The sequence below is a fragment of the Hyaena hyaena genome, unplaced genomic scaffold (assembly GCF_003009895.1).
Source record: "Hyaena hyaena isolate Hyena2069 unplaced genomic scaffold, ASM300989v1 scaffold_18, whole genome shotgun sequence".
Taxonomy (NCBI): domain Eukaryota; kingdom Metazoa; phylum Chordata; class Mammalia; order Carnivora; family Hyaenidae; genus Hyaena; species Hyaena hyaena.
The window spans coordinates 755,688-899,866 of NW_024080649.1; the positions used below are offsets into that span (position 1 = coordinate 755,688).

At 41.6% G+C, this 144,179-nt stretch overlaps 4 protein-coding genes across 11 annotated transcripts; 1 reads left to right on the top strand and 3 right to left on the bottom strand.

Annotated features, from left to right (window-relative positions):
• Window positions 1–5,610: 5,610 nt before the first annotated feature.
• Window positions 5,611–33,368, bottom strand: DYNC1LI2 (dynein cytoplasmic 1 light intermediate chain 2). The gene is made up of 13 exons (XM_039222210.1): window positions 33,262–33,368; window positions 33,022–33,095; window positions 30,866–30,982; window positions 25,336–25,566; window positions 19,366–19,535; window positions 17,969–18,062; window positions 16,855–16,990; window positions 14,566–14,677; window positions 13,695–13,754; window positions 12,882–12,923; window positions 12,372–12,489; window positions 10,434–10,550; window positions 5,611–8,588 (listed from the first exon to the last, which is right to left on the bottom strand). Exons 1-13 carry the CDS (start codon window positions 33,366–33,368, stop codon window positions 8,488–8,490), a joined length of 1,479 nt encoding a protein of 492 aa, XP_039078141.1. The 3' UTR covers window positions 5,611–8,487.
• Window positions 33,369–38,351: 4,983 nt separating this feature from the next.
• On the bottom strand, window positions 38,352–91,904 carry TERB1 (telomere repeat binding bouquet formation protein 1). Of its 7 annotated transcripts, XM_039222829.1 has the most exons (20): window positions 91,541–91,743; window positions 91,275–91,347; window positions 87,774–87,836; window positions 79,256–79,366; window positions 78,940–79,068; window positions 74,910–75,041; window positions 74,037–74,097; window positions 73,834–73,949; window positions 73,617–73,739; window positions 64,989–65,141; window positions 63,562–63,693; window positions 62,441–62,566; window positions 61,180–61,337; window positions 50,821–51,170; window positions 49,531–49,595; window positions 49,137–49,232; window positions 44,468–44,617; window positions 44,102–44,167; window positions 39,013–39,050; window positions 38,615–38,681 (listed from the first exon to the last, which is right to left on the bottom strand). In XM_039222829.1, exons 3-19 carry the CDS (start codon window positions 87,802–87,804, stop codon window positions 39,013–39,015), a joined length of 2,037 nt encoding a protein of 678 aa, XP_039078760.1. In that variant the 5' UTR covers window positions 87,805–87,836; window positions 91,275–91,347; window positions 91,541–91,743; the 3' UTR covers window positions 38,615–38,681. The 7 variants fall into 7 exon arrangements, with proteins under 7 accessions (XP_039078739.1, XP_039078751.1, XP_039078772.1 ...); XM_039222808.1 differs by lacking the exon at window positions 39,013–39,050 and having other exon boundaries at window positions 38,352–38,681; window positions 91,541–91,741; XM_039222834.1 differs by lacking the exon at window positions 38,615–38,681 and having other exon boundaries at window positions 39,012–39,050.
• Window positions 91,905–92,759: 855 nt separating this feature from the next.
• NAE1 (NEDD8 activating enzyme E1 subunit 1) lies at window positions 92,760–118,378 on the bottom strand. The gene is made up of 20 exons (XM_039222849.1): window positions 118,281–118,378; window positions 114,922–115,025; window positions 114,773–114,833; window positions 113,182–113,212; window positions 112,366–112,437; window positions 111,935–112,014; window positions 111,241–111,350; window positions 109,224–109,333; window positions 108,066–108,128; window positions 107,607–107,670; window positions 106,863–106,954; window positions 105,117–105,176; window positions 104,895–105,028; window positions 102,792–102,867; window positions 102,442–102,481; window positions 100,609–100,695; window positions 100,017–100,109; window positions 96,329–96,443; window positions 96,191–96,240; window positions 92,760–93,000 (listed from the first exon to the last, which is right to left on the bottom strand). Exons 1-20 carry the CDS (start codon window positions 118,331–118,333, stop codon window positions 92,891–92,893), a joined length of 1,605 nt encoding a protein of 534 aa, XP_039078780.1. The 5' UTR covers window positions 118,334–118,378; the 3' UTR covers window positions 92,760–92,890.
• Window positions 118,379–125,360: 6,982 nt separating this feature from the next.
• On the top strand, window positions 125,361–133,989 carry CA7 (carbonic anhydrase 7). Of its 2 annotated transcripts, XM_039223244.1 has the most exons (7): window positions 125,361–125,445; window positions 127,992–128,189; window positions 130,956–131,074; window positions 131,774–131,869; window positions 131,973–132,035; window positions 132,569–132,724; window positions 133,211–133,989. In XM_039223244.1, the coding sequence occupies exons 1-7, from the start codon at window positions 125,406–125,408 to the stop codon at window positions 133,331–133,333; spliced, it is 795 nt and encodes a 264-aa protein (XP_039079175.1). In that variant the 5' UTR covers window positions 125,361–125,405; the 3' UTR covers window positions 133,334–133,989. The 2 variants fall into 2 exon arrangements, with proteins under 2 accessions (XP_039079175.1, XP_039079184.1); XM_039223253.1 differs by lacking the exon at window positions 131,973–132,035.
• Window positions 133,990–144,179: the final 10,190 nt, after the last annotated feature.

A 144,179-nucleotide genomic window follows, 5' to 3' on the forward strand; every position in this document is an offset into this window, starting at 1 on the left:
AGTGCCTGAGTGGCTCAGTTGGTTAAGTGTCCGACTTTGGCTCAGGTCATGATCTCGTGATTCAGTTTGTGAGTTTGAGCCCCATATTGGGCTCTCTGCTGTCAGGACAGAGCCCACTTTGGATCTTCTGTCCTCTCCTGGGCTCATGTTCTCTCTCTCAGATATAAACTTTTTTAAAAAAGTAAAATAAAAATATAATTAGCTCAAAAAAAATTTTAATCTGTTTAGTTTAACCTTGAATCTTCCAATCCCAATTGACCACCTAGAATTTGATATACCCGGAACATACCTTGGGAAACCTAGATTTAAGCTTTTCCAAATGGGAAGAGGAATGTCAAGAGCAAGGCTGTCCAGTGAGGGAGAGCCTGCACCAGTCAGGGGCAATCTTGTGCAGTTATGGCAGTGCAGGGCAAATCCTTGCTGTTTGTTCCCTCCTGTGCCGTTGTACCTCTAAGATGGGTTTCAGGGTGCACCACCTAACATTAAATGGAACCTCTGAAATAACCTTCTCCACATGTGCATACTATTTGTATACAAAATCTAAACGATCAGTGTTTAGTTTCCTATATACTCCCAAGTTTAACTCCAGGCTAGCATTTGTTAGCTGATTCTAAGTAAAAAATGAATTCACAGTGAAATGGCGCCAAATATTTTAAATATCAGGGACAGATGTAATATGCCACAGCCTGCTGACAGATGTACCAAGCACCCCCACTCTTTAAATCACTGCCTTAAAAAAGGGCAGTTTTAAATTGAGTTCTTCACCAAACAAAAATCAAGATGCTTACAAATCTAAAGTTCACATCTTGCTTGCCTTTTCTAGAACTTCAGAGTCCTTTCAAGAAGCTGGTTGGGTTGGGTGGGTTGAGGTGGGTTTAGACAGAAGACAAAGTAGGAGAAGACAGAGAAGCCTATTGATCATTCATGAATGTTAATTCAGTTCTATTCAAGAAACAAGTACAATTAAATGTTCTAGAAAAACATCATATATGAAGATATTTCGATGGTCTTTTGAGTTGCTTAATGAAAACAAGATGGAACACACAAAGTTAAACGTTAACAGTACTGGAAAAAGATTTTAACTTTACCCACATGAGAATTTCTTAAGATTGGAAACACTAGAAAGGTTAGGCTAAAATGCTGCCCAAGGTTGGGGAAGGGACTTCATGACCTCAAACTTACCACACAGAACCCGAGTCCCCTCTCCCGGCCTCTCAAACCCCTGCTACTTCAGCAGTGTCTCCCCTCCCTTCAAGCTGCAAGATCCCCTTACAATCAGAGCCCAGGGAGACTTCTGGACTGCATCTCAGCTATGGTCTGGCTCTTCGTACCAGCAGGGTGCTGGCTATCCACGGTGGGCATTTTGGCTTCTTCCTTCTCTCAACCACACTGCTAGAGGCCTGCTGTTCCTAATCACAGCACACTGCCTGTGCCTCAACTGGCAGAGAATCAGGAAGGCACTCTGCATCCTTGTGGCTTATCTGCAGGCCTTGCAGGGTAAGAAATACAGTACTAATAGCAAGCACTGTCCCTGTCTCCAGAATCCATGGTCATATGTGGCATCCCATGGGAACTGCACCAGGTGAGTGGTTACAGGTTATCCATCCCTTCTACCTGTATTTTTTATAGATGAGATGATATTTAATCTACAAAATGTAAAATGCCACAAATGGACAGAGTAGATTCTACACAGGTACAAATGGAGTTGCTGGAACAATGTAGACCTTTCAAGAGGTATCTTCAAGGCCAACAATCACACTGAAGACCGACCATATGCCAAGTGGATGTGTATCTCCTCTGCCGTTCACAATGACTGGAAAGAAATGTTATCCCCCTTTTACAGAGGAAGGAGGTCCGAGACGGGTTACAGTCATCAATTTGGGCTTTCTTGTTCTGCTTCTTAATCTGTTCCTCATCTGTATAAACTTTACTTGCCTGGGGCGCCTGGTTGGCTCAGTCAGTTAAGCATCCAACTTCAGCTCAGGTCATGATCTTGCAGTTCGTGGGTTCGAGCCCCATGTCGGGTTCTGTGCTGACAGCTCAGAGCCTGGAGTCGGCTTCAGATTCTGTGTCTCCCTCTTCCTGCTCCTCCCCCGGCTCATGTTTTCTCTCTCTCTCTCACACACACACACACACACACACACACAAAACCATTAAAAAAAAACCCTATACTCGCCTGATTCAAAAGTGAGACCTCTGTAAGGTGAGAGAAAGCACCAGGACTGGAACCCAGGGGAGCCCATGCCTGTTCCATTATGCCAGCTGCCTCCCTCTACGTGCTGCTCCCAATCCAAAGTGACAGGAGGTGACAGAGTGGACCTGTAGTGTGCGTGAGGGCCACCAAGCAGGTGTACAGGCAGGCTGACTTTGCCTACACGCTCAGGGATATCCGTACTCGTGAAAATCTACCTCTCAGGGCCTTCCAAGAGCCTTTACCACAGGTGACCCCCAAAACTCTTCATGCCTTAAGAGACAGAGGTCCTTCCAAGAGAGTGGCAGGCCCCTCAACCCACCTTTCTCAGCAAAGTTACTGTGGCTATGGTCATTTTTCCTTTTGTATTGGTATTATATACTTTCTCTTTGGGTTCGTTCTCTGCCAGTTTTCCCACCTAACAAGAATGACTCCTCCATCCGTGACAGAAAGGAAAAAAGGTTAAACACCAATAGACAAGTGCTTAGCACCACAGATGAAAACACTTCCAGTTGACAAATTCTCTCCTCTGCTTTACAGGAGTACAACACATACCAACAGAGCACAATCAGCTCAAATTCCAAAGCTAGTTGGCTTGGGTTCAAATTCTGACTCTGACCTTAGTAGCTGCTCAGCCTCTCAGTGCCTTTGCTTCCTCCTTTGGAAACTAAGATGGCGATGATGGTAGATTTGCCTCACAAAGCTGTTGGGAAGATTAAATTGATTTATACAAAAATCATCTAGCGGAGTCACTGGTATATGGTGATCTCTAATATACTTGCTATTACAATATTACTGCTAGTTTCATCAAATAAAATAATCCCCCAAATAAGTCTTTATTCACCAAACTCCTAACCTCAATTTCAAGGCAAAATATAAGGAGGGGTTAAATACTTTCTACAACTGCTGATAGGTGTTGAGAATGACCTTCAAGAAAAAAAAAGTCAGAAAGTACAGAATTGCTCCAAGATCAATGGGAGCATGTCAAAAGGACACAGCTGTACCTGAGTCTAGTATCCGGAATATATAAAGAACTCCTACAATTCAACGATAAGACAAATACCTTAATTTAAAAATGGGCAAAGGATTTGAATAGACAATTCTCCTAAGATATGTAAATGGTCAATAAACACATGAAAGCATTAGCCACTGAGACACCACTTCGTACTCACTAGGATGGCTAAACTTAAAACAAAAACAAAAGCCTCCCAGCAAACAAGTGTTAGCCAAGATGTGGAGAAATTACAATCTTTATACACTGCTAGTAGGAATGTAAAACAGTACGGCTGTTATGGAAAACAATTTGGTTGTTTTTCAGTTAAAACGCCATAGGCCCAGCACATCCACTTCTAGGTATGTGCCCAAAGAATGTATGTTTACACACAAACTTACATATGAAATAGCATTACTCATAATAACCAACAATTGAAAACAACCCAAATGTGTATCAACTGATAAGAGAATAAATAAAATGTAGTTTATCCATGCAATGAGACATTACTTAGCCATAAAAGGGGATAAAGTACTGGCACATGCTACAACATTGATGAACCTAGAAAACATCATGCTAAATAATGAAGGGGAAGGGAAATATGGACAAATAGGTAGGTTTCTTTTTAGGGTAATGGAAAATGTTATGGAATTTGATAGTGGTAGTGGGTGCACAACACAGCAAATATACTAAAAAGCTATGAGCATTTTATTTTCTTAAAATAGTTTATTATCAAGTTGCTTTGCATATAACACCCAGTGCTCATCCCAACAAGTGCCCTCCTCCATGCCCATCACCACCCTTCCCCTCTTCCTCACCCCCATCAGCCCTCAGTTTGTTCTCAGCATTCAAGAGTCTCTCATGGTTTGCCTCTCTCCCTCTCCCTGTTTTTCCCCTTCTCCTTCCCCATGGTCCTCCATTAAGTTCCTCCTAATCCACTTGTACATGCAAACATATAGCATCTGTCCTTCTCTGCCTGACTTATTTTGCCTTTGAGCATTTTAAAGTGGTGGCTCAGTCGGTTAGTTAAGTGTCCAACTTTGGCTCAGGTCATGATCTCGCAGTTTGTGGGTTCAAGTCCCTCATTGGGCTCTGTGCTGACAGCTGAGAGCCTGGAGCCTGCTTCAGATTCTGTGTCTCCCTCTTTCTGCCCCTTCCCTACTTGCGCTCTGTCTCTCTCTCAAAAATAAACATTAAAAAAATATTAAAGTGGCAAATTTTAGATCATGATTATATCTCAATAAAAGGAAAAAAAGGATGGTTGGTTGAAGGGGCTCCCTCTCATGAAATCCGGGGCAAGTTGAGCATCAAAAAGAATGAGTTATTGGATTATAACACTCTGAATCTAAAAATTCACAGTGAAAACAACTACCCAAAAAGGGCAGAGAGAAGAAAACTCCTTTTTATAGATGAATGCCAGGTAATAAATGCAGGAGGAATGAAGGGATAAGAAAATTATCATTTAAGACTCCTAATGAGGGACTCCTGGATGGCTCAGTCGGTTAAGCATCTGAGTTCGGCTCTTGTGATCTCATGGTTTGTAGATTAGAGCCCCATCCCAAATGAGGCTCTCAGCTGTCAGTGCAGAGAGCTTCAGATCCTTTCGTCTCCCTCTCTCTGTGACTCTTGAATGCTCTCCTCCAAAAATATACATCAAAAAAAAAAAAAAGACTCCTAATGAGATAATGGATTTAGGCAAAAATCATCAGCAGATGCTATGACCAATGGGTAAGAGGTGGCTGAAGACCAAGATAACTCAGTAAGATGCTCAATGGTAACACCTACAGTTTACTGGGTAGATCTGAGGGACACCATCTTAATCAAAGAGAATCAAACCTAACATCCCCAATACAGGGACAACCTAATGTCATGCACTAGAACATATACAACCTCACTTATTTTACAACCTCATCCTTGCAAAAGCCATTTAACCTGAATCAGATCATGAATAAACAATAAGAAAAATCCAGAATGTGAGATTTTATATAACCTGGACTTATTTAATACACTTAAAGTGTAATAAATAGAAACTAGGAATCTCTGATATAACAGATTTTCTTAAACATTTTTTGCTGTTCCCCATTTAAACAGGTAAAAAGGATTACGATGTAGTTGCTCTGAAATTCTTCAATGTAGCTGAAGTCTTCCAAATTAGTTAAGTGAAAATGAGCTCAATTCAGACAATCAAGAATTTATCTAAGAGGCAAGGAAATATGTTGGATAACTCACAAACACCACTGTACTTTACCCACAGCTTAGAACTCCACAAATTTCAAAATATAGATTTAACAGGTTTCTTAACAGAATGTCTGAAAATTTTTAGTGAGAGAGGTAATAAACGTTTTTTGCCATATTACATGCCATATAATTAGCAGATAATTCAATTTCTCTCCAGTGAGATAATTTATCATAAAGAAAGTCACAAAAATTGTAAGCAGTCTGGACTCGTGTTTATTGAAGCCAGTAATTAGAGACATCTTCTTTTCCAGCACTAGAAAGCAAGGTTCCACAAGACTGCATAACTGGATCTGGTTAGAGCCACACCCCTGGACTAAGGCTGGTGGGGGAATAAACTGCAGTCCTAATTTTAAGTTAAAAACACCAATAAACTTAGTATAGAGACGACAGTGAACTTTCACTTACAGCATCAACATTGTTAAGGTCATGATGTACAGAGCAGTCACTTTCAACTTTGTTAAACTCATAAAATACGACAGCATCAGTTTAAATAGTGATTTTTAAAATGCCAATCCAAAAAAAAAAAAGTGCAAACAAAATTAAATAATTCTAGCAGCATACCCGTTGCATTTTTAGGAAAGACCAATTCATGGCCCTTATTGTGGGCACATCTTCAAGGTTGGGCTTATTTCTTTGATTTTTTCCATTTTAAAGACAAACAGCAGATGTAGCCATTATAATATATATAAATAGTCAGAAAATTGTCTTTAACAGTCTACCATAAATGTGTATTCTGCAAATAAATGAATTTTACTTTAAAAAGTAAAGACTGTTTATTGTTTGGCCTTTGGTTCCACTGCTTGAAAACTCCAAAATAACAAAAAATATCTCCCTTTCTCCCACCCCCTCCCAAAAGAACCCTGCAGCTTCCCAAAGTTGGTAGACTTTGGCAACCACTGAGCACATGACATATTACGCGCACCAGTGTCTTCCACTACTAGGAGCATCCACTTGTTATGAGAAACTCAAAGTGATCAAGAAATCTTCCCTCACAAGACAGGTGTCTTAGCACTTCATCAGTTTTAGTACATCTTAAATTGACACAAAAGTGCTTATTAGTTTAAATGACAAAAAAAAAAAACTTTTTAAAAAGTAAAATTCTGCATTAACATTTGAAATCACACTGTATCCCCCAAAGGCATGTGCCTTTCCAATAATTCTGTCTTGTTTCTGAGGTCATTTTGCCCCCACCCCTACCCCAGCTGCTATAGAGAAAGGGGCTACGTGACCCCACATCAGTGTGGCCACAACTGTTGGGCATCTACTGGTCACTACAGCAAAACTATCCTTATACAGTAAGTTTACTGTCATTACGTGGACAATCTGGTGATTGGAAGCCACAATACATTAAAAAAAATAACTGAATTTAAAAAGGGGTGAAAAAGTGTATTTTTAACAATAAGACTGGCACAAAAAACATGTTTTTATGTTTGTCAGAAAGGCAACTAAATACTCAGCTTTCTCCTTAACAGTGTTCAGACCTTTACAAAAAAGCAATTCAAGACAGTCTTAGAGTCTTCTTATATACAACACAGGATATTAAGTTATGCCCAGTACTATGTTAGTGGTCAATCAAATCTGGTATGTGAAAGTAATGACGTTAGGAAAGTTATTTTCAGACACAGTACAACAAACATTCATATAAAAAAAGTAAACTCCACAGAAGTGAACTGTGGTTTTTTTCCCTTGGTTTGACAACAAATGTTTTATATATTAAACCAATGGTAGTGTTTGCATTCAAATGTTGTGTCACATATAAAATTAAAAGTGCCATTTCAAATCCACAGAAGTCATTTCTAGAATGGTGGTAGGACATGACAATGTGCATGAATTTGCCCTCAATGGAGACACAGAAACTCTTGTTTCCTTAAGAAAAAAATGCTACACTTATGAAAAACACAAGTAAGAGAAATGTATCATTTCCATTTTCACTATAAAACATTCACACTTATTTGTCCATCTGATAGCACTGATCAGACCAGAGAGCTAGGACAAGACCCTTTTGCATCAATGGAACTCTGTGAAGGTGTCCACAGACCATAAGGCAGGGATTGGTGCAAGCCAGTTCATCAGAGTGCAATTACATTACAAACCTCTCTCAAACTTTCTGTAGCACATTGCATTATGGTAAAATGAGAGGTTGGTTGCCCATGCTCTGTTAGTAGGCCAGCCTGTGGCAATACAAAAAAAATTTTTTTAATTTAAAAAACAAACAGGAGCTATTTTAGAAAACAACTCAAAGTTAAACTAATTTTGTAACTGCTGACTTTAAACACACTCCACAGTGACTGCCCCCCCGGACGCACATGCATGGAGCCCAGCTCGTCCTCTGAGGACATGGCCTGGGCCGCACGTGTGCATCTTGTCTTGGGCAGCTGCCATCTTCCCCACCTTTGTCAGCTCCACCTGACTCAGGCACCCCACGCTTACACATCTTTCTTAAGTTAAAGATGCATTCAGAACAAGTCTTATTCCCATTTCTCAGTATTTAGTTTGGAAATACTTTTAAATCTTAAAGATGATTACTCAACTTTCTACTGAACACACGGTATATACTACCACCGTTCGTCTCCTCCCTCCTCATCTCCTCCAACCTTCAGCTTCCCCACCATCACTTCTCGAATTCCTCCTTTCCGTCATTATCTTTCCTGGACTTGCTGCTACTTAATCTGCTTCCCAAGAACAAGTGAATTTGCTAACACTCAACTGGTCAGACTAACCGCCCTCCGATCAATGATTTCCCAGTCTCATTTGCTCCACCCTGAAAGAAAGCAGGCCCTCTTTCTCTCGATCGACCCTCCCTTTCACAAAAGGCCCAGCTGTACTTGCTTCTCATGAGACAGCCACATGCCTGAGAGTCCAAGGGTTATCCTTAACAAAGGGGTCTGACACATAACCTTCCTAAATGTGCATTTCATACTCAGACAAGCCAATGAAGTATTTTTATAAGTTCATCTCCCCTGCCCCAAAAAACTGATAGCATGTGCCATATCAGAAAAATCCTTGTCTTAGCAGATCAATATACATAGTTATTTGGTCATTTTACATATGCACTTTTTAAGGAGGATCAGGCTTCATTTTCTGTTGAAGAGTTTGTTACCATGGAGTCTGGTTTTCGAGTCATTCTATCCAGTTCTTCCTGAACATTTGTCAACACAGTCTTTTGTCCTTAAAAAAAAAAGAAAGAAAGAAAGAAAGAAAAAGCAGCAGTGATGGGAAACAGAAAAGAATTTTTTAAAAGGGAACATTTAAAATTATACAGACTTCTGTAATCACTTGTGGTGATAACAACCTCAGTAAGAATGAAAGCAAGCCTTTTTTTTCACTGTAATGACTATGAGGAGATGCCTTAATTCAACCCTTCCTTCCAAACATCACAGGTCCATGTTCCTCCAACTACATAACTGCCCCCTTGCTGGGCAAGCCTTTGTGCCAAATATAAGGGTCTTTCTGAAAACACTCTTACCACCCACCTCCGTCCCCATGCACTGTCATCACCTCCTTGTTAGAAGTGGCATGTGAATTTCTGGCAATATGGCAAACTACTTTCTGTGCCTCACACAGGTGTTTAGGTTTTGTTTTTAATTACAATACTCTAATGCACATGGATAGCCTGGAAACATAATGCTTCAATAAGAATATAAGACTAAGGTCAGACATTTCAATCTTGCACAAAGTCAGGGCTCATATTCTTTTGTTGTCAAACACTAGCTAGGGCCTGGAAATGACCCTTTTCTCCTATCAGAAATACCAGCCCTTAGTCTGGGCCAACAGACCAGATGAAGTCTCTAAGAACTCAAGAGTCCCAGAAGGTTTGGCTGACCTGAGGATGTAGTGATCTCCTGAGGGCCTCCTATGATCTGAAAACACCATTTAGGGAAAACACTGTATTTATTATTTTAAAAAAATTTTTAAATGTTTTATTTCTGAGAGAGAGAGAGACAGTGTGAGCAGGGGAGGGTCAGAGAGAGAGGGTGACATAGAATCTGAAGCAGGCTCCAGGCTCTGAGCTAGCTGTCAGCACAGAGCCTGACGCAGGGCTTGAACCCATGAACCATGAGATCATGACCTGAGCCGAAGTTGGGACGCTTAACCGACTGAGCCAACCAGGTGCCCTGGGAAAACACTGTATTAACATTCCTTACAGTCAATGGAAAGGTCCAGCGAGCCAGGCGTTACTATCATCCCTGTTATAGAAACAACAACTGGGTGGGGAGCCTGGGTGGCTCAGTTGGTTAAACGTTTGACTTCGATTCAGGTCATGAGCTCACGGTTCGTGAGTTCAAGTCTCACGTTGGGTTCTGTGCTGACAGCCCAGAGTCTAGACCCTGGAGCCTACTTTGGTTTCTGTGTCTCCCTCTCTCTCTGCCCCTTCCCCGCTCATGCTCTCTCAGAAATTAACGTTAAAAAAAGAAAAAAAAAAGCCTAGACCTTCCCAGCAAAATGGGTAAATCCCAAGGAACTCAGCTCTTTAGTTTCAGAGGCCTCCAAGACATAGACTTGCCCTACTGCCCCACACGGAAGGAGTGTGGGTTGCCACAGTGTGCCTGTGACAAGGTGGAGCTTCACGGAGGAGGAACTGACCCTTCAGTGAGACAGTAAGGGTTCACAGGCTCAGCTCATGGCAAGACTAGGAACAGTGAACAAATATCCTTATAAAGCATCACAGAAAATTAAATATAATAAATAAAATATCAATGCTACACCCTAGACCATGACCTTCAACGAGTAGTTCTGATACCAGGGTCACATATACAGTTTAGGATATACCTCAACTCATCCAACAGTCAGTTCCTGAGAACCCAATGTACACAAACCCCACCTTTAAATGTGCTGAAACCTGAATGCTATAAAGTGTACTGCTCAGTGTAAGGTGAAGATGTGCTTACTTGCTTGGCTGTTGGGAACAGGGAGGATATGCACATCAGGTAACAGCAGACACTCCTGTCTACTCCCCCACCTCCAGCACTGCTCAACCACAAGGATCATAGGTCTCCAAGGACCCTTTAGTACCTGACTTCTTGGCTGTGCTCTGCACACCACCAGCACCAGGACTTCCAGGAGAACCAGTCTTTTTACTCAGCAGACTATTGAAGAAGCTGGCCAACACACCTTCACTTGCTGCGTTATCTAAGGAATCATTAAGAAAAAAAGCCTCATATCACCTGGATGACTCAATCAACACTACCACAAAACTATAGTTTTCAGCTTGGAATCATCAATTTGTGGCTATCATCTTCCCAGGACATTGGGCACATTCATTACTGCCACTGCCAAGGCTACTCATCTATCGGCACGTTAAGTACAAATCTGTTTATAGATTTCCCACCTGTTTGGGGACATAATAGAACTCATGCTCCACGTCATCTCCCTATCCATGAGGCAGTGTTTTCCACAGTTCTATAAGCCCTTAACACTCCAAAGCTGATGTGAAAAGCTGAATTGAAGATACCTATTGCACACATAAGAATTAAATAAATTTTGTTTTGAGAGTTTTATTGTAGCCAGCACGTTTGGATATTACTAAGCCATTAGGATAAGGACTACTTATAATTCTAAGTAACTGGGCTTGACGAGAGAAATGAAGCGGAAGGAAAATCCCACAATTCATATATGGTAATCATTTAAAAATGAGAAACAAAACCAAGGACTCAAAATATACACTCTATTTTATTTTACTTACTTCAAAAGTAATCTCCACACCCAATGTGGGGCTTGAACTCATAACCCCAAGATCAAGAGTTGCATGCTCTTTGGGCACCTGGGTGGCTCAGTAAGTTAAGTATCCGACTTTAGCTCAGGTCATGATCTCATGTTTCATGGGTTCAAGTCCCACATCGGGCTCTGTGCTGATGCTAAGAGCCTGGAGCCTGTTTTGGATTCTGTGTCACCCTCTCTCTCTATCCCTCCCTCGCTTGTGTGCTCTCTTAAAAATAAACATTAAAAAAAAAAGAGTTGCATGCTCAACCAACTGAGTCAGCCAGGTGCCTCTCAAATTACACATTTAAAAAATTTATTACTTATTTACTTAAGATTTATTTTTATTTTATTTTATCTTATTTTTGAGAGAGAGAGAAAGAAGTGGGACTCACCCAAAGTGGGGCTTGAGCTTAACTGAAGCAGGGTCTCATACTCAGCCAAAGTGGGGGCTCATGATCACCTGAGGCAGGGCTGGAGCTCACCCAAAGTGGGGCTCACACTCCCAAATGGTGAGGTAACAACCCCACGGGAAGTCAGATGCTTAACTGACCGAGCCACCCAGGTGCCCTTAACTTTGTATCTTGAAAGTTTATTTCTTTTAAAAGAGAGAGAGTGAGTGGAGGAGGAGCAGAGAGAGAGGGGAAGAGAGGATTGGAAGCAGGTTTCGTGCTGACAGCAGAGAGCCCAATGTGGGACTCCAACTCTCAAACTGCAAGATCATGCATGACCTGAGCTGAAGTCAGAAGATCAACTGACTGAGATACCCAGACGCCCCTTTATTTATTTTTAATGTTTATTTAGTTTGAGAGAAAGAGAAAGAGTGAGAGAGAGAGAGTGTGCAAGTGTAAGGGGCAGAGAAAGAGAGAGAATCACACACTGACAGTGTGGAACTTGATCCCATAACCTGAGCCGAAATCAAGAGTTGGAAGCTCAACCAACTGAGCCACCCAGGCACCCCTCAAAATACACATTTTAAAGTGACTTATGTTATACTCCTCTTCGAAAGACCCTGCATTACCTAAATGATGTCTTACAGAACCCAGTGTAAAGGTGATTCCAACAAAGCAAGAGGCCTTAGTGTCTGCTAACCATAAGCCCCTTCCCCTTGAGCAAAGGAAAGTGGAAAGCAGACCCTTCTTGAGGAAGAGAACAGCCCAGGTGCCATGGGCCTCCACCTTCGAAACACAGCCACATACCCCTTCAGAGCTCAGGCCGAAGACTAAAAACTCTCCACAGAGATAGAATACATACTTTTGATGTTTGGGTCCGGCTTCTTTACTGATGTGCCTGGGGAGGCGCTAGGCACACTTGCTGGCCCTCCCCGGCCCTGAGTTCTTGGAGAGCCAGAGGGTCCTCTTGCAGGGGATTCCTAAGTTCAAAACCACCCCAAGTTACATACAAGCATAAAAATAACAGAAAATACATATTTCAAAAATGAAGACATGCTCTGCAGGGTATTTTTCACAGTCTAAAGAGAAAGGTGGTAGGACTGGGACTTTGCTCCCAGCTCAGTCTCTTTCTAGACCTTAGTTTCTCCTTAGAGAAGAGACATCAAGATAATAAAGCCTGTTCACTCTGTTTCCCAGAGCTATATTCCTATCCTAAGTCCCCTACTCTGCCTGGCCCTGGGCCTTCTGGGAAACCAAATTTCCTTTGAAAATACAAAATCCCACACAAATATAAGCTCTAAGAAATAATGGCATAAAGTGTGAAGACACCTACAACACTGGGCCTTGACCCCATTTATTTTAAAGTACTCACAGAGGCTCTCGTGGGCGTGGCTGGCTGCTTGGCTAGGAGTGACTGCAAAGAGGAACACACTGGCCATTAATCGAGGCATGCAGAGTGGATGGAAAGTCTGGAGAAACAGTTACTTCCCAGTACTCCATTAGAGGGCGCCATTAACAACAACCAAGTCGGGTTTTATATTCTACATGCAAAACGTTTAAATTCAGAAATGTGGTACATGGTGAAAAAAATAATCCAAGTTACCAGTTTTGTACTTAAGGAAGCAAGGAGAGCACAGAAAAAAGGACCAGCTGGCAAATAAACCATCAACACCCTCTGCTGAGCTGCCTGGACCATCAGGAAGACCTGTGACTCGCCTAAGTGACATATCTAACAACAGTTCTAGTAAAACAGAAAGGGGAGACTGTGTTTGCATTCTGAACTGTCAGCTGTGGAAGTTTCTCTCCTCACCTACATCGGCTCACCTGCCTTCATGCAGAAGACTGTGTGGGGCTATGTGAAATAATGGAAGTGAAGTCAGGGCACTTGGTAAACTGTCAACACAGGAAGTATTAAGCCAAAAAAACCTAATTTCCAGAGAGAAAGGGTACTTAACATGATACCAAGCCTATCATTGGTGAGAATCTGCAAGTAGGCAGGGGATCACCTGAGGCAGCTGGTCTAACCCCTACTCTGTACCAATGCTAGAAATGGGAGGGAACAAGGAGACCTGGTGGCAACCCCTTTAATGCTGCAAGCTCTTCATGATGCCCTCGACCTTATCCCAGGGGACTGGCATTTCATGCAAGAGAAGGCCTCTGCTCTAGCCTCACTGGTTTTTCTTACCTGTTGCTTCATTAGAAAAACCTGCTCATCCTCGGCTGCCAACTCTTTGTCATGGACCAGCTGTGAAGTGAAGTGATACAACCATTTGTGGTCACAGGCCAAAAACACCCAAACTAATGTCAAAATTCTCACTGAAAGAATCTTGGGCTCAGGTGTCAACATGGTTCTGGGAAGAGACCCTGTGGCACCTGCGAAATTATGCGTTTCTAGCCTGGCACCAACTCTATTCCAAGACCAGCTAAGCCATGTGGCCAACTGACATTTTTAAGTCTGGCAGGCCGGCAACAACCCCTCTCAATCAGGGCGTGCAGATCAGGGGAGCACAGGGGTCTCCTAACAGTAATCCTGAGGTAGCAGTGGCATTGTCAAGACTTAGTGGGTAACTTCCACCCAACTCCTTATGGGCACTCCATCACTCATGCCCCACCACCTGGAGCCATTTACATTCACACCAGACTTCACCTGAACTTTTTTAAAAAGGCTCTTGGATTACATTTTTATTCTCCCAAAAATGGGTCAATGTGTAAGACATATCTCTTTTTATTTTTTTAAAGACAAATTTCTTTTTTTTTTAATGTTTATTTATTTTTGAGAGAAACATAGAATGTGAGCAGAAGGGCAGAGAGAGGGAGACAGAATCTGAAGCAGGTTCCAGGCTCCAAGCTGTCAGCACGGAGCCCAATGTGGGGCTCAAACCCACCAAAGGTAAGATCATGACCTGAGCCTAAGTTAGACACTCAACCAACTGAGCCACACAGACGCCCCTAAAGACATATTTCTTTAAAGGTTCTTTTCCCCCATAAAAACAAACAAACAAACAAACAAAACAATGAGGAAAACACCTATAACTCAAAGTGACTGATCTGGGTACCTTTCTCACAGGAGGTTTCACAATAAAATCTTCATATGCATCTTCTGGCTTCACAGTTGTAAAATTTTCATGTAAAATAGCTATTTTCTTTTCGTTGTCCCAGCCTGCAGGTCTAAAAGCAAAGAGAGAGGCATTGATTTGCTCTTCCTGGGGCTGCCATACAGCACATGTTAGAGCACATTCCAGGTTAGCAAGGACTCCTAGGTGAGACTTCTTCCCACAAGATCTGGTCTGTAGCTGCTGGCGCTGGCTTGGAGCTTGTGGCAGACAAGCCAAAATTTACTACCAGCATAACCCATCAGACTGACATGGCAGGTCCTGTTCTGCACCGAGCTAATGGGGCCGAAGACCTAGAAGCCAGAGTGAGATCTTACTAACCACACATGCTGACCCACCAGGAAGTGTTCAGAGCTTTCACACAACTCTACCCAGAAGAGCAAGGACACAATGGGGCCTTGTTCCCACAGAGCAGAGGACACAGGGAACAGCACACACAGCTCTGGAGGAGACCATTCCTCCTGGCCTTTGGTGTAGAGGAACTGAGAACTCTTCTGAAAACTGTTTTCTAACGGATTAGTTCGTTAATTTTACTGGTGTGGGAAGATGTACCGTGGAGCAAAGCAGGACAGAAGGATCTATACTCTCTCAGGCTGCAAACCAGAAAGACTCAAGGAGTCCTTGAGGCTCCTACATGGGTGCTGCCCTGCTCAAGATCACTAAGCAGGATGGCACCCATGTTCCATTAAGTTAAGCTACAGTAGCCTACTGTTCCCACCAGACTCTCCTAAAAAAGGGCAACTGTAAAATCCTTTCTACAACATACTTTTGAACTCTAGAAACCGTAAAAAATGGCAAATGATTGTTCTCATAGGTCTCCCTTTCTCTACCTAAGTCCTGCTTCACCGCTCTACAACCAACAGGGTGCTCTTACCCAGGGTGCTCCACTCAAATGGTTTTGCTGACTTCACCAGCTCCCAGAAAGGCGAACTAACAACAGGATCAGAGATTCAAAGGGACAGGGTATGATCAAGATATGGCCACAACCCAGGCAGCCTTCAGAAGCTGTGAGATGCTCCTCCTCTCCAGACCAGCCCAGATCCTCAACCTGTCTTCCAGGGCTTCCTGTTCCTTGGGATCACAAGAAATATGGGCACTTATCTATTGTTCAGAGCTTATGTCTTTGGTGTCTGTCTGATTGCTCTGGACAACAGTCCTCTAAAATCCACCCAAGGCTCTAGCTTTGCCATCTGTGAGTAGCACAAATGAGGCTCTCCCTAAATTTTCAGCAAGCAACCTCTTCAGTCCCAAGAGCTCTTGGCTATCACATCTTCAGCCTTCTCAGAGACTGTCCCTCCTGCTTCTCCATTCCTTCTGGCCTGCCTAGCACACACACTCAGCCTTCCAGCATCGCCCCCTCTGCCCTCCCTGCCGCACTGCCTCCACTAGTCCATTACTGCCCCACCCCTGCCCTCCAGTGCTGTGTGCGGTGACCACATCCCATTCACCTCTGTGTCCTTAGCATAGAACGCAGGCACCTAATAAGTGCTCAGCAGTCAAGAGGATATCTAAGCCTACAAACACTGATCTACTAGCACAAGTCCTCTCAAAGGCCACACAGCTTCAACATTCATTCATGCATCTAAAACACTCATCACTTTCCAGTGACAGAAAAACACAAACTGGAATAGACAGGTATCTAAGTCTCTGCCCAGGATCATTAGCCCCCATAGCTCCTAAAATACAAAATGCCAAAAACAAAATACACATTCAGTAGAGCCAAAGCCCATGCTAACAGGTTCACCAACAAGGGTGCCTGCAATCATCCCTGCTGATGGGCAGAGAGATCACATGCTTCAACAGAAGACATCAGAGTTCTTCCAAGCATAATCCTCAAAGTACTATCACAGGCTCATCAGTTTTTGGTCAATACATGATCAAAGCCCAATTTCCTATACTTCAACTCCCTCCTCCAGCCAGTATCCTACCGGAGTTGACAATAAATGACAAAAATGGCTGGCTTAAGTTTTGGTACCTTGCTCTCAATGATGAGAGGCAGCACCCATGACCTCACTCCACCTACTTCCCTTCGACTGAAGCAGAATGGCAAATAATGTAGAAATAATGGGTATATCTATCCCCTGTGAGGTCCAGCCCAAGCACTTCGCCCCCAGGCAGTAGAAAGCTGGCTGTGTACAAGAGAGACAGAAGGCACCTTACTTGGAAGGATAAAAAGAAAAGAGCGAATATACTATGAAAAGAAGCATTTGAAATCACCTATAAAGAACTCACATAAAAACTGCATCTTTTTCCACAACTAAGGCAGGTGTGATAAAGTGGAAGCCATACGTTTTATGAACAATGTACTTATACAACAAGTCGAGGTTTTTCTCCTCCTTCACTGATGTGTAAATCAAGGCTGCTCCATCTAATCAATCTGCTTAAGGAAAACCAATTCACTGCAGGAGGAGACAAAAGCAAATATATCCAAGCATAATCCTCAAAGTACTACTCACAGGCTCATCAGTTTTTGGTCAACACATGATCAATAGAAAATGTTAAAACTTAAAACTAAAATGGTAATGACAGATGAACCATGTCAAAAGCATAAAGGATGTCAATGGTGGCAGGCCACACAGTTTTTTAACATGCAGACTGCTGTCTTCTGACCGGTCAGGTTGGTTCCTAAGCAGTCAAGTTAATGGCTCTGAGATTAGCCCAGGAAAACACCCTCAGCATACCCAGGGTGCAGATTCTTTCCTAGACACAGATGTTCACATGTGATCCAGTTTATCATCAAACACATCCTCTGTAAGAGTTGAGTACCTACATGTACCAGCACCCTCCACTGAGCTGGACAAGATAAAAGACCCAGAGAAAGTGGTAGGAACCTATCCCTCATCACCATCCCAGAGTGTGGGGATGTAGCACCACTTGCTACTGTGTTTTTACAGAAATATGACTCAAAAGACTGCTGATGCACTCTCTGTCTCAAGGACACCACAAAACATAAACATATGGGAAACTGGCATCTATAACAATATTGTGTTGGGTAATTAACCTTTTCTGCAAAAAAGCAAAGTTTAAAAAGATTTCCAAGATATGACAAAAGTAGTTTGGTAATAAGACTATCCATATCATCTTTCTTCTTAATATGAAAGCCTATCAAATGTACAGCATTAAAAATAAAAATGAATGAAACACAGACACAAATTAGTAAGTCTCAAATTCCAATACAGTAAAATACAAAACTAATAAAAAGATGTATACAATTTTTCCCCGACAGAAGACCATTCTAGATTCAGAAGTTCTTTATCTTTTTGAAGATACCAATCTAGAGGGAGGCCTGAATTAGCACAGAAGGGAGCCTGTGCTCCTGTGCCCTGACACACCACTCCAAGGATACACTGGAGACAGAACCTCCGTAGGTGTGACTGGATGAAGTCAAAGTGCTCGTCCCTGTAATCATGCTCCTTCTCCAGGACACTCACCGCATCACACTGCAGGGAAGACAGAAAGAGAAAGGAGTCACTTCTTTGCTTCTCTGCCTGCTAAGGATGGGAACAGTGTCTTCTTTAGAAATAAACTATCACAGTTCCAAAAATGAAAGCCACAGTCAAGGGTCTAAACATTAGACAAAAGTGGAAGTGAGTGAAAAGCAACTGGAGATTTCTCTTTCATCCAGGGCTACAGTTTCCAGAGCTGCAAAATGGGGACATAACAGTCTGATCACCTTACAGTTCTAAGAATCAAACACAGTCACAGCAAGAAGCAGGCCACGGGACATGGCTATGCACTGCACCCTCCAAAGGACTCCCATCTCACAGAATATAATGTGAATGGCACACTCTGTAGTTGGGAATAAAGTACTTTAAAAACCCAAAATGTTTTTTTTTTAATTTATTTTTATTTTTATTTAATTTTATTAAAAATTTTTTTTAATGTTATTTGTGAGAGAGAGAGACAAACTGCAAGTGGGGGAGGGGCAGGGAGAGACGGGGACACAGAATCTAAAGCAGGCTCTAGGCTGTGAGCTGTCAGAACAAAGCCTGATGCAGGGCTCAAACTCACGGATGATGAGATATGACCTGAGCTGAAGTTGGACGCTCAAACGACTGAGCCACCCAGGCGCCCCTAAGTTTATTTATTTTTAAATAACCTCTATACCCACATGGGGTTCAAACTCATTATCCTGAGGACAAGAGTTGCATGCTTTTCTGAATGAGCAAGACAGGCGCCCCATAAACTCAAATTGGGTTTAAAGCTACTTTTTTTTCTTTTCTAAGAGAAACAACTATTTCTCTATGACTCAACTTACTTTTCATTCCCACATCATCATTCTACAGAGCAGAAGAAACTGAGTTCCTTTCCTTCTTTTTTCAGTGTTATATTCTTTTCTGAAAATCATCTCAAATCCAACAGACTTTAAATGACCAAAACCCCAAAAGAATTCTGCTCTTCTATATGATTTTTTAACCATCAGTTTAGGCTAGACCAACTGGTTTACAGAGCCTTAAAAAAACTGCTTTTAGTTCAGAGTGTGAATCACTCAATACAGTTGACAGTGCTTCGTGGAGAGAATAACTCAGTTTGTATGAACAAACATTCCAGCACGTTGTTCGTGTCCAGCAGCAACATTAAATGACAACGTTTTCCAGCCTGACATATTCAATGTACCTTATCAATCCCAAGTTAGTCCAACTCTCCCATGGGAAGACACCCAACAAAAGCCTCTCAGTTTCTTTCAGATGGTGACTGTTCACTGGCCAAACCCAAGCAGATTTACAATTCCCTGGCACATACCTTTGTGCATACCACCAATACTGGGATTCCCAAGTTATGAGTCAGCATATTGTCACCAAGAGGAAGGGAAACATTTTCTTCGTCAGGACCTGAGGTAAGAGGCCCTCTTCTCTGTGGGGAACCTTGACAACCTTCTTCAGGCTCAATATAGTCTTGAAAATCTTTCACAACTACAGGTGAAAAAGGAGAAGTAAATCACACACACAAATAAAAATACACATGCCAGTTTTGGCAAACTGAAAAAGGCAAAAAATAGAGTTGTGACAAACTTCCCAACTCTGCCTTACTGTAATATTATGGATTTGGAGGTGGTGATACAAAATGCCAATTCTGACATCCAGTCTCAGCATTGTAATTTCAGAGCAGCAATGACATTCCCCTAAACATGTTTACTTATATCCAACCCTTAAACTGGTATTAATTTTTTTTTATTCTTCTATTTTCTTAAAGATTTAATTTTTTAAGAAAAGATTTTATTTTTAAGTAATCTCTATGTCCAACATGGGGGCTCAAACTCACAACCCTGAGGTCAAGAACTGTATGCTCTTCCAACTGAGCCAGTCAGATGCCCCTTAAATAGGTTTTAAAAACTTCGAAGGCGGGGCGCCTGGGTGGCTTAGTTGGTTAAGCGTCTGACTTTCGCTTGGGTCATGATCTCGCGGTTTGTGGCTCTGTGCTGACTGCCAGCTCGGAGCCTGGAGCCTGTTTCAGAGTCTGTGATTCCCTCTCTCTCTGACCCTCCCCTGCTCATGCTGTCTCTATCTCTCTCCTAGAAATAAATAAAACATTTAAAAAAAACAAAAACAAAACAAAAAAAAACTTCTAAGGCTTTGGGGCTCCTGGGTGGCTCAGTTGGTTAAGCACCAACTTCGGCTCAGGTCATGACCTTACAGTTCGTGAGTTCAAGACCCACGTTGGGCTCTGTGCTGACAGCTCGGAATCTGGAGCCTGCTTCAGATTCTGTGTGTCTCCCTCTGCCTCTCCCTCTACCCCTACCCCGCTCACACTGTCTCTCTCAGAAATAAACATTAAAAAAATTTTTTTTAATTTCTAAGGTTTTAGTAATTTCTACTATTTAATAGTTTCTATGAAAAAAAGCCACATTTCTTGTATATCTAACATTTTCAAAAAATCAGAAGAGTAAAACCACCTGAATTCCACAAGAACATGCTGTTTCCATACAGCTATGTCTGCACTAAGGAGCGAGGCTGGCTTGGCCAGCACCATCCATATCTCCTCATCATACTCACTCTTGTGTACCCAGTCTCATCTTTAGGAGATCCTGAGTCACTGTGCAGTGTCAATGGACCTGTTCCTAACACAAGAAGGGGTCAGCAGTAAAATGTCCACTTCTTAGCACACATAGTCACTACTGTATCAAGAGTACAATCCCACAGGAAGGCCTTCAAGCTGAGAATGGTTCATGGCCCTAGTTAAGTCAAGTGAACACAAAGCCCACGGACCCAGACCTTTTCATGGGGACTTCAAGGCTCACATGTCAGGCCAAAGAATAGGTCAGGAATTAAAGCTACTATGAGCTAGAAGAGCAAACAGGCAGCTCTACCTTCTACACCAAACAGGACAAAAGGACCAAAATGCCTTTCAGTCTCATCCATAACAGGCTAAGAAAATGCAAATAATTAGATTAAAGAGAACCTAGGGAAAGGTCCACATACTCTTCTTCATTGACAGAACAGGTTTCAAACATTTTAAAACAATGAGTTTTAACTTAACAGAGATTTTAGGTTATCCGTATATAAACTCCTGGAATTATCTAAGAGTACACTGTCTTTCCTAAATTATTAGACAAACTGAAAACCATCTCAACTAACACCTAAAGTGCAAATATAATCAACATTTCATTTTACAGCTTCTTTTTAGTTAAGCTCATTCATAAAATCCCATCATCAATATAACACTACAGAGATCTCTACTGCATTTTAGGAAAAAACAGAGACAGAGAAGGGTTTTCTCATTAACTTAGCATGGTTATTGACAGATCCTGAAGAAATCAAAGGTTCTCACATGAATCTCCTTAAAAGTATTTTAACAAATCTTCCATTCATTGAAAAATATAACAGTTTAAGTTTGGGTCATAGATCACACGAGGCACTCAACCAGGGTGAGCATGGCAGAGCCTGGAGCAGGTTAGAGAGGAACTAAGGGGCTGTGGGATGAGGCAGCCCCAGAGATTGGCTCCATATAACTCCATTACCCAGTGTGCTGCACAAACTGTTGTAGTCTACATATGCCCTAATATGAAAATAGGTGGGAAGCCCTGGGTTGGATTAGTCACTCTCTAAAACAATGACTTAACTGTGGCTATCCAGTAGCCGTAGGAAATATGCATGTGTTTTTAGTAACTCAGCATTACAGAAAATAATTAGAAGGCAAAGTATTCATAACATAGAGGTTGGTGAAAGGAAGGATAATAAGAACATAATGAGCACTATGTAATTCAGATAATAAAATGTGCATTTCTGTTAGGGTGCACACTTCCCATTGTATTAATAATTTCTCTCCATTGGTGAGATGGCCAGTATTTCACAGAGGAGCCAACAGCCCACTGGGGGGCTCCCCATTTAGCATCACATAACAGTGGGTAGTGAAAGGAGACTAGAGTGCTCTACCCTAGCTGCTGCCACCTCTCTCTCATCTTCTTCCTACCTCATTGATTACCCACTGGTTCCACAATCCTGAATCTCTGAGATCCACAAATCTCTATTTGATAAAGTAAGTGAAGCCCCAGATATAAAGCAGGAAAGACGAGACTAACCTATACAAGTACCACCTTCTAGAGGCTCTGGGGTTGTTCTGCCTTCCCCTCACTGCCAAACAGCTGCCACAGATTTAGGACCACTGGGGGACCAAATCCTGAAAAAGTGGGCCACCATGGAGCAGCTTTCCAAACTCAGCAGACTGGAGACTAGTATTAGATTGGAAACTAGGTTGAGTGACAGCTCTCCACTCATTCAATACCTAGAGTCCAATTAATGTGCAAATAGGGAGTCTGATGAGCAAGATGGTGGCCAAGCGCTTTATTAAAATGTAACCTAAAACCAGCACTAACAAAGGCACTCCTTCAACATGCAACACAAAGGAGTGACTACCATTCCAAACATTTCAGACTAAGGGTGGTGAAAACAAGAGAGGCCTTCAGAAGGTTAACCAGAGTCACAAGGCATGGACATGGTTCCTGCAATTGCTAGTTGCCCTCCTATGTCCTTTTTCTTCCTCCTTATAACCAAACCAAATCCTGATACCTAGAACACATGGCCATATAGACTGACTACCTTTCCCAGCCTCAATACAAAGACAATGTTCCCTTCAGCCCTTCTTTCCTCCATCCTGCTGCCTAGAACATGGATGTGAAGGCAGCGACAGCTCTAGTTGTCAAGAGGAAGGCCACCACACCCTACAGATGACAAAGCAATAAGCAGAAAGGAGCCAGGATCCTTTTTTTTTTTTAATGTTTTATTTATTTCTGAGAGAGAGAGAGAGAGAGACAGCGTGAGCAGGGAAGGGTCAGAGAGAGAAGGAGATACAGAATCTGAAATAGGCTCCAGGCTCTGAGCTGGCTGTCAGCACAGAGCCCAATGTGGGGCTCGAACCCATGAACCGTGAGATCATGACCTGAGCCAAAGTCGGCCCCTTAGCCGACTGAGCCACCCAGGCACCCCTAGGAGCCAGGATCCTTAACCTGACTTCCCAGAGCTGCTTTCCAGGCTTGAACTGCCTACCTCCCGATTTCATTTACAGGAGAGAGAAATAAACTTCAGTCTTGTTTAAACCACTGTTATTTTGGTTTTGTGTCACAAGCAGCTGAATCTAATCCTAAGTGACATAGGCATCAGTGACTAAGCAAAAAATGAATTCAACAGTTTAGGGGAATGAAAGATCCCCAGAAGCAGGCATCTCATCTGCTGTGTACATCTCCAATGCATAGAACAGGCCAGGTATAAGGCAGATACTTTTCCTATCTGGGAAAGAACAATAACCGCGGCTCAACCTTGCTTTTTTGTTTGTTTTAAAAATCTTTACAAGGTTAAAAAAAAAAAATCTTTGTAAGGTTATAACACTAAGAAAACAGATTCAGAGACTGAAATCCCAGGGCATTAACCCATTAATCTGGGTAAGATGATAAATGTGCAGTGAAAGACAAACAGTTCTTCAGCCTCAGAACTATTCTAAGAAGTTGTCTTTAGGGTCTCTATTCCACGAGAAAAAGAGGCATTATCTAGAAAGGTCAGTGTTTGAAGGCAGACAAGCCGAGCTGCATAACAACCACTGTAGCACACATGCACACGACACACCAAAGAATTAGATGTTAAATTCCTTGTTTTAGCTAATGAGGGACAGGAGCAAGAGGAAATTGTGACAAGAAGACACATAGCAAGAAACCTGATTTGAAAAGCACATCAAAATTTCTGAACCCTTTTGCCAGTAAATGTGAAGATCCCAAGTATCATGCCCTAGAAGCCCTCGTTAATTCACTAAAGAGAATGATGTCACCCTGTGGAAAAAAGCCAGGCTGAGCCAAGCCTGTCCTGGCCAACACTGCTGCTGCTCAACACTGCCATGACTCCAGCCCCTGCCCCTCCCATTTCCCTGGCAAGGGGACAGAAGCTGATGTAAGTGCAGAAGCAAGGGAAAGGAAAAATAAGCTTCTGAATCACATTAAGGAAAAACAAAACAAAACAAACACACTTCCTTTAATTTGAAAGTTCTTTGTTGTCAAAAGGATTTGGGTGTCCTTAGTCTTAAAAAAGCCTTTCATTTTAATGACCCTATTTCTAATTAAATCATACTTGCTTGATGGCAAAATGAGCTACGATAAAAGCTGAAAGATTTGTCTCCTTTATATATTTTTAAAAATTTTTTAAAAAGTTTTTATATATTTACTTTAAATTTTGTAATGTTTTTTATTTTTTTCTGAGAGAGAGAGACAGCATGAGCAGGGGAGGATCAGAGAGAGAGGGAGACACAGAATCTGAAACAGGCTCCAGGCTCTGAGCTAGCTGTCAGCAGAGTCTGACACCGGGCTCAAACCCACGAACCATGAGATCATGACCTGAGACGAAGTCGGACACTTAACTGACTGAGCCAGCAGGCGCCCTGTTTTCATTTATTTTTGAGAGCAAGAGCAAGCATGAGCAAGGGAGAAGCAGTGAGAGAGTGACACAGAATCTGAAGCAGGCTCCAGGCCTCAATGCAGGGCTCAAACCCACAAACCATGAGATCACGACCCGAGCTGAGGTTGGACACTTAACCAAATGAGCCACCCAGGAACCCCAAGATTTGTCTCCTTCAAAGGACTTCCTTTAAACCTGTCAACAAGAGAGTCCTTAAGACCTAAATGGAATCCCAGAGCAATGGACTTACAGTTAACTCTCCACACCCACTGATGCTAACTCAGCAGCCTGAGTAACAGAGAAGCAAAAAGACCCATAGACTGATCAAACTTTGAGGGATGAGGGAAGAATCTTTAATTTTTTTTAATGCTTATATTTATTTTTGAGAGAGAGAGACTGAGTGTGAGCATGGGAGAGGCAGAGAGAAAGGGAGACACAGAATCCAAAGCAGGCTCCAGGCTCTGAGCTGTCAGCACAAAACCTGATGCAGGGCTCAAACCCACAAACAAGATCATGACCTGAGTCAAAGTCGGATGCTTAACTGACTGAGACACTCAGGAGCTCCGGAGAATCTTTATTTTTAAAAAGAACCAATGGAGATAAAAAGGAATACGGTTTCATTTACCTTCTGCAACTGTGATGCTTGAGAGCAAGACCTTTTTAAGTTCGTTTTGACTATTGAATTCACAAAAGCAACTCTGAAATAAATAGTGCAAACAAAACCAAATATTCTGTAAAGGAAGCTTTGTAACCTCTTGACACTGTGAAAAGGAAGGTGGTTTGAGCCATCCCAAGAGACTAGTCAATTTTCCAATTGAGAAAATCCTATTTTACTTACACTTCCGTTCCAGCTCCCTCATTTCTTCTGGTGGAATTTTCATTTTATCAATGTGCTCACGTAAAACACTAGCCCATTTCTGTAGAGATTCCATCACAGTCCAAGGCCTAGACATGTCTGCAACAAAAATGACCAGGGTCTCCGGCAAGGACTCAGCAGAAACTGCAAACTTCAGCAGACCTTTATGATACAGGTCTCCATCCAGAATCCATACATTGCAGCGTGTGTGATCTAAGAAAAGAAGTAAAGCTAAGTTACTACCTTACAATGACCATTAGCACAGCTAGAAAAAAAAGCCACATCAAGAACTGAAAGGTGACAACCACAGAATTTCACACAAAACACAACAAGAAATCCTAATTAGAAAAGAGCTCAAGCACTCAGTGGGCAGTAACCCTTGGTCAAGGTACCTGGTAAACTGTTTAACCTCTAAGATTTAAAAAAAAATTTCTTGGGGTGCCTGGGTGGCTCAGTCGGCTAAGCGTCCGACTTCGGCTTGGGTCATGATCTCGCGGTTCGTGAGTTCAAGCCCCTCATCAGGCTCTGTGCTGACAGCTAGCTCAGAGCCTGGAGCCTGTTTCGGATTCTGTGTCTCCCTCTCTCTCTGACCCTCCCCTGCTCACACTATCTCTCTCTCTCTCTCAGAAATAAATAGAACATTTTAAAAAATTTTCTCTTACATTTTTTTTTTAAATATTTTTATTTATTTCTAGGAGAGAGAGAGAGAGACAGCGTGAGCAGGGGAGAGTCAGAGAGAGAGGGAGTCACAGACTGAAACAGGCTCCAGGCTCTGAGCTGGCAGTCAGCACAGAGCCCGACGCGGGGCTCGAACCCACGAACCGCGAGATCATGACCTAAGCGAAAGTCGGACGCTCAACCGACTAAGCCACCCAGGCACCCCTCTCTTACATTTTTTATTTATTTTTGAGAGACAGAGTGAGACAGAGTGTGAACTAGGGAGGCGGAGAGAGAGGAGACACAGAATCCAAACAGGCTCCCAGCTCTGAGCAAGCATTCAGCACAGAGCCTGACACGGGGCTCGAACCCACAAACCATGAGATCATGACCTGAGCTGAAGTTGGACGCTCAACTGACTGAGCCACTCAGGCATCCCTAACCTTTAAAATTTTTAAATCATCACGACATACCATGTCCACATGTAAACAGATTCCAGCAATGTCTGTGGAATAAAGAGTAAGGACATTTTAGCTCTTAATAAGTATCAAGATACATATAAAAGCTAAAATGTTCACTGGTCAACTGCACTATTGTCTACATAACCCATTCTCCTCAGATATCAGCAATCTATGAGACAACCAAGCTGTGCCGAGCAGCCTGCGGTTAAATAAGGTCTTTTTGTCAGGGATACTAAGCAGTGTGTTCAAATACTACAAAGGGTGCCAAAGAGACAGGACCTTTGTGTTTAAATGCCAAGATAAAATCATTACTTATATACACAGAGGTATGAGTTACTAGATGCCTGATATTAAGGAATGGTTATTTTTGGTATAAATATATGGTTATGTTTTTAAAAATCCTACTCTTTTAAGGGTCCTGAGTGGCTCAGTTGGTTGAACGTCTGACTTGATTACAGGTGAGGTCATGATCCCAGGGTCGTAGGATAGAGCCCTGTGCTGGGCTCTGTGCTAAGTGTGGAGACTGCTGATGATTCTCTCTCTCTCCCTCTGCCCCTCTTCCCAGCTCATACTCTCTCTTCCTCTCTCTCTCTAAAAAAAATTAAAGATTAAATTTAAAAAAATCCTTATGGGGTGCCTGGCGCCTAGGTGGCTCAGTCTGTTAAATGTCTGACTCTTGATTTTGGATCACGTTATGATCTCATGGTTTGTCAGTTCAAGCAGTGCATTGGGCTCCACGAAAACAAGGAAGAGCCTGCTTGGGATTCTCTCTCTCCCCTCCCCTCTCTCTGCCCCTCCCCCCGCTTGTGTGCACACTTCCCCTTTCAAAATAAACTTTAAAAAAAAATTTTATCTTTTAGATATATGGATGGAAATATTTCTTTCCTTATGTCTGAAACTTGCTTCAACATAATCCAGTGTGAAGTGAAAGGAGAAGCAGGTCAGAGTATAGTTAAAATAAAATTGGTAAAGACCTAGTAACTGTTTAAGGCAGATAACACATATATTGGGGTTCATAGTTCTAGTCTATGTTATACCTTCTTTTGTTTTCCATAATAGTAAGTTAAACATACACACAAATGTGCAACTGCTGACATTTCATGAAGCATGTGGTTCCACAATCCTAACTGGATGATCCAACCACTGAGGGTAATTCTCCAAAATGAGAATTTAAGTTTTTAGGTATCATTTTTGAGAAATACTTTTGTTACAAAAGTGTCAAGGGAAAACTACAATCAAAAGTATCATTTCACTAACTTCTTCCCAATAAATTCCAAAATACACTTAAAAACCTATCTTCAGCTAACTACCCCTTTTTGGGTAATCAATTCATTAAAACATATGCTACAAAAAATTAAATATTCACAACTTTATTTCAACAGTATAATAAGATATCTACTATCTAGTTATACTTTCAAAATTCTAATACATTTTAGACACTGGTTTTGATTTCGGTTCTGTAAATGCCTTCAAAGATACTGCTCTGTACTAGAAGCCCGCTGATTTTAACGCCTTCCCCTCACCAGGCATCGTTCCTTTCTTCAGCCTCTCTTCCCACTGCCCACTACACAGTATCACCCATGTGCACAGAGATCACACATACCACATGTGACATTAAATGGATGTCCACAGCCCTGGAGGCAGTGGTCCTCTGATGTGTCATGCCCCACCATAAACCAGGGATAAGAGACCATTTTCTCTATCTGTGTGATTGTCTACAAAATGTATATTCATAACCCAGTCACATCACACAATAAAAAAACAAAACAAAACAACTACTGAAAGATGTATAATTAACTACTGGTAAGGACAACTCTTCCATCAAAAAACGACCTGCAAAAACAAAAACAGACCTGCAAGTAGGTGGCCTAAAAATGTAGAGAACAGGAAATTTTCAAGGCAACTTTAAAGAATGTGAAATGAATGTCAGCATGTCCTTCGACTCAGAGGCAAGTGAATATGGGTAATATGATGCTCTGGCATGATATATGCTTATACCATCTTGATAAAAGCAGCTATAGAGATTCAGAGAGTATCTACACCATGTCTTATACTTTCAAAAGGGTACTAGAGCTACCACTGTGTCTCAAGTAGCCGGCGATACCTAACATGCATGAACTCTCATTCTGTCAACTTACAAAACAGGTATGGTTACCCAGTTCTACAAATGAGGAAATCAAGGTCCAGAGTGCTGAGGTTAGTCACAACTAACAATTAGGGAATGGGACTCTTGAAATGGTTCTGGTGGCTCCAAAACCCAGGGCTTTCCACAATAATCATGCTGCCCAACAAAAACTGGACCCAAAAGGCTCCGACAATATGAGGCCCAGCGGCCCCTTTGTCCCACCCCTACCCACACTGATGACAATGCACCCAGCTGGGCACTTGAATGCCTCTGTTTTCCTCACACAGGAGAGCCCTCAGCACCAAGCCTATCTCCTACCTTTCTTTCACATCTTTCAGTCAATGTTTGGCACAGCAAAGGAAGCCAGGAGAGGAAGAACAGGCATAAAGTCTCTGGGGTTCTAAAATGACCATTACCTTAACATTAATACAATACAGGTCTCCAAGCTTTAACAAGAGATCCTGAACCATGATCTCTATGAAATGACTCTTGGAGAGCATAGAATTAATAAGAATTATACTGCTGGAAAGGACCTGGGTCCAACTTCTTCAAGTTAGCAAAAAAGAAATGGGGAACCAGAGGTGGTAGGATTTAGTCCCTTATATAATCACCCTTACATGTGATCCTTACTGTTTAAGTGGATAAAGGCAAATATAAAGAAAGTAATCTAAAACAGATTCTTCACTCTTCTGCTACACAAATAACCTTCCTACAAATGAAAAGATCTAGACACCAATGATAATTTATTTTAAGGCTGTTCATTAAGCTTACAAGCTTATAAAGAAGCATTACTGAGTAGTGGTAACCAAAAGCCATTACTCCAGTCCAACTCATAATTATAAGAATTTTTAAGAAATACCTAATTCTTATAAATGCTTATCATATACTGTTAATATTCCTAAATACCCTGTGTAGCAACTATTACTATCCACATTCTAGAGACAAGGAATTAAAAGAGAACATCCTCACCTCTGGAAATGAGCACTTCTTTTCTTTTCTTTTTTTTTTTAAATGTCTATTTTATTTTGAGAGACAGAGAGAGAGCAGGGGAGGGGCAGAAAGAGAGGGAGACACAGAATCTGAAGCAGGCTCCAGGCTATGAGCTGTCAGCACAGAGCCCGATGCGGGGCTTGAACCCACGGACTGTCAGATCATGACCTGAGCCGAGTTGGACACTTGACTAACTGAGCCACTCAGGTGCCCCTGGAAATGAGCATTTCTAACATTTTCACAAAGAGACCTAGAAAATTCTCCTGTGAATATCTGTTAAACTGCTACTGTCTGAATCATACCAATATCAGATTCTCCACTAGACCTGGCACAGTAACAATGCATCCAAATCAATCTGACAAACATTTCTCTCATAGAAAAGTCCAAAGGTTTTAAAAACATCTTTCTTACTACCTTTACGTGCATCTGAAACTCTACCTTCAATAGCTCCTTTTAACTGGAGACTACCCAGAGCAACAGCTAACAGCCTCATTCCTCATTTTTACTAACATACTATAAAAAGGAAAAAGGGAAGGGGCATCTGGCTGGCTCAGTCAGAAAAGTACGCAACTCTTTCTTTTTTTTCCTTTACAGTTTATTCATTTTTTTGAGAGCGCGCACGTGTGTGAGGGAGGAAGGGGCGGGCAGAGAAAGAGGGAGACACAGAATCTGAAGCAGCCTTCAGTCTGAGGTGTCAGTACAGAGCCTGATGTGGGGCCCAAGCCCGTGAACCGTGAGATCATGACCTGAGCCAAAGTCGAACGCTTAATCAAATGAGCCATCTAGGTGCTCTGTAAAAGCCTGCAACTCTTAATCTCAGGGTCTTAAGTCCAAGCCCCACATTGGGTGTAGAGATTACTTACATAAATAAATAAGTAACCTTTAAAAAAGTGGGTAAAGAGGCACCTGGGTGGCACAGTTGGTTAAGCGTCCGACTTCGGCTCAGGTCACAATCTCACAGTTGCTGGGTTCAAGCCCTGCGTCAGGCTCTGTGCTGACAGCTAGCTCGGAGCCTGGAGCCTGCTTCCGATTCTGTGTGTCCCTCTCTCTCTGACCGTCCTCTGCTCACGCTCTCTCTCTCTCAGAGAGAGAGAGAGATTTATCGGATATAGATAAAACATTTAAAACAATTTTTTAAGTGGGTAAAATCCTACAAAGACATACACTTCATCCATTCCCCTGTGATTAATTCTCATAGAACTAAACAGAAAATGGGAACCACAACCACAGAGTCTGAGACATGCATTTACCCCTTACCACAGAGCAACACTTCACTCACCATCTCGGTCCTCATCATGTACGCTGAGGTAGAGATACTCTAGGCCTCTTCCTTTTTTGCCATGCTCAGCTCCTTGAAGTTTAGTCATGAGGGTTGTTTTACCAGAACCATCTTCACCTACAAAGGATGTACATAAGAAGGCAAAGTGTGCCATTTATTCTAAGCAAGGATGGGGAATCTTGACACTCACACAAGTGACGACAAAGAATTTCACACAAAGCCTGCTGCTGAGGTCTCACCTGCACTCATAATAAACAAAACAGGCTTTGCTGTAAGAATGACTGGGAGGATGGTGGTGATAAAGGTGGCAAATTCCAAGATCTAAAATGATATTCTACTGCAGTCATCCTTATTTCACAAGGTAAGAAATAAGGCAGGTCCACAGGTCTTGACTACAATTTATAAGACATATATTTGGAAAAGTGAAAGTAAAAGGTGGGGTTAGTTTCACACAAAATAAACTTTTACCACAAGAAAAGCAAGAAATCTTCAAAATATAATTAAACTTAAAGCCCAGAACTTTGAACTAAAAAAGTCTGATCCTGCCTCACAATCATGAAGAATAGAAGCTATTATTCACTTTTGATTTTAGTACCTCTCTTTCATAAGCATCCTGAAAGCTAGGAAACTGATGAAAATAATTACAGACCTAAGCAAAACTCTTAAGCACAATCTCAGTAATTATCAAGTGCCTCCTCATACCCCTTCAACCAACAACCACCCCCACCCTCGAAAGAGAAACCTTAAACATTAAGAAGAACTACCATCCAGAAACATTACTAGGCACCCCTGGGACTTAATAATATGGAATTACAGGACATGAGAATTAAGCGGCATTCCACAGATCAAAGGCCTCCTGTCTGTCCCCAATGCTACTACTGTATTCAGACACTCCACATTCCATCTGGAGCCTGGTGAACGTCAGCCTGACTTCAATGCCTGCTCATTCTGAGCCACCTTTACTCTGCTGCCAGAATTCCCTTTCTAAATCACAGATCTGGTGACTTTGATTCCCGACTTCCTAAAGATCTCTGAAGGTCCTCTATTACTTTCTGCAATGGTCATCACCCAAAGAAGACCATAAGCTCCCCTCAAAAATGCTGGGAAAACCACCCTAAAACCACCCTCTTAGTGATTCCCATGAGGATTAGGGGATGGACGTGAAAACAAAGGCCCTTGAGAATCAGGAACCTCCAGGAAAAAGCATCAACTCTTCAGCCTTCTACAATCTGACCCAACTTATCTCATTAGTCACCTTCCAGAGGAGCTTCTGGCAGCTTCCAAACCCCCACACCCTCCTGTCACCTCTGTTACTACAAACACTAACCTTCTGTGCCCCCAGAATGTTAACGCTTATCCTTCAAAACACCTGACTCCAAAAGTACCCTCTTGCAAAATAGCATCAAGCAATGTGATGTCCCCACAATAATCTTCCCATGCCAACATGGTGCAGTGTAATTACCAACTTATCTGTCTCCATTGCACAATGTCTGAGGGATGTCTATGCTGTCCCACTGCCCAGCCGATAGGAACTGCTCAACAAATGGATTCTCCGGATGAATGAACCAGACCAAACTCCCTTACTTACAGAAGGAAACTGAGGCTAGACACACTAAGGAATTTGACAGAGGAAACCGGCAGTGTGGGCTGGAATAATGCAGTAAAGTCCCTAGTGAGGATCCCAGGACCTGCTGTCCTTTGCAGAGTCTGACTGTGCCCTACTCATGAAGATGGAGAAATGGTTCCGGTGGCATTCCCCATAGCCCTGACCCCCAAGTCACCTCATTTCCCCCACCTCCTCCACCTAACCTTCTTATATGCAGATCTCCCTCTCCACACCTGCAATTTGGTAAACTTCGAGGCTGTGACTACACGGAACCAGTGATATTTAAAGCAAGGCTGATATTGCGGCCAAATGACTAAGAAACGTGGGGACAACTCCACGCCAGCATCACCGGACTCTCCAAAAGAGAGATCCCAACCTCAGGCACGGTGGACTTGGCCACTCTCCGGCTGTCCAGCCAGGATCTCCAGGCCCTCCTGGGCGAGGCAGGCTGCGGGCAGGCGGCAGGAGAGAGGAAGGCTGGCACCTGTGAGAGGGGCGCCCGTCTCGCCCACCCCAGCTCCCCGGGCAACGCCCCACCTCCGGCGCTCACCGAAGACCAGGATGTTCTTGCCGGACGGCAGCTTGGATCTAGCGCGGGTGGACACCTCGCTCAGAATCGAGGACCTGTGAGGACAACGGCAAAACGGTCAGCCCAGGGTCTCGCCGGGACCTGACTGGCCCGCGACGGCCCGGCAGTCTATCCGACGGTGCAGCCCAGTCCGGCCAGCTCCCCACTCGGCCGCACCCTGCCCGGCCCCGCCAGTCCACCCCGGCCGCCTCGCGGTCTTACCACAGGCTCTGGCCCTCTTCCTCCTCGCTAGTCAGGTCGCCGGCAGCCGCCACGGCGGGCCCGTTGGGGCCCAGCAGCAGCTTCTTCTCCACCCCCACCGGCGCCATCTTGCCAACTGCAGCCACAAAGAGGTCCCTCCCCCGGGCCCGCCGAGGACCCGCGAGGACCCTGACCGGGCCGCCTGCCGCCCGCCGCCCCGCACCTCACGCCGCCCACCCCGCAGGGTCCGCGCCGCCTGCCGCGCTTCGCTGAGCCCACCAAGTCCGCCAGCTCCCACAGGGTCGTGAGGCCGCCCCGGAGGCGGAAGGTGGGCGGCGGTCAGGCGACCGCCGGGGCAGCCATGCGCAGAGAGGCGACGACGGCGAGAGCTGGAGCCGCCCGGACGGAGGGCGCGCGGGCGGCCTCTGCTGGCCGAGGAGAGTAGCGGCACCAGCCTTGGGTCCTCGCCAAGCTATCCGCTTAGCGGTGCGCCGTCGAGGGCCCAGGCAGTCAAACGGGCTGACGAGAAAAGCTCAGGCCTTGGATTCAGACCAACACACGGTAGCGCCATTTATCTGGCGGTGATATGTGCCAGTCTCACATTCTCTCATTGAATCGTATCTAACCCTTTTACAGACTAGGAACCTGAAGCTCAGAAAACAACCTGGCCAAGGATCCCGATGCTAGAAGACAGCATCCCAGTACTTCAATCTTACTCACTGAACTTAAGCTATCATGAACTTTACCTAATTCTAACCAAGCCTCGCATTGAAAGACCAATCTTAAACTAAACCCCCAAATCCTCATAAATATCCCGTTTTTCACCTCACTTCCTATTAAGAGTGCAAAGTAGTGTTTACTGCAGCAAACAATACACTTGAGTTTATGAAGTTTTTAATTTTTAAAAAAAATTTTTAAATGTTTTATTTCTGAGAGACAGACAGCATGAGCAGGGGAGGGTCAGAAAGAGAAGGAGACACAGAATCCCAAGACAGGCTCCAGGCTCTCAGCTAGCTGTCAGCACAGAGTCCGTCCCAGGGCTCGAACCCACTAACCGTGAGATCATGACCTGATGTTTAACCAACTGGGCCACCCAGGCGCCCCAAGTTTCAATTTTTAAAGTTTATTTGAGAGCATGCCTGGGAGCGCTCTGACGGGGAGGGGCGGAGAGAGACACAGAGACAGAGAATCCCAACCAGGGTCCAAGCTTTCAGTGCAGAGCCAGACACCAGACTCCATTTCCCAATATGTGAGATCATGACCTGAGCAGAAATCAAGAATCAGATGCTTAACCAACTGATCCACCCAGTCAAAACCCTCAATAGGTTTTTCAAAATGATATTTCCAAGGAGTCAGCATTTCACAGAAGAAATAGGCAGCTTTGATTTCCTTTCTTGGGGGTGGGGGCAGAGACAAGAAAAATGAAGAGATGTGAAAGAATAAAGGTCAAGGGAGAAAAGGAGAAGGAAAAGGGTAATGGAAGGAAAAAAATACATTTCACTCATGGAGCTTAACTTTAGGTGTGGTCTCTGAGGGCTCTTGCTATCCTCTGTGGAAAACAGTTCACTTTTACAAGGCATTTCTAAATATCACAAGGAAGTGGGATATGGCAGAAAAGCAACCACCTACATGAATTTCAAAGGAGTAGAATTCTGATCCTGGCTCTGCCAAACTGTTGGCAGCATGAGTTACAGGATTCAACAAATGGTCATAGCATCTGCCAACCTGAATGTAAGGTTCAAACAAGACAATGAGAGTGAAAATCCATTAAGAGTTACACCCTTGGAAGTCTGGAAAAGTGTTAAGTCATAAAAAGGCAGGCAGTGTTTGGTTTTCCATAGGACAGAAGATGGAGTTTAAAACTATAAGGCCAGTGAATTTCATCAGCCCTAGCTGAAATTGACACTAGTTAGAAAAGGAAAAGATAAGATTCACAGTCTCTCTCTCTCTCTGCAGGAATGCCAGGCAGGAGGATGCTACAGACATAGCAAATGCATATTTCAACAGGGCATTTGACAATTCACATCAGACAAGAAAGTGAAATGTAGGCTAGATGGGAGCATTGCAGCAGGTTGAAGACCAGGCGGAGGGAGCTGATAAATAAGGATAACCACAGGCTGCTAGGAGCCTGCCCAGCCTCTCACCCTGGCCCAACCACCGCAAGTTACCATCAGTGACTTGGATGAGAATGCAGTGGCACACTCAAAGCTGTGGATGATTAGATACAGGAAGACATGCCTAATATACTAGATGACAAACTGGGTAGACATACTCTGGCAGTCAAGCCACATTTATTTCTGGACACATTTTTTTAAATGTTTATTTTTGAGAGAGAGAGCATGAACAGGGGAGGGGCAGAGAGAGAGGGAGACACAGAATCTGAAGCAGGCTCCAGGCTCTGAGCTGTCAGCACAGAACCCAAAACGGGGCTTGAACTCCCTAGGTGAGATCATGATCTGAGCCGACGTCAGATGCTCAACTGACTGAGCCACCCAGGCACCCCCCTGGACACATTTAATCAAGACAAGTGTCCAGTGGTCGGTGACTAAGCTCATAAGGAGACACAACACTATTCTGTTGAAGTATGAAGTAACTCGGCTTATCAGCATGAAGGATAGAGAATGTAGAAGGAAAAGGAGAGAGTGATAGATACCTATCTTTTCCTTTCTCAAGGATTAGCATGTAGAAAGAAATTCAACTTTTGTGGTTCTTACAATAGGTGCTTGAAGGAGGCACATTTCATTTTAATGTAAGTTAGAACTGACCATCAATTATCACCCTGTGAAATTCCATGTTTCTGAGGATTTATGCAAAATTACAGCCAGCCACCAATGTCGAGATTGTTGTACAGTATTTCATGCTTCTGGCAGGGAACTATAACTGAGGTCAATTCCAAGTCCAAAGGTCTGTCATTATTAAAATCATTGTTTATTCCCTGTTGATTTGGTCATATCTAAATTCCTAAAGCCATACAATTCTCTTACATATCATCATTCTTTGGCTTTCCTTTTGATGTGTCTTCATCTATTTTATTGCCAAATATTTCCATGTGAGAAGGAAAAAAAGCAGCTCATGTTAACAAAAAGTAAAGGGTTAGGATAAAATTTCAAGGTTTCAGAAACCAATAGAGTATTGGTTAATTTTTTTTTAATTTTTTTTTTATTTATTTCTAGGAGAGAGAGAGAGAGAGAGAGAGCGTGAGCAGGGGAGGGTCAGAGAGAGAGGGAGTCACAGACTCTGAAACAGGCTCCAGGCTCTGAGCTGGCAGTCAGCACAGAGCCCAACGCGGGGCTCGAACCCACGAACCACGAGATCCTGACCTAAGAGAAAGTCGGATGCTTAACCGACTAAGCCACGTAGGCGCCCTGGTTAATTTTTTTTTTAACAAATAGTTTATTGTCAAATTAGTTTCCACATAACACCCAGTGCTCATCCCCACGAGTGCCCTCCTCCATGTGGTTAATTTTTTAAATATTTATTTATTTTGAGAGATAGCAAGCACGAGTGGAGGAGGAACAGAGACAGGGAGAGAGAAAATTCCAAGCAGGCCCTGCACTGTCAGCACAGAGCCCAACTAGGTTTGATCTCATGAACCGAGTGATCATGACCTGAGCCAAAATCAAGAATCTGACACTTAACTGACTGAGCCACCCAGATGCTCCAGTATTGGTTATTTTAAATATAGTCTCAGTAACTGACACAAACCAGTGTCTATAGTATGTCATATTCTTGGGGATGCCTGAGTTAAGCAGTGTTTGATTTTTTCTGTTACATACATAATATCTGATCAATAAAAGAACTATTACCTGAGACCCACTTAAAGTAGAAAAACATGTTTAAGTCCTTTCTGAACTGTAAGAAACAACTTCTGATTATCTAAGGCAATAAGGCTGACAAAACAGACCCAATGTTTTCCTCTGACCTAAATTAACTTGCCTAAGTCTTGAGAAGTACAAAGCACACCAGCCTATTTGAATGGAATAGATTCATTCACACTTGAAATGCTACAAGGAATTTTCCTAATTTTAAATTATTCTTTTATTTAAAGGAAAGTTTGGATTTAAATAAAATTTTCTGCCTATTTGCTCTCTGCAAATTTCATAATGGATCAGAAAATTAGATATTTAATAAAAATTCTGGGGCACCTGGGTGGCTCAGTCACTGGAGTGTCCAACTTCAGCTCAGGTCATGATTCGTGAGTTTGAGCCCCACATCGGGCTCGCTGCAGTCAGCGTAGAGCCACTTCAGATCCTCTGTCCCTCTTTCTCTGCCCCTCCCCTGCTTGCACTCTCTCAAAAATGAATATAACATTAAAAAAAGAAATTTAATAAAAATTTGTAACTTATCCAAGTAGATATAGTCATGATGTGAAAAGGTCAAAGAATACAAACTTTTCTGGAAATACCTTTTGGGACTGAAGAAATCTACTACAATGACATGAAGCAGTGAACCAATGGGTATATAAGCACAGGTGAGCTTTAAGGCCCTGATACTTGATCCCTTTGCCACAGCAACAGCATATTAAGTTTAATAAAGGCTGCAACAGCATCCTTTGGGGATCATGATAGGAATATAAAAAGAGTAAGAAAAATAGACAATTGAGATCAATACCTTGGTTTTCCACTAGAAGAAAACTAACTAAAACAATAAAAATTTCTTCTGAGCTTTTAAAATGCAAAGGCTAATATACATACACGAAAAAAGTGAACCCGACCATAGAATTTGAGGGTATTCAAAGGAACTGCACAATTAGCCTCCAGGAGAGGAAACATTTTAGTTTAGCTAACAAAATGTCAAACATTGATTTAATATGGGGGAACTTCACTTGAACAGCTTGGGAAACTATTCTAAGTTCTGAGGAGGAACTTTCACTGGGTAAGAATATACTAAAATCCAAATGTCTCACATGGTATCCATTACAATATAATGTCAAATAATGCTTAAATTAGGCTGATAATTTTTTCTCTGACCTGGGTTCTTTGAGCTTAAGGAAAAATAAAAGCATATTCCTAAACAAATGTTTGACCTTATAAAGGAATTTTGGCTTGCTAATCTACTCATTAAAAATGTATTTGTTTTATAAATTACTTTGATAATAATTCAAAGAGATACAGAATCACAAAGAGTATTTAATTAAAACAGAATCCTCATTTTCACATTCTTGGTTTCATGAGAGTTTAGAAGAATATTTTAAGTTGTGTTTCAAGGCATTGTATTCTAATAGTTCAAACTAAAAACTGACAAGTATTCTGATCAAGGAGCTGGACACTTGGAGCCTTTGGTAAGCTTGTGGTATTTGTGAGCAAGATCCACAGCCTTCCGTCCTCGCTGAAAGGGGAAAGACCATAAAATTAAATTCCAGTGATTTCCCATTTTCTTAACTCCATTGAAAAGGTAATTTACTTCTTCTTCAGTAAAATTTTTACGAATTCTTCTTTTTCCTGTAATTAATGAGAATTGTAGAATATATGAGTACTTGCTCAAAAAAGGGATCTTCTTGAGACCCAAATAAGTGCTTAACTTACTCTATGGATGAACTATATAGTGAGAAGGCTTCATGCTTGCATTACTCAACATATGGAAATCCATTTCAATTTTAAAAACTGAGTGCCTACTATTAAGCTAGGCCTTATCACTGTGAATTCTTCTATAAGGGTAACAATCCTACTGTAATACTTGCAACATCTTTCAATCAAGAAGCACAAGAATTTATAAACATTTGATAGTTAATTCTCTCAACATTCCTGTGAGGACAATTAACAAACAGCTTACCTATCTTACAGATACAGTCTTCCCAAAGGGCTCCATAACTTCATAGAATAAAAAAGAATATCGACACTTGTTACTTTAATTATCAGGCTTGATAAATATTTTGAAAGAATAAGGGTCTTTTGAAATTCACTTTAAAAAACACATTCACTACCCATATGGGTGCTTAGCTTGATTAAAACTCAGAAAATAGGCTGCACAAGGGAGAAGGAAGTTTTTAACTATCTGGTTTTTAGGGATACTTTCTACCAAAGAGTGAATACACAGTTGGTATCTGTAAACATAAATATCTTCTGGTGATGATTACTAGGAAATAGTTTTAAGGTTTTTTGTTCATTGCTAATTCATGTTATCATCATAGATGCTGATAAGGAGGAGTTTCCTATACTTCCGCTTAAGGCTGCTATTTCTTTTCTTACTTTTCTTTTCTTATTATTATTGTTTTAACATTTATTCATTTTAAAGAGAGAAAGCGCGTTCAGGATACTAGGGTCCAGGAATTGTTCACGTAAAGGCAATTCTCACTTTCCTAATACAACTGCCATCTCATGGACTCCTACATCTGTGCCCAATTCCTTAAAGGTTATTGCAGCAGAGTACTGGGCAGCCTAGAAGGAAGAAGCAGCTCCACCCCACAGGACTCCCCTTTGTGGCTTCTTTAGTACCAATCTTTTTACTTTTAATACTTATTTTTGAGAGAAAGAGAGAGACCATGAGCAGGGGAGGGGCAGAGAGAGAGGGAAAAAGGGTCCAAAGTGGGCTCTACAATGACAGCAGTCAGCCCATGGAGGGAGGGGGTTGAACTCGTGAACTGTGGTATCATGGCGTAAGCCTAAATCAGACGCTCAAACAACACTGCCACGCAAGTACCCCTTTGGTAGTCTTTTTTTTTTTTTTAATGTTTATTTTTTTTAATGTTTTTTTTAATTTTTTTTATTTCTAGGAGAAAGAGAGAGAGACAGCGTGAGCAGGGGAGGGTCAGAGAGAGAGGGAGTCACAGACTGAAACAGGCTCCTGGCTCTGAGCTGGCAGTCAGCACAGAGCCCGATGCGGGGCTCGAACCCACGAACCGTGAGATCATGACCTAAGCGAAAGTCGGACGCTTAACCAACTAAGCCACCCAAGCGCCCCATAATGTTTGTTTATTTTTGAGAGAGAAAGAGAGAGAGACAGCGTGAGCAGGGGAGGGGCAGAGAGAGAGGGAAAAAGGGTCCAAAGTGGGCTCTACAATGACAGCAGTCAGCCCATGGAGGGAGGGGGTTGAACTCGTGAACTGTGGTATCATGGCGTAAGCCTAAATCAGACGCTCAAACAACACTGCCACGCAAGTACCCCTTTGGTAGTCTTTTTTTTTTTTTTAATGTTTTTTTTTTTTATTGTTTTTTTTAATTTTTTTTATTTCTAGGAGAAAGAGAGAGAGACAGCGTGAGCAGGGGAGGGTCAGAGAGAGAGGGAGTCACAGACTGAAACAGGCTCCTGGCTCTGAGCTGGCAGTCAGCACAGAGCCCGATGCGGGGCTCGAACCCACGAACCGTGAGATCATGACCTAAGCGAAAGTCGGACGCTTAACCAACTAAGCCACCCAAGCGCCCCATAATGTTTGTTTATTTTTGAGAGAGGGAGAGGGAGACAAAGAGTGAGCAGGAGAGGGGCAGAGAGATAGGGGGAGACACAGAATATGAAGCAGGTTCCAGGCTCTGGGCTGTCAGCACAGAGCCTGATGCAGGCAGGGGCTGAACCCACGGACTGTGAGATCATGACCTGAGCCAAAGTTGGATGCTTAACCGACTGAGCCACCTAGGCACCCCTGCATGCACAACTTTTAACACAGAAAAAGACCTGGATTTAAAAAATAAATTTCAGGGGTGCCTGGCTAGCTCAGTCAGTAGACTGTGCAACTCTTGATCTTGGGGTTTGGAGTTCAAGCCCCATGTTGGGTATAGAGATTAAAAATAAATAAACTTAAAAAAATACAATCTTAAAAATAAAGTAAATTTGAAATTTCTTTTAAGGCTTTAGCATGAAAATGGCCAAATAAAAGTATATGGTAAAATGTTTCCATAGGTATATCTAAATATCTTTGCAATAAATAACAGAATAACTCTATAGATGTTGCTAAATTCCAGGTTGTTTTTTTTTTTTTACTTCCAGGTTATTTTGACAAGTACTCAAAAGTTTCTTCTTACTTTGCAGGTATTCCATATGAAAAGAAGAAAATAGTAATGATCATTAAGTCTCTCTAATAAATTTGGAATGGTGATAAACCTGAAATTTTAACCCTGTAGTTAAATAAAAATTCCCATAAATTAACTCATTGTTTAAGAAGTATTTTGATTTTTTAAGTTTATTTTTTATTTTTAATATCCATTTATTTTTGAGAGAGAGAGAGACACAGAACACGAGTGAGAGAGGGGCAGAGAGAAAGGGAGGCACAGAATCCAGAATCCAAAGCAGGCTTCAGGCTCTGAGCTGTCAGCACAGAGCCCAAAACAGGACTTGAGATCATGACCTGAGCCAAAGATGGACACTTAACCAACTTAACCACCCACGCGGCCCTGTTTATTTTGAGAGAGAGAGAGAGAAAGAGTGTATAGGGGAAGAAGGGGCAGAGAGAGTGGGAAAGACAGAATCCCAAGCAGGCTCCACACTTCGGCACAGAGCCCAAGATGAGGCTTGATCCCACAAACTGTGAAATCATGACCCAAACTCAAATCAAGAGTCAGACATTCAACCAAATGAGCAACCAGGTACCTCAAGAAGTATTCTGATTTTTAAGCAGGCTTTAAGGTTTATACTATTTGTCTCTTCAATTTTGATTGTTTGAAATGCTGTAGTTATGAACTAAACCCTTTTGCAAAATCTCTCTGAAGCACTTATACATAGGAGACTAATTTTGTTCTTAAAATTGAAATAGAGGAGGATAGAACAGGGCTTCTGGAGAAAGACAGGCTTGCATTTGAATGTAAGCCCTGCCATTTGCCAACTCATTATGCCTTAAAGTGGAAATAAAATACTACCCACCTTATAATGTTATTGTAAGAATCAAAGAAAATATCCATAAAATACCTAACACATAGTAAGTGCTTAATAAATGTTAGTTTCCTCCTGCTTCTTCCCCAGCTGGCAAGCAATGAGTGAGAAAGCAACATGAGGAAGGGGAAGTGGGAAGCCTCTTAGAAACTATGACCCTCATCAGAGCCAAGAGTTATCACTTAAGAACCATCAATGACTGCAGCAACCTCTTACTCAACACGTCTCTGGAGGCAAGGGAAACTAAAGCAAAAATGAACTATTGGGATGTCATCAAAATAAAAAGCTTCTGCACAGCAAAGGAAACAATCAGCAAAACTAAAAGGCAATCGACAGAATGGGAGAAGATATCTGCAAAGACATATCAGATAAAGAATCCGTAACCAAAATCTAAAGAACTTATCAAACTCAACACCCAAAAAACAAATAATCCAGTGAAGAAATGGGCTAAAGACATGAACAGACACTTCTCCAAAGACATCAAGATGGCCAACCAACACACAAAAGGATGCTCAACGTCACTCATCATCAGGGAAATATAAATCAAAACCATAGTGAAATATCACCTCACACCTGTCATACCTATCAGAATGGCTAACATTAACAACTCAGGCAAAAACAGATGTTGGCAAGGATGCAGAGAAAGAGGATATCTTTTGCACTGCTGGTGGGAATGCAAACTGGTGTAGCCATTCTGGAAAATAGTATAGAGGTTCCTCAAAAAGTTAAAAGTAGAACTACCTTACGACCCAGCAATTACACTACTAGCTATTTATCCAAGGGATACAGATGTGCTGTTGCGAAGGGACACATGCACCCCAACGTTTATAGCAGCACTATCGACAATACCCAAAGTATGGAAAGAGCCCAAATGTCCATCCATGGATGAATGGATAAAGAAGATGTGGTATATACATACAATGGAGTATTACTCGGCAATCAAAAAGAATGAAATCTTGCCATTTGCTACTACGTGGATGGAACTAGAGGGTATTATGCTAAGTGAAATTAGTCAGAGAAAGACAAATATATGACTTCACTCATATGAGGACTTTAAGATACAAAACAGATGAACATAAGGGAAGGGAAGCAAAAATAATATAAAAGCAAGGAGGGAGACAAAAACTTAAGAGACTCTTAAATATGGTGAACACAGGGTTACTGGAGGGGTTGTGGGAGAGGGGATGGGCTAAGGGACATTAAGGAATCAACTCTTGAAATCATTGTTGCACTATATGCTAACTAACTCGGATGTAATTTAAAAAATTAATAAAAAAGGGAAAAAAAGAGCTTAGATATAAACCTATGCATATGTAGTTAATTACTATTTGACTAGAGAGTCAAGTGTATTCAAAGTAGAAAAGACCATCTCTGCAATAAATGGTGCTGGAAAAGTTGGATATTCACATGTAAAATAATGAAACTATACTCTCATCTTCCACCACTCATAAACGTTAGCTCAAAATAAAGACTTAAATGTAAGAAGTGAAACTGTAAAACTCTTAGAATGTAGGCGAAAATTCTTGACATGGATCTTGGCAACGATTTTTGGATAGGTTACTAAAAGCACAAGAAACAACAACAACAGAAAATTAGAGAGTTACTGGAGGGGTTGTGGGAGGAGGGGATGGGCTACTACCTTAAGGGGCATTAAGGAATCTACTCCTGAAATCACTGTTGCACTATATGTTAACTAACTTGGATGTAAATTTAAAAAATAAATTAAGTTTTTTTAAAAAATATTTTTATTTATTTCTAGGAGAGAGAGAGAGACAGCATGAGCAGGGGAAGGTCAGAGAGACAGGGAGATACAGACTCTGAAATAGGCTCCAGGCTCTCAGCTGGCAGTCAGCACAGAGCCCGACGCGGGGCTTGAACCCACGAACGGCGAGATCATGACCTAAGCAAAAGTCGGACGCTTAACCGACTAAGCCACCCAGGCGCCCCTAAAAAATAAATTAAATTTTAAAAAAGAACCATCAATGAGAACCGTCATTCAGCTGTCCTCTTTTTCTCAGAACTATATGAAATTTAGGTTTATTTAATAATTAAATATATTCACTTATTTCTCCAGAGGTAGTAGATTCACTACTGAGTTGTCGTCTCCTACGTGGGGTCAGCAGAAATTCTGAAAAATACAGAAAACATTTAGTGTATTTAGAGCATCAATTTGCACATCAATTCCATTAGTATATTTCCTTCCCCCAGCCCCAACTTCTAATGGGAATCCTTAGATGGATTAGGAAGAATTTTGAAACCACCAGAGGCTAAATCTTTTCCCCGGGTACATCTTGAAACACTGGTTGCCCAAAGACATTTTCTTTTCAACATGATTTTACCCTCTAGCTTTCTAATATACTTAATGTTCTAGATCACAGTTCAAAAGGTATAGTCATAATAACAATTTCAAATCTGCTGAATTAATTACTTTTGTTACAGATAAGTGATTTCCTTAGTTCACTTTTATATCTGTCTTCAGCTTCCACAATGACTTTGTGACGATCACATTGGTATGGGCAAGAGTGCAAGAGCTTGCTAAAATTTCGGCTATTCAGGGATTTTCCTACTGCTATGCAACCTAAAAGAAAACAAATTAAAGTGATGTATAGATATTACAAAATATCTCGTAGCAAATCTATGAAAGCAAATATCTTTATGATAGTAACTGAAGTAAAATCAGGAACTTAATTATAAGTATGTCAAGAAGGTTATGTGAGAGATTAAAGACAATACAATACAGTGAAAAAAGTGTTGCAATAGAGCTGTGAACAGTTAGGATGATATAGAAAAGGAGAAACTAGGGGGGAGGGGGAGATGGGCATGGAGGAGGACACTTGTGGGGATGAGCACTGAGTGTTATGTGGAAACTAATTTGACAATAAACTATTTGTAAAAAAAAAAAAAAAAGAAAAGGAGAAACTAGTTTGGTCAGGTTCTCAGCAGGAGTCACCATTAGAAAAGATATCGAAAAGAAGTAACTCTTATGCTCTGTCATCTCTTTCTGTCTCAATGTTTTATTATGGAAAATTTCAAACACACAAGAGCAAAGGGAAAAGTGTAATGAACCTCTACATATCCATCATTCACCTCCAATAATTATTAAGTCTTGGTCAGTCATATTTTCTCTACAGCCCACTTACTCTGTTCTGCCCTCCATGTATACACTGGATTAGGGAGCCTGGAATTTGCATTAAAGTATCATTTCATCTGTAAATACTTCATATATATCCCTAACAGAGAAGGACTCTCACAAAACCATTATCAAACCTTAAAAAATTATGTCTAATACAAATATCCAGTGAGTGTTTAAATTTCCCTACCATTTCAAAACTTTCTTTTAACAATTGGTTTGTTTAAATCATGATCCAAAGAAGGTCCATCATTACCTTCAGTTGAAATGCCTCGAGTTTCTTTTAATCTATCAATCTTCCTCTCTTCCTCCTTGTCATTTACTTGATATAGGCACTAGATCATTTATACTACAGAGTTACCCAAAGGCTAGGTTTCACTGATTACATGATAGGTGCAAACTTCAAAATGTTCCTGTGTGTCCAATAAACTAGTAATTAGATCTGGATGATTGATCAGATTCAGATTCAACTGTTTTTAGTAGAATTCCCCACAGGTAGTATTGAGGACTTCTCACTGCATCATGTTAAGAAGCACATAAAGTCTGACTATCTCTTTTTAATGTTAAGATTGATTACTAGGTTCAGGTGATGTTAGCCACATCCATCCATTATAAAGTTCCCCATCTGCCTGTCACCTAATGGTATTAGTGGCCCACTCCTAAAGGACTAGAAGCTAGCCGGGCAGAAAGCTGGCTAGGATGAGCACATTTCAAGTACATTAAATATGTGCAAAAGAACAAAACAGTGAAAAAGCATAGTGTGTTCAGAGACTTATAGGTACTTTGGTGTGGCTGGAGTATAAAAAGTAGGAGGAAAGTTGAGGCTAGTGAGGGCTGCAGGGGGCCAGCTGAGAATGGTCTTGAAAGCCATGCTAAGTATTTCTATCTCCAAGTCAATGGGGAAGGAACTAGAGGATAGTTATAAGTAGGGAACTGACATGATTTCATTTGTCTCATAAAAAGCTTAGCTGAAGATAAGTTCAGTTGAGGGGTTACTTCAACAGTCCAGAATATAAATGAGGGGATTCTGAAACAGGACGTTTACAGGGAGAATGTAGAGATTTTTGAGGTAAAACTTGGTGAATAATGAGCTACTGGGGTAAGGGAAAAGTTTAGGGTAATTCTTAATTTGATAGTTGATTGAATGACAAAGTTTGGAATAGGCAGAGCAACTTTTCGGAAGACTTAAAGAGAACAAATATACAGTAAAATTTAACAAGTGGAAGCAGAATAAAAGTCAACAAAAATTTAAAAGTCAGGCAGAGAGTCTGAGTCAGTGAGTTACGGAGAAGCACTGAGGGGTCTTTAGCTTGGCAATATGATAAAAAGTACATATTAGAAAGAGAAGTTAACAGCAATATGTTCATTACAGTTGGGGGTTGGTGAAACTTAAAACTGAAAAACAAAAAAATGTAATTGAAAGTTGCTAGAAAGCTGCTGGTGTAATTGAAGCATGAAGCAAAAAGGGCCTATGTGGGAAAGAAAAAAAGAACAAATTTTGACAGACTGGAAACGGGATGTAAAGAGAAAAAAAGGTTATAAATGATTTAAGTTTTGAATCTGGGAGGCCAAAAGAATAGTGACAACACTAATAGAAATGGAGGGGCTGCAGGGAAGGCAATTTAAGAGGGAGAAAGACGTTGTTTTAAATACATTCGGCTTGAGGTAAAAACAAGATATTGAAGTATGTCCTAGGTATAGCTAGAAAAGGAAGATGAGGCTATATATAACCCAAGGTAGAAGCCAAGCATAGAAATAAAGATTTGAAAATCATCAGTTGAATGACAGGTGATGCCACAAAAGTAGATGCTGCAACAGCACTAAGTGCTATAGATTATGCCTTGCGGGGAAATACCTGTAGAAATTTGGCAGGAAGAGAAAGAGAAAGTAATAAAGGTGATAAAATGAAGTGGTTTTCAGACTCCTTGAGGTGAGGACTAGTTCTATTAATCTTTGATCCCTATGTCTGCCAAAGAATAAACACTCTTTAAGTGTCTGTGAAGTGAATGAATCATCACCGAAGAAAGGAACTAGTAAAGAACCATCTCAAACAAACTAAAGTATGAAAGGGAGTTAACAGTAATAGAGTATTCCCTCTGCCCTCTGGAGTAATTTCTGACCAGAGGTTCCCAAACTTTCTCACTTTATGGCATCCTTGAGGTCCTGGTGCTTTTTTATGGCACCCCTAGGCCAAAAGAAACACCAATCTTCTATTAAGTCCCAACAACTTAATAAGCATTTATGTTCTAATAACTTAGCAGCCATTTGAGAAATAATACACTTAAATAGAAAAAAAAATATTTAGATTTCATTCTTATTAATCACAATTACTTTTTTTTTTTTTTAAAGATTTTATTGTTAAGTAATCTCTGAAACATGGGGCTCAAACTCACAACCTTGAGATCAAGAGTTACATTGCTCTACTGACTGAGCCAGGTAGGCACCCCTAACCATAGTTACTCCTAATGGGATATATTCACCTACTAAGTATACAACAACTTCTCAAATCTTGGAATCTGACTGAGACTGCCACCCTCATTTCCTGTTCCACATCATTTTCATGCAGTGCTTGCTTTTTATCACAACAACCACTGGAACCCAGCGCCACAATGACTTCACATCATCAAAAGGAATGCAGTGCAATCTAATGGTGAAATTGTAAACGACTTTGAGCTAGTAACTCCTGTGGTATCCAAAAGATATTGATTATGTTGTGTTTCACATATAAAATTTTATTTTTTTATTTTTATTTTTTGAGAGAGAGAGAGAGAGCATGTTTGTGCATACAAGTGGAGCAAGCATCTGGTAATAAATGAAAGAGCGAGCAGATGAACACTTGAAGGGACAGCAAGTCACCTCTAGTTTTTAGATTTTTCTTTTTAAGTTTTAGTAATCTCTACACCCAACGTGGAGCTCAAACCCACAATCCCAAGATCAAGAGTCACATGCTCCTCCAACTGAGCCAGCCAGGCACCCCTAGATTTTTCTCTTTAAAACAAGGAGAAACAAAGTTTAAGGTGGGACAAAAGGAGTTAATGGATAGAAAGGTAATGAAGATAAAGATTTTACAAGTATTAAAATGAGGAGGAAAAAAGAGATGGCATTCAGATTATAGTTAGATATAGATAGTTTTAGAGTAATAGAGACAAACTCTACATCCAAGACTAAAGAATAGTGGTATTTTGAGCCTAATAAGGAATAGCCTCAATTTTGTCCATAGAACAGAGTGAGACACTAAAACAAAGAGGAAATATCAGGTTATGGAGGAGGAGAAGGAATGGGTTAAGCACTGTGAAACACTACAGGAGTCGTGCAGAAAAAATAACTAATGGGGCATAGAAAACCAATAATATTTATATATTAACTACAGACATAAAAATAGGTATTTTTAATACTTAATGCCTAATGTGTACAGCATTATCCAGAATATATACCCATTGATGCCCTCGGAAAATATAAAAAATGTTTACCTTACTCAGAAAAGTTAAACATGTAGATGGTATTAATTGTGACAGAATAATAAAGTAATAAAAAAAAATGTTAGCTGTGGTGATTCATGTAAGAAATACTGGAAGCACAGGCTAATACAGATAGGAGGTATTAATCTGAATGTTTTATGATACTCCAGACTGTTATTTCTCTAAAGGAAATGAAGGGTTTTTTTTTTAATTTTTATTTATTTTTGAGAGAAAAAGTGAAAGAGTGTTGTGCATGTGTGCGAGTAACAGAAACGAGACAGGATCTGAAGCAGGCTCCACACTGACAGCAGAGAGTCTGATATGGGGCTCAAATTCATGAACCACGAGATCATGACCTGAGCCAAAGACAGATGCTTAACTAACTAAGCCCCCCAGGTGCTCCTAAAAGAAATGAAGTTTAAATCACACAGGCAGAATTATTACAAAGTCTAGTTAACTAATATCATACGAAGTTTTAATCACAAAACAACTGTATAAGAAATATTTACCTGAGCATCTATACTTCAACATTTTAGAATGACTGTCAGTTGCTAGAAAACTGATGACTTCTTTATTTATTATATCTGAACATAATGTAAATGGATCTGGAAAAAAATTGCAACATTTAAGATTCTTTTGATTAATGAAAAGGACCTGACATTTACATGATATATTACTTCTCAAGATTTTCATAAACTTTAGCACAGTACTACATAAACAGTCATCTTACTGGATAAACAGAAAGGTTCTAGATATCAATAACAGGTAATTGAAGTATTTACGCCAGAGAGTCAAAAGTGTGGTTTTTATGTTAGAGGGCAAATATACCAGTATACATTTTCAGCTGTCTTAGTTACCTAAATATGTTTTCTTGAAAAATCAAAGAAATATTTTTAATCATACCTGTTACTGGTAACTCCTGCTTTCTATTTTTGACAACAGGAATTGGAGGTTTAAAAACATGGTCACTAAAAGAAAACAGACACCAGATAATTAGAAGAAAATATACTGTTCGATGCATGCACAAATGTTTCTGTAAGCAGCAGTGTGATTCTGGGTGTCTGGCAGGCAGAAGGAGATGGAACCAGGATCTACTAGACTATCAAATTCTGCCAAAGTAGCGTTTGTAATAGTTATGCCTCATTTCTAAAAGTGGAGTTAAACAAGATTCCAAAAGGCAGTAATACTAATGCCAGCAGAAACACGGGGAAAAAGTTATAAAAGCAAAAAGCATTGGGCGCCTATCTGGTTCAGTTGGAAGAACATGTAACTCTTGATCTCAGAGTCATGGGCTTAAGCCCTGTCTGTGTTGGGTGTAGAGATTACTTAAATAAACGAGCAAACAAACTTTAAAAAAAAAAAAAAAAAAGAGGAAAACAGAAAGGAATGAAGGGGGAAAAAAAAGAGAGAACAAAATCAATGGGATGGAGAGCAAGACAGCTGGCCCAAGGGCATACCTCAATGCTTTCCAATTCCACATCCCTGAGAATCAGGTTAAAATTAACATCAAGAATGGTTTTGCAAAGGAAAAAAAAAGGAGTGGTGATGATGTAATCCTTCTCCCTAATATTCTATTTACCTTGCAACCTTCCCAGAACATAGCAGCAACACTCTTCTGTTTCCCTACTAGCACAGTAACCACCAGAGGAGAGAACACAAGTAAATGTTTAAGAAAAAGTACAATCTCAGGTCCAGCCCCACAGGCTACCTGAGGGAGAAAGGTCATGAACTGGAGGCGAAGTGCAAGGAACAAATGAAAAGGCAATTCTGAGCCAGATTTTCATCATACACTACTCCTTTTTTATCAAATTAAACTTATAAACTGGTGTTTGCTACATTGCTAATGGATTATTAATGCATGCATTGTCACTGGAGTATAGGGTTTCAGGTTAAGTTCTCTGAATATCCCTTCTAAAATGCAAACCTTATGTCACTCAGTTTAAAACTGTCAATGGCTCCTTAGGCTCTATGAATGAAAACAAAGATTCTGAGTGTGACATGCAAGGTCCTAGATGAACTGGCCCATATCTCCTCATCCAAACTCCATTCCCAACATTTCCAATTAGGCTCCTCCCAAGACCATTTTTTATCATTTCTACAGTCCAGGGCTTAACAACATAGTACTGCACAAAAAAATACTTGATAGATAGATAGATAAATAAATAAATGTATGTTAGAAACATTAAACTATACCTTGATTGAGAAACAGAATTCTTTTTTTCAAAAGTTATTCCTTCATGTAAGTTTTTACTATCGCTTGAATTGGCTTTACATAAAGTCTTATTTTGTCCACTCTCCCTATAACAAGCATTAACTGGATTTGCTCTCTTTAACAGGGTCTTCATTTGGTGATCATTTGTACATGCTGTAGATAGGATTCCATGGGACTTATAACTCTGAAGCTTTCTAGACTGGTTTTTATCCTTATCTTCTGCTTTAGGGCCTCCACCAATACTATCTGCATGGAGGTGTTTCAGTGTATTTTGAATATTTATCTTCATAGATGAAACATTATCCTTATATTTTTCTCTTTGTATTTTTTCCTATAATGTAAAAATGACAAGTAAATAGTTTCAAGATAATACATTTGCTTTATAATCCAATTTATACTCTCTTTAAATAATGTAGGAAAAGTTCATGATTGTCGATAGAATATACATAATAAAAGGGACATTTACATTAACAAGAAAAGGGAATTTATTTAATAAACGATCTGGCGGGGGGCACCTGGGTGGCTCAGTTGGTTAAGTGTCCAACTTCCTCTCAGGTCATGATCTCACAGTTCATGAGTTCGAGCTCCACATCAGACTCTGTGCTAACAGTGTGGAGCCTGCTTGGGATTCTCTTTCTCCGTTTCTCTGTCCCTACCCTGTTCATGCTCTCTCTCTCAAAATAAATAAATGAACTTTAAAAATAAGTCAAAATGAGCTACATATTGATATATAAAAAAATGAAACTATATATATATATTTTTTTTAATGTTTATTTTTGAACTAGGGAGAGCATGAGTGGAAAAGGGACAGAGAGAGAGAGAGACAGAAGATCCAAAATGAGCTCTGCACTGACAGCAGAAAGCACGATGTGGGACTCAAACTCATGAACCACCAGGTCATGACCCTGAGCTGAAGTCAGACGTTTAACTAACTGATCCACCCAGGTGCTCCAGAAATTGTATATATTCTAAAAGAAAACATAACATTTTAAAATTACAAAGGGGAGGAAGGCATTTCTAAATATCACAGAGAATCAATAAATCATAAAAGAAACTAATATAGTTGACCACATGAAATTTTTTTTCAAAGTTCTACTACAGACCAAGAATAACATGGGGGTGGGGTTGGGGAGGACACAGAAGAAAAGGTCAGAAGCAAAACCAAATGATTACCAAAACATCTAGAAAGAATTTGTATAAGTCATGTCTTGGGGTATGATTTTTCTATCAACATTAATTTTTTAAAAAATTTTTAACGCTTATTCTTGAGAGAGAGAGAGACAGAGCATGAAAGGAGAGGGGCAGAGAAAGAGAGGGAGACAAAGAATCCAAAGCAGGTTCCAGGCTCTGAGCTGTCAGCACAGAGCACCATGTGGGACTTGAACCCACAGACAGTGAGATCATGACCTGAGCCAAATTCGGATGCTTAACCAACTGAGCCACCCAGGCTCCACATTTCCATCAACATTTATGAAAAGCTACTATAGTGAAAAATGAAAAAGATCAACAATAGTGTAGAAAAATAGGAAAAGGAGATGAGCAGTTAATAGGAAAGGAAATATAAACAGCTCTTAAACTTAAGAAAAAAATGCCCCATCCCAGATGCACAATAAAGCTACACTGAGACAGCATTCATCTAGGACACTGGCAAAGACTGAAAGAGTATAGGGAAACTCTCTCATACCTCAATGGTGAGAGCATTAATTGCACAACTTCTATGGAGAAACAGTTTAACAGTATCTTTCATAATAAAATTTGTATACTTTTTTTTTTTTTTTGAGAGAGAGCATGAGCAGGAGAGGGACAGAAAGAGAGGGAGACACAGGATCCGAAGACAGGCTCCAGGCTCTGAGCTAGCTATCAGCACAGAGCCTGACGTGGGGCTCGAACCCACAAACTGTGAGATCATGACCTAAGCCGAAACCGGACACTTAACCGACTGAGCCACCCAGGCGCCCCAAAACTTGTACACCTTTACAAAAATATCCTATAGATAGGGGCACCTTGGTAGCTCAGTTTGTTAAGTGTCCTACTCTTAATTTTGGATCAGGTCACGATCTCATAGCTCATGGGATCAAGCCCCATGTCAGGCTCTGTGCTGACAGCAAGGAGCCTCCTCAGGATTCTCTCTCTCCCTCTCTCTCTCTCTGCCCATCCTCTGCTCGCACATACGCATGCATGAATGTGTTCTCTCTCTCTCAAAATAAAAATTAAAAACAAATCCTACATAAACTTATGTTAAGGCAAACACATCTTATTTTTATGGGAAAGTATTCAGGTGAGTGCAAAATGTTAACATTATTATCTGCAGCATTGTAATAGCTAAAAGTTGGAATAACCCGAATGTTCAAAAGGGAGTGAGCATATCCACCAATGGACTACTCTGCAACAAAAAAGAATAGGGGGTGCCTGGGTGGCTTAGTTGGTTATACATCTGACTCTTCATCTTACCTCAGGTCTTGATCTCAGGGGCATGAGTTCAAGCCCTGTCATGGGCTCTGTACTACCTATGAAGCCTACTTAAAAATTTTTTTAAAAAAAATTAAAAATTAGGGCGCCATGGGGCACCTGGGTGGCTTAGTCGGTTAAGCGTCTGACTTTCGCTTAGGTCATGATCTCGCGGTTCGTGGGTTTGAGCCCTGCGTCGGGCTCTGTGCTGACTGGCAGCTCAGAGCCTGGAGCCTGTTTCAGAGTCTGTGACTCCCTCTCTCTCTGACCCTCCCCTGCTCATGCTGTCTCTCTCTCTCTCTCTCTCTTAGACATAAATAAAACATTTAAAAAAAAAAATTAGGGCGCCTGGGTGGCTGTCAGTTAAACATCTGACTTTGGCTCAGGTCATGCTCTCATGGTTGGTGAGTTCAAGCCCTGCATCAGACTCTGTGCTGACAGCTTGGAGCCTGGAGGCTGCTTCGGATTCCCTGTCTCCCTCCTTCTCTCTGCCCCTACCTTGCTTGTGCTCTCGCTCTCAAAAAATAAATAAACAAACATTAAAAAAAAATTAAGAGGGCTTCTGGTAAAGTTGGTGAATTTAACACCCCTATTTAATTTTGGTCCTTCAAAAAAAAAAACCCCAACTGAACAACAGTTTTTATAAGGTATAAACCCACAAGGACAAGGAGAAATGAAACAAGAAATAAAGGCAAAAAAAAATTTCCAAAGGAACCTGAAAACAGGCAGGTTAAAGATAACCTAACTAGAGGACCTGATAAAGCTGACTCCAAAGCTGATAATGGGAAAACTAATAAACTACCTAGAATGTGCTGCCAAACTCTCAAAAGGCTTAGGAATTGGAGATACCAGAACCTCTAGAACATGGGTTGAGGATGGGGTTAAAAATAGGAAGACTGGATGAAAGTCTATTTAAGAAGTAGCTGGATGACTAGATCTCAACCCCTACATACATATACATGTTTAGCAGGCAGCTACTGATACCAGGTCCCCTTCTTCTCCAAGGTTGAAAGTTTAATCTCTGGAAGGGATAACACAGGAGTCTCTACAACAGAGGACACCAAACAAAGCTGAAGGCAGAATACTATTCAAGAAACTAAGCAAATATTCACATACTGAATACTAAGACCCATAAGCTCTCTTCCATTTTGATTCCAAAATGTCTAGGCAGAAGATTAGACACTGGACGTTCTCCCCAGAAACGACCCATCTAATTAATCCTATGAAAATTCGTAATTGACAAATTTCCAAAAAGACTTTCACTTTTTGACTTTTAAGTTTATTTATTTATTTATTTATTTTATTTTATTTCTAGGAGAGAGAGAGAGACAGCGTGAGCAGGGGAGGGTCAGAGAGAGAGGGAGTCAGACTGAAACAGGCTCCGGGCTCTGAGCTGGCAATCAGCACAGAGCCCGATGCGGGGCTCGAACCCACGAACTGCAAGATCAAGACCTAAGAGAAAGTCGGACACTTAACCGACTAAGCCACCCAGGCGCCCCTATTTATTTATTTTTGAGAGAGAGAGAGAGAGAGAGAGAGAAAGAGAGAGAGGTAAGAGCAGAGAGAGGAGAGGGAGAATCCCAAGCAGGCTCTGCCCTGTTAGCACAGAGCCCAACGTGGGGCTTAATCCCACAAACTGTGAGATTATGACCTGAGCCAAAATCAAGAGTCGGACACTTAACTGAGTCACCCACAGTATCTGACTCTTCAATATTAGTAGCAACCAAAGACTACCAGAAATATGAAGAAAACTAGAGATCAAGGAGAAAGAAAGAGAGAGAGAGGGAGACAGAGGGCGGGCAGGCAGGCAGGTAGGTGGAGGGAGGGAAATCTCAGAGGAAAAAGAAGAAATAGGAAGAAAAAAAATTTTTTTTAATGTTTTATTTTTATTTCTAGAAGAGAGAGACAGACAGCATGAGCAGGGGAGGGTCAGAGAGAGAGGGAGTCACAGACTGAAACAGGCTCCAGGCTCTGAGCTGGCAGTCAGCACAGAGCCCGACACGGAACTCGAACCCACGAACCGTGAGATCATGACCCAAGCGAAAGTCGGATGCTTAACCGACTAAGCCACCCAGGCGCCCCAGGAAGAAAAAAATTTTAATGAAAATAATCACTGATACATTTAAGAGAAGAATGCCAATGATGTCTTAAGTCCATGAAAAAGAATAAGATAATTTAAACTGAGTAAAAAAAGAAGTTTTGGTAACTACAAATATGACAGAAGAGAAAAACACATTCATTTAAAAAATAAATATGAGGGGCCCCTGAGTGGCTCAGTCAGTTAAACATCTGACTTCGCTCAGGTCATGATCTTGCAGTTTCTGAGTTCAAGCATCATGGTTAGCATCTGACTTTGCTCAGGTCATGATCTTAGGGTTTCTGAGTTCAAGCCCCATGTGGGGCTCTGTGCTGACAGCTCAGAGCCTGGGGCCTGCTTAGCATTCTGTGTCTCCCTCCTTTTCTGCCCCACTGCTGTTCACATTCTGTCTCTCTTTGTCTCTCAAAAAGGAATACATCTTTAAAAAATAAATAAAAAATAAATATGAGAACACTGAGCAAACAAACAAACAAACAAAGGATGACATGGGATCCAGCAAACAGGAAATCAAACTTCTTAGGAAGGGTAGGTACAAAGAGAACCTATGAGATGACAGTAAAGGAGTACCCCGGGGTAACAGTGGTATATTTGGCCGAAGGGGTACACTAGTTATTAATTTATTGTTCCTCAACTCCAAACCAATCCTTTTTTGCCCCACACTGTAAAACTGAAACTAGACTCTATAGCTAGCATTGATGTCAATCTCTGTTATTAGCAAATGCTAGGACAGTACAAGGCTGGAAGAGAAAGAAGGGACTTTTTATTCTTTTGGTGTTCTGTTGTTTTGAGTGGTAATGAGTGGAGGTAGACTTGTATCATTAGAGAGGTTCACTGTGTATTTCAGGTATAATTGTCCAGTGATTCCACTCCTAGGTATTTACCCAAGAGAAATGAAAATGTAAACTTCACATGAAGAAGTGTAAGCCAATGTTTATAGCAACATAAGTCACAGTAGTCACGATCTAGAAGAAATCCAAATATCCATCAACTGGGGAATAGATAAACAAGTTGTAGTATGTCCATAGCATAGAATATCACTCAGCAGTAAAAAGGAACAAATATTAATAAAACAACACTGGTGAATCTCAAACATGTTATATGTTAAATGAGTCAAACACAAAAGATTATGTAATATATAATTCGCCTTACACGAAATTATAGAAAAAGAAAACTAGTAACAGAAAATAGATCCATGAGGGTCTGAAGATGGGGAATATGGGACTGTTTGCAAAGGGACACAAGAAAACATTTTAGGGTAAGTGAACTGTTCTATTAACTTGTCATGATAGTTACACCACTGTATAAATTATCATAATTCAAAATATATACTTGAAATGTGTGATTATCATATGTAAATAGTATCTTAATATAAAATAAAACATTTCAGAAAAAAAATTATCTAAAGCAGAAACAATAACATTACTGGACAATTTATAACAAAGGTAGCAGTAAAATAATATATGGCAACAACAGCACAAAGAACAAATGGAAATGTAAGCATGCTATTACAAGGGTCTTACAATATATACACAAATAATATTAGTTGAATATAGACCATGATCAGTTATAGGTATTTATTATAAATCCTAAAGCAATCAGTTAAAAAATCAGGACTATTTAGCCAAAAATCTAAGATGAGCTAGAATATTTTAAAATAATATAAATGAAGAAAGGAGAGTAGAAAAACATGGAACAAAGAATAGTATAAATAGGAAAAAAGTAGCTAGATAGTAGACTTAAACCCAAACATACCAATAATTACATTAAACATAAATGAAGTGATCATATCAACTAAAAGCTAGAAATTGTCACACAGAATAAAAAAGACCAAACTATATGCTGTCTACAAAAAACCCATGCTAACCACAAAGACATAGATTACAAGTAAAGAACATGTCCATCAAGTGATGAATACATAAACAAAATGTGATATACCCATACAATGGAAAATTATTTGGCCTTTAAAAGGAGTAAGTAATGGGGCACCTGGGTGGCTCAGATGGTGGAGCATCCAACTCTTGATTTTGGCTCAGGTCACGATCTCATGATTGGTGAGATCAAGACAGTGCAGAGCCTACTTGGGATTCTCTCTCTCCCTCTCTCTACTCCTTCCCTGCTCATGCATACTCACAAACACGCTCTCTCTCAAAATAAATAAACTTAAAAAAAAAAAAAGGAAAGATGTACTGATGCATGCTAAAACATGAATGAGCACTGAAAACAGGCTAACTGAAAGAAGCCAGTCACAAAATATCACATATTACATAATTTCATTCATATGAAATATTTAGAATAGGCAAATCTATAAAGACAGATAGAGGACTGTATATAGCTGGCAATGGAGGATGCGGGGAAATACCTAAAGGGTACAGAGTTCCATTCTGAGGTGATAAAAATAATGTAATTGACTATAGTTGCACATATCTGTAAATATACTAAACACTACTATACACTTTATTTATTTTTAACGTTTTTTTATTTATTTCTTAGAGAGAGAGAGAGAGAGAGAGAGAGACAGCGTGAACAGGGGAGGGTCAGAGAGAGAGGGAGACATAGAATCCAAAACAGGCTCCAGGCTCTGAGCTAGCTGTCAGCACAGAGCCCGATGTGGGGCTTGAACCCATGAACCGCGAAATCATGACCTAAGCTGAAGTTGGATGTTTAACCGACTGAGCCACCCAGGTGCCCCTGAACTGTACACTTTAAATGAGCAAACTGCATGGTATGTGAATTACATCTCAATAAAGCTTTAAAAAAATTTTTTTAATGTTTTATTTATTTCTGAGAGACAGAGACAGAGACAGAGAGCGTGAGCAGGGGAGGGTCAGAGAGAGAGGGAGATACAGAATCTGAAGCAGACTCCAGGTTCTGAGCTAGCTGTCAGCACAGAGCCTGACGCAGGGCTCAAACCCACGAACCGCAAGATCATGACCTAAGCCGAAGTTGGATGCTTAATCAACTGAGAACCACCCAGGCGCCCCTCAATAAAGCTTTTTTAAAAAGGAATGAAATACTAATATAAACATACATAAACCTTGAAAACATTATGCTAAATGAAAGAAGCCAGTCACAAAAGACCACATGTTATATGATTCAATTTATATAAAAAGTACAGAATAGGTAAATATATAGACACAGAAAATAGTTTGGTGGTTGCCTAGGATGGGGTGGTGGGAAGAATAGATGGGGGGAACAAGGAGGGTGACTGCTAAAAGGTATGGGGTTTCTTTTTGGGGTGATAAAAATGGGGGCACCTGGGTGGCTTAGTCGGTTAAGCGTCCGACTTTCGCTTAGGTCATAATCTCACGGTTCGTGGGTTCGAGCCCCGTGTCGGGCTCTGTGCTTACTGCCAGCTCGGAGCCTGGAGCCTGTTTCAGTCTGTGACTCCCTCTCTCTCTGACCCTCCCCTCCTCACGCTGTCTCTCTCTCTCTCTCTCCTAGAAATAAATAAAAACATTAAAAAAAAAAGTGTTCTAAGATTGATTGCGGTAAGGGCTGCACAATTCTGTGGGTATACTAAAAATCAATGAAATATCCCCTTTATCAGGTCAATTGTACGGAATGTGATTTACATCTTAGTAAAGCTATTATAAATATATATATTTACCACCTGGGTGGCTCAGTCACTTAAGCATCTGACTCGATTTCAGCTCAGGTCATGATTTCATGGTTCGAGTTCAAGCTGTACATTGGGCTCTGCGGTAACAGTGCGGAGACTGCTTTGAATTCTGTCTCCTTCTCTCTCTGAACCTACACTGCTCGTTCTCTCTCTCTCAAAATAAATAAACTTAAAAAAATTTTTATTGCTTATTTATTTTTCAGAGAGAGAGACACAGCATGAGCAGGAGAGGGAGATACGGAATCCAAAGTAGGTTTCATCCAGGGTCCAAGTTGTCAGCACAGAGCCTGACACAGGGATCAAAGCCATGAACCACAAGATCCTGACCTGAGCCAAAGTTGGACATTCAACCAACTGAGCCACCCAGGTGCCACAATAAAAATAAACTCAACAACAACAAATGTATTTATATATGTAGCAAGATGTTTACTCTAGAGTTGTCTACACTGGTGAGAGATTGAATATAATCTAAATGGCCTCAATAAAGTACTAGTTAAATAAATTCATAATAATGTTTAATATTGAATACTACTCAGTCATTTAAAAGAATGAAATTACTATCCTATTATACTAAGTTGAGTACTATGCTTTTATTTTTATTTTATGTATTTATTTTACATGTGTTTATTTTTGAGAGATAGAGAGAGGCAGAAGACAAGTGGGGGAGGGGCAGAGAGAGAATGAGACACATGATTCAAAGCAAGCTCCAGACTCTGAGCTGTCAGCACACAGCCCGACGCAGGGCTCAAACCCACTAACCCTGAAATGATGACCTGACCCAAAGTCAGACGCTTAACCAAATGGGCCACCCAGATGCCTCATATGCATTTATTTTTAAAAATGTATGCACAAAGGAGCACCTGGGTGGCTCAGTTGGTTGAGCATCCAACTTCAGCTCAGGTCATGATCTCATGGTTCGTGAGTTTGAGCCCTGCATGGAGCTCTCTGCTGTCAGCACAGAGTCTGCTTTGGATCCTCTGTCCCCCCTTCTCTTTGCTCCTCCCCTGCTCGTGCTCTCTCGCTCTCTCTCAAAAATAAACATTAAAGAAATTTTTTAAATTATTTTTTTGAGACAGAGCATGAGTGAGTAAGGGGCAGAAACAGAGGGAGAGAGAATCCCACAAGGTACAGAGAGAAAGGGAGAAAGAGTGCAGAGCCCAAAGTGGGGCTTGAGCTTACCCACAAGGGGCTGGGATTCACAAAGACAAGATCATGACCTGAGATGAAGACAGGTACCCAATCAACTGAGCCACCCAGGCGCCCGATCAAAAATAAATAAACATTTTTTAAAAGTACATGCACAAAAACACAAATTTCACATACATGGAAAAATATAGAAACATGTATATGTATGTGTATATATATACATATATATATACACACACACACACACACAAATATGAGAGATTATTACTTCCATCCTTTTTCTTAAACCCTTATTATACAATTGTTAGAGCTCTATCTTCCATGTCTGGCCTTTATCTTCCATGTCTCTTATTTTTTCAGTCATCATTTCCACTTTTTAAAAAAAAATTTTTGTTTAATGTTTATTTTTCGAGAGAAACACAGAGTGTGAGCTGGGGAGGGTCAGAGAAAGAGGGAAACAAAGAATTCAAAGCAGGCTGCAGGCTCTGAGCTGTGAGCACAGAGCCCAACATGGCACTCGAACTCATTAACCGTGAAGTCATGACTTGAGCCGAAGTCGGACACTTAACTGACTGAGCCACCCAGGCGCCCCTCATCATTTCCACTTTTTTTTTTTAATTTTTGTTAAATGTTTTATTTATTTCTAGGAGAGAGAGAGAGAGACAGCATGAGCAGGGGAGGGTCAGAGAGAGAGGGAGTCACAGACTGAAGCAGGCTCCGGGCTCTGAGCTGGCAGTCAGCACAGAGCCCGCCTCGGGGCTCGAACCCACGAACCGCGAGATCATGACCTAAGCGAAAGTCGGACGCTTAACCGACTAAGCCACCCAGGCGCCCCTCAGCATTTCCACTTCTTAAATATCTTTTCTTTCTATGCTCAAAGATGGTTACTCAAGTATCACTATTTAATTTTAAATTTAAAACCAATAAAAAATTTAAAATAGCAGAAAAAACCTTTTACCCTTCAACCTCTACTGAAAAAAAAAAAAAACTTAAAAAAAGTTCTATATTCTTTGAAACAAAAAAGCCAACCTCATTTCCTTCTCTTTCAAGCTGTTCTATTCTGTGTAGAATTTCCTTTGCTTTCTTCCAGTAATCTTCAAGATTCTTCTCTTTCGTATTTATGTCTTCTAATTGTTTTTCATTCTCATCAAAAGAGTATTCTCCTAGACTTAGACATAATTTTTCAGCTTCATAATATAGGGAAAAAAAGTGAATTTATCCATTACTGGAAATGTTTTTTTGACACTTGAAATATAATTTTAACACTTTAAATACAGACAACCTAGTGCAGCACACCCACTTCTCTAAATTTTGCCCATCTAGACTAAATTAACTATCTAAATGGTACACAAAATAAATAGAAAGTGTGTGCTTGGCAGAGGTCCAAGCCCCAGTCATAAATCAGACTTTAATCTTCAGAGTTATAAGAAAAAGAGTAACATGAAAATATGTTATGCCAGATACATAAATATCCTCAGGTATCTGGATACCAGTTGTAGTTTTCTTTTTCAACAGCTTTTACAGAGTGGTTCCTTCCCATAATCTTTTAAGTTTTCTTTTTACACATTGCAACAGCAATTTTCCTTCCATGAAGACTTACCTATTCAATGGCCATCAATCCTTCAATGCATACTCCCTCTGATCACAGGGTCTTTATGCCTCACTGTTGCTCATGCCTGAGACATTAGTCCATAACAAATTCCCTTTTCACCTAGTTAATGCTATACGTTCAGATATCAGCTCAAGAGTCACTTCCTCCAAAGGCTTTTCTGCTCCAAGTCTAGATCACAGTCTTTTGTTCTTTGCTTTCTAAGATCTATTGCTCCAACCATTCCTAGCCCTTAGGTTAATATGTAACCATTCATTTTTGAGATTGCTCAATAAGTACCTCTTTATCTAGTTAAACTAAGCTCTATGAGTGTAGACTGTTGTTTCTTAATCATTCTATCCCTAAAACCTAGCAGAGTGCCTGGCAAATAACAGGAACTCAGTTTATAAAATAAATATATGAAATATACTTTATAATTTAACCATAAGTCACCTGTAGTCCTCAAATTTAAGTCCTACAACTGATTTTGTCCAGAGCACAAAATAAGAAAATTATCTATATTGTTGCTCTCTTCCAGATAGGTTTTTTTATATGATGAAACACTCTAGTCATGTCCAAATTATATACTCTGCTTTTCAAATGTTAAGAAGAACCTGGGAGCTTAAGGGGTTTGACTCATTCAGCAGATATAAATTCTCTTTCATAAACTTCAGTATTTTTTTAAAGTAACAATATACTTACTAATTTTTTTACAATTGTGAAGCACAAAAGTGGCAGCTTTGTTTAGTTCCTCATTATGTGATTCAGTTAAAGCTTGTATCATGAGTGGAAGCCCATTGTTTTTAAAAAGGTCATACTGATTTTCCTCTGGAAAATATATCAAAAATGAGAGTAGAAGATAGTTATTTCATCACAAACTATCTGCATAAGGTCATAATTCTTCTTTGTGTTAATTATGAACATAGTTTAAATTTTAATATAGAGAAAAATTGTTTCAAAGTATTTTCAATTTAGGAAATATTCTACTGACATAAAATACCCGTCTCATAAGTGATGACTGCTAAAATAACAGCTATGGGGTATGCCATACCTCAGAAGAGTACAAAAAAACTCCAGCCCTCACTTGGTTAAAAAAGGTATAGTTGAAAAAAGAAATTACATATAGTTGTCAAATTAAGCCACAATAAAAAATGAAAATAAAAAAATCTAAAGGTACAGTAAATTCTAAATTATACAAAAGTTAAGAGAAAGAACAGAGAAATAAACTAATGGAGGTAACGGAAAATGAGGTAAGAGAGGGCAGAAGAAGCAAGAGATAGCAAAGCAAGGAGAGTGCAAAAGTTGGGCAGGGAGCCAAGAGGAGAGAAGAGATTGGAAGGAGAGGGAGAGACGAATGTGAAGAGGGTTGGAAAGGAGGAAAGTGGACAGAGAGAGAGAGCAGGAGGAGATTGGAAAGAGGGAGGAATATGGAAGGTGAGGAGAAAAAAGAGAATGATAAGTGGAGAAAGAAAAATAGGACTTTCAAAGGTTTTCAGTAAGGGAGAACGGAATCAGATCTGTGCAGCAGTGTGATGATTGGATTGAAAAATGGAGACAGAAGAAAGGGAACACAAGGAGAAATCTATTCCAATAACATTGGTGAAAGATGTTGAAGGGCTGAAGGCCTAAACTGGAACTGGACAGAAAGGGATAAGGAAGAGTATGGATGAAGGAGGATAAAGAGCAAAATGACTGGTTTGGGGACTGAATAACTTGGAGAAAGGCAGTACTTTCAAGTCTTTCATATGAAAGTGAGGAAAAATACAAAAGTGGATTTCTAGTTCATTGTTTTAATAAGCATACTACATAAATGCAATACTTACCACAATCCTCTGTGCAATGACCAAGAGTAAGTATGATGCTAAATTTTTCTCCTGAATCCAGACTTTCATGAAGCAGTAATGTCAGAAGTTTTGAAACAATCTGATACTTAGATAGTATTACTCCAAAAGTAGCTATTAGTATAAAATAGAGAAAAAAAAAGTATAAACTTAAAACTCATAACTATATATATATATATATATATATGTCAGATCTTATCCTGGGAGAACGATATCATATCTATAGAATATCTAATATTAATATCTCATACATTTAATATGTATGTATATGTGAATATAAATAAATGCATTGTAATAAGATGGTGGCTTACAGTCCTCATTAATCCCACTTCCCAAACTTAAGACAGTTTACTAAAGCCTATTTTATAAAGAATGGTTTCTTCTTAATTATCCTGCATAATGCTGTGAGTATGAATAATACTGCCTTCCTAAAAGCTGAATATGCTTACTCTCAGCTTATACACCTCTTCCTATCTAGATGGACTAGAGACCTTCCTATGTCTCTAGGACTCCTGCCCATAACTGAAATACATTATTAACTGGCCAAAGTTCTACTAATGTTAATGACACAATGAAGCATACCTGAAGCTGTCACAATGAGATATGACAAAATTCCAGAAGCTGCCATTTTAAGTTATACTTCTTCTAACAGCGTTTCTAACAGAGTTCACCCAGTGTCTAACAATATTGATATCAACAGTAAGGTTGTGAATTCTTCAAGGGACTATATCTTAATCATTTTTGTATCTCTAGAGCTCACAAAGAGCCCAGCACATAGCAGGCCCCTAATAACTCAAGTGTTAAAAAATAACCTATTTATTTTTCAGTTATTTGTGAATTTTAAGAGTGTTGCTTATTACAGAGATTTACAGACTATCATTCCTCAATATCTGTACATGTCAGAAGTAGCCATGGGTTCAAGTCTGGATCTGCCATGCACTAGTTATGGCTGGGTAAGTCAGACCTTATACTTATTAGAAAGAGGCATAAGTTAATTCTTTTTTTTTTTTTTTTTTTTTTTTTTTTTTTTGGCATAAGTTAATTCTTAATGTAACTTAAAAAAAACTATAAATTGGGTTTTCCATTTCTTATGTGTCCAAAATTTCCATTTCTCACCTAAAGTTTTTAACTTAATATTGTTTTTTTGATGAAACAAAGGTTTAGAAATAACAGAATCTTATCTTGATTCTCTCATTAGATGAAGTCAGAAGACCTAGTTTTGAACCCTTAGGGAAGTCCTAACCTCCTTGGGAAAACAAGGAATTGGACTAGAAAAGTAAGATTACATCCTACTTGTGAGAAACTGGAAGTCCAATCCATGTTTGTGTTCCATCTACCATTTCAACACTTACCATGCTGAATTCAAACAAAGTGCAATTGTAGAAAAATTACTAAGTATATTCACTCACGATTATCAGCAATACATGCATCCACTGTCTTTGTCACCACCACTGCAAGCTTAGCACTGGAAAGAGTCTTGTGTGAATCAGATTCCAGTTGCACAAGAACTTGAGACAATATATCCAGTCCACCCACAGATATAAAGTATTTCTGAACATATGCTTAAGGAATAAAGTAGCAAGACTATTAATACCTCAAACAAGTATATGGTTCCATTCAATTATTTTACACTAAATCTGACATTAAATTGACTTTTTCAAATACTAAAAATCCCGAAATTAAGGAACAAAAAAATCTAGTATTTCCCTTTAATCATAAAACAGGTCGTTTACGTAAGTAAGAAATGCACTTGAACATAGAACAACTACACACACAGTACAGTGTTTCTCATGTGTTAGATATCTTTTCTTTTTTATTTAGCAAGAACTGGTATATTTTGCAATAATGGCATTAGTAAACTCAAGCCGTTCATCAGAGCTCTGAAGAACAGATTAATTCATTTAGCTTGATATTGCAATTAGCAAGCTGCCTATTTTCTGAATTCCAATATAACTCATTCCTTAGATTGCTTGAATATACAAAGGGCAAAGTAATTTATTCCAAAAGAACATATATTTTATCCATCTTATTTAAGCCTAATTCTTTTAGTTCTTAGAACATAAAATTATAACATATTATTGAGAGTCCTAACAACTATTCCAAGCAAAGACTCCGTGAAAAATACATTTTTTAAGAGTCAAAGTGTCTTGTTCCTCTATTGAAACTGATTCTGATAGGAAAGTATCCCATGGGTCTGTGTATTCAATGGTCTCTACAACCCCTATCCCAGCAGTGGGCTTATAACAAATGGATACATGGGTTAATGATTATAATTCTGCCACAAGCCTTCCCAGTATACTCTAGTATCAAAAATTGAGCCAAAATGATTTAAACAAAAAAAATTACTTGTATTGTTCAATAAAACACAAAGATCTAAAAAAAAAAAAAACCATCATGTTCAGAATTTTCTACATCTGAGAAAGGAACTGTTAGGAAATGTTTCTGAAGAATAAGCAAACATTTTAACATATTAAATATTTTTAATTTTAAACATTTTAAATATTATGGAGACTCCAAAACAGGTTTCTTTACTGCAAAATAGTTTCGTTAAAAAACTCTTGAGGGGTACCTGGGTGGCTCAGTCGGTTACCTGTCCAACTTTGGCTCAGATCATGATCTCATGATTCGTAGGTTCGAGCCCCGCGTCAGGCTCTGTACTGAGAGCCTGGAGCCTGCTTTGGATTCTGTATCTCCCTCTCTCTCTCTCTCTCTCTCTGACCCTCCCCTGCTCCTGCTGCCTCTCTCTCTCAGAAATAAATTTTTTAAAATCATTAAAAATATTTTAAAAACTCTTGAAAAATTATTTTTATATTTATTTGTTTTGCAGGGGGTGGGGAGAGAAAGAATATGTGCATGAACAGGGAAGGGGCAGAGAGAGGGGGAGAGACAAGTCCCAGGCAGGCTCAGCATCTGCAGCAGACCTGAAATGGGGCTTGAACCCACAAACCATGGGATCATGATATGAAACCAAGAGTGAGACGCTTAACCAAGTCATTTAAGTGCCTCAAGGAAGTATTTTTAAATGCTTAAATAAAAATGGCACTGTGTCACCACAATTTCTAGTTATAGCCTATGTAATAAAAATTCACATTTATAAGAATAAAAACATCCTAGTCTACACCTATATGGTGAATATTTCAAATTTCATCTAATCTAGATTTCATACCAGTTTGCTGAGGGTAATGAGGTTACAAAATTATTGCTCATCCAAGTTGACTTTAGATAAAAAGGAAATGTCAAAGCAAAATGGAAAGAGAATCTAATTTCTGGAATTATAGAGCTAAGTTCCTTTGCATGTGAAACATGACTATTTAAATATGTGAATATACATACATACCAACAACATATGAGAAATTTCTAATTGCTCCACAACTTCATCAATTTATTAATACTGGCCTTTCCCCTTTTTTTTTTTTTTAAAGATTTTTAATGCTTTATTTATTTCTAGGAGATAGAGAGAGAGACAGTGTGAGCAGGGGAGGGTCAGAGAGAGAGGGAGTCACAGACTGAAACAGGCTCCAGGCTCTGAGCTGGCAGTCAGCACAGAGCCCGACGCGGGGCCCGAACCCACGAACCGCGAGATCATGACCTAAGCGAAAGTCGGACGCTTAACCGACTAAGCCACCCAGGCGCCCCTGGCCTTTCCCCTTTTAACCACAGTAGTGAGCGTGTACTGGTATCTTTTGGGTTTTAGTTTGAATTTCTCTAATAATTAATGATTTTGACCATCTTATCAAAACGTTTCTCATTGCTTATCTATAATTAAATATTCATATCTTCTTTGGTGATGTATCTGATCAAATTTTGCCTCTTTTTTTAATCATTAGGTTGGTTTTGTGTGTGTGTGTGTGTGTGTGTGTGTGTGTGTCTTACAGGTTTCTACAAGTTCTCTATATATTTTGGGTATTTCTTTATCAGGTGTACATTCCACAGATATTTTCTCCCAGTCGATGGCTTGCTTTTTCATTTTAACATAATCTTTTGAAGAGTTAAAGCTTTTAATTTCAGTGAGGTCCAGTTTATCATTTTTTCCTTAGTGGTTCATACTTTGTGTGTTCTAAGAAATCTTTGTCTTCTCCGAAGTTATGAAGATTTGTTTCTATGTTTTGTCTACAAGTTTTAAAGTTTTAATTTTTTTAAAATTTATTTCTGAGAGAGACAGTGTGAGCAGGGGAGGGTCAGAGAGAGAGGGAGATATAGAATCTGAAGTAGGCTCCAGGCTCTGAGCTCGCTGTCAGCACAGAGCCCAACACGGGGCTCAAACTCACGAACCGTGAGATCATGACCTGAGCCGAAGTCAGATGCTTAACCGACTGAGCCCATAGAAGTTTTAAAGTTTTAATTCTTACATTTAGGTCTATGGGTCATTTCAGGTTCATTTTTCTATACAGTGTAAAATCAGGGTTGAGATTCACATTTTGTGTATGGATATCCACTCTTTCCAGCATCATTTGTTGAAAAGACGGTATTTTCCCATATGGAATTATTATGGCATCTTTGTAGAAAATCAGTGACTATCTATGTGTAGGTCTATATCTGGTCTATTTTTTTTAAACTTTGTTGGCTTTTTTTTTCCCATAAATTTATTTTTTATAATTTACATCCAAGTTAGTTAGCACATGATGCAACAATGATTTCATAAGTAGATTCCTTAATGCCTCTTCCCCATTTAGCCCATCCCTCCCTCCCGCAACCCTTCCAGCAACCCTCTACTCTCTATACTTACGAGTCTGTTTTCTCCCTTCCTGTTTTTATATTATTTTTGCTTCCCTTCCCTTATGTTCGTCTGTTTTAGATCTTAAAGTCCTCATATGAGTGAAGTCATATGATATTTGTCTTCCTCTGACTATTTTCATGTAGCATAATACCTTCCAGTTCCATCCAGGTAGTAGCTAATGGCAAGATTTCATTCTTTTTGATTGCCAAGTAATACCCCATTGTATATATACATCTTTTTTTTTTTAATATTTACTTTTGAGAGAGAGACAGTGTGAGTGGAAGTGGGTCAGAGAGAGAGGGAGACGCAGAATCTAAAGCAGGCTCCAGGCTCTGACCTATCAGCACAGAGCCCGACACGGGGTTTGAACCCACAGACTGCAAGATCATGACCTGACCCAAAGTCGGAAGCTCAATTGACTGAGCCACCCAGGCACCCCCATATACCACATCTTCTTTATCCATTCATCCATGGATGGACATTTGGGCTTTCCATACTTTGGCTATTGTTGATAGCGCTGGCATAAACATTGGGGTGCATGTGTTCCTTTGAAACAGCACACCTGTATCCCTTGGATAAATACCTACTAGTGTAATTGCTGGGTTGTAGGGTAGTTTTAACTTTTTGAGGAACCTCTGTACTATCTTCCAGAATGGCTACACCAGTTTGCATTCCCACCAGCAGTGCAAAAGAGATCCTCTCTCTCTACAACCTCACCAACATCTGTTGTTGCCGGAGTTGTTAATGTTAGCCATTCTGACAGGTGTGACAGGTGTGAGGTGGTATTTCACTGTGGTTTTGATTTGTATTTCCCTGATGATGAATGATGTTGTGCATTTTTTTCATGTGTCAGTTGGCCATCTTGATGTTCTCTTTGAAATATCTATTCATGTCTTTTGCTCATTTCTTCACTGGAGTTTTTGTTTTTGGGGGTATAGAATTTGATAAGTTCTCTATAGATTTTTGGATACCAACCCTTTATCTAATATGTCGTTTGCAAGTATCTTCTCCCATTCCATCGACTGCCTTTTAGTTTTGCTGACTATTTCCTTCTTTGTGCAGAAGCTTTTTATTTTGATGAGATCCCAATAGTTCATTTTTGCTTTTGTTTTCCTTGCCTCCGGAGACATGTTGAGTAAGAAGTTGCTGCAGCTGAGATCAAAGAGGTTTTTGCCTGCTTTCTCCTCTAGGATTTTGATGGCTTCCTGTCTTATGTTTAGGTCTTTCATCCATTTTGAGTTTATTTTTGTGTCAGGTATAAGAAAGTGGTCTAGGTTCATTTTTCTGCATGTCGCTGTCCAGTTTTCCCAGCACCATTTGCTGAAGAGACTGTCTTTATTTCATTGGATATTCTTTCCTGCTCTGTCAAAGATTAGTTGGCCATATGTTTATCGGTCCATTTCTGGATTCTCTATTCTGTTCCACTGATCTGAGTGTCTGTTTTTGTGCCAGTATGGGCTCTCCATTTTGCTGCATTGACCGAATGTGTCTACACTTAAACCAATGCCACACTTTCTTGATTACTGTATAATAAGTATTGAAATCAAGTTATATATCCCATAATTTTGACCTTTTTCAAAAAGTTTGACTATCCTGGCCCTTTTGCATTTCCATGTAAACTTTAGAATCAGCTTGTCAATTTCTACAGCAATGCCTGCTGGTATTTTGATGAAGAATGCCTTGATCAAAAACTGAATTTCAGAACTGACATTCTAATAACACTGAACCTTACAATCCATGAGTGTAGTATATCTTCCATTAATTTAGGTTTTCTTTATCTCAGCAACGTTTTGTAGTTTTCAGCATATAGACATTGCACATATTTCATTAAATTTATCCCTTAGTGGTGTTCTTGTTGGTTTTTGTTGTTGTTGTTGTTGCTGTTTTTAAGTAGGCTTCACACCCAGTGTGGACTCCAACTTCAGGCTCAAACTCACAACCCTGAGATCAATACCTGAGCTAAGATCAAAAGTCAGACACTCAACTGAGTCACTACTATATAGAAATACAGTTCATTTCTATATGTGGCCTTATATCCTACAACCTTGCTAAAATCACTTTTGATTCCTGCAACTTTATTTTAGATTCTTTAGGCAAGTGCGTCATCTATGAATAAAGACATTGTATCTTCTTACTGCTTTTCAATCTCTATGCCTTTTTACTTTCTTGCTTATTTCATTGGCTGAAACACCCAGTAAAATCTTAAAGTAATGAGAGTAGCTATCCTTGTTTTTTTTCCAATCTTGGCAGGGTGGGGAAGGAGGAGGGGATTAAGTCTTTCACCATTAAATATGTAAGCTGTAGTGTTCTTTAGAGGCTCTTTATTACATTGAGAAGTTCTGTCTGTTCCTAGTTTACCAAATGTTTTTTTCAAGTATGTCTACTGAACGACATGAAAAGCTTTTCTTGCATCTTTTTAGATCATCATATAGTTTTTCTTTCCTGTCACAGCCTGTGAAAATGATGAATTTTCCAGTGTTAAACCAATCTTGTATTTCTAGGATAAATGCCACTTGGTCATAATATCTTATCCTTTCTATATATTACTGGACTTGATTTAGTGTTTTAATTTTTAAAAAATGTTTATTTATTGAGAGAAAAAGACAGAGTGGGGGAGGGACACAGAGAAAGAGAGAGAGAGAGAGAGAGAAATCTCAAGCACGTTCTGCACTGCCAGTAAAGACCATGATGCAGGGCTTGAACTCACAAACTGTGAGATCAGCAACTGAGCCAAAATCAAGAGTAGGACGCTTAACCAACTGAGCTAACCAGGAACCCAAACTTCTTTTTAATTTTAATTATTTTATTAAAAAAAATTTTTTTTAAGTAAGCTCTGTGCCCATCATGGGGTTTGAACTCATTAACCCCACATCAAGAGTCACATGCTCTACCTACTGAGGCAGCCAGGCATCACTAATAATTTAACAAATATTAACCATTTGTTAATATTTTCTTAAAGATGTTTCGGGCACCTGGGGGGCTTAGTTGGTTAAGCGTTCGACTTTCGCTTAGGTCATGATCTCGTGGTTCGTGGGTTCGAGCCCTGCGTCGGGCTCTGTGCTGACTGCCAGCTCAGAGCCTGGAGCCTATTTCAGAGTCTGTGTCTCCCTCTCTCTCTGACCCTGCCCTGCTCATGCTGTCTTTCTCTCTCTCTCCTAGAAATTAAAAAAAAATAAAATAAAATAAAATAAAAAATAAAAATAAAAAAGATGTTTGTATCTATGTTCAGAAAGGATATTGACCTGTATAGTTTTCTTGTAATGTCTTTTTCTTTTTTTTAATGTTTATTTTATTTTAAAAATTTTTTAATGTTTATTTTTGAGAGAAAGACAGTATGCAAGCAGGGGAGGGGCAGAGAGAGAGAGAGAGAGAGACAGAATCTGAAGGAGGCTCCAAGCTCTGAGCTATTAGCACAGAGATTGACATGGGGCTTGAACCCACAAACGGCAAGATCGTGACCTGAGCTGAAGTCGGCTGCTTAACCTACTGAGCCACCGAGGTGCCCCTAAAGGGTTTATTTATTTTTAAGAGAGAGAAGGAGCATAAGTGGGGGAGGGGCAGAGAGAGAGAGACAGTGAGACAGAGACAGAGACAGAAACAGAAACCCAAGTAGGCTCCTCGCTGTCAGTGCAGAGCCTGACATGGAATTCGATCCCAGGAACTGTGAGATCATGACCTGTGCCAAAATCAAGAGTTGGATGCTTAACTCACTGAGCCACCCAAGCGCCCCTCTTGTAATGTCTTTTTCAAGCTTTAATATGGGAATAATTCTGGCCTTTTAAAATGTGTTAGGAGGTATTTCCTGTACTTCCATTTTCTGGGAATTAATGTAGAATTTTTTTTCTTTAAATGTTTGGTATAATTCACCAGGGAAGACATCAGGGCCCAGAAATTCCTGTTTTAGGTTTTAAACTACTAATTCAATTTCTTTACTACATACAGTAATATTCAAATTATCTATTCTTTTTTATTTTAGAGAGCATTGCACACGAGCAGGGAAGAAGTGGGGAGGGAGAAGGAAGGAGGTGGGAGGGAGAGAGAAAGAGAAAGAATATCTTAAGAAGGCTCCAGGCTCAGGACAAATCCCAACACAGAGCTCGATCTCATAACCCTGAGATCATGACCGGAGCCAAAATTAAGAGACAGAAACCAACTGACTGAGCTGACCAGGTGCCCCTAAGTTATCTATTTCTTCTGAGTGAGTTGGTGTCTGGCAAATAATTTGTCTAATTCTTATCAGTTGTCAAATTTAGTGGCATAAAGTTGTTTCTATTATTCCTTTATTATCCTTCTAATATCTGTAAAGATTTAGAGTGCTGTCACTTCTTATTCTTGATACTAATAATTTGGGCCTTCTCTTTTTATTTTGTGATTAGCTTGGCTAAAGGATCCATTTACTGATCTTTTTAAAGAATCACCTTTTGGTTTCACTGGTTTTCCCCTACTGTGTTATTTTTCTATTTCATCAGTTTCTGATCTTTATTATTTCCTTCTTTGAGTTAAACTTTATTTTCTATTTTCTTAGGTAGAAAAAAATATAAATTCATTTGAGACCTTTCTTCTTTCCTTATGCAAATTATAGTGCTATAAATTTCCATCCAAACATTGCTTTTACAGCAGCCCAGTATTTTTTTTAAGTTTATTTATTTATTTTTGAGAGAGAGAGAGAGATGCACATGAGCATGAGCGGGGGAAAGGCAAAAAGAGAGGGAGAGAATCCCAGCAGACTCCACACTAGCAGGGCTCAAACTCATGAAGATCATGATCTAAGCTGAAATCAAGAGATGGCACTTAACCAACTGAGCCACCCAGATGTCCCACAGCAATCTAGTGTTTTAATGTTGTGTTTTCATTATCATTCAGTTAAAAACTTTTCTAATTTCTTTATCATTTATTTTTTTACTCATGGTTTTGTGGTTATTTTTGGTTTTGGTCTCTGTTTTAGCACTGAGTTGGTTAATTTTCAGATACTTGGGACTTTTCTAAATGTTTTATTTTTATTCATTTCTAATTTAATTCTATTTGGTCAGAGAACACCCTCTGTGGGTTTTAGTTTTGTGTCTAGTTGTCCTGTTTTATATGAGGCTATCTGGGGAGATTCAAAACTATGCTGCTACCTCCATCTTCCCAATCGTCTTCCTAACAATGTTTCCTTTCAAGGTTTTCCTATCTGCAGTAGTCTAAATGCATTCAAAATGACCCAACTTACTGTAATAAAATTACTCCATTAATTCAATTAATTCAAATAATTAACTCAATAGGTTTCTGTTATGCTTTGAAATGTCTCTTCAAGTCTAACTAGACAATAATGAATACTTACTGTTATTTGCAAGAGTAAGCCCAATAAATGAGCAAACAGGGCGAATTACCTCAGGTTTGACACAATTTATTAGCCAGTCATTAGCATGTGGAAAAAGTGAACAGCAAAGCATTTGATTTTCATCTGAAAGAAGACAAAGTCAATTGTGTTTTAATATATTTGGAAAGTATCAGTTTATTTGTTTTTATTTTAAAATTTAAATACTTGAGATAATTACCATTTTGAGGATTGTTGACACAGACACACAAAGTACTACACACTGAAGACCATAACTGATAACTCTGGAAAATGTTTTTATCTGACAAATTCAACTCATACTTTGAAAGAACTGTCCTATTTAGTTAAAAAAAAAAAAAAGCAAATTAATACAAATGCATCTCTTAAGTAATGAATAGTAACAAGAAATTTATATTTGCTTACCTGAACAACTGTGTCAGAACTGTAATACAACCTGTTTCTCTCACAAGTGTCTGTCCAGTCCCTTAAAAACACAGCCATATAGCACACAATATGACTTTTGCTTATAAATAATTTTGCAGAAATGAAAAATAACATTTAAGTAACATTTCTAATAAATAACTTTTAATCACTTTAAAGTATTACGAAGTGCAACACAGAATTACAGAATAATCATGATTACTATGGAAAATACATAACTTATGCTTACAGAATGACAACATTCAAATTTCCTCCAAAAATAAAACAAAATTTTAGACAGGAGATACATGAAATTTGAGGCCATTGTTGGCTGATATAGTAAACACTGTAACTAAATGGCTAATTCAGTGGAACATTAACTAAACCAATCATCAAATGCCTCTCTTGCTTTTAAAGCTGTTCTTTTTTCATGTATTTAAATAACACAAATCACTTCACTATTTCTTAAAATAAATATTAAACAATTAAATATATGCTATTCTATTTTCTCTAAAGTTAACAGTTCTCAGAAGTTAGTAAGATTTTTATTTTATTTTTAATGTTTTATTTATTTTTGAGAGAGAGATAGAGACAGCGTGAATAGGGGAGTGTTAGAAAGAGAGGGAGTCACAGAATCCAAAGACAGGCTCCAGGCTCTGAGCTAGCTGTCAGCACAGAGCCCAACATGGGGCTCGAACCCATGAACCGTGAGATTATGACCTGAGCCGAAGTTGGACACTTAATCTACTGAGCCACCCAGGTGCCCCAGTAAGATTTTTAAAAAGACACTGATATAAAGACTAGAATGAAAGGAACAATGACTATCTCGATTTATTATTTTTTAAATGTTTCTACAACATAAAAGAATGTACTTACTATTATTTGAAACTAGCACCAATATAACATAGACAGACATTCTTTTCAAATTTGTGTTTGAATCATTATTAGATAAGAACCAAGTTAAGTCTTCAAACAATTCTGAAGTGCACAAAGTCTGCTGACAGTAAACTGAAAAATAAAAAAATGTAATTTCAATTTCTATGCATTAGCACAAGTTTTAAAATATGCTGAACAGAATAAAAGTTGCCAAACAGATGGTTCACCACCAGATCGCATTTCATTGACATTTATTAGTCATGCAACATTTCTGACAAATTGATACGTACTTACTAAATTAACAGACCAAAAAAGGAGTATCTTAATCAGAAGTACTTGATTGAGGCTCTACAACATGTGCATAATCCCCTAGAATTTCTAATAAAAACCTAACTAAACAAAAAATTAAAATATAAAAGATATTTAAGATGAGTAACAAAACATAGCAAGAGAGAAATTTTAGAAAATTCAGAAACCTGCTTTAGAAAACAGAGAGACAGGAGCCTGGGTGGCTCAGTGGGTTAAGCATCCAACTTTGGCTCAGGTCATGATTTCATGGTTCGTGGGTTTGAGGACAGCTCAGAGCCTGGAGCCTGCTTCAGATTCTGTATCTCCCTCTCTCTCTGAACCTCCCCTGCTCATGCTCTCTCTCTCAAAAATAAATAAAAAACATTAAAAATAATAATAATAAAAAGAGAACAGAGAGACAAATGATACCTATGCTCTTAAGAACTTTCTAAAAATACACTTGATCTTAGCCAAAAGGCCGAGAAGCGATGAGAACTTTCTAAAAATAAAAATATCTTTCCAAAAAGCAAAAATGATACCTGACAGTAGGTGTGTGTGTGTGTGTGTGTGTGTGTGTTATAATAATGCAATAAACAGAATTTTAAAACAATAATCTGAGGGGCGCCTGTGTGGCTCAGTCAGTTAAGCACCCGACTTTGGCTCAGGTCATGATCTCATGGATCGTGCGTTTGAGCCCCATGTCGGGCTCTGAGCTGTCCTCAGAGCCTGGAGCTTACTTCAGATTATGTGTCTCCCTCTCCCTCTGCCTTTCCCCGCTCATGCTATGTCTCTCTCTCAAAAATAAATAAACATTTTAAAAATTTTTGTTGAAATGATAATTTGAGAGGGCACCTGGCTGGCTCAGGCTGAAGAGCATGTGACCCTTGATCACCACGTTGGGTATATAGATTACTAAAAAAAAAAAAGAAATTTAAATAAAATCTTTAAAAAAGATAAAAATTTGAACACAGAGGCATAATTACTACTTGATCCAGTATTTAGAACCAGCTATTAGACTTTCTCTCAAAGGCAAGGACAATGTCTTATTTATCCCAATGACTAGCTCGCAGCTCATTTCTTACCAAATGATGAAGAAATATTTAATGGATGAAAATTTAAGTATAGAAAGCTGCTTGACAAACTAAAACTTTAGGATCAATTTCATCTTGGGTATACTACAGAAAAATATTTTGACCAACATGAATTTCTATACCCAGAGTATATTTATCTATATATAAGTTATCTTCGTCTTTTGATTCAAGTATAAATATATAATGAACTTAATAGAAAAATCAAAGATAGATATATGCATATGCAAATTCGTGAAGTATGAATAGCATCTTAAATAAATGTGAAAAAGTTTTTTTTTTTTTTACAAATAGTTTATTGTCAAATTAGTTTCCACATAACTCAGTGCTCATCCCCACAAGTGTCCTCCTCCATGCCCATACCCCCTCCCCCCGACATCCATCAGTCCTCAGTTTTTGTCAGCATTCAAGAGTCTCTCATGGTTTGCCTCTCTCCCTTTCCCCCCACCATTTCCGCCCTTCTTCTCCCCCTTGATCATACGTCAAGTACCTCCTAATCCACCTATACGTGCAAACATATGATATTAGTCCTTCTCTGCCTGACTTATTTAGCTCAGCATAACACCCTCAAGGTCCATCCATGTTGCTACACATGGCCAGATTTCATTCTTTCTCATTGCCATGTAGTATTCCATGGTATAGATAAACCACATCTTCTTGATCCATTCATCTGTTGATGGACACTTAGGCTGAAAAAGACCTTTTTTAATGTTTATTTTTTTCAACGTTTTAATTTATTATTGAGAAACAGAGAGAGACAGAGCATGAGCATGGGAGGGGAAAGAAGGAGGAGACACAGAATCTGAAGGAGGCTCTAGGCTCTGAGCTGTCAGCACAGAGCCCAACGCGAGGCTCAAACTCCCAAACCTTGAGATCATGACTTGAGCCGAAGTCTGATGCTCAATGGACTGAGCCACCCAAGCGCCGCTAATGTTTATTTACTTTTTGAGAGAGAGCAACAGAGCATGAGCATGGAAGAGGCGGGGGGGGGGGGCGGGGAGGGGAGAGAGAGAGAAACAATCTGAAGTCTGAGCTGTCAGCACAGAGCCCAACAGGGGCTTGAACTCATGAACCATGGGATCATGACCTGAGCTGAAGTTGGATGCTTAACCGACTGAGCCACTCATGCGTCCCAAAAAGATCTTTTTTTTTTTTAATTTTTTTAATGTTTGTTTATTTTTGAGAGAGACAGAGCATGAGCCGGGGAGGGGCAGAGAGAGACCGAGACACAGAACCTGAAGCAGGCTCCAGGTTCTGAGCTGTCAGCACAGAGCCTGATGCGGGGCTTGAACTTGCAAGCTGAGAGATCATGACCTGAGTTGAAGTCGGATGCTTAAACGACTGAGCCACCCAGGTGCCCCCAAAAAGATCTTTTTAATAAGAAGTGCTAAAATAGCTGGATTGCCCCCTAAAAAAGATAAAAGCCGGAGCATTCATCATGCCATACGTACCCCAGGACAATTAAAAAAAAATGTAAAAGTAAAAAAATAAAACTATACCATACCAAAAGTAAATGTGAGAGGATTCTCCTAGAACCTGAGAGTAATGAAAACTTTCCAATTACTCAAAATTCAAAAGCCAAAAGGGGAAGGAATGATGAATTTTATTTTCCTAAAAATAAAAAAACTTTTGCATGGCAAAAATAAAGGAGAAGAACAGTAAAAGACAAAGTAAAAAAATGTTTCCAACTAACAGCAAGAAAAACTGTGGAAGATTTTGAAATGAACAAAAATGAATACTGAATGTCCTGTCTAGCACACTCTTCTAGATTATCTGTATCTTTCACTGTCTTTGGCTATTTTACATCTCTCTAAATTGGAGAACACTGATTATAATGCAAGTTATTCTTGATCATAGAAATACAAAGCACTTGGCCAATAGAATGCAATTGATTATTGCCTTGTAGATACTGACCAGTTATGTGTCTAGATATAAATCTATTTCAACATTCCCAAATGCCTATATTGTTTTTTGCCATTGCCTTTGAAACAGATGTCACATTTTACTGGTTCCTTCTTTGGTTAATAAGTTCAACAAAATCTTTAGCATGTCTTAATTTAAATAAATAAATAAATAAATAAAATACCTTGACAAAACTATCCAGACATGTAAAAAGGGAATTTAATTATAAAATTACTTTTTATTTTATTATTTTAAGTTTCTTTTTTTTTAAATTTTTTAATGTTTATTTATTTTTGAGAGAGAGAGAGAGAGACAGCATGTGAGCAGGGGAGGGGCAGAAAGAGGAGACACAGAAACTGAAGCAGCTTCAGGCTCTGAGCTGTCAGCACAGAGCCTGACATGGAGCTTGAACTCACAAACCGTGAGATTACAACCTGAGCTGGTAAGACACTTAACTGAGTGAGCCACCCAGGCATCCCTAAGTTTTTTAAATTTATTTTGAGAGAGACAGAGAGAACGCAAGTCAGGGAGGAACAGAGAGAGGGAAAGAGAGAATCCCAAGGAGACTCAGCACTGTCAGTGCAGAGCCCAATGCAAGGCTCAAACTCAGCAACTGTGAGATCACGACCTGAGCCAAAGTCCGATGTCCAACAGACTGAGCCACCCAGGCATCCCAAAAATTACTTTATAGTAGTTTGTTAAAATATAACACGATGCTTGAAGAATAACGAAAACAAGTTTTCATATTTTACCATTTTGTTCTGCAACAGCTCCTAGTGTATATAAGGCTGCTTCTTTTACCATGCTATGTTCACTCGACTTTGCAAGATTTCTTACAAACATCAAACCACCAATTTCCCGAAAGTAAACACCTGCATTACCTACAGGGTGTGCAGACAAAACAAAATATAAATGATATTATGATTCTTTTAAGGAGAAAACAAATCATATAAATATAGTGACATAGCATATAAAGTAAGTGAGCTGAAGAAAAAGAACTATGCAAATTTTTATATCACAATACTAAAGAACTAGAATCACAGATAAAAATTCACTATCACGTCTTACTGTTTTGTTGACAAATTGAATGAATAGTGACCAAAGCTTCCTTTTGTGAAAAAGGGTTGTCCATTTGATACTTCAGACACTCCAATAGTAAGTTCAGATCAGTCTTCATTTCTAAAGAAGAAAAATTTCACTTTTTTAAACCAAATGTTTCAAAAACTAACCATTTATTTATTTTTTAAATGTTTTATTTATTTCTAGGAGAGAGAGAGAGAGACAGCGTGAGCAGGGGAGGGCCAGAGAGAGAGAGGGAGTCACAGACTGAAACAGGCTCCAGGCTCTGAGCTGGCAGTCAGCACAGAGCCCAACGCGGGGCTCGAACCCACGAACCGTGAGATCATGACCTAAGCGAAAGTCGGACGCTTAACCAACTAAGCCACCCAGGCGCCCCAAAAACTAACCATTTAAATTTAACTTTCTAAATACATATACTTATAATGTTTGTTTTTAAGACCATGAGTACAAATTCCTTTTATAATCTATCCAACAGTAAAGATAAATAAAAAGAAAGATGTTCCTTAAATAAAAGAACTTGAAATGAACCTCTTATAATTATTTGATTTTCCCCTCACATGAAATTTAAGAAGAGAAAATCCATGGGGTGCCTGGGTGGCTCAGTTGGTTAAGCACACAACTTCAACTTAGGTTGTGATCTTGTGGTTTGCGAGTGTGAGCCCCACGTTGGGCTCAAACTGACAGATCAGAGCCCGGAGCCTGCTTTGGATTCTGTGTCTCCCTCTCCCTCTTTAAAAAATTTTTTAAAAAACAGAAAATCTAAATGCAGTGTTATTCTCTTTAAACAAAGCTACACTGGCTTAAATATCTGCCACTTAGAAATAAAGTGAATAAAAATGAAAACACAACATATTGGAACTTGTGGGATGCTACCAACAATATTTCAGAGAAAATTTACAACACTAAATGTTTATATTATAAAAGATCTCAAATTAATGACCTCAGCTTCAACCTTAAGAAACTATAAAAACAGGGGTGCCTGGGTGGCTCAGTTGGTTGCGCTTCCGACTTCAGCTCAGGTCATGACCTCGCAATTCATGGGTTTGAGGACAGCTCGGAGCCTGGAGCCTGTTTTGGGTTCTGTATCTCCCTCTCTCTCTGACCCTCCCCTGCTCATGCTGCCTCTCTCTCTCAGAAATAAATAAAACATTAAAAAAATTTTTTTAAACTATAAAACAGTAAATTAGAGCCAAATCAAATAGAAGAAAAAGATTAAAGCTAAAATCAATGATATTGAAAGCAGAAAAACAATAGAACTGGTTTTTGAGACAATCAATAAAACTGATAAACCTCTAGACAAACTGTCAAGGAAAGAGGAACGAAGATACAAATTACGAATATCAGAATGAGAGAGACGGCACCATCATAGGTTCTATAAATATTCTAAAGATAATAATGGTTATGTGCAACTTCATATCTATAGATTCAATGACTTAAATGAAATGGACAAATTGCTTTGAAGATAGACATTACCTCACCTAAGAAGAAACAGACAACCTAAACAGTACTACTATAAAAGAAATTGAAATCATAGTTTAAAAACCTTTCTGTAAAGAAACCTCCAAGTTCAGATGGCTTCATTTGTAAACTCTTCCGAATGTTTAAAGAAGTAATATCAACTCTACACAAGCTTTTCCATAAGTTTGGAGAGAAGAAATACTTCCCAACTTGCTCAATGAGGTTAGCAGCATTACCCTTATACCAAAACCAAAGCCATTAGAAAGAAAAAAAAAAAACTACAGACCAAAATCCTTCATGAACATTCACATAAAAAGTCTAAACAATTAAAGCAAACTGAATCTAACAACATATTAAATAACAATACATCACAAACAAGTGGGTTTATCCTAAGAATTCAGAGTTGACTTAAGATCTGAAAAATAAATTGACGTAATGTGATAAACTAACATGGAAAACCAAATGGTCACCTCAATAGATGCGGAAAAAGCATTTGATAAAATCCAACATTCACTTCTGGTTAAAGATTTTTTTCAGCGAACTTGGAACAGAAGAAAACCTCCTCAACCTGAAAAAATACACACACACACACACACACACACACACACACACAAGCCCTATAGTAAACATAATACTTAGCAGAGAAAGACTGAAATCTTTCTCCCTGAGATCAGGAATAAGACAGAGATATTTAACATTGTACTGGGGAATGTGTCATTCTATTTAACATTCCATTTAATTCTGTAGCAGAGAGCCTAGCCAGTGCCATCAAGTGAGAAAGAGAGATAAAAGGTATTCAAATTGGTAAGAAAGTAGTATAACTATCTGCCTTCACGTACATGACCTTCTATATAGATAATCCAGTGGAATCTTCAAAAAAGCTACTAGACTAAGAGTATACTAGAGTATAGTAAGATTTCAGCATAACCATTGAACATACAGAAATCAATTATATTTCTATATCCCTGCAGTAATTGGAAATTGGTATCTAAAAACAATGTCATTTATAATAGTATCAAAAATATTAAATAATTAGAGGGGCGCCTGGGTGGCTTAGTTGGTTAAGCGTCCGACTTTCGCTTAGGTCATGACCTTGCGGTTCGTGGTTCGAGCCCTGCGTCGGGCTCTGTGCTGACTGCCAGCTCAGAGCCTGGAGCCTGTTTCAGAGTCTGTGTCTCCCTCTCTCTGACCCTCCCCTGCTCACGCTGTCTCTCTCTCTCCTAGAAATAAATAAAAATATTTAAAAAATATATTAAATAATTAGAGATAAATATGATGAAAGATATAAACAACATGTACACTACAACCTAAAAAATACTGCTGAGATTTATTAAAGAAAACTGAAATAACGGGAGTGAAACACCTTTTTCATAGACTGGAAGACTAAATATTGTTAAAATGTCCGTTTCCCTAAAATTGATCTATAGATTCAGTGTGATCCCAACAGGCATTTTAAAAATATGAATTGACAGGCAAGATGGCAGAAAAGTAGGGAGCTCCGTTTCACTCATTTCACTCGCCCCCATCTCTCAAACGGAGAAGATCTGAAGCCGTATGAACCCTTACAGAATCCAGGAGTTCTGGAGGAAAAGGAGACGGAGTCCGCTGAGAAAACCTTATAGCAGCTACCTCAAGAAACAAGCCAAAGTTCACATGGTGGAGAGTCCCAAATACCACTAGGAGTAGGGAAATAAAATAACCAAAGTCTCAACAAGAGACACCATTCAAAGAACACTTCCTGAACACACAAGCCCTGGACAGTCAAAGAGCCTTCTTTAATACAGCAGTACTCGCAGGTGCAGAGTGCATAACAAGCTTTTAAAACTAACAAGAGATATGGGGTGCCTGGGTGGCTCAGTCGCTTAAGTGTCCGACTTCAGCTCAGGTCATGATCTCACGGTTCGGTTTGTGTTTGAGGTTTCAAGTGCTGCGTCAGGCTCTGTGCTGACAGGTAGCTCAGAGCCTGGAGCCTCCTTCAGATTCTGTATCTCCCTCTCTCTCTCTGACCCTACCCAGCTCATGCTGCCCCCCTCTCTCTCAGAAATAAATAAAACATTAAAAAAAGGATTTTTTAAAAAAACCTAACAAGAGACAGAAAGCTAACCAAAATGACAAAATGGAAGAACTCTCCTCCAAAGAAAATCCAGGAAAAAATGACAGCTAAAGAACTGCTCAAAACAGATATAAGCAACATAACTGAACAAGAATTTAGAATAATAGTCATAAAATTAATCGCTAGGCTTGAAAAAGGCATGGAAGACATCAGAGAAACTATTGCTACAAAGACGATGGAGCTTAAAAATAGTTGTGATGAATTAAAAAAATGCTGTAAATGAGATGCATAATAAAATGGAGGCATCCAATGCACGGAATGAAGAGGCAGAGAGAAGAATAGGTGAATTGGAAGACACAATTATAGAAAAATAGGAAGTTGAGAAAAAGAGAGATAAACTGATCCAGGAACATGACAGGAGAGTTCTAGAGCTGAGTGATACAATCAAACAGAACAATATCCATATCATAGGAATTCCAGAAGAGGAAGAGAGAGGGAAGGTGCTGAAGGAGTCCTTGAACAAATTATAGCAGAGAACTTCCCCAATCTAGGGAAGGAAACAGACATTGAAATCCAAGAGGCACAGAGAACTCCCCTCAGACGTAACATAAAAAGAATTATCCATGATCAAGTGGGATTCATTCCTGGGTTACAGGGCTAGTTCAATATTTGCAAATCAATCAATGTGACACATCACATCAACAAAAGAAAAGATAAAAACCATATGATCCTGTCGATAGATGCAGAAAAAGCATTTGACAAAATATAGCATCCCTTCCTAATAAAGACCCTCGAGAAAGTCAGGATAGAATGAACTTACTTAATCATAAAAGCCATCTATGAGAAGCCCTTAGCTAACATCATCCTCAATGGAGAAAAACTGAGAGCTTTCCGCCTGAAATCAGGAAGATGACAGGGATGTCCACTCTCACCACTGTTGTTTAACATAGTGCTGGAAGTCCTAGCATCAGCCATCAGACAACAAAAGGAAATAAAGGCATCAGAATTGGCAAAGAAGAAGTCAAACTTTCACTTTCCGCAGACAACATGATACTCTACATAGAAAACCCGGCAGACTCCACCAGAAGCCTACTAGAACTGATCCAAGAATGCAGCAAAGTTGCAGGGTACAAAATCAACGTACAGAAATCGGTTGCATTTTTATACACCAACAATGAAGCAACAGAAGGAGAAATCAAGAAACTGATCCCATTCACAACTGCACAAAAAAACCATAAAATACCTAGGAATAAACCTAACCAAAGATATAAGAGATCTGTATGATGACAACTATAGAAAATTTATGAAGAAAATTGAAGAAGACACAAAGAAATGGAAAAACATTCCATGCTCATGGATCGGAAGAATAAATATTGTTAAAATGTCATTACTACCCTAAGCAATCTACACATTCAATGCAATCCCAATCAAAATTGCACCATTATTCTTCACAAAACTAGGACAAACTATCCTAAAATTTGTATGGAACCACAAAAGACCATGAATAGCCAAAGTAATATTGAAGAAGAAAACAAAAATGGGAGGCATCACCATCCCAGACTTTAGCCTCTACTACAAAGCTATAATCATCAAGACATTATGGTATTGGCACAAAGACACATAGACCAATGGAATACAGAACTCAGAACTGGACCCACAAATGTATGGCCAACTAATCTTTGACAAAGTGGGAAAGAGTATCCAATGGAAAAAAGACAACCTCTTTAACAGATGGTGCTGGGAGAACTGGACAGCAACATGCAGAAGAATGAAACTAGATCATTTTCTCACACCATACACAAAAATAAACTCAAAATGGATAAAGGACCTGAATGGGAGACAGGAAACCATCAACATCCTAGAGGCGAAAGCAGGAAACAACCTTCTTGGCCTCAACCACAGCAATTTCTTACTTGATACACCCCCAAAGGCAAGGGAATCAAGAGCAAAATGAACTATTGGGACCTCATCAAGATTAAAAGCTTCTGCACCGCAAAGGAAATAAAACAGGCAACTGATGGAATGGGAAAAGATAGTTGCAAATGACATATCAGATAAAAGGTTAATATCCAAAATCTATAAGGAACTCATCAAACTCCACACCCAAAAAACAAACAACCCAATAAAGAAATGGGCAGAAGACATGAACAGACACTTCTCCAAAGAGGACATCCAGATTGCCAAAAGACACATGAAACGATGCTCAGCAAACCTTCTCATCAGGGAAATACAAATCAAAACCACACTGAGATACCACCTCATGCAAGTCAGAGTGGCTAAAATGAACAAATCAGAAGACTCTAGATGCTGGCAAGGATGTGGAGAAATGGGCACCCTCCTACACTGTTGGTGGGAATGTAAACTGGTACAGCCCCTCTGGAAAACAGTGTGGAAGTTCCTCAAAAAACTAACACTAGAACTCCCCTGTGACCCAGCAATAGCACTGCTAGGAATTTACCCAAGGGATACAGGAGTGCTGATGCATAGGGGCACATGTACTCCAATGTTCATAGCAGCACTCTCAACAATAGCCAAAACATGGAAAGAGCCTAAGTGGCCATCAACGGATGAATGGATCAAGAAGATGTGGTTTATCTATACCATGGAATACTACATGGCAATGAGAAACAATGAAATCTGGCCATGTGTAGCAACATGGATGGAACTAGAGGGTGTTATGCTGAGCAAAATAAGTCAGGCAGAGAAGGACAGATACCATATGTTTGCATGTATAGGAGGATTAGGAGGAACTTAATGGAGGACCATGCGGGAGAAGAAGGGGAAAAATTGTTGGGGAGACGGAGGGAGGCAAACCATGAGAGACTCTTGAATGCTGATAACAAACCGAGGGCTGATGGGTGTGGGGGAGAAGGGAAGAGGGGTGATGGGCATGGAGGAAGGCACTTGTTGGGATGAGCACTGGGTGTTATATGGAAACCAACTTGACAATAAACTATTTTAAAAAAAGATTAAAAAATATGAATTGACAAGATGACAAGATGGAAATCTATTAGCCAAACAATTCTCAAAAACAAGAATTAAGCTCAAAGACTCATACTATCTTACTTCAAGACTTCTTATAAAATTATAGTAATCAAAAGAGTATAGTATTGCATTAGCATAGACAAATAGATCAATGAACTAGAATACAGTCCATGCATATATGAACAGGTGATTTTTTACAAAGGCACAAAGGCATTACAGAGGAGAAAGTTTAGCCTTTCTAACAAATGATACTATAACAGATATCCAAATTCAAAAACATAAAAAACCAAACTTGAATCAAACCATATACAAAAATTAACTCAACAAGGATTGTAGATGTAATGTAAAATCTAGAACTAGAAAACTTTTAAAAGGTAACATAGGAGAAAATCTTTGCCACTTGGGTTTACATGAAAATGTCTTAGACATGATATTAATACCACCTGTAGAAAAATAATGAATAAATTGTATTATGTCAAAATTTAAAACTTCATTCTCTTAATAGTGTTTTTTAAAATCTTTTAATGTTTGTTTATTTCTATGAGACAGAGAGAGAGACAGAGGACAAGTCTCACACTGAATGGGCAGAGAGTCAGGGGGAACACAGAATCTGAAGCAGGCTCCAGGTTCCAAGCTGTCAGCACAGAACCCGATGTGGGGCTCAAACCCACAAAACATAAGATCATGACCTGAGCTGAAGTCAGACACTTAACCGACTGAGCCATCCAGCAGCCCAATAGTGTTTTCTGAACTACAGAAAAGACAAACCACAAATGCAGAAAATCTTTACAAAGCACCTATCTGATAAAGTACAGACATTCAGAAAATATACAGACATCTCAAAACTCAACAATAAGAGAACCAACCCATAAAATAACGGGCAAAAGATATGAACAGACACTTTGGTAAGAAATGTATATAGGTAGCAAATAAGCACATGATTAACACCATTAATCATTAGGGAAATGTAAATTAAAATCACAAGGAAATCCCATTACATGCCCACTAGAATGACCAAAATGTAAAAGACTGACCATAACATATTTTGGCAAGAATGCAAAAGAAGTGGAACTCTCATATATTGCTGGCGGATACATAAAATGGTACAACCACTTTGAAAGTTCAGCAGTTTCATAAATCATTAAACATACACCTACCATTTGATCAAGCCATTTCACTCCTAAGAATTTACCGAAGAGAAAAGCAGGTTATGTGTCCATACAAAGACTTGTACACAAATGTTCATAGCAGCATTGTATTCAACAGCCAAAAACTGAAAACTGGAATGTTCATCAACAGATGGATGGATAAACAAATGACCACAAAATGGAGTTAACTATTGATATATACAACAACATGGATGAATCTCAAAATAATTAGGCTGAAAGAAGCCTCACACAAAGAATATAAACTGTATTATCCCATGTATTGAAAGAAAATTAAAGTACTCTATAGTAACAGAAGGCAGACCAGTGGTTGTTTGGGGAAAGTGGGTCAAGGAAGGGACAAAAAGTAGTACTATAGAGGCGCATGAGGCTATATTCCCTGTCTTGATTGTTGCTACTGTTTGCATGGGTATTTGTGTGTGTGTGTGTGTGTGTGTGTGTGTATGTCAAACTTATCAAAATATATACTTGAAATATTTATTTGCAACTAAAAATGAAAGAAAATCATTTTCCCATAAAATTTTTTTACCTTAGCCTTTACACAATTTCTTCTCTTGGTTTTAAGGATTTAGATAAAGTTGTGTGTAGATTTTGACACAATGCTTGAATTAACATTTAAAGTTTCCAAAGATGAGGCATCTGGGTGGCTCAAGTCAGTTAATTCTCATCCCATCAGAATGTCAGTGTCCTGAAATCAGTGTGATAGGCAGGGTAAATGCATAATAATTATGCATAAATTGTTGAATGATTCTTTCATTTCCTGGATTCTGTGGGATAATCTGCAATATATCCTGCAAATAGATTATAAAATTAACTCTGGATATATAATCCATTAATTTCTCACCTTGTATCTTCTTTGTGTCCTCACTTTCCATGCTTGTCTGTATTCTTTTTCCTTATATTTCATCTATAAGATAAAAGTATTTTCTCAATTTAAATCAATGTTTGAGAATTACAGAATTATAAATGCAAAAAGGTAGGGGAAAATAATTTTCCTGAAGACAGAAGAGCAGGGACTGAATCTACAACTTAATAAATATACAGGGTGTGCTTAAGTTTCCTAAGGCTCAGTTTCCTCTTCTGTAAAATAGGAAATCCCTATTCTATAAAGTTGTTACAAGAATTAAGTTTGAAAAATACATAAATGCATATGGCATTAAGTATTACAGGCCTCCAGCATATTTTATTAAGTAAACATACACGTTTGGTTGACTGAATCTAAATGATCCTCTTCTGGTTCAGCTTCCTTATTTTCTTTCCTGTAAATTTTCATCCCATCATTTCTGACTGGTCACTTCATAAATTGGAAATTTAAAACACACACACACACACACACACACACACACACACTCTTTAGAACTGCATTTCTCCATGCAAACTGGTACAGCCACTCTAGAAAACAGTATGGAGATTCCTCAAAAAATTAAAAATAGAACTACCCTACAACCCAGCAATTGCACTACTAGGTACTTATCCAAGGGATACAAGTATGCCATTTCAAAGGGACACATGCACATAAACACATGTTTATAGCAACACTATCAACAATACCCGAAGTACGGAAAGAGCCCAAATGTCTATCCATGGGGGGATGAATGGATAAAGAAGATGTGGTATATATATACAATGGATTATTACTCAGCAATAAAATATTCATTATTTTAATGAAATCTTGCCATTTGCAACTACATGGATGGAACTAGAGGCTTAGTCAGTCAGAGAAAGACAAATATCATATGACCTCCCTCATATGAGGACTTTAAGATACAAAACAGATGAACATAAGGGAAGGGAAGCAAAAATAATATAAAAACAGGGAGGGTGTCAAAAACATAAGAGACTCTTAAATAAGGAGAACAGAGGGTTACCGGAGGGGTTGTGGGAGGGGGGATGGGCTACATGGGTAAGGGGCATTAAGGAATCTACTCTTGAAATCATTGTTGCACTATATGCTAACTAACTTGGATGTAAATTTTAAAAAACTAATAAATCTCAAGTGTTCTCAAAAAAAACCTGCATTTCTCTACACAAGCTAAGCTTAACATTAAAATTTTATTTTTCTAATAACCCATGGATTTTCCAATACAGTATTCCACTGTTAAGCTAAAATCCTTGTTTATATGCCACTTGTTAGAATTTTTAAAATAACTGACAACCCTAATATGGCATCTCATAAAGTAATATATAAATGTATGTTAGGTTTGCCATTTTTTTAAACCTAAAATTCCATTAAGAGAAGGATGCTTGGGTACACTATAAGTATATTCACAGGATACTTTTACAAGAATAATGTTTACCTGAAATGTTTAATAACAAGGAAAAATGCTAATGTAACAATTCATCAAAAAGAGCAAGACTCAAGCTTTTATCTACAGCATGACTCCAATTATGTAGAGGCAAACATAAAATAAAACTACATGAAACACAAATTAACACTTGTTTTAAGCTGATAGTTCTATGGTGTCTTAGCCCACTTTTTTTTTTTTTAATGTTCATGTGGTTTTGAGAAAGAGGAGGAGGTAGGAGGAGGGGCAGAGAGAGAGAGGGAGATGCAGAACCCTTAGCAGGCTCCAGGCTCTGAGCTGTCAGCACAGGACCCAATGCAAGGTTCGAACTCAAGAACCGCAAGATCATGACCTGAGCCAAAGTCAGATGCTTAACTGACTGAGCCACCGAGGCACCCCAGCCCACTTTTTTCTATTTTTCAGTTTTTATAATAAAAGCTTCTAATATTCAAGTCCTATCATAGGCCAGGCTGTGTTCTGTAAACTTAACAAACAAATATCATCTTTTTAGTTTTTATAACAACTCTAAGAGGGAGCTATAAAGATAAAGACTGACAAGGAGAAGGCCAACAATTTGCCCAATTTCAAACAACGAAACGAGTAAGTGCCAGAGCTGGAAGGAGCACCAAGAAAATCTGAGGCCATGCCCTACACTCTTATCCTCCCCTATTCCTTCTTCCATATGAAACATGATTACCTGTGAGCAAATGGGTTAGGATTTGGAATAGAAAGAGTAAATTAAAAAAAAAAAAAACCTTTAAAAAATGGACCATGTGTCGCATGTGGAGGTTTCTGCTTTGTGAAGGAAAATAAGGACTATTTCCTTAGTTTTAATTAGTAGATCTATTGTTTTTAAATATAATTTTATTTTTACAAAGGACTATAGCTTAAAAACTAAATGTATTGAAATTGAAACTGACAAAACACATTACCTTCTATTCTCCTTTGTCTTACTGTTTTCTAATAATTGACACAATAAAATTGAAGTTTCCAAGTACCTAGTAGCATTAATACAAGTCGTCTATTTACTAGCTAAGTGCTTAGAAACATCAACAGCAGGGGCGCCTGGGTGGCTTAGTTGGTTAAGCTTCCGACTTTCGCTTAGGTCATGATCTCACGGTTCGTGGGTTCGAGCCCCGCGTCGGGCTCTGTGCTGACTGCCAGCTCAGAGCCTGGAGCCTGTTTCAGAGTCTGTGACTCCCTCTCTCTCTGACCCTCCCCTACTCATGCTGTCTCTCTCCTAGAAATAAATAAAACATTTAAAAAAAAAAAAGAAACATCAACAGCAAAGGACAAGTTATAACTTTCAAGGGATAATTATAAAACTATATTTTAAATTACAAAATATAGACTATTCCCCAAAACAAAAGCATCTGTTCAATAAAGCAGATAGTGTTTTCAGTAATCTACTAAAGATGCAAATTGTAATGAACCAGATTTCAAAATTATTTGCTGTAGTCTCACGAAGGGGAAAAAATGATTTTTCCAGGTACCAGAAGAAACTATTACATTTTCAGGTTTAACTCAATGTACTCCTCAAAACAGTGCTGTTAAATTCAAATGTAAGCAAGAAAACTAGCTGAACGTTACTCTTTTACTCTGCCTAGAAAATGTTAACATGAAATGCTTTTTGAAATATAAGTATTACCCAAAAATATCAGAACGGTAAATGAAACTTGTGTAAGGCTGGTCGGCTGAAAAATCCCACCAACTAAATGCCATCGCTAAGTTCTTGACAGTGGGTTTCCAGCTTGGACTCATACACAGTGCAGATTTTCCTTAATGTAGGAGAAACAAGGGAGCAAGGGCCAACATGCAAATATATTTGCTGTTACAGTTTAGCTTGAGAAATAACAGGTGCAGAAAACAAGCCGAGTGAGGGTACCAGGAGTTCACTCTACATTCACATTCCCAACTGAAGAGACGGGGGGAGCTGCCGTTTTGCATTAAAACTCATCACCTCTTCCCAGTTTGCACCCCAGGCGATCTCTCCAAGGAGGGAAGGCTACCTCGTCCCCCTTTTCCCAGTTTGCACTCATTAACACCAAGGCCTGGCTCACCTAATGAGCTGGGAGAACTTTTGAAAAGCAGAGGTCTTCCCCAGGCTCATGTGAGACCCGGACTCTCCAACTCCTGCCAGAGACAGGATACCGGTTAAAGGCGTGAGTCCCGCTGCGTCACCCGCGACTCCCCAAACGGCTGCCGTGCCGCTCAAGTGCTGTAGCCCACGCGGTCCGGCCCACAGTCTGAGAAACGGCCTCACCGGTGGTTCCCACCCCTCCGACACACCAGAATCATCTGGAGGGGCCCGTGGGTTCTCCCGTACAATCAGGGCCGGAAACTGCCGGGCTCTCAACGCCTGACTAAATGGTACTAGTAATTCTCTTTTTCCCACGAGCTTCTTGGGGGTCTGCGGCCTCCTGAGAAAGGGCCCTTCTGCCAGCTCAATCCCTCCCCTCAGCGAGGGGAAGGGACTGTCGAGGCGTCCGCATCCCAGCCACTGGGAGGACGGACAGGGTGCCTAATGAGGCCTACTGGCTGCAGTGTGCCTTCCACAGCCCACTGACAGATTCCGGGGCGGGACCAGAGCAGGGCCCTAACGCGCAGGGAGCGGAGGCTGTGACCTTTACCGTCAAGTAGCTGCACGCCCGTTTCCGTGCTTCCTCCCTCGAAGCCCGCCTACAACGGAACCACTCCACTATTTCCCGCTCAGCAGGCCAAGTATACTTCCGTTGGGCGGGACTTCCGGTCGCCCCTGGCAGGCCCACACGCAGTGTCTCTCCACAGACCCTCCCCGAAGTCCCCTGGGCGGGTCATGGGTAGCAAGACAGTGGACGCAGTGTCTTTGAGTGGTGGGAAGTCACAACCTGAACGGGAAAACCTATGAACTCATCGCCCTGGGTTTGAGGGCTTTCTTTGCTCAGAGGGGCTTTTGCAGCAAGGAGTTAGGAGAGCAGGCTCCAGGCCAATGAGAGCGGGGCAGGGGCTGTGGCAGCAGGGCACAGCGTGGGTTAAGAGGCCCTCCGAGCCCCCAAGCCTGGCCCTCAGTCCTCTCTCCCAATCTTCCTTTGTTTTCTGATAAAACTATACATCTGAAATATTTGCCTTTTCACAAAGTCATGGTCCTAAGATAACCATTGCTAAAATCTATACATGGCATAAATTATTTTATTTTTTATGTTTATTATTGAGACAGAGAGAAACAGAGCATGAGTGGGGGAGGGGCAGAGAGAGAGGGAGACACACAATCCAAAGTAGGCTCCATGCTCTGTGCTGACGCATGTCTTGAACCCATGAACCATGATATCATGACCTGAGCTGAAGTCAGACGCTTAAGCAACTGAGTCACCCAGGTGCCCCATCATTATTTAAGACTAAGAAAAAATACACTTAAATCTGTTTCTAATAAAACACAAGAGCTTTTTATAAGCAACTTTGAATTAGCAAGCCAGAAATAATGAACTCAATTAGAAATGGGTAGCTTTTATTGTCCAAGAAAAGGACTGCTTCCTTTCCCCTTCTCCCACAGAGAACAAGAGACATTATTACAAATGAGAACAATGTTTATTACGGAAACAATTTAATAGTTCTCCCTTAGCAGAATTTTACAGACTAGAGCACACCCTGAAGGCCATTACAGTTTAAATCACTGACACATGACACAGGGTGCTAAATTCTACAACTGGAAAGTTGCTGAAGTTTGTGACATGCCACTATAAATGTAAGTATTATTAAAAATTACAAACTGTTTGGTGATTATTTTGATAACCTCCTGAGCAGCAGCTCCTGCAAGGAAAAAGGAGAAAATCAAATCTTTGAAAAAGGTAAATTTTACGTTATATAAAAGTATTCAATTACGTAAAAAAAAACTTTCCCTTCCAAAAGGAAAGGTGTTTAAGGATAAGCCAAAACAGAGATTACTGAGTCACATGGAAATCAAGGACAATCTGGGGCGCCTGGGTGGCTTAGTCGGTTAAGCGTCCGACTTTTGCTTAGGTCATGATCTTGCGGTTCGTGGGTTCGAGCCCCGCATCGGGCTCTGTGCTGACTGCCAGCTCAGAGCCTGGAGCCTGTTTCAGAGTCTGTGACTCCCTCTTTCTCTGACCCTCCCCTGCTCACGCTGTCTCTCTCTCTCTCTCTCTCTCCTAGAAATAAATAAAACATTAAAAAAAAAGAAATCAAGGACAATTTTTTATAACTCCATTATTAAAGGAAATAAAAATTTGTCCTATACATTCACATATTGGGATATTATGCCACAGATTTAAAAAATAAAGTATTTTTAATTATGGTAGTTTATTTTTTTTTTTAAATTTTTTTTTTTTTTAATGTTTTATTTATTTCTAGGAGAGAGAGAGACAGTGTGAGCAGGGGAGGGTCAGAGAGAGAGGGAGTCACAGACTGAAACAGGCTCCAGGCTCTGAGCTGGCAGTCAGCACAGAGCCCGACGCGGGGCTCGAACCCACAAACCGCGAGATCATGACCCAAGCGAAAGTCGGACTCTTAACCGACTAAGCCACCCAGGCGCCCCAATTATGGTAGTTTAAAAACATTGGCAAGATATATTAAGTAAAAAAGTCAAAACAGTAGTATGGTTGATTGTACTTAAAAAAATACATATAAAAAGAAAATATTCTCAGGGCACCTGAGAGGCTCAGTCGGTTAAGCACCCAACTTCAGCTCAGGTCATGATCTCACGGTTCGTGGGTTCAAGCCCCACGTCGGACTCTGTGCTGACAGCTAGCTCAGAGCCTGGAGCCTTTTTCAGATTCTGTATCTCCCTCTCTCTGACGCTCCCCTGCTCACGCTGTCTCCCTCTCTCTCTCAGAAATAAATAAAACATTAAAAAAATTAAAAAAAAAAGAAAATATTCTCAAAGACCACCCTTCTGTTGCATTTGAATTTTGCCTTGTGCATCTTTTACTTTTATAATAAAACAGGGGTAATGGTATATTTGTTCTAAATACATTTGTAACTTGGAAACTGCATTAAATACTGCCAGGCTGCTATACTATACTCAGTAACAGACTTATACAGTAATGAGTTTTGAATAATTACTCAAAGAAAACAATAGAGAAAACATAAAACTACCAAGAAAAAATTCTTCATCTTTTATAATATTTATATTCAATGATTCAATAAAATATGAGATTCTATTACATACCAAATACTCTTTGAGGCACTAGGAATAAAGAAGAAATGACAAAAACCCTTGCCCTCATGGATCTTAACTTTTAGTAGTAAGGGAAAGATAATTTACAAATTAGTAAAATGTATAGAAAATCAAATGACCCTAAGGGCTAAGGAGAAAAAGCAAGGAAGCGGGATATATATGAGTGCAGGAAGAAGGACTCAATTTTAAACTGAGGAGTCAGGAATGGCCTCACAAGAGGAAGGTAACATTTAAACAAAGACCTGAAAGATGTGAGAGAATATAATGGTGTTGTGCAGAATACAGAATACACATGTTAGAGACTGAATGTCCTCAAAATTCATGTTAAATCCTTAATACCCAATGTGATAATATTTGGAGATGAAGAGGATATTGGAGGTCTTTGGGAAGGAAATAGGGTTAGATGAGGTCAGGGCGTGGGGTCCCATATAAGAAGAGACCTCCAAGGGGCACCTGGGTGGCTTAGTCGGTTGAGCGTCCAACTTTCGCTTAGGTCACGATCTCACGGTTCGTGGGTTCGAGCCCCGCGTCAGGCTCTGTGCTGACTGCCAGCTCAGAGCCTGGAGCCTGTTTCAGAGTCTGTGACTCCCTCTCTCTCTGACCCTCCCCTGCTCACGGTGTCTCTCTCTCTCTCCTAGAAATAAATAAAACATTAAAAAAAAAAATTAAAAAAAAAAAAGAGGTCCCCCCCCCAAGAGCTGTGTCCTATCTGTCCTCTCCCCTTCCTGCACAAAGAGGTTATGGCACACAGCAAGATGATAGCTGCCTATAAGCCATGAATAGGCCTCCCTAGAAACCAGCTGTGCTGGCCCTGACCTTGAACTTCCAGCTTCCAAAGTGTTTTTGTCTGTTTCTTTTTTAAATTTATTTATTTATTTTGAGAGACAGAGAGAGCAACCGGAGGAAGGGCAGAGAGAAAGGAAGAGAAAGAACCCCCAGCAAGTTCCTTGCTGTCAGCATAGAGCCTCAAGTGGGGCTTGAACCCACAAACTGTAAGATCATGACCTGAACCAAACTCAAGAGTCAGACACTTAACCAACTGAGCCACCCAGGCACCCTTCAACTTCTAAAGTTTTTATGAAAGAGTGGTAATTTCATTTAAAAATTTTTTATTTATTTATTTTGAGAAAGACAAAGTAAGTGGGGAAATGCCAAAGAGAGAGAGAATCCCAAGCCGACTCCACTCTGTCAGCATAGAGCCCAACATGGGGCTTAAACCCCATTTAAGGGATCTCAAACTATGAGATCATGACCTAAGCTGAGACCAAGAGTCGGATGCTTAACCCAGGCACCCCAGAGATGGTAATTTTCAATTGGGCCTTGAAGAACAGGTAGATTTTAGACATGCCAGGAATAAGGAGATTTAAGGCAAACGGCCCTGAAGGTTAAGGATTGAAGGAACAGGAAAGCAAAAGCATGTCTGGGGGGAAGGAAGGAAGTTGAAAATACCAAGGGCAGAAAGGCTGACTGGAACCAGAACACACAGTGTGTTTTTAATGTCAAATAAAGGACTCTGGACTTATTTTCTGAAGACCATTGTAATGTGTATGTGTCTGGCAGGGCAGAGTGTTAGTTAAGTAAGAGACATGATCAGAGCTATGCTTTAGAAAGATTAATGACTCTTCACTTTAAGATGGACACCAGTGGGAAAGGAGAGGTGGAAAGCAGAAAGACCAGTGAAATAAACTAAACAACACAACATCCTGCTTCACTGGATTCCCTAGTTAAAACAGCTACAAAAACAAAATTTCATAACTGTACAGTGTAACCACAGATGCCAGTCTTCTCTTCAATGGAACTCACCCCCTAAAAACGCAGCAATGGTGTGTGGCTCAGCAGCTCCATATCGGCAACTACAGAAAAGGATGGAGATGTGAACTTAGATTAGCCTTACGAAAGAACGGGTATTATCTCTCATATGCCTTAAAAAAAAAAACTCACAATTCATGGACATAATCATCTTTCACCATTACAGATAATCCATACTCCTGAAGGAAGCCAGTGAGACAAGACTTCAGCTTTCCAATATCTTCTTCAACTTGGTAGTTAGATACCCCTAAAAATACATAATATAAATCAATTTCCATTAAAATAAATATGCAAGTCAAAACCAATGGCTACGCCTTTTTAAAATCTAGTGTTAGGTGTTCCTTTTTTTTTTTTTTAATTTTATTTATTTATTTTTTATTTCTAGGAGAGAGAGAGAGAGACAGCGTGAGCAGGGGAGGGTCAGAGAGAGAGGGAGTCACAGACTCTGAAACAGGCTCCAGGCTCTGAGACGGCAGTCAGCACAGAGCCCGACGCGGGACTCGAACCCACGAACCGCAAGATCATGACCTAAGCGAAAGTCGGACGCTTAACCGACTAAGCCACCCAGGCGCCCCCAGTGTTAGGTGTTCTAATCAAAATAGTAAGGTATGAAACTGAAGAACAAAAATAACAGAAAGTATAAGACCAATATTTACAGCTATCACAAAGTTGTAACAATCAAAGAAAACATCTGAAACCTATTAAAAATTCAAGTTAGGTAAATCTGCTTTATTTACTGCACCATACCCAGTATTTAGAAGAATATCTAGCACATAGTTGGTGCTCAAGAATTATCGGGGAGCCTGGGTGGCTCAGTTGGTTAAGCGTCCAATTTTGTTCACATTATGATCACAGGTTTCGTGGGTTTGAGCCCTGCATCAGGTTCTGTGCTGACAGCTAGCTCAGAGCCTGGAGTCTGTTTCCGATTCTGTGTCCCCCTCTCTCTCGGCCCCTCCCCCACTCATGTTCTGTCTCTGTCTCAAAATTAAATTAAAAAAAACAAAAAATATTTAAGAAATTGAATGACACTGAAGACATATAGCTATAATAATAGGTAACATTTACTGAATTAATAAATGCTGGACAGTGTTCCAAGTACCATTTACATTAATTGATTTAATCCTCAAGACAACCCTATCAAGTAGGTACTATTATCATCCCTATTTGCAGGTGAGAAAACTGAGGCACAGATTAAGTTATTTGCCTGAGTTACTTAGCTCCTAAGTAGCAAAACTGGGATATGAGCCCAGGCAGTTCTTAATGATTAAACTACGTTTTCAAAGGCAAGCTATTACTATTACTTTTGGAAGGAAAAATAGAATTGCTGTGCTATTCAAGTGTTATTTAAAATATCAATTCTTTGGGGCACCTGGGTGGCTCAGTCAGTTAGGTGTCCAGCTTCAGCTCAGGTCATGATCTCACGGTTCGTGGGTTCAAGCCCCACATCGGGCTCTGTGCTGAGGAATACCTCAGAGCCTGGAGACTGTTTCGGATTCTGTGTCTCCCTCTCTCTCTGACCCTCCCCTGCTCACGTTGTCTCTATCTCAAAAATAAATAAAACATTAAAAAAATAAATAAATAAAATAAAATAAATTCTTTTTGGGTGCCTGGGTGGCTCAGTTCGTTGAGCGTTTAACTTTGGCTCAGGTCGTGATCTCACGGCTCATGGGTTCAAGTCTCTGTTCTGGCAGCTCTGAGCCTGGAGCCGGCTTTGGATTCTGTGTCTTTCTCTCTGCCCCTCCCCTGCTCATGCTCTATCTCAAAAACAAATAAACAATAAAAAAGCTTTTTAATATCAGTATTTTTTAGCACCTCTAGTTTGAAAACTATCACTACTCTTCCTCACAATAACACCAAACCCTTACTGAATACTTACAAGATGCCACATAGTATTAAGTGATTTTCATACATCATCTGTATAACCATTGCAATCCAGGAGATACTATTATCGCTACTCCATAAATGAGAGAACTGAGACTTGGAAGGAAATAGTGATTCACCCAACGTCAAGAGATAGTAAGTGACAGAGCTTGGAAGCCTGTGCTTTATGTAGTAGCTAGTATCCCAAGATGGCTCCCCAATGAACGCTCCTTTGTGCCCTCATGTAGTCCCCTCCCACTCTTAATCTAAACTGGCCCTGTGAAGCCAGTGGAACATGATGTAAGTGATGCTGTGTGACTTCTGAGGCTAACTCATAAAATACCTTTTACTTTCCACCTGGGTCTTTTGGAATGTTCCATTTGGGGAAGCCAGCCAACATGTAAACAGTCTACCCTAGGAATACTATGCTAAAGGGAAGCCCCAGTTAGCCATGGAAAGATGCCTGACTAGCCCCCCAAGCAGTTCCAACTATCCCAACTAAAGTTCCAGTCACGAGTGAAAATGTCTTTTTGGACATCCAGCTCAGTGAAACCTTCAGAACAACTCCAGCCCCAGGCATCATGCAACTCCATTAATAGCCCTCTCTCCAGTGAGAACTACCTGAGTGAGCCCAGCCAAGCCACAAAATCACAAGAAAATAATTTACTGTTTTAAACTACTAAGTTTTGGGATGTTTTGTTATGCAATAAACCAAAAATACAAGCTAATCAGACAATACAAATAAAGTAATACATATTTGGTGTTTACTCCTTTTCTTTCTTTTGGTAAGCTTACTCATTAAGACTGTAACTCAGGCATACTACATCAGTTGGGGCAACAGTTTTTAGGATACTCCTGGAATGTGCTGCAGTGATACTGCAAAATTAAAATTATCATCTTTTTGTTTGTTTTTCATTTTTACTTATTTTAAGAGAGAGCCTGTGAGCAAAAGCGGGGAAGAGGCAGAGAGAGGGAGAGAGAGAATCTCAAGTAGGCCCTGTGCTGTTAGCTCAGGGCCCAACATGGTGTTCAATCCCAAGAATCGTGAGATCATGACCTGAGCCAAAATCAAGAGTCTGATTTATTTATTTATTTTGCGAGACAGTGTGTATGGAGGAGGGACAGTGGATGGCGGAGAAGGAGGGGCAGAGAGAGGGAGAAAGAGAGAACCCCAAGCAGGCTATGCACCGTCAGCACAGAGCCTGATGTGGGGGGTTCAAACCCATAAACCAGGAGATCATGACCTAAGCCGAAGTCGGTTACTTAACCACATGAGCCGCCCATGCAACCCTAAAATTATCATCTTAATAAAAATATTCTGGGCAACTGAAGATCTTTGATTATACCAATTCTCTAATTACTACACTTACAGACAAAATTCAAGTCAGTGGCATACTTTCTCCTTCCATGGCTTTCTCATTCCATTAAATTAAACTCAGTGTGAGTCTTAGAAGTAAACTATGGAAACTAACAAAAAAAATAGTTTTATTCTATATGCATTCAACCAACATTCCCCTGTAATAGTTTAGAATAAAACGCTATCAGGGCACCTGGGTGGCTTAGTCGGTTAAGCGTCCGACTTTCGCTTAGGTCATGATCTAGCGGTTCGTGGGTTCGAGCCCCGCGTCGGGCTCTGTGCTGACTGCCAGGTCGGAGCCTGGAGCCTATTTCAGAGTCTGTATCTCCCTCTCTCTGACCCTCCCCTGCTCACACTGTCTCTCTCTCTCTCTCCTAGAAATAAATAAAAATATTTAAAAAAAAAAAAAAAACGCTATCTGCAAATACTTAAAAACCAAATGGTATTTCCTCACTGAGATGAACTAGGTGTAAACTGTTTACGATGTAAAATTCAAGCACCACTACTGTAAACACCCAAGAAACTTCAAGAGTTAATTCAATTTAACTCTTAATTATCTATTCAAGACTTTATTGTATATGATAACGAGACTGCTATTCTTACCTGGATATCTACCATGTTGTTTATGAAATCTATCAACAGCCCGTAACATTAAGTATAATACTATCTCATTATCTGGACTGTCCATGCTAGAAACTGAAAGGAAAAAAATTTCAGTATAATGTGGATAATTCATTACATAAAAACAATGCAGAACTGAATTTATTATATGCTCAAGTTTCAGGATACAAGGCAATTCTATCACAAAATTTAAATATTTTGTGACAAAATAGAAAATGATATTAAATAATAGTAAAATAACGGGAGATATGTCAAGATGAAACCCAATGGTCTTATGGACTATCAGTTATAGTCACATGATCTCTATTAATGTAGTAATATTCTGACTTTAGCTCTTCTTCTTATCATATGACTTATTCAGTAACCTAAACATGATTTTATGTATATATTAAGTTTTATACTTTGCAATCATAACTACTTAGAAGTAGGACAATCTCTTGGTTTATACAATAAAATTTAAAGTACAATATTTATATTATCCTCTATATTATCACCATACACTCATTATACACAAAATATTTATACATCTAAAGTTAATTAAAATAACCCAGCATCAAAAGGTTATTATACTTACTTATTTCATCCTTGTTAATTGTATCCAAGCCATATTCTTCAGCTAAGGATCGACATCTTACCACTCGAAGAAATGCAGAATTGGTGCCTGAACACAGGGAAGATGTTACGGAAGTAAACATGTGAGACATTTGAATATTCCAAATCACAAGTCACTTTAAGAACAGGAAATTTTGTGTATATTCTTTACAGACATGGAAATGTGAAGAAATGTCTCTTCAGCTCTAATGGTTAGCAGAGAAGGCATTTAGAACACAAGTCATCTGAAATTCACATTCTTGGCACTACAACCAGTTCAGCACTAAGTAGGTGATGGCACCTCTCTGAACTTGTTTTCATTTGTAAAACAGGAACAATACTACCTATGAAAGTTGTTCTGTGGATCAAATGTGCAAGTGTATAAAGTGCATACTTAGCACAATACCTGACAGAACTCAGTGAATTGTAGTGTTTACCATATTATGGATAAGCAGTCGTAAAGGAGAGCATTATAAATGTCGTGTTCTTGGTATATGTATGTCTTAAAAAAAAAATTTGGGGGCGCCTGGGTGGCTCAGTTGGCTGGGCACCCGACTTCAGCTCAGGTCATGATCTCACGGTTCGTGGGTTTGAGCCTCACATCGGGCTCTGTGCTGACAACTACCTCAGAGCCTAGAGCCTGCTTTGGGTTCTGTGTCTCCCTCTCTCTCTGGCCCTCGCCTGCTCACACTGTGTGTGTCTCTGTCTCTCTCTGTCTCTCTCTCTCTCAGAAATAAATAAAAGCATTAAAATATTTTTTAAAAAAATTTGTATTAGGGAAATTTTCAAACATACCCCTAAGCAGAGAAAACAGAATAAACTTTCAGATAACCCACACCCAGCTCCTAATCTGGGACCATATAATCTAGTAGAACAGACACAAATGCAAAAACAAGCTGCAAGACTGAGAGTGGAACAAAACATTAAAACTTAGCCTGTTACAGTGGTAGAGCCATTAAAGGGAGAACATGAATAAATGTATTTTAAGGATGGGGAACATACAGAATATCAACTTTTGCAGAAGCTTAGGGCAATACCTACAGGGAAAAATACTCAGATAGCATGTAGAACAAATTTTACTATTCTTTAATTCTCAAATAAAAGAAAATTTGGAGACCAAAGGAGGAGTTATCAAGAGGATCCTAGGAGTCAACCCACTCAAACTAGATGGCAACATTCTTAATTTAATCACAGTCATTTAACACAGATCAAAGTGAGTATTTAAACCAATACTGTCAATGTACATGTGACTCAAGACTTCACATCTAAAGTATTCATATAAAACCTTTCCAAATTATTGAAAAGTAGTAAGGTGAATAATTCTGGATCAATGACAATTTTCAATTCATTGACCTTCATGTCTTTTTAGCAGTGCCACACACAGATATACTCTATCTATGACCCAGTCGTTATGGGGTTTTTTTAGGTTTATTTATTTTTTTTGAGAGAGAGTGTGTGTGCACAAATTGGGGAGGGACAGAGAGAGAAAAGGAGAGAGAATCCCACACAGGCTCCACATTGTCAGCTCAGGACCCAATGCAGGGCTAGATCCCATGAACCAGGAGATCATGACCTGAGCTGAGATCAAAGTCAGATGTTCAACCGACTGAGCCACCCAGGCACCCCTGGCCCAGTCTTAAAATGCCCTCTCCATTTTATTGTACCATGAGAGGAAAAAACCCTTATTCAGTAATTATTATTTATACCACTAAGACCATGGAAAATTTTAAATTTCAAACATTTAAAATTCCTGCAAACATTTTCTGTGGCACATTTTTATCAAGCAAAATAAGGAAATTAATTCAAGGGGACTTACAGAGTAATTTTAATTCTTTCTCTGAAATGGACTCTGGTGCCTGTAAAGAGATAAATGCAGGTTTTGCTCCAGTGTAAAAGAGAAGATGAACAAAGGGTGCAGCACAAAGCCAATCACTGTGAGATGGGGAGGTTTTCCCCACACGCTGGAAGAGCACTGTAAGAACACCTCGTTTGCTTAGTGAAGGCCTTTGTCATTAGGCAAGTAAGTGAGAGATCCCTCTAAAGAAGCACAGAACCAGTGCCACACCCTCCGTCTCTAAACCTTTTTGGCTCCCGGAGTCATGCGATCAGGCCAAATGGAGCTGTACCATCCATCACAGGCACAGTTTGCTCGGCTCAGCGACTTACCTGGCCGATAGACTGCAACAATTTGGCAACATGATTACCCACAGCAGCAGCATCTTTCTTTGCTTTTTCACGGTAACTGGAAAACAACAACAAAAGGCTATTTTTAACAAATTTTTAAATTAGCAAAATTTAAATATCACCATGAAGCAAACAAATCTCTTTCCTTTTCATGAAAAAATACTGGTCTGGTAACATACATAATATGAAAATGCCATGAAAATGCTACCAGCAGCAGCTATTAGTGACTGGGAATCTTCCCAGTGTCGGTGATGGACTCTTGCAATCTACTAATAACTGGGCTCCCTCTGTAACTAATAGCAACTTAAAAACTACCCTCCTAGAGGGATCCATGATCCATGCCTCTGAGAGGACCTGACAAAATACATTACTGAAGAACATGTTTTATCTCCTTAAAGTCCAAGAAAAGTTAAATACTTCAAAACTGTCCATCTACAAATTCATGTAGGGGCGCCTGGGTGGCTCAGTCGGTTGGGCGTCCGACTTTGGCTCAGGTCATGATCTCACAGTTCATGGGTTTGAGCTCCACATCGGGCTCTGTATTGACAGCTAGCTCAGAGCCTGGAGCCTGTTTCGGATTCTGTGTCTCCCTCTCTCTCTGACCCGACCCTGCTCATGCTGTCTGTCTCTCTCTCTCAGAAATAAATAAAATACAAAAAATAAATTTTTAAAAAAACAACAAATTCATGTAAAAACTTTAAGTCTATTTACATTCGCACCCTCTGTAGATGATCAAGTTGGACTGTCTCCAATATGAAGTCATAGTTTTGTCTATCCTCAGCTGACTTTTCCCAAGTTTTAAGTAGTTGAACTTTTAGGCTAAGATAACAAAGATGTGGTAGACAGTGGCTGAGGTGAAGAATATGTCTAGAGAACAGAGATCCTCTTATAACATCATTTGGTCCTTGAGGAACCCAAGCCAGCAGCCCTGGATTCACCAGCTAAACTACATAAGGGCAATATCCAGTGAGACCCATATTTATGACAGTCTATCTGGGTTCAGGCTAGTGATACCTAGAGAGCTGGTGTCTATCTATAGTCACAAACTCTTTAAATTATGAAACATTATGATAAAAGATTAATCAAACTGAAGACTTCAAAGTTTTAAGTTACAGATAAAAGATCCTATAGGGCTATAGTTAAAAGTATGGAGCTGGGTTACATGGGTTCAAATCCTGGTTCTCCAATTTACCAGCTATCTGGCTCTGAATAAATTACCTTTTTCTGTATTTCCTCATCTATAAAAATGGGACAATAATATCTCTCTCATGGGGTTGTTGTAGATATTTAATTGGCTAATACATAAAACAGTTCATTGCACAGAATGAAGTGCTCAAATATTAGGTTTTTATCATGAAATAAGAAAGAAAAAATCTGCCCCCTAAAGAGTATATATGGGAACCGTCTGTACTTTCTGCTCAATTTTTCTATAAACCTAAAACTATTCTAAAAAATAGAATCTATTTTTAAAAATCTGTCACCTAAGTTTTTAAGCTTATTTTTAGAGAAATTACAACAGACTTTCATTTAATTTATTTCTTTTTTTAAATGTATTTCCTTATTTTTTTAATTTTATTTCTGAGAGAGAGAGACAGTGAGCAGAGGAGGGTCAGAGAGAGAGGGAAACACAGAATCTAAAACAGGCTCCAGGCTCTGAGCTAGCTGTCAACACAGAGCCCAACACGGGGCTTGAACCCACGAACCGTGATATCATGACCTAAGCTGAAGTCAGACACTTCACCGACTGAGCCACCCAGGAGCCCCTTTGATTTCTTTTTTTATTTTTATCTTTTTATGTTTTATTTATTTTTGAGACACAGAGAGACAAGAGCATGAGCAGGTAAGGGGCAGAGAGAAAGGGAAACACAGAATCTGAAGCAGGCTCCAGGCTCTGAGCTGTCAGCACAGAGCCTGACGCGGGGCTCAAACCCACGAACCATGAGATCATGAATTGAGCGAAGTCGGACGCCTAACCAACTGTGCCACCCAGGTGCCCCATTTGATTTCTGTTAGAGTGGTAAATATGTTCATCTGTACTATAAACAGATTAGTTTTCTGTTACATCGTTTGAAAACAATGACTTACACATTTTGGAGCTTTATATATTTGCTTGAATCTGCGATCATATCAGGAATTGTGCCTCGAACAGGTAAATTTCCTTGACCCTCTTTGGCCACAAATTCCTTTAAGGCACGAGCTAAAATCCAAAATGATGGAGTCTAAAAGAATAAGAAAAGAAATTAGCATTAAGCAGCATCTGAATTTGACTCAAAGGTTAAGACAGCACTATTTACTTTATGTTGTTACCTGTTTGGTGATATTTATGCAGCGATCATCATTAAATATATCTTCAATACTCCTTGGGATCTAACAAAGGAACATGACATATTTACATGCCTATCTATATTTTCACTATTTCCCCAAACAAGTTCTTTGAATTGCCATATTGTAACGAAATATAAATTTCTAATGTGCTTATCAGACTTTTATTAAGAATCAGTACCAGACAGATTTGATGAGGAAAGAGAGAAGATTTGATGAGGAAAGAGAATGGAAGGACACCTTCCACCCACTGGTGTCAGCATTCAAGACTGACATGTTCTTTTCCATCATGATTGGAGTAAAAAAGGAGCCAAAATAAATTTTTATAAAGTTACATTGGAAGATATAACAAAGATTTCAGACATTACTACAAGCTAGATTTGTAGTCCTTCATGTGTTTCCATCTTGTCAAAAACTTGAAGCCATTACACCCTCAATTAGTTATCATTAGAAGAGACAACTCTGACAAAAACCAGATAGTTAAATTAAGTACTCATAATGCTGGCAGGATCATCATACATTAATAAAAACTACCAAAATTGTAGGCTTGGACTCTACAGCTATGTGGAAAAAAGAAACCTCCTAACTGGTCTGCTTCTGTTCTCCTTACAAGAGCCAGAAATGAGTTTTTAGAAATATAAATCATGTCACTCTACCCCCTCCTTAAAACACTTCAATGGCCCCCTCCCAATCCTAGAACTCCTCATCCTCATCATGCTCTACCCCTTTGTTCTACTCGAATTTTCTTCATAGCACCTGGTGCATTAGCTATTTGCTTATTAGTTCACTGTCCTCAACTATGATAACCTTGATTTCTTTTTAACTGAGGTAAATTTTTCATTCAGTGAAATGAATTTTAAACCTACAATTTGATGCATTTTGATTACTATGAATGTCTTTTTAGCCATCACCTCAATTAAGACATAGAAAATCTTCATGACCCTAGAAAACTAACTGACAAAGCACATACTTTTAATTACTCAGCAACACTATCTCATTGTCACCAAAAAGTTTGTAATGACAGCTTAAGTGCTTTCCTAATGTGAAAGGCAGCATTTTTTGCCATTTTAAATTATAAGAAAACTTTATCTGAAAATAACAGCAGTATTATTCCAAATTTCCCAAAAACTTCACTGGCAAGACTTTAACAACAAAACAAAGGACATCTAAACTGAGTTATCCTCCGTATGATGTTTTACAACGTCATTAAGAACATCTTCCCTTATATCCAAACAACTACTGTCAAAAGCAAATGCAGGGTAAGATTTAACTTTTGGGCAACCTATTTTGTACCAGCAAAATATCACCCTCATTATATAATTCCTACACCCAAACTGTTACTATTCACAAATCACATAGTTCAAATAAATATAAATCATTGTATCACTACTATATGCTGAAGCACTGATATCCATTTTAACAAGGATGATACAAAATCTTATTAAAACAAGATTCAATCCATATGATAGATCTTAATTTCTAACAACTTTACAACTTGGGAAATATTCTTAAACCTAAAATAAACTATTTCATATGAGGACTTCAGAAAACACCTTTCTTGTATGAATTCCTCAGCAATACTTTTTTTTTAAGGAGAAGCCACGCCCGTTGCAGAGCCAATGTGGAGCCCAAACTCTCACGACCCTGAGATCAAGACCTGAGCTGAGATCAAGAGTCTGACAATCAATTGACTGAGCCACCCAGGCGCCCCTCCTCAGCAACTTTTAATACCTGAGTTGTATTTAGTGCTGTGTTCACATTTTTAATAGCTTCTTCAAAATTCTCTTCATCTTCTGGAGTCCCATTTTCATTCTTTAGAATTCCTAGTAAAATAAAAATTGGCTAGCAAAAAATAGCCCTTTTCTTCTCACCCCTTCACTCTCCCAAACATGGAAATAGTTTCATCAGATCTTTCTTCCACAAGAGAAGGAGTGCACTAGGGGCAGGGGGAGACGGAACCTTAAGCAGGCTCCAAACCAAACGGAGTCCAGTTGAGGGCTCTATCCCAGACCCTGGGATCATGACCTGAACCAAAATCAAGAGCTGGATGCTCAGCTGACTGAGCCACCCAGGCGCTCCAAACCTCATCAGATCTTAAAAGGAAGATTATTTAAACTTAAGAAGAAACAGGCTTATCATTAGTGAATTTTTTGTTTTTAGTAATGTTAGTAGCTAACCTTTATTGAGTTTTTACTCTGTATGAGAGTAAAATGTACTTCAGATTTTATTGTATGAATGAATTCTGACAACTCTATGAGGTAGGTATGAGCAGCCCCCAATTCTTCATCTATTGATGAGGAAACTATCATTAGTCATTTTAAAAACTATACAAGGAGTGGCTCCACACCTCCCTGAGGAAAAATAAAAACTCATGATGGCATCAGTCTGACAAAGCTGACAGAAATCCAATAAACAGCTTCAACCAATTTGCTTTTCAAGCTTTATACAACATTCAGTTATATCCCATCATATTACCTTGTCTAATCAAATCTCTGAAGTCTTCTTTTTCTTTATACGTTTTAGGTATTCGTCCATTTGTCTAAATTGGTTAAAAATTTTAAATTCTAGTTATAAAAAATCAAAACATGGAAATTAAGAATCCAAAGTTTCCCCCATTCTCCCATCCATATGAGATTTCATCAGCAAATACATATCTCAGTGAAATTAGAGGCTGAGTTGAAAGAAAACAAAACCTGTGGGCCATTTTTCCACATTCCCCACTGCCAGTTTCAGAATGACATTTATTGATATTCAATTTTGTTAGTAAAAGTATCAGTATCAAAAGAGGAACCGCCAGATTTAAACAGAAAAGCACCCACTTGCCCAATTACCACATAAGGAAAAAGTTAATCTCCCAACCTCCTCTAATGAAATCCTTCATAATAAATTGAAAATACAGTCACATGTGGAATTTGTTTTTAAAAAAAGACGTACTTCACTATACCACTGTGCTAAATATTTAGCTATGATCACAATCCATGGAGTATGGCTGTGGTCCTAAAAACAAAAGAAATATTAAAGAAAATGACAGTATTAATTAACATTAATTAGTCTACATTTATTCTTCATTACACCATCTTATTTTTAATTAATCCAACAATATTTATGATCACCTTCCAGTATATGTAGTATAATGAATGAAGGAAAATGAACTAGGTTAGTGAAATTGCTTTATAAACTTTTTTAGCAGTGTCCAATTTAATCCTAAAATGGCAGGTTTGTACTATGATTAAATTTTTTTAAGTTGAAATTTATTTTTGAGAAAGACAGAGTGTCAGTGGGGGAGGGGCAGAGAGAGGGGAAGACACAGAATCCAAAGCAGGCTCCAGGTCACAAGCTGTCATCACAGACCCCGACACTGGGCTCAAACTCACAAACTGTGGTGAGATCATGACCTGAACTGAAGTCGGACAATTAACTGATTGAGCTACCCAGGTGCCCCAGGTTTGTGCTATGATTGTCCCCATTTTACTAGCAAGAAAACAGTCTCAGTGATTGCCACCAAAAAGAAAACTCAAATCTCTTTGATTTCAGATACCAATCTTAGACTGAGGAAACGCTGTATTTTCTGACAAAACAAATACCAGATATCCACATTTTAATTAATACACAGGTAGGAAAAAAACACATACTCATTAAATTACATAGCCAGTAATAAATATCATTATTTCTATAATGAAATACGGAGTTGCCTTGATAACTCTTCAAACATTAAAAATAAGTTTCAAGAGGAATCAATTTCAACAAACACCCACCCCGAATTCATACTATTTTAAAAAGTACATCTAATTATTTAGAAAAGAGCCATGCAGAGGGCTGCTGGGATATGTTAATGTCTAATTTCTGGACCTGGGTGTTGATTACACTGATATAGTCAGTTAATGAAGTTCTCTTCAATAGAAAAGCTTTTTAAATTTTGGTGAAAAAAATTTTATTTCAAACCAATTAAATACAATTGTTGTTACTACATAGTCTGGATGACATGAATATGAATGTTTATAGTATTTTCTCATTTTGGTGTAATTCAAAAATCTTAGGTTTAAAAAAATGTTTTAATCTATCTATAAATGGAAGGTTACATATACTACCAACCTTTTTTTCCATATGATCCAAATCATAAGATTGCAAATGTTCTTTCAGTTCAGGAAATGGTTTATCCAGTCGTAGATCCTCTAATGCATTATCTGGATGAGATTCTATTACTGTGAAACAAGTAATTACAAAAGATAAACTTCTTTAGCAATACTTCTGGAATACACCATATTATAGAAACTTAAGAAATCTGTAGTTTCTAGATGGGCATAGGGCCTAGAGGTTTTTTCTGTTCATCTTTTTTTTAATCAAGGAACTGATTTTATTTTTTAAGTAAGTTCCAAGCCCAAAGTGGGACCCAAATTCACAACCCCTAGATCAAGAGTTGCATGCTCCACCAACTGACCCAGCCACATGCCCCTTTTATGTTCATTACTGAGATAAATTTACATACAAATATATATTCACATTTTACTAAATGCACAAATCAGAAGTTGACTATAGTTTTAATAAAAGTAAACTAAAAATTCCTTTAGAGCTGAATTCTCTTGCTATTATCACTGAAAAAGATCAAAACTGATAAAATGTATGTTCAGATAGCATTTAACAATCTCCCTTTCCCTTCCTGTGGTCGTCAATAGACATCATCACCATCTTCCTAGACCTCTTCCCTAGAAACCTGAGGGTTATCCTGGAATTTTTTTTTTATCTTAAGATTTTAGTTTTAAGTAACCTCTACACCCAAAGTGGGACTCAAACTTACAACTCAAGATCAAGAGTCACATGCTCTTCTGACTGAGCCAGCCAGGTGCCTCTCTCCTTGACTTCTTTCTTCCTTGGCCCAACATGAGTCACACCACAAACCCCGATATCACTTCATACACAGTTCTCCACAGGAGGGGAGTGCAGGAACATGTAATTTCAGTGAGTGCTCAGAGCTAGGCCTAGTTCTGTCACTTGCTAGCTGTGTGACCTTGGGCAAATAACTTAATCACTCTGTGCCTCAGCATCCTAATCTGCAAAAAGTGGATATAATAGTATCTACCTTAAAAGGATCTTGGAAAGATTATATGAAATAATCCACACTAAGGCAGGCACACAGCTAGCAATGTTAACCATCATTATTATCTACTCCCTCTTCCTTAACCTTATACTATCTGCCTTACAGCAGGGGCTTAATCTGTCTCTCAACTAGCTGCACCACTGGAAATTTCCTAACAGCAACACTTGCCTCTAAATTTAACCCCTTCAAATCCATTCATTTTCCACTCAACTTTAGGGTAACACATTTGAAATAAAATGTACACCCTGTCACTCTCCCACTTACTATTCTTAAAGAACTTACCACCACCTGCCAGAAACTTATCCCACAAGCTACTCCCTAACTGCCAAGCAGATACTACTTCCCAGTGATACTACCAATGCCAATGGCATGAAATGCACTAGCAGAGTAAGTACCCGCCTCAGAGCAATGCAGGAATATTGAATGAAAATTGTATGATAATTTAAGATAAAAAATGTGTAAGTAAAGGGCTAAAATCATCCCTGACCTCACGCCACCTGCCTATGAATGACTGCAGTCTCCTGAAATACTGTTTCTTTGGAACAGTAAGATAAATGCTTTGCTTATTATGTAGAACTGTCCCTGAACTGGGGGGAGCCTATTGTCCATATGAGAATGGAATGAAAGACTGGAGAAAAAGTGGTAATGATGTCTATGTGTTACTGTGCCCCATATACCATGGCTCTCACCTATAGCAGCCCTACATGCCCTACGTGGGTTAGGAGGCAAAAAGAAAAAAAAACAAAAAACAAAAAAAAACTAGGGACTTGCATAGCTGCTGGGCCTCCTAATAAGATGAAAAAGCTGTACCTATTGTATTTCCTGCTTTGTATCCTAAGTAAAGGAAATATTAGACTAATGTCTGTTGATTCTGATTGCTACTCTGAACCTATAAACAGAGTTGTGCTGTTACAAATTTACTTTGTATTTTAAAATGGACTTCCTAAATTGTCAACTTTCTAAAATTGTAGCTAAAGCAACCAATGGCAAGGACCATATGTGCAACAGTTTTACCTGGATGTTCTTTTATAATGATCCTCATATAACCGACTAGTCCATATGTCCTGCAGATCAAAAGAGGGATTTGTGAATTCCAGAGGACATCTGCTAAACGTAGTAATGTACTGTAAAAGGAAAGTACAATAAATAAGAACATAAGCAAACGATCTATGCCAAACATGAAAACACCTTTAAAATAAAGCAACTTTCTTACTAAGTAATAAATGCAAAGATATATCTATTACATTTACATATGCAGGTCATGCATACACTGAAAAACAAGCAATTCCAGAAGGTTGCAGTCTCACAGAAAGTTTATCTTTTGGACTATGGAGGATATGAAAGACTTCTCTTTTGTACTAGGGAGAACGTTCTTGAAAGGCACCTCCTAAACATTTCCATAATAAAGAAGATAATATATATGTAACTCTAGTATACATCAAGTACACTATAATTCTAACTAGTTTTTGTCACTGAAAAATAACCAAGGTTTAATTTAACTGCTCTAAATATGTATTAAGAAAAGTTTCAGATCTCAGTACTTTTCTAGAACTTTCCTATCTTTTTGATGTTGGAGATTTATAAGCACTTCCAACTAAAGGTTTCTGTGGAGTTTAAGAATTTTTAAAACTACAGACTGAAGAGAAAACAAAAACTATGCAAAGCTATTAAGAGACTAAAATAAAAACAAATTAACATAAAAAATTACCTTTCAGGAAGCTGAGTCGCAACCACAATGGTAAACCTACAGAAAAATGAAGGATCATTGTCTAGAAGGTTTTCTGGACTCTAAATAGGACACAGGAAAAAAAATTAACAATTTCACATTCATATTAAACATGGCAGAAAGAATTAAGGTATTTTTAAACAAATGAGGCAATATGCTAGATTTCAATTTTAAGTAATTCAACTCTCAACTAAACATAATTATACAAAGGTTCAAAATTCTAAATTCTGGACCACCTGGCTGCCTCAGTTGGAAAAGCATGTGACTCTTGATCTCACAGTCATGAGTTCAAGCCCCACGCTAGATGTAGAGATTATTAAAATAAATAAACTCAAAATTCTAAATTCTTAGGGCTCTGAATTATTAAAAAGTTACATTTCCACAAAGAAATAATAATGAGTATACATATATACCTCTTCCACAAAACTCCCAGAAACGTCGTTGTTTAATTCTTGTAAGAATTCCATGGCAGCTTGAGCCCGGTTCTTTTTAAAAACAAAGCATTTGACTTGAATTAGAAAAAATTTGGTTAAAATGTAACCCCTCAATTTACAGATCAAGCAATACTATAAAACTACCCAAATTTCAGGCATATATGACAGTTCTGCTTTTCATAGTATTTAAACTGAGGGTGAACCAGAATATTACTTTATTACTTAAATGACTATATTATTTATACCCTATTTTTCTGATTAGGCAAATGACCAGAAAACCTTGGGTAGCAGGCAGAGATATTCTGGACCAAGTTCAGACTCACTTTAAGCTCCTACATTCACAATCCTGTACTTATACAGGAATATGTTTAGTTTTAACACAGGATACAGCCTAAAAACACAGTACTTTTAAGTTCTTAAACTACCAAGCATATATAGATTTGCAAGATATAAAAAAAGAGCTAATTTAACTTTTTTCTCAGAGAAATAATAAGCTCTTTCAAAGTCAAAGCTTTGCAAGCAATCAAAACAAATTGCATCATAAGATGCTCAAACAGAGGGGTGCCTGGGTGGCTCAGGTCATGATCTCGCTGTTTGAGTTTGGGCCCCACATCAGGCTCTGTGCTGACAGCTCAGAGCCTTGAGCCTGCTTCAGATTCTGTGTCTCCCTCTCTCTCAGCTCCTCCGCCACTCGTGCTCTCACTCTCTCTCTCAAACATAAATAAAACATTAAAAAAAATTTTTTTTAAAAGATGCTCAAACACAACTATATTCTGTAATAAACCAATGGTTTACCTTGCCGATGCTGCTTCTTTGAAGGAAAAAACTAAAATAGAATTAAAAAAAAATAAGGGCTTCTTGGACTATAAAGGAAAGGTTATATTTCATTCATACTATGAAACGAACTATGTTTTGATTACAGGTTATAACAACCTTCCTGGAGGAAGATAATGAGATGAAAATTCTAATCAAAGACCAGGCTAATATATCAGTGTTCCCAAAATATGTACCAAAGAATACAAATTTCATAAGATGCTATGAGAGAAAAAAGTTCCCTGGCTTTACAAATTTAGGAAACATCATATGTTCTATTTCCCTCTTGGAAATTCATAATATATATAACACACATGACATTAAAGTTTTATATTATAGAAATGCTTAACTTCATTTGGCCCATTTCCCAAAGGCATTTGACCATGAAATCCTTTTGCCCATTTAGCAGCTATTAACATCCCCCAGAGCCAGTGTTCCACAGACCACACTTGGGAAATGCTAAATTGAAATGCTTGCTTTTGTAGGTAACTATAATTGACTTATTCATGCTTCTTCCCACATATATCCTTGTCATGTGTCAAGGCCCAGACCTGAAGCTGGGTACCATTTTGTAGCACAAAATTAGTGGTTCCATTAAAAAAAAGAAATCTTATTCTTAACACACACCGCTCGAACCAACCAAGTAAGCAGAGATAATAGGACTTTCTCTTTAGAGATACCAATAAACAGACTCTGTTGTGGATATACTACCGCCCAATATCAAAGTTCAATATGAATTGACTTTCTTTAAGTGTACTCATTGTTGTCATATAATGAGAGATTCCAGCCTCCAAGTCCCTGAAAAGAGCTTGAAATCTAAATCTGGGAACACTCTGGAAGTCTAAATTATGATCATCTTTAAAAAAATGATATACACGGGGCGCCTGGGTGGCTTAGTCGGTTAAGCGTCCGACTTTCGCTTAGGTCATGATCTCGCGGTTAGTGGGTTCGAGCCCCGCGTCGGGCTCTGTGCTGACTGCCAGCTCGGAGCCTGGAGCCTGTTTCAGTCTGTGACTCCCTCTCTCTCTGACCCTCCCCTGCTCACGCTGTCTCTCTCTCTCCTGGAAATAAATAAAACATTAAAAAAAAAAAAAATTAAAAAAATGATATACAGGCCACCTTTCAAGCAGCATTTTTATATAGACAGTGGAATGTACAGAGAGATATACCTGGACTAAGCTCAGAAGAAATACAAATAAAAAGTAATTTTTATTATTCTTATGATCCAAAAAAACAATTATTTTAATTATGTATTAATATGTAGGGATCAATGCAAGGACTTAAGAATTGTCCAGATTTCACAAATCAAACAATAATGACTACTTTGCACTAATAACAATAAAAACAGTAATGATACATATCTTTTATTAATGACCTATCTGCTGGACACTGTGCTAGCACTTTATCTGTACTGACTTACTTCATCCTCACCATAATCCTGAATTAGGACTAGTTCTTCCTGAGAGTCAAGTCACTTTGATTGAGGAGGTGAAATTGGGATTTGGGCCTTACTCTCCTGTGACAGTGACCTGCCTTCCCTAACATACATGTGTTTGAAAAGAATAGAACATACTTATTTCCAGCATCTTCTCCGCTGACCTGATTTCCATCAATAATTGTAAATGAACCAATACCTGGAAGACAAAACAGGGTCAGTCAAGAATACATATTTCTAGTTCAAAACCATAAAGGAGTAAATTTACAAGCACAAAACTACATTACCTGGTAGTACCAAGTTTTTTAGAATTTCAGTTCCAGTGGCTGTTGCATTTATTAGGCAAACATGAGCAGATTCTAAAGCCTCTTGCCCATGATCACCCCACAATCTATAAAATAAGACACAAATTCAACATTTTTAAAACTTTCATACAAATGCAACTTTCTTATTTGGATGGTGATCTTTGATCTTCAAAGCGTTCTTGCACTGAACAGCTGTTGTGATTAACAGCAAACATGTGAGACACGAACAGCAGCAGGTGTTACAGGGATTATACAGCTAAGTTACCTGAGACTCAGACAGGCTGATGCCTTGCACGCACGATTAAAAGGGGGTCAAATCAGTACTCAAAACTTTGTCTTCCAGATCCTTGTGCATTACCCTTTTCAAGCCAGATAAGAGTCTTTAGATATATGAACATTAAAAGAAGTACCTTGAACTTAAAACCTATTCTGTTCTCTACTTCATTTCTCCTTAAATTATATACACCCAGTATATTTAAGATCTTGACATACAATTTACCACTGTGACATCTGCAAGAGTGAGAAAAGCTTTACCAAGAAAACTGAATTACTGTCATCTGAAAAGCTTCACATTTACGTCTACAGGAGTGCTTTAAAATATAATACCCAGGGACACCTGGGTGGCTCAGTCTGTTGAGTGTCTGACTCTTGATTTCAGCGCAGGTCATGATCCCACGGTTACGGGATCAAGCCCCGCATGGGGCTCCATGCTGGGTGTGGAGCCTGCTTGAGATTCCCACCCCCTCCTTCTGCCCTTCTCCCCTGCTCACTCTCTCTAAAATTAAAAAAAAATAAAATAAAATATCCAATGCTCATCTTAGTAGCATGATTAATAAATGTACACATTAACAAATACAAAAATACAATAAGGAATAGATAGATACATGTTATAACCTGATTCACACTGGCATATCATTAACGGGGCAAGGTACATGATCACACACGCACCATGGCATCTAGGCCAACTTGGTCGCCTTCACCCAGAAAACCTATTATCTGTTCTTATCAGTATGAAAAGTATGGGGGAGCCCAAACCATTAGAAAAATGCCAGTCTGGAGGACGGATAGGCTTTAATGAGCTTTCCCTGTCACCTGATCTAAAGCAGATTCCCTGTTGATGTGTAGCAAGTATGTCCTCCAGAGCATATCACAACTGTAACTGCTTCATTTGGTTTTTTGTTTGCTGAACATCCATCTTTCTATTCCAGTCTAAACTCCAGATGATTCTCTATGTGCACTGCTGGAGCCCCAATGCCTAGCACACAGCCTTGCCCAGGGTAAGCGATCACTGAACAGCTGTTAAATGAATAGAGGAATAGCACAGCAGAACCAGACAAACTGGAAACATCTGCTTTTTTCTATGAAAAGAGTAGGGCACACAGAAGACACCTGACATATTCGGTTGATGTCTACTTGGGTGGTCAGACAGTGAGCCTAAGAGAATGATGATGCATCTCTAGGTAACATGTTTCAAGAAAAAGCCCAGACAAGAAGTCAATCCTCTATGGAACATACGGCTTTGTTGACTGCTGCCCAGCTGCACAACTTTGCTTCTGGCTGCCTCACTCTGATACTTCAAAAACAATAACCAAGTGTCACCATGAAAAGTAAAATTTGGTCCTTAAGTGGATTGGACTCAGCAAAAACTCTCTACTTGGTAACCTAAAATACCTTCTCAGCTCTGTCTTGTGTGGTTATATCTGAATTCAAAACACAAGCAAAATTGGGGTGCCTGGGTGGCTTAGATGGTTAAGCGTCCGACTTCAGCTCAGGTCATGATCTTATGGTTTGTGGGTTCGAGCCCCCTATCGGGCTTTGTGCTAACAGCTCAGAGCCTGGACCTGCTTTGGATTCTGTGTCTCCCTGTCTTTCTGCCCCTCCCCTGTTTGCATTCTCACTCTGCCTCTTTCTCAAAAATAAATATTAAAAATTAAAAAAAAAAAAAAACACAAGCAATACTAAAAATTTACAAGAGAATACAAGCTGGTTACAAGGGCTCTGTCACCTTGGTACCTTTCCCAGAAGCTTGGGAGCTGAGTGATGTGAATGAGTACAGGCTCTGAAAAAGCTAGAAGGGCCTATGTTTGTTTGCTTGTTTAAAAAATTTTTTTAACTTTTTTAATGTTTATTTATTTTTGAGAGAAAGACAGACAGACAGACAGAGAATCTGAAGTAAGCTCCAGGCTCTAAGGTGTTAGCACAGAGCCAGATGTGGGGCTCAAACTCACATACCTGAGACCATGACTTGAGCCCAAGTCAGTTGCTTAACCAACTGAGCCACCCAGGCGCTCCAAAGGGCCTGTTTAATTTATATCCTAGCTCAAATACAGGGAAGATCTAGACGAGTTATCTAACTTCTCAAAGACTGTTTCCCCATTTATAAAGCCAAGCGAATGTCTGCCTTCAAAGCTGCTGTCAGAATTAAGTGCCTAAAGCCCCTTAATACAGCTGTAGACCGGAGGTGCAAAAGGAAGTTCAAGGGGACATAGGGACATACTGTAACTTCTCCCCACTTTGGGGGCTCCAAAAAGAATGGGGACCAAGCATTTGAGTTACTTCCACTGCTTTAACACACAGAAGATGCTCAATAAATAAGGAATGGGGAGTGTAAAGAGAAAAAGCAAGGGAGAGGAATTAGCCAAGGACCTGCCTGATGGCTTAGACCTGCGGTGTCCATAAAGGTAGCCTTTAGCCACGTTTGGCTACTGAGCGCTAAAAATGAGGCTAGTCAGAACTAAGATGTGTTTACAAAGTATAAAATGCCAGGTTTCAAAGACAATATGAAAAAAAAACTGTAAAGTATCCCTCATAAATTTTTATATTAAGTGTTAAAATGGTATATTTTAGATATAGTAGGTATAAATAAACTGTATTTTTCACCTGTTTTTCTTTTTAATGTGGCTGCTAGAAAATGTGTAATTGCATATGCAGCTCATACAAGACTGGCATTATATTCCTACTAGACAGTGCGGGCTGTCCCCGAGGATGGGGTACTCCCGACCCCCCAATTCTGCTAAACGAGGAGTGAGAGAGCAGCGAGGCGGGGCCGGCTGCAGCCCGGGTGACCGGGCCGACGCTGGGACCGAGCACCTCGAACTGCACACCCCGTGGCGGGCGGGCTCGCCCCCTGGAGAAGTGGAGTCCCGACCCTCAAAGAGCACCGTCGCAGCAGCCCCAGGCCGGGAAGCCCCCAGAGCCGGCTCCCCAACGCCAGGACTGCCCGGTCAGGCCTAGAGGGAGGCCTGGAAGAGGCCCGACCGCGCCGCCCACTGGCTTGGGCCCGGCCGGGACGTAAAGGAGCCCGCCGGCCAGCCTGCCCAACTCGGTGAGCCCTGGCTCACCTCAGCTGCCGGTCGTACTTCTGCTCCTTGAGCAGCTTCCCCGGTTGCGCCATGGCCGCACCCGCCGCGCGAACAGCCTTGCACCTACCGAGCACCGCCACCGCTTCCACGAGTGCGCAGGCGCATTGAGCGCTCCTTCGTCGCCGCTCCCTCCCGCGCGCTGCCAGCAGGGGGCGCAACTACCTCACTGCGCACGCGTCGCCGGTACACCTGGGGAGTACGCGGGCACAGCCTGAACCGAGAGTGGTGTCTTTTGCTGATGCTCCAGCCCTGCTAAGCTGCCAGTCCGTGACTTGGTACGTGCAGTAATTGTGGGAAACTCCGGCTTTGGAACCAGGCAGATTTGGTTTTTAACCACGTACCAGTTGTGAAATCTGCTTTTTACCTCCCAAATCCTCTGTTTGCTCATCTGTGTATTGGGAATAAATGGGTCTACATCATCGGGGTCTTAAATGAGATTTGAATACATAGAGCCAGACTCACAGAAAATCCTGAGTGGATAATAACTTTCACTATTATGATCATTATTGTTCATTCATTTCTTCCATCCTTTCCATGTGACAAGCCCACACAAGAGCCTGTGTCCAACCACAAAGTTAGCTGCTACCAGCTGCAGATACAAAGACAAATAAGTCCAAGATCCTGTTCTTGAGAAGTTCACAGTCTTGATAAGGGAGAGGGACAATAAATAAGTCCTTATTAGACAATGTGGCCCTCTTATAAATCGAGGGAAGTTGGGGTGCTGAAAGGTGCACAGAGGAACTCCACCCACTCCCCCTCTTCCCTCTCCAGGAATGTTTCACATGGTGTGGGCAAAGTAAGAACGTTTTACGCAGAAGCAATAGCAGGTGTCATTCTTGGGAGGCAGAGAAGGCATGGCAGGATGGGGACTCTAAAGGAAATTTGGTGTGGTGGTGAGTTAGGCGGAGGGTAGGAAGACGTCAGGGGAGGCTTGATAGACAGCAGGGGCCAGGTTGTGAGGTCCGTGAACATAAAAGCAAGAAGGAATTTAAAGCCCTCTGCTTTCTGAAAAGAGTCACTTTTGGGAGGAAGAGGATGGCTTCCCTATGGGGATGGGTGTCAAGGAAGAGAGTTACCCCAAGAAAAAGAGGGAAAGGAGACTGGAAGCCAAACAAGCAGCAGGGAGGGGAGATGAGGATTCTTTTCCCTCTATCTGCCAGACCCTACAAGCACCTTCAGGTTAATAATTCCCTGAAACAAGGTGAAAAGGAGCACATGTCTCCACCCAAACCCACCCTGGGATGGAGACAAGGGAGGAGGGACAGTTTGACAGTAATGATACAGTGATGATGGGTGCAATTCCCCTGGGTGCTGTCTCCAGGATCAGGGTGGAACACACCCTCCTATGACTTCCCTGGCTCCCACTCAGCACCCATGGAATGCAACTGATGGGAAACAAAGGCATGAGGCTCTCCCAGCTCATCATGTACTTAAGCTGTTACATTTCCTTCTCCAGTTGGACAGGTGAAATATAAAGGATAATAAAATACACCCAGGGAATGTGAGAAGGTCAAAAAGCAACAGGTGAGAGTTTACTGCTTAGCTTCTCATGTTCTGTGCAGTCATGGACTATGTGGACTCCATCCCCAAATCTGGTGGTGGAAGTCATAATGTCTATGAAGAAATGTATGATTTTGACAAAGTTTCATGTTGGTGGTGCCTGTAAAAGGGTACTTCACAGTATTAGTTTCCTACAACTGCTCTAACAAAGTACCACAAATTTAGCAGCTTAGAACTACAGAAATGAAGGGGCACCTGGCTGGTTCAGTCATAGAGTGTGTGACTCTTGATCTCAGGGTTGTAAGTTCAAGACCCAAGTTGGGTATAGAGATTACTTAAAAATAAAATCTTTAAGGAAAAAAATCTTAAATTAAAAAAAAACCTACAGAAATGTATTGTCTTTCAGTAAAGCTAGAAGTCTGAAGTCAAAACGTGAGCAGTATGTTCCCTTTGTAGCCTGAAGGAGAGAATCCTTCCTGGCCTTCCTTGCTTCTAGTGGCTGGCTGTCAATCCTTGGCTTGTAGTCACAACACTCTAATCTCCACCTCCATCATCACATAGCATTCTCCACTCATGTCTCTGTCTGCATTGCTTCTCATAAGGACATCAGTGATATTGGATCAGGACCCACCCTACAATGACCTCATCTTAACTTGATTACATCTGCAAAACCCCTCTTTCCAACTAATATCACATTCATAGGTGCTAGGTGGCTAGGTCTCAGCAACTTTGGAGGGGGCCATGGGAGAATGACCCAATTCAACCCGTAATAGCGTATAAAGGTGCTTGTGCTGGATCCATGGAGGTTAAGTGATCAGACACAAACCTTGCCATCTGAGAACTAATGACTTTTTCCTATTGTGGAGGACAGAAATCAACTAGGTCTCAAACTAGGAAACATGGCCTCATACATTTAAGCCATTGGTGTTCAAAGTGTGGTCCTGGACCAGCAGCAGCAGCATCACTTTGGAACTCAATAGAAATGCAAATTCTCAGGCCCCAATCCAGACCCTCTGAATCAGAAACTCTGGGTGGAGTGAGAACCAGAGAATCATCACAAGTGCTCCAGGTGGTTGTGATGCACACTCAAGTTTGATAACCACTGACCTAGCCCAACTTCCCCCTGAAAAAAGTAAGTGGGAAAACTGAGCCCCGTAACCACAACAGTACCCCCACTTATCAAGCACTTACTATATGCCAACCAGGCCCTTGCCACGCATCACCTCATTTTATGCTCACCCAATGCAATAGATATCACCCCATTTCATAGACGAGACCAGAGGCTTGGAGAGGTGAGTAAAATTCCAAAGCCTCACGGGTATTAAAAGGTGGTACAAGGACTCGAAACAAACACCCCAATGGATCTGGCCAGACCCCAGCTCAGATCTATTGTTTTACCCATCTTAGCTGGAGGAGACTGGATCCTTAGGTTCCCAAGCAGTCTGGGGCTAGCTCTGCCCCAGAAGTGCTTACAGTCTGTGGAAAACCAGCCAGAAAGAATGAGTCACAACCCAGGACACCTTCCCAGGCCTCTACCACTATCTCTCCCATGCTTGCCTATCCTAGCCCTTCTAATCCTGGTATTTCTTGGCCAATCTCTTACCTTTCACTCCTACCCTTCCCAAGGCAGGTATGGGTCTGCAATGTTCACAGTTGTATCTCCCATATCTGGCCCAGAATGTGGCATCAGTAAGTCTTCAATCAATGCATATTGAAGGAAAGAATAAATTTTTTTTACTAAAAAAAATTTTTTAAATGTTTATTTATTTTTGAGAGAGAGAGAGACAGAGTGTGAGTGGGGGAGGAGAAAGGAGAGAGGAAGACAGAATCCAAAGCAGGCTCCAGGCTCAGAGCTGTCAGCACAGAACCTGACACAGGGCTCGAACCCACAAACCGCCAAATCATGACCTGAGCTGAAGTCAGACACTTAACCGACTGAGCCACTCAGGTGCCCCTGAAAGAATACATTTCTGAAACTACTTCCACCATACTTTCTCATTTTAAAATGCCTTACTGGCAATATGTATATCATCAGATTTGGTAATTCCACATCTAGCAATCTGTCCCAAGGAAATCATCAGACACACACAAAGATGTATAAATAAAAATGCTCACTGTAGTGCTATTTACAATAGTGAAAACTGGAAATAATCCATACTCTAGGGATTATTAAGTGTCAATCTCTCCAAGGCTGATCAGGGCATCAGGTGGGGGGGGAAAAGGTCACAAAGCTATACATATGATTCTCATTATCTTTTCAGTACTACTAATACATACTTAAAAAGCCTGGCAGGATGGTCACTAAAATGTTAACAGTGATGATTCTTCGGTAATAATATAACCAGTGGTTTTCATTTTCTTCTCTGTGTTTTTCTGATTCTTCCAAGTTTTCTACAATGAATAGGTATACTACTATAATTGGAACAGGGATGTTTGGGGTTCTAAATGTGCCCAGCAAACTAAGGAAAAGGGGAAACAACAGAGGTTCTAGGGTCCGAGGAGTACATCCTTGATCACAGACATCATGTCACCTCACCATCCTATTAACCTTCTAGACTCTCTATTCCCATTTTATGGATGAGAAGACAGGTTCAGAGAGGTGAAGTAACTTGCTCCAAGCCACACAGCCAGGGATGCTGGGAGCCATGCCTGAGCTCATTCTATCCAACTGTGTGCACACATAAACATACACACTTGGAGTGGAAACACACAACAAATTTAATTTTGATTTTAGAGTCTCCAGGCCACAGGGTTTCTGGCCTGGCCTGTTGGCCCTGTGCGTAAGATACAGTGAGAAGTACACCCGACTCTACTTGTTGGTATGGCAGTGGACAGCTGTTGTCTCAACCAATGCTCACAGGGATCCCCATGAGCAAGGGTGGGCAGGGACAATCCCCTCATTACTTTGTAGAGCAAAGACATTGTACCTTCCAGAGAGGAAGTGAGAGCTGGTCAAGGTCACTTGATGAATGAGATATGGCTGTGTAAGCTGCTCCTGACCTCTTCCTCCAGCCCTTCATCATAGCCCTCATACCCACTCACCCCCTCCCCATGTTCCTCCTCCCCGTGAACGGTGAACCACTAATGCCAGTGAGACCAAAGAGTAAACTTCAGGGCAGTGAAATCAATTCATTTGTAAAGACAACACATAATTGAAATGGGAGGCGCCTGAATGGGGGCCTAGGCTTTGCCAAGTTGACCTGAGTGGGCTGCTGGGGCAACTGGGGTAACTGGGGCAGAGTGCATCGACTCCTCTCACCTGCCTGAGTACCTAGCACTCTAAAACCTGGAGTAAATTGCTGAAGACAGGCTGCAGGAAGGAGAACCAGATCAACTTTTATTTGATTGTTAAAGAGGTAATAGTTTCTTTCAGAAGGCACAAAGGAGTAAGCAGTAGTGTTCTGTCCCACCCCCATTCCACACCCTCCCCCACCCTTCCTGTCTCCCAGTCTCCTTCCTGGAGGCACTCTCCCAAGCTTTCTTAAGTCCTTCCAGAGAAAGTCTTGCATATATGCAAATAACAATCAAATTTTAAATCCATTTCCTCCCCCTCTCTGTGCTTTTAGACGTGTTGAATAAGGGACTCAACAGCCCTGGATTTTTATCTTTGCTCTGTCACTGTGTTCCCTAACTCTTCCCTAACTCAACTTCTCTAAGCCTTCCTTTCCTCATCTGTAAAACGGGGCAAAAATCCACCTACGGTTGCTGTGCAGATGAAATTGGATGCAAGCTACATAAATAATTCCAGCTTTATTTTTTTAATACTATAAATAACTATGGAAAAGGCCTGGGTCACTGTAAAGGAGAAGCAGATCAATAAAGTAGGTATGTTTGGGCCCCCTCCCCAGGCCCTGGGAGTGTTGTGACTCCCCCAGGAGAAGGGTGGCTGGCTCCTCTGGGATGGAGCAAGCAGGTCTTCTTGGTCTGAGAATGAGAATTCTGGCTTCGACCTGGGGCCTTGACCTTGTATTCTCTGTCACATGCTGATCTTGGGGGCCCATCCCCTAAATATCTATCACAAGTCCCCTGACAATGCCTGATGGCCATATTTATAGTAAAAACCCCTTCCAGCCCCTGGGTCAGAGAAAGGTAGCTAAGCAGGGCTGGGAAGTCATGGACTGGCATTGGCCCAGCCAAGGAGTTGTCAATTAATCTCTGCAACTCTAGCATGTGGAACTGAGGTTCGGGGCCTAGAAGAGGGAAACTGAGATAGCCACAGAGACGGAGGGGAGCCAGGTAGACAAGATGGCAGACTCCTTCCCAAGGTCAGCAGAGAGCAGGGCCTGAAATAGTCTCCTCTGGTCAAGGTCAAATGGCCCTTCACCTCCTGTTGGGTACAGGTCCCTGGGCGGGATCATTGGTCTGTCCTGCCATCCACCCATCTGTGTGTCTTCCAAAAACCGCCTGCTGAGGCCTAATCAGAGACAAGACCTATTATTGGCACAAGGCCACATCTAGGATGAATCAGATTGGGCCGCCTGAAGCCAGTGGGTGGAAGACAGAGGAGGGTACAGCAAGGACCAAGGCTCATGGGTGGGAAAACATTGGGCCAAGGCAGGCAGTGGGGTGGAGGGCCTGAGCTCCTAGCAGGTATGCCAAAGGTCAGAGGAGGCAAGGAGAGGAAGGACAAATAGCAGGTTGTCGAGGGACAGGCAAAGAGTCCTGGAGGCAAGGAGGAAGCGCTGGAGAGAATAAGAGGGTGGGAACCTCAGACTTGTTTCTATGAGGGAGCCAGCTCTTGACTGTTCTCATGCCCACTGGTTGATGCTACTTCCTCCTCCGAAGTAGCATCAGACTTTGAAGTCTGGTTCCACGGGGCCAGGGGTTTGGCTTGCCAGTCCTGTCCCTTCTCCTACCCAGAAAGCTCCTAGACCCCCATAACCACAGGACCCCTGCCCCAGCACCAAAGGGAAAATGGCAAAGTCTGGAGTGAGACAAACTGGGAGTGAATCCCTTGCACGCATTCAAGTCATTTTACCTCTCTAGGCCTCAGCCCTCTCTCTTTGAAAGAAGGCTCACAGAAGGACCGCTCAATGTCTAGGGTAGCTACAGAGTTAGATGACAGAAAGCTTTTCCTGGGACCTGCCCTAGTGTCTGGCAAACAGGGGAAGCTCCACTTCTGGACACTTGATGTTCAATGCACTTTGCATATTAGAGGAGACTCTCTAATCCCAGCGCACTCTGGGCCCAGAGTCCAGGCCCCAGGTAATTGGATTTATGGCTCAGGGACAAGCCCAGGGATGGGGTGGGATGTGGGGAAACCTGGGCAGTCCTCAGAACAGTACAATTCGGAGTCCGTACACGTGAAAATGGAGAGTCGTCCAGCCAGGGAGGGGGGGTGGGGAGTAGGGAGGGAGGTTTACATCCTCTGACACCCCCATCTCGACTCAACCCTGGGGTTCAACTGGGCCGCGAGCGGGCGGGGGCGGGGCACCGCCGGCCTCTTTCGCCCTGCCGGGGGTTGGGGGGGCGGGCCCCCGGGAACTGCTCCTCCCGCGCGCCGCAGCTTTAAGAGGCTGCTCGGCGGTAGCGAGCGGGGCCGGAGCCGCAGCCAGCAGAACCGAGCGGAGCAGGCAGGTGCACGGCTGCGGGGACGACAGCGGCATGACCGGCCACCACGGCTGGGGCTACGGCCAGAACGACGGTAGGCGCAGACCCCGGCCAGCCCCGACTCGCAGGATCTAACCCCAGACCCTCGATTCCTGCCCAATTTCCGGGACTTCAAGCCCCCCACCGTCAGAGCGGAACCGGACTCCCCTCTGGCCCAGCCCCCCCGAATCCAGCCCACCTGCCCGGCCCGAGCTCTGACTCCCCCACTCCTGGCCCAAAGTCCGCGCTGCGACCCGGCCTGCCCCGCCACCAGCTAGCCACCCCGCGGCTGAGCGCGCATCCTGCCGCCTCCTCCGGGCAGCCCCTGACTGCTGTGCTCGCCGGACCCGGGCCCCAACACTCACTCACCCGCCGCAGGCACAGGGGGCGGAGGTGGCTCTGGGCAGCTGGGGGCGGTCCGGGCGGAGCGCTGTGCGCGGGTGTCTGTGCGGGGAGCGCGCACGGCGTGTGTGCGGGGACCTCCAGGGAGCGAGCTCTGCGGGACAAGGGCGCGGTGTCCCCGGGAGAGTTTCCCCGCGGAAGTGTCCGAGCTCTCCTGCTGGCAGGTACGTGAAGGAAGGGGGCATTTGTGGGCGTGCGCGTGAGTCTAGGTGTCTACATAGAGCGGGGTGTCTGAGCACGTCCTGGTGTGAAGCGTGGGAGCCCGGGGCCCACATGAGCCTCCTGGTTTGACTCCGAAAATAGCACCCCGATCTTGCCTCAGTTTCCTTAGGGTGCAGAGGAAGGGAGAAGAGACAGAGATGAGAGCCAGATGGCTTGAATGTGGGTCTGGGGCAGATCAATTACCTTTCAGGCTATTTCTTACCAAATGGGTATAGGGGTGTGGGGTAGGCTTCGCCCTTTCCCTCGGGTGAACGGCGAGGGCCCCAAATCTACCCTGCGAGGTGGAAATGCCAGGCATGGCAGGGGGATGTGGAGAGAAAGAGAAGTGCTGGTGAGAGGAACACTCCTCGTCTTCCCTCTCTGAAGAGAGGAAGTCACTCTTTGTGGGAAGGTGGGGGTCCTGGGCTAACCTAGGGGTGGGGAGGTTGCAGTGGGCCAGAGGGAGTTAGGGGCTGTGGTGTGCCTGGCTTCCACTGGGACCAGGAGCATATTTTGGAGGGGAGACCCCCAGAGCTTGGCACGCAAAAGCTAGAGACATTCAGAAAAAGGCAACAGAGCCCAGCAAAGTTGGAGAGAGAGGCAGAGAAGGGACAGGTTGGCAGAACCATAGAAGATCATCTTCCTTCCAGCACCTGCTTTGAGACAGTTTCTGGGTGTTTCCTCCAGAGTCAGAGTCCCCTGACTGTATCCATCTGCTAGTCTTGCCCACCAGCTCTGAGCACCCAGTTTTCTATAGGGCCTGCCCCACAGGCCCGCCACCCTCAGGCCACTGCCCTTCACCCAGCCAGATCTCGGTCATTCAGTTTAGGGGCAATGAGGCCGGGAAGGACAGAGGATAGAGGTGCCGGAATGCGGCATGCTCACAGGACTTCAAAAATAACCCAGTGGGTCTGGGCCGCGATTCTGAGTCATCCGTTGGGGACACAGCTCTGTCGGCACCTGCTGCTGTTTTCTCAGGAAAACTTAAGAAGCCAAAAACGGGGAGAAGCACCAGCCGGCAAAAGCACTAAAAATAGGTTGCATCTCAGGATGTTCCCCAGGGAGATGCCGAGCCTCTCGGCTGCAGATGGAGCCTCTGGGAGGCAGGTGGTGGGCGCTCGTGGGTGTGCATGCAGGTGTGTGTGTCTGTGTGTGTGTGTGTGTGCTTGCACGAGCACGTATTTTGCTCTAGTCTTTCATTGCAGACCTGGGTTTGCAATGGGGGGGGGGTTGTGTGTGACAGTGCACATGCGTGTGTCAGGCGTAGGTGGCAGCGCTGTGTGTATTTATACACATGTGTGATGCCGGGCCTGGCCACTGCGGCCCCGGTGATCCCCGGTCACTGTGCACATATGTATGCAACACATGGAAATCTCTATAGTATGTAGGCGCATGTGGTCTGGGGAGGGCAGTTGGGGCTGCCCATGCACACGTTGTATATTTATATCAGTACTGAAGTGTGTGTGCAAAATGTAAGTGAACTGCCCTCAGTTCTTTCATCTATGAAATGGGGATCATGCTGGTTTCTGCTTCACAATGTGATTGTGAAGAGCAAATGCAAGTCTCGGAGCCAAAGCTAGGTTCACGTTATTATTTTCACAAACAGCAACACGAATATGCTCAAGGTGCAGAAAGAGGCCAGATACTGGTAGGGTCAGGTCAGGGTCTTCAGATGCCTGGGGCCCTCTATGAGCACTACTGGGAATTGGGGAGGAGTCACTGCCTAGAACCGCCCCTTGGCTTGTGGCTATATTGTGCTCCCTTCCATGAATTACCTCCCTGGGCCTCCTATCAGCACTGGGAGATGAGTTTTAGTGAGGCCATTTTGCAGACAAGGAAATGGAGGCGGAGAGGGGAAGTAGCAGAGATGGGACTAGAGCTCCAAAGCAAGGGCTAACCCTCTGAAGGCATACCAGGGAGACCGTCCCTGACAGGTGTCCTCAGCCTGCAGCCCAGAGATCAGGCTAGCCTGAGTCCTTGCCCTCTCCCCACCTGCAGGCCCCTCACAGTGGCACAAGCTATATCCCATTGCCCAGGGAGACCGCCAGTCACCAATCAACATTGTGTCCAGCCAGGCTGTGTACTCGCCCAGCCTGAAGCCACTGGAGCTTTCCTACGAGGCCTGCATATCCCTCAGCATCGCCAACAATGGCCACTCTGTCCAGGTGGACTTCAATGACAGCGACGACCGAACTGGTGAGTGGCCCTTGCCAGAGGCTGCGCACCCCCCCCCCAACCTTGTACTGGTCTCCTCACCCTGTGTTGGACAGACTCAGGAAGGGCAGCGTGCTGTGGCGAGGAAGGAGGGCTCCACCTATGAAGCTTTGGGCTGAGCCTCAGTCAGCTTATACATAAAATGGGATCCTCTTTTCCCCTCTAGGGCCACAGGGAGAAAAAATGAAAAATGGAAGTGATGTTTGTACTGCTGGCATAAAGCAAATGCTCAAAAAATGTGAATTCCCTTCCTTCTCTTCCATTTACTGCTTTAGGTCAGGTTTGTTTTCACTCCAGGCCCTGTGACTGACCTGCTGTGTGGCCTAAGGCCAAACCCTCTTCTCTGTGTGATCTGGCCAGGCCCAGCAGAGAGAGAAGGGAGATAATGTGTTCTTCTGCCAGGCCCTTTGCTAAGGTCTTAGGCAGCACTTTAATTCCTCTCAAGAACCCACCTCTAAAATGGGCAAATAGAGACTCAAAGAGCTGGGAGTTCCAAACAAGCCTGGTCCAACCCCAAAGGTCTTCTCTCCAACCCACCCACAAGCTCAAGATTCCAACCAGCCTGCACCAGAGAGCGGCCTGCGGGAACGTATGGCATTTCTTTACCCTGGGATGAGAGTCCAGGTTCTTTCATAACCAATTCCTAGGTAGAGGCCTCAGGAGTGCTCCTCAGTGAAGAGATTTTATCCTTATGAACAGGCCTGTGAGAGGTAGAGTGGGGCAAGGAGGGAATCTGCTAGAGTTTCTTGTGTAAGGGAGTAACTGGTAATCTGCCTCTCCGTCTCCACCTCTCCATCACACACACAATGAAAGCACACAAGGGAACTTAAATTTCAAGTAGAAAATGAAAAAGCAGAGAAGAGAAAGGAAACCATAGAGGAGTGATCTTAGTTGCTTAGCCCGGAGTTCCCTGATAGGTTAGGAAAAAAGGGAAAGACGATCAGCTATAGTTCTTGTTGCAGAAGGGAGGAAATCCAGCAGATAATCAGAATAAAGACAATATTTCCTGGAAGTGAATTTTTAGAAAAGCCTCTCACGCAGAGCTTCGGGTAGGGCCATGGGGCTCTTGATGACCCTGAATGACAGTTTGTGATGGAGTAGTTTTCATATGACTGTACCTACTGTACCTCCTAACAGCTTTCAGAGGGCATTTAGGGTTCAATTCAGACATCAATAGCTTAGTGAAGGCCGCTGCTGTTGGGAAGGGAGAAAGGAGCCCAACGGGGCATGCCTCTGGACCACTGATCCAGTTAGGCCTGGCTGGGGCAGAATACCCAGACCTGAGGGGACAGGGAGCCAGCAAAAAGAGAGTGGGCTTGGGAGTGAGACATTTGAGGCTCTGCCACTCATCAGATGTGTGACTTTGGGCAGGACACCTGCTTTTCCAAGCCTCAGTCATATATCTGGTCCACCAGGGATAACAATGTGTTCCTCTCAAGGGCACTATGGGGGTTCAGCAGAGTGCTGAACACATGGTGAGTGCACAAAGGAATGGTAGTGTGCTCTATAGTTAGGACAGAGGTGGGGGGGTGGCTAAGGGAGTCAAGCTCGAGGGGTTTACTCCCTCAGAAACCACACTGCAGCATCCCAGGTGGGACATGCTCAAAGGGCTGGGCCCCCACAGGTCATATCAGACCCTGCGGCTCCTGCCTCTCCCAGACGGAGCAGCCTGATTGGGCCCCTGCCACGGCCATACCCCCAACCTCCCTCCCCAGACTTCTTTTGTCAACTGTCCAGCAATGCTGTGGACAGGCCCCGCTTCTCAGATAGGGCAAGGTAGCAAAGAAGGGCCTTTGGACTGTTCAGTCATCCTCCTCACGGGGCCCCCAGGGGACACAGCCCTGCCCTGGTCACCCATCCTGGAGTGGCCTAGTGGAACTCTGAGCCTAGGGCGGTCACCTGATCCAGGAGCTCACATTCAAGCCGCTGGGGCTCCCTCCACTGCCTGATCCCTTTCAGCTGGAAATTCAATCAGTCCCAGGAGGCCTTGTGCCTGGCTCCAGCTCACCAGGTATCAGGGTGAGAAAGTCACAAAACCAGCACAAATAGGGACCTCCAAAGAGACCACAGGGGATGGCCCGGGCCTGGACATTAGAGTGGGAACTGTCAGGAGCTGGCCTTTGGACAACACTGGGTCCAGAGAAGGCTCAAGGTTCTAGGGAGACAGTGAGGCCTGATGATTAGGGGATTGGGCTCTGGACTTTCGAAGGAGATACAGGCATATATATCCTAACTCAGTGCCTTGCTGAGTGATCTTGACAAAATGCCTTGTCCTCTCTGTTCCTCATTTTTCTCCACTGAAAGATTGAGATAACAATAGGTTCTGTCTCGTATGACTTCTATAAGGCTTCTCGAAGGACTAAACAAAAGAATCCTTCCAATCTAGCCCTAGGTCAGGGGATCCAGACAGGAAAGTCCTATTGTTGGTGGTAACGGGGCCCTGGGAGACAAGGGCCCAACTTCCATGCAAAAGGGGGCAGGAATGGGGAGGATGGCCAAGTGGAATGACATATACTCTGTCACTACCAGACTTCTCTTCCACCTGCAGGCTGCCTGGATTCCTGCCCTGGCCCTGCTAAGGGCCCAGGGCACTGGGTGAGGACTGACCCAAGCCCAGTTAGCCCCCTAAATTTTCCAAATGAAAACTTTAACCCTCTCCCAGGCACTGACCTAGTCCCGGCACTACCATCTGCTGGGCCACGTGGACTCTCTCACATGAATTACTACACACCCCACTTCTTCCTGCAGTGGTGACTGGGGGACCCTTGGATGGGCCATACCGGCTCAAGCAGTTCCATTTCCACTGGGGCAAGAAGCACAGCGTGGGCTCAGAGCACACGGTGGATGGCAAGTCATTCCCCAGCGAGGTAAGGGCCCTCTACCTGAACCCCTCCCTTTATTATCTGGAGAAAGGATGGTCAGGTGCCTAGTGTAGGTGTCGAGAGAGGGTGAGAAGGACCACCCAGGGGTTTGGGAAAGACACCTTCCACCCACCCCTAGCACAGGGTCTTCCACCTGAACTCTGCCCCCTGGTCTGCATGTCTGGAGGCAGTTTTCTAAAGGAGAAGTCCAGTCCCACCACACCCTTGCTGACAGTCCTTTAAGGACTGAGCCTGGCATTCAAGGCCCTGCAGGAAGTGGCTTTATCTGGCCTCATCTTTTTCTGACCTCCCCCCAATAATGACCAGCATGTGATGAGCCTCCTGTCCACACCTGGCTCTTTCAACCATCCCAGGCTTTTTGCCTATGCTGTTACCTGAGGTACCTTTCCCCAGAGTTCCGTCTGATAACCCCCTACTTATTCTTTGGACTCAGCTGCAGGCACCACCTTCTCTCATGGATGGCCATTATCTACTTCACAGTTCCCCCAGGGCAGAGCCTGAGCCAGATTTCTCTTTGGGTCACCTGGGGCTCAGGAAAGGGTTGGGCCCAGAGCAGTGTGGATGTTATCTGTGGCCCCTGGGGGCTTCCTACCCCTCTTGCAGAGGGAAGCCTGGCTTTGAGCTCCCACGGCCCCTCGGAGGCGCTAAGCACTGGCCTGGCCTGGCCTGTTGTTGCCCCTATAGCTGCACCTCGTTCATTGGAATGCCAAGAAGTACAGCACCTTTGGGGAGGCAGCCTCAGCGCCCGATGGCCTGGCTGTGGTCGGTGTCTTCTTGGAGGTAAGGGGTGGGTACCGGGGCCAAGAGGGGCACGGGGAGCCTGGCACTGCCCCTAGTTCCAAACATGCTGGGTGCTGGGCTCACACTACCCTTTCCCTGACAGACAGGGAATGAGCACCCCAGCATGAACCGTCTGACAGACGCGCTCTACATGGTTCGGTTTAAGGTGAGACCAGGGGTCCGTGGTCCTGACCCAGAGCAGCCTGGCGGGAGGGAGGAAGAGGCTGGAGCACAGAGTAGGCCCATCCACTGCTCCGGTCTGACAGCAAACTCTGCTGAGATGAAGGGTACAGGTTAGCAGCTGCAGTGCCCTGCAAACGACTCCTCTTCATCAGAGTCAGTGGCCTCGCTGAGTGCCCAGGATATAACCTGGTTGGGTACAGGATTGATAAGATGGCTTGTGGTGTTCATGGCTACCCTACAGCCACCTCCACTAAGGGCAGTTGAAGGAAAAGGCAGAGAGAGAACACGGTGCCCAGAGAGTCCTAGGCACCACAGCTTTTACATACCAGCTAACAGGTAGAGAGGGCCGGGTCCAGCTGAGGGATGGCATCCGGTATCACAGACCTGTGCCCACAATTTGCATCAATGGGGCAAGGAGAAGACCAAATCTTGCTGACAGGAAAGAGTGGGGAGGATGCTGGTCTGGTCCTGGTGGCAGGTCTATGCTGATTCCTGGGTTTGCCTGCTCTGTCCCAGGGAACCAAGGCCCAGTTCAGCTGCTTCAACCCCAAGTGCCTCCTGCCTGCCAGCCGGCACTACTGGACCTACCCGGGCTCCCTGACGACACCCCCACTGAGCGAGAGTGTCACCTGGATCGTGCTCCGGGAACCTATTAGCATCTCTGAGAGGCAGGTGAGTTCTCCCAGAGTACCAGGTGGAGGGCTGTAGCACTCAGGGTCCATCCCAGGGGATTAACTCTCTCAACCAGCAAGCTACAGCTTGCCCCACCATCAAGTCTCCCATCTTTTGCTAATAAACATTTAGGTTCTTGTTTGGGAGTTTGCTTGATTATTAGTCATTAGGACCTCACCATGGGCTGAGAGGGGAGAGACCTCCATCCTGGGACCACCCCCACTGGGTTAGAATCTGAATCCTGCATTTGTTGACAAATCTTAGCTACGTGGAATTGGAACTAGAGCCAGGTGGAGCCAGGTCCAGGTTCAGAGGCCCTTTGTAGGTAAATAAGTGAGATCAGGATCCCAGAGAGAGAGAACGAGTGGGGAGCAAGAAGAGGGAGGGGTGGCGCTGGTTGGCTAGGTATGCCAGATGATGTGTCTGGGATCAGAGAGAACCAGAGCACTCCTATTCTGCCCTGAGTATCTCTTCTGCCTTCTCAAGATGGAGAAGTTCCGGAGCCTGCTTTTCACCTCAGAGGATGATGAGAGGATCCACATGGTAAACAACTTCCGGCCGCCACAGCCACTGAAGGGCCGGGTGGTCAAGGCCTCTTTCCAGGCCTGAGCTGCCTACCTACCCAGCGGGCCACTAGAGTACCATTTTCCCAAGGGCTTCCACGTCAGCAGACACCAAACCATCTGAGGCTCCCTGCCTGGGGGGTGCTGTGGACCCCCACATTCAGCTGGCTTGCTCCTTGGCCACCCTGGAGGATTCTTGACGGGACCCTCAAGTCAAGGGACACCCTTCAGCTGGGGACAGGAAGGACAGGAGCTGAGCATGGTCCAAGCCTGAGGCTGCCTCTGCTCTCCAAGACCCAGAGGTCCCTGGGAATCTCCTCCCATCTGTCTTCCCCACTGGCAGTGACAGCAGCCCCACCCTGAGCTCACACTGTGATGGACGAGACCGAGCTCCCTGGGGCAGGCAGCTGACATTGCCAGAAAGACTCAAGCAATAATTAGAGGTGGGCAGAGCTGCCCTCTCGGCGTTACCTCTTCTGCAGGCCTCCGCCATGCACGCACCTCACTGCCGGGCCATTAAAATCAACACCCAGCCTGCTGGAGATGACATGGCCTTTTCCCTCCAGCCACCTGCTGCCATGGGCAGACACTGACTATGGCTTAGGTAGTAACTTCCCTCATCCCCACCCAGCCACCAAAGCCACTTACATGACAATCCATCCATGCAGTGATCAATAAACTCATTTATTCCTGCAACAAATATCCACTGAGTGCCTGTGCTATGTCAAGTACTATTGTAGGCATTGGGGGAGTTGATGGTGGTAAGTCAAGCACAGTATGTGGGGAAGAACATCAGTACTGAGCAGGTGAGGGTTACATAGAGGGCAGGGCAGGGGCCATGGGAGCAGAGAAAAGGGGAGGAGGCTACCTCGTCTGGTGAAGAAATTAAATTCCAACCAGTATTCCAAGGCAGAGATAAAGGATCAGCAAGCTGGAAGCCAAGGGGAGAGTAGGTGTGCAAGCTCAAAGATGAGAGAGAGCCCGGAGTGTGAAGCTGAAAAGGACCAGGGGGGCTGGAGCCCTGGGGGAGAGCCTGGGACCCTCACAAGGCTAGTGGGGAGTCATAAAATGAGTCTTGGGGAGAGGCTGGGGAGAGCCAGAAGTGCAAAGGGGGAAGATCCCTGCAGAATGTGGATGAGCAGGCAGAAGTAACAGCAGGGAGAAAGTGATGGCCAGTGGCCAGGAAAGAGGAGACAGGGTGGTAGAGGTGGGGAGCAGGGGGCTGGATGAGGCAAGTTTAGGAGGTAGAGCCCAAAGACAGGATTTGGCTATCAGAGAGGGAGAGGGGGTCCAAGGGTGGGACCTCCACGGGGGCTGGGGAGCCTGGGCAGGTGGTGACCAGGGTGGATACTGCATTCACAGGGAATGCTAGGAACTGGTAGTGGGGTGGTGGGGTGTTATCCAGGAGGGAGATAGGGGGTCAGGCTGCTTTGAAATGTCCTGAAGTGCTGGAGGGGAGGGGTGCACATGAAAGAGGGGGCCCAGGATGGCCAGAGGAGGAATAGCACGAACCCCTGAGGAGGAGCTGCTGAGAGGTAGGAGAAAAGTCACAGAGTGGGGTCCAAAACATCTAGGGGAAAGGGGCACGCTGGGGGCTGCTGAGGGGTCTGAGGCAGGGCTGAGGTGAGGATGAGGCTAGGGAGCAAAAATAAAGAGGCATGCACCCTCAGGCCCAATCCTGCATTTGTAAGACCCTGAGAGTGGGCATCCCCTGAAATTTGTACCCTAAGTGCCTCCTTGCCTCACGCTAGGCAAATCTGGAGGGCTCCCTAAGGAAAGTGCATAGGTGGGTTTAGAGACCCAGTCATCACTCCAACCCAAACAGACAGGCAGGGACAGGCAGCAGACAGCCAGGGGGCTGAGGAGTGAGGGAGGACAGAAATGGGAAGTGGAGAGATATATTGCTGAGGGGGCACCGGTTCGGGGCCTTTGGAGAGAAAGTTGAGGACTCGTATGAACAACCTTGGGAAGGAGGCTGAGCTGCAAAGATTGGAGAGGCTGGTGGCACATCTGTCTGCTCACTTCACCACAGTTCCTGTCATTGTCACTATTACCAGAAGGGCCCTCCTGGGTTATGAGGTACTTCTGGACTTTGGGTGAGGCCACGAAGAAAGGAAGAAATTGGGTCTTAGGTTTTCAGCTTCCAGCCAGGGATGTAGGGAAGGGAGAGGCTTGTTCTGTCGACCCTTCTCACTCCCACGCTCAGGACAAATCTGTCTTCAGACCGGGTTGAAGTTGGACAACAGAAGGGACAGGGTCTCTTGATGGGAGGCCAGGCACAGCTTTGCCCCTGCAGGCACCCCTGGCCCATCTAAGGGCCATTTTCTTCTTCTGTGTTTCCAGAGACATTAAGAAGGGTGGTGTCTGGAGCACGGTGTCTCCACAAGGTGTCTGGGGCCCTTTGAGGGCAGGCAGCAGCAGAAAAGTAATGCTAATGGGGCACCTGGGTCAGTCAGTTGAGCGTCCAACTTCAGCTCAGGCCATGATCTCACAGCTGGTGAGCTTGAGCCCCACTGTCAGACTTCACTATGTCAGCATAGAGCCCACTTCAGATCCTCTGTCGCCCTCTCTCTCTTCTCCTTCCCTGCTTGCACTCTGTCTGTCTTTAAAAATAGATAAAACATTAAAAAGAAGAAGAAGAAGGGCACCTGGGTGGCTCAGTCAGTTGGGTGACTGACTTCAGCTCAGCACATGATCTCATGGTCTATGGGTTTGAGCCCCACATAGAGCTCTTTGCTGACAGCTCAGAGCCTGGAGCCTGCTTCGGATTCTGTGTCTCCTTCTCTCTCTTCTCCTTCCCACTGCCTTGTGTTCTATCAAAAATAATCATTAAAGCAAATTTTTTAAAAAATTAAAAAAATAAAAGAAGAAGAAAAGTATTGCTAGTAAAGTAAAAGGCAGGCCAAGGGCCAGGGGCAGATGTCTGACTCTCTCCCTGGGATCCAAGAACTGTCTTCACCCCCATTTTACAGACAGAGATGATGTGCCTGGGGAAGGGTTAAGTAGGCAAGTGGTAGAGTGGGATTTGAACGTGAATCTGTCCCATAACTCTCCTGCTCTGTGCCACAGCAACTGGGCCCACCCACAGGAGGGAGGAATGGGCATGGTGGTGGCCACGTGGAGTTGAAACAACTGGCCTGATGCTGCTGGCAATGCCAGGGACCTTGGCCCGCCCCTCCGGGGCATGGTGGCAAGACAGGCCTGGCACCAAAGAGGACTTGAGAAATGGGAGCTGGCTTTATAGTAATTATCCCAAGGCTGCCAAGAATCCTCACTCCTTAAATCTTTCCCCTTAATTCGTTTTTTAATTTAAAACTATTTTAAAATCAAAAGTGGCCTCCTTATAATCACAGCTCAAGATCTGACCCTTTTACAGCCAAATGGGATGCCCCAGCTGGATCCCAAATGCCTCCAGCAAACTTGGCCTCAAGGGACCCAGGACTGTGTCCTGAATCTTCATCCGGGACAAGATTGCCTCCTGGAGCTGATGCAGGGCACATTCGGAGCAGTCAAGACAAGATAGGCTCTGCTTGCTCCCAAAATCCCAGACAGCTCTCCCTGGTAGCCAGGGTGGCCCTCGAAAAGATCTGAGCCAGTGGCCTAGGCCAGTGGCCACAGCATAGAGCTGTGCCCAGGCTAGGGGCATAGACTTCCCTCCAAGGCTGAAGGAGCCAGGCCCTGGGTCTCCCTTCTCTGGGCCTCAGGAGATGGGGGGGCTGTAAAGACCCAGCCCCCTGGAGCTCTGTCTGCAGAGGACCTGCTCCCAATCCCATAGTTACCTCTACAGCTGCTACTGCTGCAGAGGTCTGAGGGGTCCCCGTAGGGCTGGCCAGAGACATTATCTGCCAAAATGCTCATCTGTGGGGACAGTGACTTGTGGCCTGAGCAAAGCTTGGGGATATGGACAGAAACGGATCTGAGGTGAAGGCTTCAAGGTAAGCTGACAGCACTGTTGTCAGAGCTGATGTCTGGGAGGGCACCTCATTCATGTCCACGCTAAGAGGGCCCGGAGCAGGATTCAGGCCTTGGCTGCAGCTAGGGCTGGCCTGAGGATGGAAGGAAGCTCAGATAACAGTGTCTGTCCATCCTGGACACCTCAGGAGCCCCCAACGTCCATATGTCACAACATCAACTCTGATCTCACCCTCGAGGGCAGAATGAACTGCTGGTTGGTCAAGATCCTGAGGGGAAGGGAGAATGTGATTCTGTGAGCATGGATGGTATCTGGCCTGCAGCCAGAGGCAGGGGCTGGGGAGTACATCCCTTTTGGCATCGTTTCTGCTCACAAACTTAGGGCAGATGCACTGGCCGTCATGCCTGGGCTTTGCACCACATGTCACGCAGCCCTCAAAAGTTTGTGTTCTCTGTAAAACAGACGTGATATAATGGGAGCCACATATGTAATTTAAAATTTTCTAGTAGTTCTGTTCTAAAAGGTAAAAAGACACAAGTGTATTTAATTTGAATAATATACTTTATACATGTCATCCATATAAAAATTAATGAGTTTACATTATTTTTATGTTAAATTTTTGAAATCCAGTGTGTATTTTACACTCGTAGCACATCTTTTTTTCTTTCTTTTTTTTTTTTTATAGCATATCTTGATTCAGAGTAGCTACATTTCAAGTACCTAAGAGCACATGTGGCCAGTGGCTACCATATTGGATAGCCCAGCCCAAAACGGATGTTTCCCTTTGCAGGGCCATCTACTAGCAAGGTATCCAAATAGGCCCTCTGGCTGGGCCTGTAGCCAGGCAAGGTGATGGCTGGAATGAGTCAGATCTGCTCTGAGCCTCTGTCCTCCACAAGGGCAGTTTCAGAACATCTGATGCCAAATTGGCTCCTTCTCTTGGGGCCTTCCACCTCCAGGAAACCTCCAGCCTGGCTGGCCCTGCCCCCGGTCACCCTGCAGGGCCTTTGCTGTTCCTCCGGGAGAAAGGCCAAGACCCTCAGCCAGGAACTGACTACAAGAGACCATCAAGAGTAGGGGAAGTGGTAGCATTCCTGGGAAGGGTCCTGGCTTGGTTGAGGAGACTTGGTTAGTCTAAGAGGGCTTCCTGGAAGAGGGGTCCAAAGCCAAAGTAGTTGACATCACAGCAGAGGCACAGAAGTCTCAGCAGCAGTGAACTTTTACCAGACAGAGAGAGGAAGGTCTGGATATCACCCAGCAGGTATCAACAAAGAAGGGATGGGTGGCTGGAGACACAGGGCTCCTCAGGCTTCTGGAGCCCTCAAATGCCAGGGAGAAGTTTAATATCCAGGTGCCATGAGGAGCTACTGTAGATCTAGAGCAGGAGCTGAGAGCCGCCTGGATTAGAGGAAGAGGACTCTCTCTGAGGCTCAGAAAGCACTAAGTGTCATTTGGCGTCATTTGGCCTGAATCCACCTTCCAATGCAGGCTCAAGTGCAAATTCTGGCAGGTAAAATTCATTACGTCCTCCAGCTTCCCCTCCTCAGCCCTGCAGAAGGGACTCATGCCTGGACCCTGGTGGTTCTTGGCTTGGCAGTATGAGTCTTTTTATTTATTTTTTTATTTTTTTAATGTTTATTCATTTTCAAGAGAGAGAGAAAGGCAGCACACAAGCGGGGGAAGGGCAGAAACAGAGAGGGAGACACAGAATCTGAAACAGGCTCCAAGCTCTGAGCTGTCAGCACAGAGCCTGATGCGGGGCTCGAACTCGGAAACAGTGAGATCATGACCTGAGCTGAAGTCGGACGCTTAACCAACTGAGCCACCTAGGTGCCCCTTGGCAGTCTGAGTCTAATCTAAATCCCTCCAGCTGCAACTCAAATGTTTTCGTCTGCAGAGGCGTGGGAGGTTGCGCAGGTGGCTCTTTAGTCCCACTGAGTCACTCTCTTGAGGTAGGCATTGCAGGAAAGGCATAGGGACACAGAGGCTTCCAGGGTGGCCCAGGCTCCCAGGGGTCCCTCAGGTTTTCAGGAACAAGCTCTTCCTCCTCCTCCTTTTCTTTCATCTCCTGCTGTAAGTGACAAGTCCCTGGTTGCTCTGGGCATGGGTATCTCCAGAGGGCACAGAGTCCTGTCTCTCCAGTTACCCAGGCCTCCCTGGGGAACTGGGAAGTGGGTCCTTGCTGCTGCTGTTATTGTTCCTGAGTGTTCAGGAGTAGAGTTTAGAAGGTACAACTTTTTCAGTCAGAGGAAGCCACGGTAGGGATCCATAAGCTGCCCAGGGAATCCCAGGGTACCCATGCCAAAAGAATTCCTGTTCTGACCCCCTGTACAGATAGAACAACTGAGGCCCAAAGAGGGAACAGAATCTGCCTAAGTGAGTTGGCGGGAGAGCTAGGATGAATCTGCCTAAGTGAGTTGGCGGGAGAGCTAGGATTTATGACTCCTGGTCCAGCGCTCATCAGGAGAGCCTTACATCGCAGAAAGGCACCCACTCAGAATAACTCTGTGTTTGATTCTTGCGGAGTCTGAAATCTTGCCACTTGAGCTTCAGTGTTCAGTTGACATGGTTCTCTGATGAAATGCCTCCCTTGGGAGACAGTAACACCTTATGGGGGAATGATTTTATCACCTCCTTCTCAGTCTTCCGTGTGACCTCCTCTCTCCACCTCAGTGCCCCATCTGTAAAATGTGTCAGTGGGAGGGCCGAGGGTATAAGGTAGGACTTGAGGGAGGAGAGGAAGCAGATTTCCCAGAAGTAGAGCCAAGATGTGGCTGAGCTGGGCGGGACGGAATGGGGGGGGGGGCGGCAGACAGCTCTGGATCCCGGGATGTGGGTCACCCCATGTGCCCTCTAAAATGCAAGGGGTAGTGATGACTGGGAGAATCTCCCAAGATCCCCAGACCTTTGTCCATCAGTGTAACAGAAGAATATCTGGACTGATTTTCCAGCCAGCCGATATAATGGGGGCTCAGAGCTGGATTGAAACAACTTACAGAAAATAAGTAATTCCATGTGTTTCACATACCCACGTCCATGAGTCCATGAACTATGACCCATAGGACAATGGCATCTGCACTTTAGAAGTCAGTGCTTGGAAATGATTTCTCTCCTAGAAGGGCAGAGCTCTAATGGTATAATTTCAGGCAGAGGCAGGTGAGCTGAAAAGATATTTTGGGGGCAGCCAAGCCTTTGAAGCCCCAGCCCCACTAAATCTGGAAGCCTGTGGTTTCTGGAGGCAGTTGAGGGGACCTGGAGGGGAGCTCCTCACTCCTGTGCAGCTTGGGTCTACTAGATGCAGAGCTAATCACATGAGCCCCATGACCCCAGGTTGGGGGTGGAGGGCTCTGTGCTAATCTGGTGCCATTGGTGGCTCCAGCCACTACTTGGGGCTCAGATCAGGGCAGCAGCAACCAGCTCGACAGTCTTGGGGAAGCCTCCCTCAATCCCAGTGCTCCCTGAGGTCAGAGGTCATGCTGAGGGAAGAGAGCCAGGTGTCTGGCAGCAGGCAAGAGCTTGATCAACCTCAGCCAAATTTTCTAAGCCCTTGCTGTAAAGCCAAGGCCCCTAGAGATGGACCCTCAGTGCCCGAGGCTACACAGGACTTTGCCATGTCAGGAAATGTCAGGCTTTGGATTTTTCTTTTTCTGCCCCTCTTCACACTGACACCCAGGAAAACTGAGGTTGCTGCCATGGGGACAGGAATGGCCAACGTTTAGGGTTCCACTAGCAGACTCAGAATCCCCTACCCCAAAACCTTTTTGCTTTAGCATAATTTCAGACTTTAGAGAAGCTTAAAAAATAATACAGTGAACATACTGTACACTGGTCACCAGACTCCCCATTTGATCACATTTGCTTTCTCTCTCTCCCTCTCTCTCCTTAAGTATACATTTTTTTCCAGTAGCTTTCCTAAAAATGAGGACATTCTCTTATATAACCACAGTATAAGAATCAAAAGCAGGATATTAACATTATTATTAAAAAATTTTTTTAACTTTTTGGAAATTTTTTAATGTTTATTTATTTTTGAGAGAGAAAGAGAGAAAGACAGAGCTTAAGAAGAGAGGAGGGGCAGAGAGTGAGGGAGACACAGAATCTGAAGCAGGCTCCAGGCTCCAGGCTCCGAGCTGTCAGCACAAAGCCCAACACAGGGCTTGAAACCATGAACCCTGAGATCATGACCTGAGCTGAAGTTGGATGCTCAACTGACTGAGCCACCCAGGCGCCCCAATATTGTTATGTTACTATTATCCAATCAAAATGTACCTTATTCATATTGTGCTAATTGTTCCAATAGTGTCTTTTGTAACGATAACAACAAAGAATCCCAGATCATACATTGCATTCAGTTGTCCAGTCCCTCTAGTGTCCTTTTCTTTTGCCAGTTTCTCCATCTGTCTTTGTCTCTCACAACACTGATATGATCAGAGAGTACAGGCCAGTTGGTAGTAGGATGTCCCTCATCGGGGCTTGTTGGGCGTTCCCTCGTGAGGAGACTCGGGTTATTCACTTTTCATAGGAATATCACAAGAAAGAGTCCCAAATTGTTATTAGGTAGATGATGCTGATTTGTCTCATCACTGGTGATGTAACTTTTTGTTTTTGTTTTAACTGAAGCACAACATATATACAGAGAAGTACATACGCTTGATGAACTTTCACAGTCTGAACGCACCTATGGAACCAGCACTCAGGTCAGCAATAGCACATCTCCAGCACCCCCAACCCCTACATCTTCATCACGTTCTTACCTCCCCAAAGCACTCACCATCCTGACTTCTTTTTTTTTTTTTTATTAAATATTTTTATTTATTTCTAGGAGAGAGAGAGAGAGACAGCGTGAGCAGGGGAGGGTCAGAGAGAGAGGGTGTCACAGACTGAAACAGGCTCCAGGTTCTGAGCTGGCAGTCAGCACAGAGCCTGACGCGGGGCTCGAACCCACAAACCGCGAGATCATGACCTAAGCGAAAGTCGGACGCTTAACCGACTAAGCCACCCAGGCGCCCCACCATCCTGACTTCTAACAGCATAAATTGCATTTGTCTGGTTTTGAACTTCAAATAAATGAAATCATTCATTCCAGAAACCTCTTTAGTTTCTGGATTTTTGGCTCAAAGTATGTCTGCGAGATTCTCAGAGCCTACTTTTTTTTCAGAGCCTACTTTTTATAATAATAAATGCAATACCTCCTATTATGAGCCTTCAGTGGAAATCAAAGAAAATACAATTTATCTACACCCTTGTTTTCAAAAAATTACTTTTATGCCTTAGTTGTAATATAAAGGACAGCCCTTTATAATACATGTTTGTATATGCAAAAAACATAATTTTCAATAAAATAATAGGTGTGTCAGAACATAAATGCTAGCTCACAAGGTTGTGATGAGGTTCTCTGAGGCTCTACCCATATTCAGAAGCCTCAGAACATGGCAACTACAAATTCATTCCAGCCAGAGGGACACAAGTATTGCTGCCTTCAGGACACGATTTTCCTAGACACTGAACAACTCCTGTATTTTTTAGAACAGACATGAAAATACCCCATCTACTCACTGTATTTAAAAATATGTGTATTCAATGTACAATATTTTATAAGTCATCATATTCTAAAAATTGTTAATGTTTATTTATTTTTGAATGAGAGAACGTGAGCAGGGGAGGGACAGAGTGAGAGGGAGACAGAATCTGAAGCAGGCCTGGCACTGTCACCACAAAGCCTGATGTGAGGCTCGAACTCATGAACCACGAGATCATAACCTGAGCCAAAGTCAGACACTCAACTGACTGAGCGCACCTAATCCAGGCGCACCTAAATCATCATATTTTAATTCATAGGAGGTGAAATTTTGTCCCTTAAGATTATGAGCAGAATAATGCACCAATTAGGGATAAGTGGTAAAATTCCAAGCAACATAAAGTATAATAATTCACTAATATTAAAACTGTGAAAGCTTTACTCTGTGTTTCCAAATAAAATGGAACAAGGTTGTATGGAATGAATAAAACAGGGATAAAACATAAAGAGCATAGGGAATATAGTCAATGGTATTGTAATAGTGTACTATGAGGACAGATGGCTCTAAGGTTGTGGTGAACGTAACATAATGTATAGATTTGTCCACCATGTTGCACACCTGAAACTAATGAAACATTATATATAAACTATAATTTTTAAAAAGAACTTAAAAATATTTTTAATATATATTTTTTTGAGAGAGTCAGAGTGTGAGTGGGGGAGAGGCAGAGGAACAGGGAGATGTAGAATGTGAAGCAGGCTACAGGCCTGAACTGTCAGCACAGAGCCTGAAACAGTGCTCAAACCCATGAGCTGTGAGATCATGACCTGAGCCAAAGTTGGACTCTTAACTTGACTGGGCCACCCAGGCGTCCCTAAAAGAAAGAATTTTAAAAAAGGAACAAGGTTACAGGCTCAAATGAAGATAAACCGATTCTTTACCTGTTTGATATCCAGGTGAAATGTTCAAGGGTAGGGCAGGTCTCAGAGAATCCTCTGTTGTGTGAAACTGCCCTATAGGACTTCTAGCACCCCAACCCAAATGCCAGGATTCTCCCCAACCATGTGACAACTACCCCCCAGATACCCTACATGCTCTCTGGGGTGGTACCACAGTCTAGGGGACGAAAGAGGAGGCGATCTGGAGGTCAAAGAACCATAGGGAGGGGCACCTGAGTAAGGCAAAGGGTTGAGAATTGGGCAGAGCCTGAAGGAGGTGAGAGCCCAGGAGAGAGCACTAATGGGGGACTATAGGGCAGGCCCTCTCCGTAGGCAGCTCCTGAGGGAGCAGGTCAGTCCTAGGGATGGAGGGGTGCAGATCCTGTGTGGACTTTCCTGCCTATCACCCAGTCTTCCTTCGGAAGAGGCCACCAGGACCTACACTTTTCTGGGCCCTGCATGGATATCTGCTCAACTACTCTGGGCCCCTCAGGAACTGTACTTCCTAACAGATATAGGCGG

Excerpts from the sequence above, each read along its gene's own strand:
- DYNC1LI2 (XM_039222210.1), bottom strand. The coding sequence starts at position 33,368 with ATGGCGCCGGTGGGGGTGGAGAAGAAGCTGCTGCTGGGCCCCAACGGG. Across the intron at positions 33,096-33,261 it reads GAAGAGGGCCAGAGCCTGTG|GTCCTCGATTCTGAGCGAGG; the intron begins GTAAGACCGCGA and ends TTGTCCTCACAG. Across the intron at positions 12,924-13,694 it reads TTTTTCTAATGAAGCAACAG|TCACTCCTAGCCAAGCAGCC; the intron begins GTAAGAAAAACC and ends TCCTCTTTGCAG.
- TERB1 (XM_039222820.1), bottom strand. The coding sequence starts at position 87,804 with ATGGAAAGTGAGGACACAAAGAAGATACAAG. Across the intron at positions 62,567-63,561 it reads TCATTGCACAGAGGATTGTG|AGGAAAATCAGTATGACCTT; the intron begins GTAAGTATTGCA and ends TATATTTTCCAG. Across the intron at positions 44,168-44,467 it reads ATCACTTATCTGTAACAAAA|AATTTCTGCTGACCCCACGT; the intron begins GTAATTAATTCA and ends TGTATTTTTCAG.
- NAE1 (XM_039222849.1), bottom strand. The coding sequence starts at position 118,333 with ATGGCGCAACCGGGGAAGCTGCTCAAGGAGCAGAAGTACGACCGGCAG. Across the intron at positions 111,351-111,934 it reads GCGACTCAGCTTCCTGAAAG|TACATTACTACGTTTAGCAG; the intron begins GTAATTTTTTAT and ends TTCCTTTTACAG. Across the intron at positions 102,482-102,791 it reads TGTTGCAGTCTATCGGCCAG|GCACCAGAGTCCATTTCAGA; the intron begins GTAAGTCGCTGA and ends ATCTCTTTACAG.
- CA7 (XM_039223244.1), top strand. The coding sequence starts at position 125,406 with ATGACCGGCCACCACGGCTGGGGCTACGGCCAGAACGACG. Across the intron at positions 125,446-127,991 it reads GGGCTACGGCCAGAACGACG|GCCCCTCACAGTGGCACAAG; the intron begins GTAGGCGCAGAC and ends CCCCACCTGCAG. Across the intron at positions 128,190-130,955 it reads TGACAGCGACGACCGAACTG|TGGTGACTGGGGGACCCTTG; the intron begins GTGAGTGGCCCT and ends TTCTTCCTGCAG.